This window comes from Ranitomeya imitator, chromosome 2 (assembly GCF_032444005.1).
Source record: "Ranitomeya imitator isolate aRanImi1 chromosome 2, aRanImi1.pri, whole genome shotgun sequence".
NCBI classification, from domain to species: Eukaryota; Metazoa; Chordata; class Amphibia; order Anura; family Dendrobatidae; genus Ranitomeya; species Ranitomeya imitator.
This window is the reverse complement of record NC_091283.1, coordinates 628,827,162-628,971,340: the sequence shown is the minus strand read 5'-3', so window position 1 is coordinate 628,971,340 and position 144,179 is coordinate 628,827,162. Positions and strand designations below refer to the sequence as shown.

Genomic DNA, 144,179 nt, shown 5'->3' with positions numbered 1-144,179 from the left:
GAGAGGCGTCTGTAATTTACATCATAGGTAGACCTCAACTATGGGAGACAAACTGAGAAAAAAAAATCCAGAAAATCACATTGTCTGTATTTTTAACATTTTATTTGCATATTATGGTGGAAAATAAGTATTTGGTCAGAAACAAACAATCAAGATTTCTGGCTCTCACAGACCTGTAACTTCTTCTTTAAGAGTCTCCTCTTTCCTCCACTCATTACCTGTAGTAATGGCACCTGTTTAAACTTGTTATCAGTATAAAAAGACACCTGTGCACACCCTCAAACAGTCTGATTCCAAACTCCACTATGGTGAAGACCAAAGAGCTGTCAAAGGACACCAGAAACAAAATTGTAGCCCTGCACCAGGCTGGGAAGACTGAATCTGCAATAGCCAACCAGCTTGGAGTGAAGAAATCAACAGTGGGAGCAATAATTAGAAAATGGAAGACATACAAGACCACTGATAATCTCCCTCGATCTGGGGCTCCATGCAAAATCCCACCCCGTGGGGTCAGAATGATCACAAGAACGGTGAGCAAAAATCCCAGAACCACGCGGGGGGACCTAGTGAATGAACTGCAGAGAGCTGGGACCAATGTAACAAGGCCTACCATAAGTAACACACTACGCCACCATGGACTCAGATCCTGCAGTGCCAGACATGTCCCACTGCTTAAGCCAGTACATGTCCGGGCCCGTCTGAAGTTTGCTAGAGAGCATTTGGATGATCCAGAGGAGTTTTGGGAGAATGTCCTATGGTCTGATGAAACCAAACTGGAACTGTTTGGTAGAAACACAACTTGTCGCGTTTGGAGGAAAAAGAATACTGAGTTGCATCCATACCTACTGTAAAGCATGGTGGTGGAAACATCATGCTTTGGGGCTGTTTCTCTGCAAAGGGGCCAGGACGACTGATCCGGGTACATGAAAGAATGAATGGGGCCATGTATCGTGAGATTTTGAGTGCAAACCTCCTTCCATCAGCAAGGGCATTGAAGATGAAACATGGCTGGGTCTTCAACATGACAATGATCCAAAGCACACCGCCAGGGCAACGAAGGAGTGGCTTCGTAAGAAGCATTTCAAGGTCCTGGAGTGGCCTAGCCAGTCTCCAGATCTCAACCCTATAGAAAACCTTTGGAAGGAGTTGACAGTCCGTGTTGCCAAGCGAAAAGCCAAAAACATCACTGCTCTAGAGGAGATCTGCATGGAGGAATGGGCCAACATACCAACAACAGTGTGTGGCAACCTTGTGAAGACTTACAGAAAACGTTTGACCTCTGTCATTGCCAACAAAGGATATATTACAAAGTATTGAGATGAATTTTTGTTTCTGACCAAATACTTATTTTCCACCATAATATGCAAATAAAATGTTTAAAAAACAGACAATGTGATTTTCTGGATTTTTTTTTCTCAGTTTGTCTCCCATAGTTGAGGTCTACCTATGATGTAAATTACAGACGCCTCTCATCTTTTTAAGTGGTGGAACTTGCACTATTGCTGACTGACTAAATACTTTTTTGCCCCACTGTACCTTAGTATCATCAGCGGTGCAGCCAGGGATTGACGGTTGCTGTGATATGTGTATGGTCAGCTGAAAAGTCAGCGGGCAGCACGGTGGTGCAGTGGTTAGCACAGCAGCCTTGCAGCGCTGGAGTCCTGGGTTCAAACACCACCAAGGACAACATCTGCAAAGAGTTTGTATGTTCTCTCCGTGTTTGCGTGGGTTTCCTCCGGGTACTCCGGTTTCCTCCCACATTCCAAAGACATACCGATAGGGAATTTAGATTGTGAGCCCCATCAGGGACAGCGATGATAATGTGTGTAAAGCGCTGCAGAATATGTTAGCGCTATATAAAAATAAAGATTATTATTATTAAAAGTCCTGCAAAACTGTTTCCAACTATGAGCAGGACTATTATATCAGCAGTCTGCTAGCGGCAGGGAGTTTTCAGGTAAATACTAGATATTTTATGAGTTTGACAAATTCTCTGCTTTAAGTTCAGTTTTAAGAAAGTCTTAACTACTTCTTTAAAAGCAATAGGTTTAACACATACTCTTGCCAGTATCCAGTACAAGTCTAGATGAGTCCATTTAGTGAAGTTTACATTAATATGATTTTCCCAAATTATGAGCAAATGGATTAACCCTTTTTGACTAAGATGGCAAAACACAATTCTCTTGTTGATGGAAAGGACAGCTAAAGGGGTTATAGAGGAGGCTGTTATTTTTTAGATGTTTTTTCTTAGTGTACCTAATCTATTTGCTCACAGTTTAGGAAATGTAGCTAAAACTATATTTAATGCATGTCTTTTTATACAGCAGTGTAATGGGTTAAATTAAAATAAGAATGGTAGTAAAATGTGTTATTCAAGGTATTTTCAGTAAAAAAATTTAAGCTTGTAAGTCCGAGATAGGTCTACATGTTCTAATCATTAATTACTAAAGCTGATATGTTAACCATGTTTTTTACTCATATATTAGTATTGTGTTATTGAATGTGATATGCCTGACCAATGTTCTGTACATAAGTTACAGGTATATTTTTTAAGTAATTTTCTGGGATTTGTGAAAAAATTTACAACGAGTAGTGAATAATGAAAAATTATTATTTATCTTATAAATAACCCATGATTCTAATGCTGCCACACCGGTAATACCATCAGCCTTTGATCAGTGGCCTGCAGCAATAATGTTCTGTGAAGAAATTATAGACACATTTTAAGTGGTTTAAGATTTTTAAGAAATGGACATGGAGAAGGGAATACTCAAAATGATTACTTATCCTGTAGATCCCAATGAAAATTCCAGTGCTGCCAGCTCAGTTGCCCTGCTAGTCCTTGTTAGAGTGGCCTGCAGATATTAGGTCCCTACAATATCCTCGGGACAAATATAACTAGTTAATAGGTCTGACCTGAAATGATGCAAAGAAAACAAGTTCTTATTCATGTAGAAACAACAATACTCATGTTTTAACTCAGGAAGAATTCAGAAAACAATATTTGGTGGATTAGCCATGATTTTTAATCACAGCTTTCATGCATCTTGGCATGCTTTCCACCAGTCTTTCACACTGCTTTGAGGTGACATTATGCCACTACTGGCACAAAATTTAAGCAGTTCTTTTTTGATGGCTTGTGACTACCCATCTTCCTCTTGATTACTTTCCAGATGCTTTCGGCCTATATGACATATTAAACTGCATTTTAACTCACTCCAGAAGTTCAGTTTCTGATTTTTCTCTTTATAGGTTTATTTTTTGAGTAAAATGTACATTGCTGTTTTATTCTATAAACTACTGACATGTCTCCGAAATTTAAAGCTAAAATTTTTGTATTTATTTGCTGCAAATGAGTAATCGACAAAATAATAAAAAAGAAACAATGCTTTCAGCCAACTGAACTTCTGGAGTGAGTTTGCTGCACTGAAAGTAAAGGGGCCAAATAATATTGCACGCCCCACTTTTCAGTTTTTGAATCTCCACAACAATTTAAAATAACCAATAAATATCGTTCAACTTCACAAATGTGTTCCACTTGTGTTAGGTGTCGAGTTCCCGCCTCTGCACAGGGGGAATCTCGAACCTTCTCTGCTGCGGTTTCCCATTCTTCTCCAGCCACAGTGGAGTCTGCTCAGCGGAGACGTCGGTCCCAGCGTCTTGCTCAGTCTCACTCTGTGCATAGGGTTACTGCTGCTTTTCCTGCTTCTGCCATTGAGGCCAGTGCTGGGCAGCGGCGAGCAGACGCTTTTGGGACTAAGTCCTGCTCTTTCCCTTCTGAGCATGCCAGGGGTGAGATCTCCCGTTGGAGATCGAGGGTCACATGCTCAGATGCTGCAGCGGTTCCCATTGGTCCTCCTGGAAGGTCTTGAAGGTGCTAAACTTCTGTGGCAGCTTCCCATTGGTCCTTTATTGGAAGGTCCTGAATGTGCTGCAGTTATATAAGCTGCGCATGACCACACGGCCATGCGCTAATGTACATTTGTAAACGTGTGTGTGTTGTGAGTGAAAATCGCTCTTTAAAAAACCCTCCCTATTGGATGACTGTTCGCGGAAGGTGGATGATTGCTGTCTAGCGCCCGACTTACCCAACAGCACGTTACACACCAATACAGCGTTTAGTTGCTGTGTCCGCCAGTGCGGCGCCATGCGCTTTCACAGCGCTTTCCTGACCCAAGCCTGGGTGGTTAGTGACGTCCACCAGTGCCGCACCGCACGCACTCTCGTGCATTCTTTAGTTATTATTTTGGTTACGCTGACACCTCAGTTTCGGTGTCGACCACAAGTTGTCTACACAGACTCAGATCCCAAGTCTTAGGACTGAGCTCGGAGACTCCTTGCTTGTGCTCTTGCGTGCGGTACCGCAGCCCTGTGACTTAACAGGGTTCGCTTCCTTCACACAGGGTGAAGTTAACCCGTGTTTGTATTCACATTGTACCGCCATATAGTCCGTCATTACTTGGCAGCAGGTTCCATCTCTGCACGGTGGACCCCGGGCTGCGAACGCACCTTATTCTACCTATCTTATTATTTGGTGCGTTCCGCTAGCCCTAACATTACACTAGCGCCGGGGTCTGGCTAGTAATGACGGACAAACAGCAATCCTTGCGGTACATCCAACAGCTGGAGGGTAGGTTGGCGGCTCTCGAGCGCACAACCTCAGCTGTGGATGTAACCGCAGTTGCTGTTCAAGCTGCTAGCGTGGCTGCAGCAACCTTGTCCACTGCCACCCCTGTACCGACTATCTCGCCTCCCGCTGCCAGAAAAATTTTCTGGTGATAGTAAGTCTTGTAGGGGTTTCGTGAGTCAGTGCTCTATACATCTCGAGCTTCTGGCCTCTCGTTTCCCTACAGAGCAGGCAAAGGTGGGGTTTATTGTGTCCCTCCTGTCGGACAGGGCGTTAGAGTGGGCTACGCCGCTGTGGGAGCGTGGCGATCATGTGCAGAGCGCTTCGTTTTTCCTGAGCACTCTGAAACAGGTCTTTATAGGACCTCGTGTCACCCATGATACGGCGCTTCAACTGTTGGCATTGACTCAGGGCTTGTCCTTGGTCAGCCATTTTGCCGTCCACTTCCGCACCCTAGCATCTGAGCTGGAGTGGTCGGATAAAGCCCTAATTCCGATATTTTGGAGGGGGCTGGCTGACCACGTGAAGGACGCCCTGGCCACTAGGGAGATTCCCGCCACACTGGAGGAGTTAATAGCAGTGTCCACTCGTATTGACCTCCGTTTTCACGAGCGGAGGTTAGAGCGAGCCCAGTGTAGGCAGAGGTTTCGGCTGGCTCCCACCTTCGCCAAACCTTTGGAATCTGCAGTCCAGGTCCCTGAGTCACATGAGGCCATGGAAATGTCATGAGCGGGATCTAAGTCCCGGACCGCTCATGCACTCCAGGTTTGTCATGTTTGCCAGCAGTCAAGACATCTTGCCACCAGATGTCCCCAGCGGTCGAGGAAACGTCAGCGTCTAGTGGTAGTAGGTGGAGGTACACTAGACACGGCGATGTTTGCCTCCAAATTATCATTTAAGGGGACAATAACAATAGGCTCATTCACTCACTCGGTAGAGCTCTGCGTGGATTCTGGGGCGGAGGGCAATTTTATGTCTTCTGCCTTTGCCCAACATCACGCACTACCCCTAGTTATGCTAGCTCAACCAGTAACCGTACGAGTGGTGAATGGGTTGACACTACCCTCACAGATAACACACCAGACCATCCCTTTTACTTTGCCAATTCCCCATACCATCAGGAGATTATATCTCTGCTCGTCATTCCTGAGGGAATTGATGAGGTCCTGTTGGGGATACTTTGGCTACGGTACCACTCTCCTCATATCGAGTGGTCCTCAGGCAGAATTCTGGGATGGGGTGAATCTTGTGGGGTTGGTGTCAGAGGGAGTGCGTTCAGGTTGCTACTACAGAGGTACCCGCAGATCTATCCTCTCTCCCCAAGCAATAATGGTCTTATGCGGACGTGTTCTCCAAAAAGGCGGTGGAGACCCTTCCGCCCCATCGCCCCTATGACTGTCCTATTGATCTCTTGCCTGGTGCTGAGCCTCCCCGGGGTCGAGTCTATTCGTTATCTCTCCCAGAGACGGAGGCAATGTCTCAGTACATTCAAGAGAATCTGGCAAGAGGGTTCATCAGGAAGTCAGTGTCACCTGCTGGGGCAGGCTTCTTTTTCGTGCAGAAGAAGAATGGGGAACTACGCCCATACATAGATTATACGGGTCTTAACGCCATCACCGTTAAGAATAAGTATCCTTTGCCCCTGATATCTGAGCTTTTTGATAGGCTACGGGGAGCAAATGTATTTACTAAATTAGATCTGCGGGGTGCTTACAACCTGATTCGCATCCGTGAGGGGGACGAATGGAAGACGGCTTTTAACACCAGGGATGGGCACTATTAATATCAGGTGATGCCATTCGTGCTCTGTAATGCCCCAGCCGTTTTCCAAGACTTTGTGAATGACATCTTCCGGGATATGCTTTCCACCTCGGTCGTAGTTTATCTGGATGACATTCTCATCTACTCTCCAGATGTAGACTCCCACCGGAGAGATGTTTGTAAGGTCTTCGACCTCCTACGGGCTAACTCCCTCTATGCCAAGTTGGAGAAGTGTGTGTTTGAGCAGGAGTCCTTGCCTTTCCTTGGCTATATCATCTCTGCTCAGGGATTGGCTATGGATCCTGCTAAGCTACAGGCTGTGATGGACTGGCAGGAACCCCATTCTCTCAAAGCGGTGCAGCGCTTTATGGGGTTCATTAATTACTATCGCCAGTTCATTCCCCACTTCTCAACTTTGGAAGCTCCCTTGGTTGCCCTCACCAAGAAGGGGGCAAATCCCAAGTTGTGGTCGGAGGAGGTCTCCAAGGCCTTTCTCTTGATTAAGTCACACTTCGCTAGTGCTCCCATTCTGCATCGCCCGATGTAGATAGGCCATTCATTATGGAGGTGGATGCCTCATCCGTTGGTGCTGGAGCAGTCCTCTTCCAAAAGGATGCTCAAGGTCGGAAGCATCCTTGCTTCTTCTCTAAGACCTTTTCACCAGCGGAGAGGAATTATTCCATCGGGGACAGGGAGTTGCTAGCTATGAAGTTGGCTTCCTCAGAGTGGAGACATCTTCTGGAGGGAACTCGCTTTCCCTTCCAGGTGTTCACAGACCACAAGAACTTGGTGTATTTGCAGACAGCCCAGCGGCTAAATTCTCGTCAGGCTAGATGGTCCCTGTTCTCCTGGTTCCATTTCACCCTCCATTTTCTTTCCGGGGAGAAGAACTTTCGTGCCGACGCTCTTTCTAGCTCTGTAGTATCATCAGAGGAGGAGCCTCGGCTTATTGTCCCTTCAGAGAGCCTGAGAACGGTGGCTCCGGTTTCGCTGGAGTCTGTGCCCCCAGGCAAGACTTTCGTTCCATCTAATTTGTGACCGGAGGTTCTCTCTTGGGCTCACTCTTCCATGGTTGGTGGACACTTCGGGATCAGGAGGACATCTGAGCTCTTGGCGAGGATGTACTGGTGGCCGCATATGGCTTGTGACGTCGCAGACTATGTTCGGGCATGTGTCTCCTGCGCCAAGAACAAGTCTCCTCGGCAACGGCCAGCTGGGTTGCTTTATCAATTGCTTGCTAAAACATCATTTTTGAGGAAAGAAAAATGATTTTTTTTATTTTCACGGCTCTGCGTTGTAAACTTCTGTGAAGCACTTGGGGGTTCAAAGTGCTCACCACATATCTAGATAAGTTCCTTGGGGGGTCTAGTTTCCAAAATGGGGTCACTTGCGTGGGGTTTCTACTGTTTAGGCACATCAGGGGCTCTGCAAACGTAACATGATGCCCGCAGACCATTCCATCAAAGTCTGCATTCCAAAACGTCACTGCTTCCCTTCTGAGCCCCGACGTGTGCCCAAACAGTGGTTCCCCCCCACATATGGGGTATCAGCGTACTCAGGACAAACTGGACAACAACTTTTGGGGTCCAATTTCTCCTGTTACTCTTGTGAAAATAAAAAAATTGCGGGCTAAAAAATAATTTTTGAGAAAAGAAAAATGATTTTTTATTTTCATGGCTCTGCGTTATAAACTTCTGTGAAGCACTTGGGGTTTAAAGTGGTCACCGCACATCTAGGTTAGTTCCACGGGAGGTCTAGTTTCCAAAATGGGGTCACATGTGGGGGAGCTCAAATGTTTAGGCACACAGGGGCTCTCCAAACGCGACATGGTGTCCGCTAACAATTGGAGCTAATTTTTCATTCAAAAAGTGAAATGGCGCTCCTTCCCTTCCAAGCCCTGCCGTGTGCCCAAACAGTGGTTTACCCCCACATGTGAGGTATCACTGTACTCAGGAGAAATTGGCCAATAAATTTAGATCCAATTTATCCTGTTGCCCATGTGGAAATGAACAAATTGAGGTGAAAATAATTTTTTTGTGAAAAAAAAGTACTTTTTCATTGTTACTGATCAATTTGTGAAGTACCTGGGGGTTTAATGTGCTCACTATGCATCTAGATAAGTTCCTTGGGGGGTCTAGTTTTCAAAATGGGGTCACATGTGGTGGAGCTCCAATGTTTAGGCACACAGGGGCGCTCCAAACGCGACATGGTGTCCGCTAATGATTGGAGCTAATTTTTCATTCAAAAGTCAAATGGCGCTCCTTCCCTTCCGAGCCTTGCCGTGTGCACAAACAGTGGTTTGTGACCAGATTTGAGGTATCGGTGTACTCAGGAGAAATTGCCCAACACATTTTAGGATCCAATTTATCCTGTTGCCCATGTGGAAATGAACAAATTGAGGCCAAAATAATTTTTTTGTGAAAAAAAGTACTTTTTCATTGTTACTGATCAATTTGTGAAGCACCTGGGGGTTTAATGTGCTCACTATGCATCTAGATAAGTTCCTTGGGGGGTCTAGTTTTCAAAATGGGGTCACATGTAGTGGAGCTCCAATGTTTAGGCACACAGGGGCTCTCCAAACGCGACATGGTGTCCGCTAAAGATTGGAGCCAATTTTTCATTGAAAAAGTCAAATGGCGCTCCTTCCCTTCCGAGCCCTGTCGTGCGCCCAAACAGTAGTTCCCCCCACATATGGGGTATCGGCGTACTCAGGACAAATTGTACAATAACTTTTGGGATCCAGTTTATCTTTTTACCAAAATCATATAACTTTCCCCTAAAAATATCCTTTATTGTTAAAAACAGGCAAACCAAGACCACAAATAGTGACCAACACAAGACAAAAAAAGTGCTCACAAATAAACCCCAAAAACCTAAAGGGGATATCTAGTCCACCCTATTCACGGCACCTATACCGCCCCTACCTGGCTGCGGAGGTAGACGCCCTAGGGGGAAGCGTATTGGCGCCCCCGCTCACCGATGACTGACCCTAGAGGCCCTGATGCGCCCTGCAGCCACTAATGAAGACCTCTACCCATTGACTAAAGGATCCTCTGTAACTAGACAATGAGTAGCCTGTGCTAGGGAAGACCTAGATCCCCACATAATTTTAAAAGCATATAATGAACACCTGGCGGCATATAATCTTTAGATAGTAGGTGAAAGAACCACTATGGCGGTAAAGAAAATCTCATATAATATAAATACCGCAAATCGCCACAATATTTGCCTACTACTGTCTTTCATACACATCTGGAGAGTGGAGAGCATTGAGTTCACTTGGTACAACACAGATGCCTACAGTTCAAACCAAAGATTTCTGTATAACGGCATATACTGTAGAAAGTGTCAATACTCATCTTCAGATGTATTCATAGTGGTACACCATCCGCCTTAAGCTGACGCCTCAACGCGTTTCGCCAATTAAGGCTCCTCAGGAGGCATGATATCTTGATACCCCGTGTCATCACACAGAATGGATGGCTATTTGCCAGATAGACTCCACATACTTATATAGTTACCGCCAAACCTCCAACATGTCAAAAGCCGCCCCTCCACTTCCTGTGGTGTGCTCCACTCTCCAGTGCGCATGTACTAAACCGGAGCGCAGACACGTTCGCTATTGTGTTCCCACTTCAGCGCATATCCACCCCGTGTCACTCACTGCTGTGGTTCAGACTCCTCCCCGCCACTGACTTACTGACCTGTGCTCCGAGCACTATAACGCATGCCCCTCCTGGACCGCACACGGGCCCGATTGCTCTGAAAAATCTATTTAATGAGGTCTATGGAGGTTATAAGGAATATTTAAAATCTTGGTGGGAGATCAGGACACTGGAGAATTATTTGAAGAATCATATTGTTCCAAAGGGATTAAGGGTCAATATTGCCCCCTCACAGAGGATTGCATCAGCAGAGTTTATGAATACCTGGCTTAAAGAATGTATGGAGTCATCGAATAGGTTTATGCAGATCCTTCTGGTGGAGGAAAAAATAGTTTTTGAGAAAGCAACTAACCAGCTGAATAAACTGATTGAACGTGCCCTGAAGTTTAAATCAGATCCCGATTTTAACAGAAGGGAAGGGTTGCTTCAGACCTCAGTAGAGAGATACCAGGCATTATTAAAGGAGAGAAAATACTTACAATTTCAGAGGGACTTAAAAGATTTTAAGGAGAATCAGGCCTTTGTCCCTCAAGTTGAATAGCAGTCAGAGGCCTCTTCCTCCGATATTGATACATCTGACACGGAAAGGACAGACCCAATAGTCAATGGGTTACAGTTCTTGAGAGGCCATCAACCTAGACAAAGATGGCAATGAGGAAGGGGAAAGTCTGTAAAGAGAGGGAGAGGTATATACAGAAAGGGTAAAGGTACCCTGACTCCATTTTTGGCACCCAATCCAGCACAGGGTCAACTATCTGGGGCCACATCCTCATCGTCTGTCTCTTTTTTGGAGCGCGGTGCGAGGACGGGGTACGAGCTCAGAACTCGATTCAACTGGGCAGGGGCCAAATTGTTAACCTATCCTCACATACGCTCTCTAGAGAGGAATATGGGGTGCTACAGAGAGGTCTCAATTTCGTCCCCACGAATAACTTCAACTGTTTTGAGTGGGTTAAAGACCTGAATTTATTTTGCAGAAAATTGAAATGGCAAAAGTTCTTCAAACATAACACTCGGGAGGAGTGCCATCGGTTAGGATTAAGTAATGAAGATATGGAGTTGTATGAGGCTCTACGGGGATTACTACAGGAGAATGATCAGGCCCCTGAGGATGGTAAAGGTCCATTCACCTCCCTAAAAAATAAAAGTGTGAGAATGCCACCACAGGGAGACACGGGCAATATCGATCTGTTCGCTTTATTAGTTGAGAGAGATCTTAAAAAACTTAAGAAGACAGATCGGTATGCTGAGCATAATCTTACAGAGAATGAACAAAGAGCACTAGATGACCTAAGAAAGAATGATCAGTTCGTTATAAAACCCTCTGACAAAGGGGGTAACTTGGTGATCATGAACCATCCCGAATACCGTAGATTGTGCTCCTCAATTTTAAAAGACAACATAACCTATGAGATTCTTATGTCCAACCCCATGGAAGCATTCAGGGATGACTTGAGACTGATTCTGGAGCAAGCTTTGTCTTTGGGAGTAGTTTCGCAACATGAATTTGACTTCATGCTGCCAAAATTTCCTTTGGTGGCGACCTTTTACACACTCCCCAAGCTACACAAGGGATGCCACCCACTGAAGGGACGTCCTATCGTCTCGGGAGTAGACTCCCTAACACAAAACTGTGGGCTATACATCGACCAGGTCCTTCGCCCGTTTGTCACCTCAATCCCGTCATATCTGCGAGATACTTCAGATTTGTTACTCAAACTCGAGGGAGTACAGTTGGGTCCGTACGCTTTATTAGCATCCATCGATATCGAAGCATTATACAACAGCATCCCACATGAAGCAGGTATTGAGGGGGTGAGCTATTTTTTGCAACAAAGATCAAATGCGTGCAGGGAACATAATGATTTTGTGCTTACACTGCTTCGATATGTTCTGACCCATAATGCGTTTACTTTCGATGGTAAATACTTCCACCAGCTCAGGGGCACTGCGATGGGGTGTCCCTGCGCCCCGTCGTATGCAAATTTGTTCCTGGGCTGGTGGGAGGAGACTGTCGTGTTCGGGGATGACGATGGATGGTGGCAACAATATATATCTATTTGGTATAGGTATATTGATGATGTTTTTGTATTGTGGACAGGGCCCAAGGGAGACTTTGTAAGATTCATGAGACAGTTAAATGTGAATAAGGTGGGTCTAAGATTCACATCAGAGGTTAGTGAAACAGAATTGGCATTCCTTGATTTAAGAATTGTGAAGGAGAATGATGGGGAAGTAACGACCAGCATTTATAGAAAGCCCACAAGTACCAACAGTCTGTTACACTGGCACAGCCACCATCCGGTCCCCCTTAAGAGGGATTCCGAAGGGTCAATTCCTGAGGTTGCGGAGGAATTGCTCCAGATACGAGATGTTTCAGAGCCAGGCAGGGGACATGTTTAATAGATTTGGTGAGAAGGGGTATCCTAAACATGTCCTTAAGGGAGCCTACGAGTTTGCAAAAAAAGCAGATAGGCAAAACTTACTGCAGAAACATACCAGGGAGGATTCCAATGAGACGCTGAGGATAATAGGAACCTATGATACGCAACATGATTCTATTAGACAGATTCTCACAAGACACTGGGATGTGCTCAGATTTGACCCAGACATTACGGAGCTAGTGGGTGAACGCCCCAACATAACATTTAGGAAAGGGAGCTCTATCAGAGACATGCTGGTGCATAGCCAATATCAGAGATCTAAACCTGAGGGCACCTGGCTCGATAGGAGAACATGCGGCTTCTTTAAATGCGGAGACTGTAGTCTCTGCAAATGGATGAGACCTTGTAAGCAATTCCAAAGCTCCGCCACTGGGAAAATTTTCTATCAGCGGGATTTTTCAAATTGCAAGACAACAGGTGTGGTGTATGTGGCATCCTGCCCCTGCCCTAAGGATTATGTAGGGAAGACCAAGAGAGAGCTGAGGAGGAGAGTGGGGGAACATATTGGTGATATCCGTAACAACAGAGATACCCCTTTGGCTAATCATATGCGCACTTCTCATGCTAGTAACCCTATGGAAGTGATGTTCTCTGTCATAGAAGTTGTAAAATTGAACCCAAGAGGGGGTAATCTGGACAAAATGATCCTCAGGCGGGAATGTGAATGGATTTTCAGGCTAGAATCACGTGAACCAAAAGGGATGAATGAGCAGGTCTCTTATGCCTACTTTTTGTAGCTTCTTCTTCCAGGTAATTTGAACGGGTCGGTGCCTGAGAATCTAACCAGGCTTTACTTTTGAGGTATGCCCCGAAATTTGGGGATAACATGGATTTCCATGATTTATCTGATAAATATCTTGGTTGAGTTATCGTATGGATCCATGTACTTTTTGAGAGTTAACCGCCTCCCACGTATGTACCTATCTAATTGAGATGGATACATCCCCGATTGTTGTTAGAAGGGCCATTGTATCCAGGGATGTTATATATTAGTCCAGCCCTTTACCCAGGGAATGTCCCGGTTGGGATGCATCATGTCTTTTTGGGAGAGCACACTCTGTTGTGGAGATGTCCTTCCTTTGCCCTCTTATTTCTCTATTCTCCTCTCCCCCCCTTTCCCCCTCTTTTCTGGTTTTTCCACCCCCCTTTGGTATCATTGCACCAATAGGTAAATACGCCTTTTGTGGTTGGTGTTATCATCTTTACTACTTTAATTATTCACTGGTGGATATCAATATCTGATACCATAGGGGATAGAGCTGCACCTTGATTTGGGTACTCTCCCCGCGCCTGTCTTCAGGATTTATCCTGACCAGGTCCGTGGTTCTACAATAACGATATGTAATGTACAGTTAGGGCCAGAAATATTTGGACAGTGACACAAGTTTTGTTATTTTAGCTGTTTACAAAAACATGTTCAGAAATACAATTATATATATAATATGGGCTGAAAGTGCACACTCCCAGCTGCAATATGATAGTTTCCACATCCTAATCGGAGAAAGGGTTTAGGAATCATAGCTCTGTAATGCATAGCGTCCTCTTTTTCAAGGGACCAAAAGTAATTGGACAATGGACTCTAAGGGCTGCAATTAACTCTGAAGGCGTCTCCCTCGTTAACCTGTAATCAATGAAGTAGTTAAAAGGTCAGGGGTGGATTCCAGGTGTGTGGTTTTGCATTTGGAAGCTGTTGCTGTGAGCAGACAACATGCGGTCAAAGGAACTCTCAATTGAGGTGAAGCAGAACATCCTGAGGCTGAAAAAAAAGAAAAAATCCATCAGAGAGATAGCAGACATGCTTGGAGTAGCAAAATCAACAGTTGGGTACATTCTGAGAAAAAAGGAATTGACTGGTGAGCTTGGGAACTCAAAAAGGCCTGGGCGTCCACGGATGACAACAGTGATGGATGATCGCCGCATACTTAATTTGGTGAAGAAGAACCCGTTCACAACATCAACTGAAGTCCAGAACACTCTCAGTGAAGTAGGTGTATCTGTCTCTAAGTCAACAGTAAAGAGAAGACTCCATGACAGTAAATACAAAGGGTTCACATCTAGATGCAAACCATTCATCAATACCAAAAATAGACAGGCCAGAGTTAAATTTGCAGAAAAACACCTCAAGAAGCCAGCTCAGTTCTGGAAAAGTATTCTATGGACAGATGAGACAAAGATCAACCTGTACCAGAATGATGGGAAGAAAAAAGTTTGGAGAAGAAAGGGAATGGCACATGATCCAAGGCACACCACATCCTCTGTAAAACATGGTGGAGGCAACGTGATGGCATGGGCATGCATGGCTTTAAATGGCACTGGGTCACTTGTGTTTATTGATGACATAAGCGCAGACAAGAGTAGCCGGATGAATTTTGAAGTGTACCGGGATATACTTTCAGCCCAGATTCAGCCAAATGCTGCAAAGTTGATTGGACGGCGCTTCATAGTACAGATGGACAATGACCCCAAGCATACAGCCAAAGCTACCCAGGAGTTCATGAGTGCCAAAAAGTGGCACATTCTGCAATGGCCAAGTCAATCTCCAGATCTAAACCCAATTGAGCATGCATTTCACTTGCTCAAATCCAGACTTAAGACGGAAAGACCCACAAACAAGCAAGACCTGAAGGCTGCGGCTGTAAAGGCCTGGCAAAGCATTAAGAAGGAGGAAACCCAGCGTTTGGTGATGTCCATGGGTTCCAGAATTAAGGCAGTGATTGCCTCCAAAGGATTTGCAACAAAATATTGAAAATAAAAATATTTTGTTTGGGTTATGTTTATTTGTCCAATTACTTTTGACCTCCTAAAATGTGGAGTGTTTGTAAAGAAATGTGTACAATTCCTACATTTTCTATCAGATATTTTTGTTCAACCCTTCAAATTAAACGTTACAATCTGCACTTGAATTCTGTTGTAGAGGTTTCATTTCAAATCCAATGTGGTGGCATGCAGAGCCCAACTCGCGAAAATTGTGTCACTGTCCAAATATTTCTGGCCCTAACTGTATATATAGTAACATCCTTGTGCAATAATGTGGAGATGCGGCTGATGCTAGCTATCTATAGAAGGGCAGGGATATCCATTATGTTCTCTGTTTAGAAGTGCGGCGGATATGTGTTTACTATGTGGAATTAATAGGGGCGTACATGCTGTCACTGCTGGTGGCATATTTACTCTCTCACAGGCTGGATTGAGTACAGCACGTGATCTGCACAAACCAGTGAGGATCTGGATATGGGGCTATGCACCAAAATGTGGTGATGTGTTGTTAACGTGCGGTCCAGAAGGTGACATGCGCAGTAGGGCCCTGAGTACACTGCGTCATCAGGTGGGAGGGATTTTTTCCTCGTCAGCTGGTGACGCGAAGCGGACATGCGCAGATGGCGTGTCTGGGCCAGTCTGCGGTCCAGGAGGGGCATGCGTTATAGTGCTCGGAGCACAGGTCAGTACACTGTGTCATCAGGTGGGAGGTATTTTTTCCTCGTCGGATGGTGACGTGTAGCGGATATGCGCAGATGGCGTGTCTGGACCAGTGTGTGGTCCAGGAGGGGCATGCGTTATAGTGCTCGGAGCACAGGTCAGTATGTCAGTGGCGGGGAGGAGTCTGAACCGCAACAGTGAGTGACACGGGGTGGATATGCGCTGAAGTGGGAACACAATAGCGAACGTGTCTGCGCTCCGGTTTAGTACATGCGCACTGGAGAGTGGAGCACGCCACAGGAAGTGGAGGGGCGGCTTTTGACATGTTGGAGGTTTGGCGGTAACTATATAAGTATGTGGAGTCTATCTGGCAAATAGCCATCCATTCTGTGTGATGACACGGGGTATCAAGATATCATGCCTCCTGAGGAGCCTTAATTGGCGAAACGCGTTGAGGCGTCAGCTTAAGGCGGATGGTGTACCACTATGAATACATCTGAAGATGAGTATTGACACTTTCTACAGTATATGCCGTTATACAGAAATCTTTGGTTTGAACTGTAGGCATATGTGTTGTACCAAGTGAACTCAATGCTCTCCAGATGTGTATGAAAGACAGTAGTAGGCAAATATTGTGGTGATTTGCGGTATTTATATTATATGAGATTTTCTTTACCGCCATAGTGGTCCTTTCACCTACTATCTAAAGATTATATGCCGCCAGGTGTTCATTATATGCTTTTAAATTTATGTGGGGATCTAGGTCTTCCCTAGCACAGGCTACTCATTGTCTAGTTACAGAGGATCCTTTAGTCAATGGGTAGAGGTCTTCATTAGTGGCTGCAGGGCGCATCAGGGCCTCTAGGGTCAGTCATCGGTGAGCGGGGGCGCCAATACGCTTCCCCCTAGGGCGTCTACCTCCACAGCCAGGTAGGGGCGGTATAGGTGGACTAGATATCCCCTTTAGGTTTTTGGGGTTTATTTGTGAACACTTTTTTTTGTCTTGTGTTGGTCACTATTTGTGGTCTTGGTTTGCCTGTTTTTAACAATAAAGGATATTTTTAGGGGAAAGTTATATGATTTTGGTTTTCAGATCCTCTTGTTGATATTTCTGTACATGTGATTATTCCAGTTTATCTTTTTACCCTTGGGACAATAAAAAAATTGTTGCTAAAAGATCATTTTTGTGACTAAATGTTCATTTTTTCCTTCCATGTTGCTTCTACTGCTGTGAAGCACCTGAAGGGTTAATAAACTTCTTGAATGTGGTTTTGAATACCTTGAGGGGTGCAGTTTTTAGAATGGTGTCACTTTTGGGTATTTTCAGCCATATAGACCCCTCAAACTGACTTCAAATGTGAGGTGGTCCCTAAAAAAATGGTTTTGTAAATTTTGCTGTAAAATTGAGAAATCGCTGGTCAACTTTTAACCCTTATAACTTCCTAGCAAAAAAATTGTTTCCAAAATTGTGCTTATTTAAAGTAGACATGTGGGTAATGTTATTTATTAACTATTTCGTGTCACATAACTCTCTAGTTTAACAGAATAAAAATTCAAAAGTTGAAAATTGCAACATTTTCAAAATTTTAGCCAAATTTCCATTTTTTTCACAAATAAACGCAAAAATTATCGACCTAAATTTACCACTAACATGAAGCCCAATATGTCACGAAAAAACAATCTCAGAACCGCTAGGATTCGTTGAAGCGTTCCTGAGTTATTACCTCATAAAGGGACACTGGTCAGAATTGCAAAAAACGGCCAGGTCATTAAGGTCAAAATAGGCTGGGTCATAAAAGGGTTAAAAACATTTAACTTTTTTTTCACAAAAAATTAACTTCAGATCCAATTTGTTTTATTTTCCCAAGGGTAACAGGACAAATTGTACAACTTTTGGGGTCCAATTTTTCCCGAGTACGCTGATAGCACATATATGCAGGTAAACCACTGTTTGGGTACATGTCCGAGCTCGGAAGGGAAGGAGCGCCGTTTTGACTTTTCAATGGAAAATTGGCTGGAATTGAGATCGGATGCCATGTCGCGTTTGGAGAGCCCTTGATGTGCCTAAACAGTGGAAACCCCTCACAAGTGAGACCATTTTGGAAAGTAGACCTCCTAAAGGAACTTATCTAGATGTGTGGTGAGCACCTTGAATCCCCAAGTGCTTCACATAGGTTTATTATGTAGAGCTGTAAATATAAAAAAATATTTTTTTCACAAAAAATGATCTTTTCGCCCCCAATTTTTTATTTTCCCAAGGGTAACAGGATAAATTGGACCCCAAAGTTTTTGTGCAATTTGTCCTGAGTATGCTGATACCCCATATGTGGGCATAAACCACTGTTTAGGTGCATGGCAGAGCTCAGAAGAGAAGGAGCGCCGTTTGACTTTTCAATGCAAAATTGGATGTAATTGAGATCAGACGCCATGTCGCGTTTGGAGAGCCCCTGATGTGCCTAAACAGTGAAAAAAAAAACAAGTCTAATTACAACCCTAAACCCAACACACCCCTATCCCTAATCCCAACCCTAACCATAAAACTAACCACAAACCTAACCCTAACACACCCCTAACCCTAATCCCAACCCTAACCCCAATTGTAACCCTAACCCTAACTTTAGCCCCTATCCTAAGCCTAACTTTAGCCCCAGTCCTAACCCTAACTTTAGCCCCAACCCTAACCCTAACTACAGCCCCAACCCTAATGGGAAAATGGAAATAAAAAAAATATTTTATTCTTTTTCCCTAACTAAGGGGGTGATAAAGGGGGGTTTGATTTACTATTTATAGCGGGTTTTATAGCGAGTTTTTATATTTGGCAGCTGTCACACACTAAAAGACTGTTTATTGCAAAAAATAGTTTTTGCATCACCACATTTTGAGAGGTAAAATTTTTCCATATTTTAACCCACAGTCATGTGAGGTCTTTTTTTTTCTTGCAGGACGAGTTGACATTTTCAGTGGTACCATTTTTGGGCACATGACATTTTTTGATCGCTTTTTATTCTGATTTTTGGGAGGCAGAATGAACAAAAAAACAGCAATTCATGAATTTCTTATGGGGAGGGCGTTTACACCGTTCTGTGTGTGGTAAAATTGATAAAGCGGTTTTATTCTTCGGGTCAGTATGATTACAGCGATACCTCATTTATTTTTTTTATGTTTTGGCACTTTTATACAATAAAAACTATTTTATATAAAAAATAATTATTTTTGCAAGGCTTTATTCCGAGAGCTATAACTTTTTCATTTTTCCAGTGATGGAGCTATATGGCGGCTTGTTTTTTGCAGGACAAGATGACATTTTCAGCGGTACTACGCTTATTTATATCTGTTTTTTCTATTTTGTGTTATTCCACTTTTTGTTCGGCGGTATAAAGATAAAGCATTTTTTTTGCTTGTTTTTTTTTAATGGTGTTCACTAAAGGGGTTAACTAGTGGGACAGTTTTATAGGTTGGGTTGTTACAGACGCAGCAATATCAAACGTATACTTTTATTGTTTAGATTTTTTTTATTCAAATATTTATTTATTGATGGAATATTGATTTTTCTATTATTTTTTAAAATATTTTTACAATTATTTAAAAAAAAAATTTTTTATTTCATTCTTACTTTTAGGCCGGGATCACACACAGCTAGATACGGCCGAATCTCGCAGGTTAAAACCAAGCTCTGGCACCGGCACTCCAAAGCGGAGCGCGCGGCCGCAAAGCAATACATGGAGCTGCACCAGTAGCGTAGCTACCGGGGGGGCAGAGGGGGCCATCGTCCCGGGCCCAGCGCTCTGAGGGGGCCCACCCGGAGCTATACTACTGTAACTGCATCGGCGCGCTGTGCGCCGCCGATGCAGTTACATTCTGCGACAGGGCAGGGAGAATCGATCTCCCTGCTCTGGCGCTATGGGGCCCCTGAGCAGGCGGGTGGGTGGAGGGGTGCCAGCAGTGGGCCCCTCGCCGGTTATCACAATGTGAGCTGTATCGGCATGTAGCCGATACAGCTCACCGCATTGATGAGGGAAGGAGCGCTGCGCTCCTTCTCCCATCATCCCCCACACTGACAGCGGGCGCGATGACGTCACCGCCCTGCGCCCGCTGTCAGTGGATGAGCGGGAGCAGGGAGCGCCGCTGGAACAAGGAGGAAGAGAGGTGAGTATTTGTTTATAGGATCTGCCTATGGGGGGAGTGCTGCCTTATATAAATGATCTGCCTATTTGGGGGGGAGTGCTGCCTTATTTATAGGATCTGCCTATGGGGGGAGTGCTGCCTTATATAAATGATCTGCCTATTTGGGGGGGGGGGGAGTGCTGCCTTATTTATAGGATCTGCCTATGGGGGGAGTGCTGCCTTATATAAATGATCTGCCTATTTGGGGGGGGAGTGCTGCCTTATTTATAGGATCTGCCTATGGGGGGAGTGCTGCCTTATATAAATGATCTGCCCATTTGGGGGGGGTGCTGCCTTATTTACAGGATCTGCCTATGGGGGGGTGCTGCCTTATATACATGATCTGCCTATTTGGGGGGGGGAGTGCTGCCTTATTTACAGGATCTGCCTATTTGGGGGGGAGTGCTGCCTTATTTACAGGATCTGCCTATTGGGGGGGCGCTGCCTTATATACATGATCTGCCTATTGGGGGGATGCTGCCTTATTTGCAGGATCTGCCTATTGGGGGGGTGCAGCCTTACATACAGGATCTGCCTATTGGGGAGGGTGCTGCCTTATATACAGTATCTGCCTCTGGGGGATGCTGCCTTATATACAGGATCTGCCTATGGGGGTGCTGCTTAATACTACAGGGTCTGAATATGGGGGTACTGTCTTATACTACAGGGTCTGCCTATGGGGGTACTGTCTTATACTACAAGGTCTGCCTATGGGGTGCTGCCTTATACTACAGGGTCTGCCTATCGGGTACTGTCTTATACTACAGGGTCTGCCGATAGGGGTGCTGTCTTATACTACAGGGTCTGCCTATGGGGTGCTGCCTTGTACTATATTGAGGACTATCTGGCACATTATACTATATGGAGGGTATCTATGGGGCCATCACACAGTGAAGGGGCATCATACAGTGTGGGGATTACAGTGAGGGAGCCATCAAATAGTTTGGAGGCTAATAAGGGGTCAGTATACTGTGTGGGTGGTACTATACAGTTAGGGGGCATTATACTTTGTATAGGGGAGCTGTACAGGGGGGAGACTGAGGACATTATTATTAAATGTAAAGTGGGCACTTATTGTTATAGGGGAACTCAGGTTACTGTGACTATCAAAGGGGCACACAGGGCAATATTACTTTCTAGGGGGCAAAATGTGGGCACTAATTTCTAGGGCACTTGCACCCGGCATTACTTTAGAGGGTACAGAGAACCACACAGCAGGTGCAGTAATAGGGACACATACGGCAGCAGTGGCTCAATATTGGGGTATCAGGTCCAGTAATAGGGACACATACGGCAGCAGTGGCTCAGTACTGGGGTATCAGGTGCAGTAATAGGGACACATACGGCAGTTGCGGCTCAGTATTGGGGTATCAGGGGCAGTAATAGGGACACATACGGCAGCAGCGACTCAGTATTGGGGTATCAGGGGCAGTAATAGGGACACATACGGCAGCAGCGGCTCAGTATTGGGGTATCAGGTGCAGTAATAGGGACACATACGGCAGCGGCTCAGTATTGGGGTATCAGGGGCAGTGATAGGGACACATACGGCAGCAGCTCAGTATTGGGGTATCAGGTGCAGTAATAGGGACACATGCGGCAGCAGCGGCTCAGTATTGGGGTATCAGGGGCAGTAATAGGGACACATACGGCAGCAGCGGCTCAGTATTGAGATATCAGCAGGATGACGAGTTTGTGCAGGTTGGGAATAGATGGTGATGGGACTGGAATATTAGAAGTGAAATGTGTCTTTGTTGTAATCTCTGCAGATGAGTCCTGGCTGGGAGAAGTTGTGTCTGTCTGGGCCAGATGGAAAAGACATGAAAAGTGAACGATTCCATCATAAAGGACATCAGCGGTAAGACATTATCTGTAACTGTACTGTCATCTCTTATATGTTCTGTAGGACTGGTATCTACTACTGACCATATGGCGGTAATATCCATGTTGGTCTTTATATAGAGATCATCTATATATATAATTGTCTAAGGGTTTTTCCGTCTGTCTGGCTTTCTGTCTGTCTTTCTGTCTGTCTGTCTGTCTGTCCTGGAAATCCCGCCTCTCTGATTGGTTGAGGCCGCCAGGCCTCGACCAATCAGCGATGGGCACAGTATCGACGTAGAAATCCCGCATCTCTGATTGCTCGAGGCCGCCAGGCCTCGACCAATCAGCGACCGGCACAGCGACGATGATGTCATAAAGGACGTAGACATCCCGCGTCTCTGATTGGTCGAGGCCGCCAGGCCTTGACCAATCAGCAACGGGCACAGCGACGATGATGTCATAATGGTTGCCATGGCGACGATGATGTCATAAAGGTTGCCTCGACCAATCAGCGACGGGCACAGCGACGATGATGTCATAATGGTTGCCATGGCGACGATAATGTCATAAAGGTTGCCTCGACCAATCAGCAACGGGCACAGCGACGATGATGTCATAATGGTTGCCATGGCGACGATGATGTCATAAAGGTTGCCTCGACCAATCAGCGACGGGCACAGTCTGCCGCGAATTCTGGAATCATCATTGTCCATATACTACGGGGACATGCATATTCTAGAATACCCGATGTGTTAGAATCGGGCCACAATCTAGTCTTCAATAATAGCACATCTGCTGAAGTTCTCCTCCACTATTAGGGCGCGTCACCCAGTTATAATCAAGGTTACCTGGTTAGGGGCCCACTCAGAAGCTTCGCCCCCCTGAACCAAAACCCCAGCTACACCTCTGAGCTGCACGCTCCGCTCCGGAGTGCCGGTGCCAGAGCTTGGTTTTAACCTGTGAGACTCGGCCGTATCTCGCTGTAGTGTGACTCCGGCCTTACACTGTGTCCCACTATGGGAGACTCACTTTGTGCAGGCTGATCGCTTCTATAGCATGCAGATCTGCATGCTATAGAAGCTGTCAGCGCTGCAGCTTCTATACACTGACACATGCACTGCGCATGACAGGAAGTCTCTCAGCTCTGGAGACCTGGATGTCATCATGACGACATTGGGTCTCCATGGCAGCAAACAGGACCCCACTGTCAGCCCCTGTGCCGGCTCTGGAACGCTGCGATCATGTTTGATTTTATTATTTTGGGGGTTAAAGTGCCGGGAGCAGTCTGTGACCTCTCCTGGCACTTAGTGCCTGGTGTCAGCTGTGAGAATCACATTTTCTCAAAATGCAGCATGTCACTACTTTTAGAGTTTTTGCTGCATTTTTCACAAATAGAAAGCAATGAGTAAGTGCCAAAAAGCAGCAAAAAAGCAGGTATCAGGTTTTGCTGCATTTTTGGTGCCAAAACCCGATAAGGTGAGTTAGAGTATTTTTTTAATGCACTAAACTTTATCAGCAGGCACAAGATACAAGGTACACTGACAAAAACTCAGAAATAAAAATGCGCCAAAAATTAAGTAAAACCTGTTATAAGCAGTATAAAAGCAGCTTAAACTTTGCATTAAAAAAAGAAGCAAAAACGCAATGTGTGAACATTGCCTTATGCACCTTCAGAGTTGAGGATGTTACACCTTTCTAAGGACCAGTTACTGTAAAGATTCTGGCCCTGGGTGGGCAAAAACTGTGTGATTATGGCACCACTAAATTTAAAACACCACTCCAGCACTGAGATTAAAAAAAAAACGCTGGAGTGGGGCCACTAATGTAAGTTCCCTGTCCCTAGTAATATACACTCCAGTTGCCGTCTTCAACTCTTCTTGGTGCCACCCCAGTTCCACATTGTAACTTCCGACTGACCTCGTTGTGGCTTTCATAGACATACATAGGATTTTGACTTCTGGGTCATCCAGCAAACACTGGGACGATCTGGCACCTCACAAACTGCTGGAGACAGACCAGAGCGGCTCAGGAAACAGTTGAAGATGGTGGCTGGAAAGTATATTCAGGGTCATACTGGCCCATCGGAGAACTGGAGGATTCTCCGGTGGGCCCAGGCACTGACACCTGCTACCATACTGGCAGCAGCTGCCTAAGGCCTTGACTGCTCTAGGGGCCCTCAGCCAGTGGCTATGGGGCCCCTGAGTCAAGGGAGCCCCCCTGTGCCAGTGGCGCAGCAGCGGGTGACAAAAAGCCATGTCTGTCCCACTGCTAAAGAGAAATGAGTATCCACACTTCTCCACACCTATATGGGCGTGGAAAGGAGAGAATACCATTTCACTCTAATAGTGGGCAGCGTTAGCTGCAGGCTGCAGCTAACACTGCCCACATGTAAAGCCCCACCACCACCGCACCACTCTTTCACACTCACACACAAAGCACTGAACCACATACACACACGCATGCAGACAGACACACAGCACCACTCAACTCTCGCAGCACATCCTGGTGTCCTGCTTCCAGCTCAGAGCTTGCTGTCTGAGACAGCGCAGCTGGATGACATCATCATTCAATGCGCGGCTGTTTCAAACAGAAAGCTGCCGCAAGGAAGAGGCTGCTGGGATGTGCTGTGAGAGATGAGTGGTGATGTGTCTGTCTGCGTGTGTCTGGTGCAATGCGGTGCTTTGTGTGTGAGTGAGATAGATTGGTGCGGTGCTGTGTGTATTGGAGATTGGCAATAATGGGGTGGTGGGGAAGGAGGCAATGATGGAGGTGGTAAAATGGGCAATGATGGGGTGCTGGGGAAGGAGGCAATGATGGAGGTGGTGAAATGGGCAATGATGATGGTGGGGGAGGCAATGATGAAGGTGTTGAAATGGGCAATGATGAAGGTGGTGGGGTAGAAAGCAATGATGGTTGTGTGTAAAGGACAATGATAGCAGTGGTGGAAAAGACAATGGTAGTGTTAGGGCTAGCAGAATGCACCGAGTATAGATAGATAGCTACAAGGTGCGTTCGCAGCCTGGGGTCCACCGTGCAGAGATATCTGTTGCAAAGTAACGGTGGATAAACTCTGAGCTCACCCATGGGTTAAGCTTCACCCCGTGTGAACTGGAAGCGATCTCTGTTGCCTCACAGAGTCGCACTGTACACAAAACTATTACCCTAACTAGGGTTGTGCTTGCTCTGGAACTCTTCTGTGCTAACCGCACACATGAAGGAACCAGATGCTAAGCCAAGGCTAATTACCCCCACTGGCGCTAGCTGCCAGCCTGAGTGTACAGTCTTAACACTACAGCCTCACACCACATAAGTATAGAATGGTATAGTATCCACTGGCATAAGCCAAACACATTTAATACTAGCGCATGACCATGCAAACCTTTTATAGTTGCAGCTTCCTGGTGGACCAATAGGAGCTGCTACAGGGCCTGAGCGTGTGACCCCCGACCTCCAATGAGAGGTCCTCCCGTGGGCATGCTCAGTGCGTGAAAAGCAGGACTTAGTACCAGAAAAGCCTGCTCGCTGCTTACCAGTGCTGGCTGCAAAGGCAGAGCCTGGAAAGGCAGCAGTAACTATTCACACAGTATCAGGCTGAGCCAGATGCTGCGACCGACGTCTCCGCTGAGCAGGTTTCACTGCGGCTGGAGAATGGGAGACCGCAGCAGACATGGTTTGATATTCCCCCTGTGCAGCGGCAGGGTCCCAGGTTCTATCCTCTGGGCCGTGACCCTTCCAGTCCACCAGATAGTATTTATTGCCACGTACCACCTTGCACCCCAATATAGAGTTCACCCCGTACTCATCCGTGGATGAACCCAATGTCCCGACAGATGACTCGGAAAACCGGGACATATAGATGGGCTTTAAGAGGGAAACATGGAAGGTGTCGGTGATACCAAGACATGGAGGAATAGCCAAACGGTAGACCACAGGGTTAACCTGTTCCAGAACCTTGAAAGGACCAATGTAGTGAGGCGAAAACTTAGTGGACTCAACTTGCAGCCTGATGTTACGGGCGGAGAGCAACACTAAGTCCCCAGGAGCGAAGGTCGGAGCGGGGCGCCGGTGTGCATCGGCAGAAACCCTCATTCTCTCCTTGGAGGCCCGAATGGCATCCTGTGTGCAGTCCCAAATGTCACGTGCCTCCACTGCCCAGTCAGGCCACCCTGGAATCAGTGGATGACACGGGCATGGGCACAGGGACACGCAGATGCTGGCCGTAATTGAGAAGAAATGGAGTCTGCCCTGTGTAGTCGGCTACGGCATTGTTCAAAGCAAATTCCACCCAAGGTAGCAAAAATGCCTAATCATCCTGCCTAGCAGAGACAAAATGTCGCAGGTATGTCACCAGAGTCTGGTTGGCCCTCTCTAGCAACCCATTTGTCTCGGGATGGTATGCAGAAGAGAGATTCAGCTCAATGCAGAGTAAACGACAGAGCTCTCTCCAAAACCGAGACGCGAACTGGGGACCCCGGTCACTGACAATTTTGTCAGGCATGCCACATAGATGGAAGATATGTTTTATGAACAACGCTGCCAAGGCCCATGCAAAAGGTAACCATGGAAGCGGCACCAAATGCACCATTTTAGAAAAATGATTGGTAACTACCCAGATAACGGTGCAGCGACAAGACTTAGGTAAGCCCACCACGAAGTCCATCCCGACCATCTCCCAGGGCCTGTCTTCCACCGGCAGGGGGTAAAGTAGCCCAACTGTCCTTTGCCGAGGAGACTGATTCTTGGCGCAGGAGACACATGCCCGAATATAATCCCCGATGTCACGAGCCATATGCGTCCACCAGTAGGTCCTCGCCAGAAGCAGCTCAAATGTCCTGACCCCAAAATGTCCACCCACCCTGGACGAGTGAGCCCAAGAGAACCTCCGGTCGCAAATTAGATGGTACAAAAGTCTTGCCTGGGGGCACAGACTCTAGCGAAATCGGAGTCATGGTTCTCAGGCTCTCAGAAGGGACAATAAGCGGAGACTCCTCCTCCTCTTATGACACTACGGAGTGGGAAAGAGCGTCGGCACAAAATTTTCTTCCCCCGGAGAGAAAATGGAGGGTGAAATGGAACTGGGAGAAGAACAGGGACCATCTGGCCTGGCAAAAATTTAACCACTGGGCTGTCTGTAAGTACACCAAATTTTTGTGGTCTGTAAAAACTTGGAAGGGAAAGCAAGCCCTTTCCAGGAGGTGTCTCCACTCTGAGAAAGCAAACTTCATGGCTAGCAAATCCCTGTCCCTGATGGAATAATTCCTCTCCACTAGTGAGAAGGTCTTGGAAAAGAAGAAGCAAGGATGCTTCCGACCTTGAGCATCCTTTTGGAAGAGGACTGCTCCAGCACCAACGGATGAGGCATCCACCTCCATTATAAACAGCTTATCTACATTGGGGCGATGTAAGATGGAAGCGCTAGTGAAGTGTGACTTAATAGCGAGAAAAGCCTTGGAGACCTCCTCCAACCACAATTTGGGGTTTGCTCCCTTCTTGGTGAGGGCAACCAAGGGAGCTACTAAAGTTGAGAAGTGGGGAATGAACTGGCGATAGTAATTAATGAAACCCATAAAGCGCTGCACCGCTTTAAGAGAATGGGGTTCCTGCCAGTCCATCACAGCCTGTAGCTTGGCAGGATCCATAGCCAATTCCTGGGCAGACATGATATAGCCCAGGAAAGGCAAGGACTCCTGCTCAAACACACAATTCTCCAACTTGGCATAGAGGGAGTTTGCCCGTAAGAGGTCGAAGACTTTGCAAACATCTCTCCGGTGGGAGTCAATATCTGGAGAGTAGATGAGAATATGGTCCAAATAGACTACGACCAAGGTGGTGAGCATATCCCGGAAAATGTCATTCTCAAAGTCTTGGAAAATGGCTGGGGCATTACCAGATATTCATAGTGTCCATCCCTGGTGTTAAAAGCCGTCTTCCATTCGTCCCCCTCACGGATGCGAATCAGGTTGTAAGCACCCCACAGATCAAATTTAGTAAATACCTTTGCTCCCCGTAGCCTATCAAAGAGCTCAGATATCAGGGGTAGTGGGTACTTATTCTTAACGGTGATGACGATAAGACCCCTGTAGTCTATGCATGGACGTAGTTCTCCACTCTTCTTGTGCACGAAGAACCCAGCCCCTACAGGTGACACTCACTTCCTAATAAATCCTCTTACCAGATTCTCTCGGATGTACTGGGACATTGCCTCCATCTCCGGAAGAGATAACGGATAGACTCGACCCCGGGGAGGCTCTGCACCAGGCAAGAGGTCAATAGGACAGTCATAGGGGCGGTGAGGCAGAAGGGTCTCCGCAGCCCTTTTGGAGAACACGTCCGCATAGGGCCAATAGTGCTTGGGGAGAGAGGAAAGATCTGTGGGTACCTCAGTTGTAGAAACCTGAACGCACTCTCTGACATCTACCCTCACAGGATTTACTCCATCCCAGAATTCTCCGAGGACCACTCTATATGAGGAGAGTGGTAGCGGAGCCATGGCATCCCCAACAGGACCTCATCAATTCCCTTGGGAATGACGATTAGAGAAATAATCTCCTGATGAGATGGAGACATGGATAGAGTGAATGGAATGGTTTGGTGTGTAATCTGTGAGGGTAGTGTCGACCCATTTACCACTCGAACGGTCACTGGTTTGGGGAATATCACCAGGGGTATTGCATGTCGTTAGGTGAAGGCAGATGACATAAAATTGCCCCCCCGCCCCAGAGTCCACACAAAGCTCTACCATAAGAGTGGATGGGCCTATGGTTATTGTCCCCTTGAAGGACAATTTGGAGAAAAATGTCGCCATGTCTAGTGTACCTCCTCTGACTACCACTAGACGCTGACGTTTTCCTGACCGCTGAGAACACCTGGAGGCAAAGTGTCCTGACTGCCGGCAAACATGACAGACCTTAAGCACACGAGCGGGACTTAGATCCCACTTGTGACACCTCCATGGCCTCATGTGACTTGGACACCTGGACCAGGGATTCCAAAGGTTTGGCGAAGGTGGGAGCCAGCCGAAACCTCTGCCTACACTGGGCTCGCTCAAACCTTTGCTTGTTAAAACGAAGGTCGATGCGAGTTAATACTGCTATGAGCTCCTCCAGTGTGGCGGGAATCTCCCTTGTGGCCAGAGTGTCCTTCACATGGTCAGCCAGCCCCCTCCAAAATCCGGCCACTCCAGTTCGGATGCTAAAGTCCGGAAGTGGACGGCAAAATGGCTGACCATTGACGAACCCTGAGTCAATGCCAGCAGTTGAAGCGCCGTATTATGGGTGACTCAAGGTCCTAAAAAGACCTGTTTCAGAGTGCTCAAAAACCGAGGAGCACTCTGCACATGACCGTCGTGCTCCCACAGCAGCGTAGGCCACTCCAACGCCCTGTCCGACAGAAGAGAAATAATGAATCCACCTTTGCCCGCTCTGTAGGAAAACGTGCAGCCAGGAGCTCGAGGTGTATACTGCACTGGCTCACGAAACCCCTACATGATTTACTGTCACCAAAGTAAGCACGGTGGCTTAGTGGTTAGCACTGCAGCCTTGCAGCGCTGGAGTCCTGGGTTCGTATCCCACCAAGGACAACATCTGCAAAGAGTTTGTATGTTCTCTCCGTGTTTGCGTGGGTTTCCTCCGGGCACTCCGGTTTCCTCCCACATTCCAAAGACATACTGATAGGGAATTTAGATTGTGAGCCCCATCGGGGACAGTGATGATAATGTGTGCAAAATGTAAAGCGCTGCGGAATATGTTAGCGCTATATAAAAATAAAGATTATTATTATTATTATTATTCTCTGGCGGCGGGAAGTGAGAAAAGTACGAAACAGGGGTGGCAGTAGTTAAAGTTGCTGCAGCCACGCTAGCAGCCTGAACAGCTATTGCGGTAACATCCACAGCTGAGGTTGCACGCTCGAGAGCCGTCAACCTGCCCTCCAGCTGCTGGATGTACCTTTGCAATCACTGTTCATCCTCCATTACTTAGCCAGACCCTGGCACTAGTATACTGTTAGGGCTAGCGGAACGCACTGAGTATAGATAGGTAGCTACAAGGTGCGTTCGCAGCCCGGGGTCCACCGTGCAGATATCTGCTGCAAAGTAATGGCGGATAAACTGAGCTCACACATGGGTTAAGCTTCACCCCGTGAGAACTGGAAGCGATCTCTGTTGCCTCACAGAGTCGCACTGTACACAAAACTATTACCCTAACTAGGGTTGTGCTTGCTCTGGAACTCTTCTGTGCTAACCGCACACATGAAGGAACCAGATGCTAAGCCAAGGCTAATTGCCCCCACTGACGCTAGCTGCCTGCCTGAGTGTACAGTCCCAAAGCTATAACCTCACACCACATAAGTAGAGAGTGGTATAGTATCCACTGGCATAAGCCAAACACATTTGATACTAGCGCATGGCCATGCGAACCTTTTATAGTTGCAGCTTCAGGACCTTCCTGGTGGACCAATAGGAGCTGCTACAGGGCCTGAGCGTGTGACCCCCGAACTCCAATGAGAGGTCCTCCCGTGGGCATGCTCAGTCCGTGAAAAGCAGGACTTAGTCCCAGAAAAGCCTGCTCGCCGCTGACCAGTGCTGGCTACAAAGGCAGAGCCTGGAAAGACAGCAGTAACAATTTGCACAGTATCAGGCTGAACCAGGCGCTATGACCGATGTGTCCGCTGAGCAGGTTCCACTGCGGCTGGGGGAGAATGGGAGACTGCAGCAGACATGGTTTGAGATTTCCCCTTTGCAGCGGCGGGAACTCGACACCTAACAGGTAGTGATGAGAATGGGGGATGTGGGGGAGAAGGCAATGATGGGGGTGGAGGGGAGGAACAATGGTGTAGAGGGGCTGCATTATTCTTTATGAGGGGGCTACATTATATTGTCGGCGGGCTGCATTATTCTCTCAGGGGACTACATTATATTCTGGGGGGCTACATCATACTGTATGAAGGGGGCAGCATTATGCCCTATGAGGGTGCTACATTATATTCCATGGTGGGGACTGCATTATACCTTATGAGGGGGTTGCATTATATTCTATGAGGTGGGCTGCATTATATTCTATGAGAGGGGGATACATTATTTTATGAGGGGGCTGCATTATATTCTATAAGGGAGGCTACATTATATTCTCTAGGGGTGCTATATTATATTCTATGAGGGGGCTACATTATATTCTATGAGGGGGGCTACCCCAACCCCTGCTATATAATTAAGATGTGTACTACCTTATATTGTACCCTGATATTAGTGTATTTTACTGCACAATTGGTGGTCTTGTATTTTTTTCTATGTAGCTACATAGTGGGCCCCAAGAATGATTTTCTCTGGTGGGCCCAAGGTGCTCCAGTCCGACGCTGAGTATATTATTAGGGACTGAGAACTTAGATTAGAGGCACCACTCTGGCAGTAAAAAAAAAAAATGTTGGAGTACTGACTCAATCAATAAAAATGTAAACTATTTATATAGTCTAAAATATTTAAAATTATTTTAAAAGTTTGGATATTAACTTTTACACACTAGGGGAGGAGCTACTGACAGTTGTCATGAAAACCTAGTGTACAACTTGCTCACATTACGACTGCTGTAAATGTGGGAGGGGTCTTCTCACAAGTGACTGATGTCTCCTTTCCTCTCCTTCTGTCTGTTTGCAAAGGGAGGGGGAGATAAAGTTTAGGTTCACAGTGCAGAGACATTGTACTGTTGACAACAATGTGATACTAAGATGTGAACGGTGTGACAGAGGATAAAAGGCAGCACCAATCACAGTATTATTGCTAACCAAAGCAAAAATTAAAATGGCACTTATTTCCTGCAGTGCAATAAAAACAAGCAGAGAATAAACGTAATTCCTTCTTTTTTTTGGTGGGGGTGATAAATTGTTATTTAGGTACCATTTTCTGACTGAGACCCGTTATGTTTTTTTTCCCGTTCATGGAGATGTGTGCTTTTAGTGTGGTGAGCTGATGTTTGTGTTGGGATTTTTTTTAGAGGTGGCGTGATATGATCAATAGAGATAATCAAAATTCCACTTTATTTCTGTTTCTGGTGTCTACTGTAAGATTTAATTAATTTTATATTTTTGATCCATCATTTTTATGAAGGTGACAATATCAACTATATTTTTTTATTATTTGAATTTCCTTATTTTTAATGTTGGAGATGGTGGTTTATTTGAATTTTAGTTTTACATTTATTTTTTTTTATCCTTACTTTCTTATTTTTTTTTAACTTTCTCTACTCAGTTACGGCAAAGCCATATTTTGTAATGAATGGACATCTGAATGAGGCTTTACTATTGGGTCTGCAAAGTGCCACAGAAGGGATGACTGTCACTGGTTACTGTGCTATGTACAGTGGGGAAATAAGTATTTGATACACTGCTGATGTTGTAAGTTTTCCCACCTGCAAAGAACGGAGAGGTCTGTAATTTTTATCATAGGTACACTTCACCTGTGAGACACAGAATATAATAAAAACCTGGAAATCACACTACATGATTTTTACATAATTAATTTTCATTTTATTGCATTAAATAATTATTTGATTCAATAGAAAAACAGAACGTAATATTCGGTACAGAAACCAAGGCAATTACAGGTTAGACATGTTACTAACGGTAATATTTGAGACTGTGGTCCCAGCTCTCTTCAGGTCATTGACCAGGTCCTCCCATGTAGTTCTGGGTTATTTCTGACCTTTTTCAGAATCATTCTAACTCCAGGAGGCAAGATTTTGCATGGCGCCCAAGACCAAGCAAGACTGACAGCCATCTTGTGTTTCTTCCATTTTCTAATAATTGTGCCAACAGTTGTTGCCTTTTCACCAAGCATTATTGGGAGAAGAATCAATACAAAAAGGATGTGCACACCTACTAAATGAATAAAAATACTATTTTATTGATACAAAAAGGACACATATAAGAGTAATAAACTCACTTAAAAACATATAACACCACAAAACCATTCCCCTGCCCAAATAGTATATAACCAACTAGTACAACAAACTGATATAATAATCAAGACAACCATGGAAATGAGTTGAAAATAAACAGATGCCGTCTACCCTCAATGAGCGTAAATAACCATGCACTAGAGGATAGGTCATATGAATGCAGCGCCCAGGGACACCATCTGTTTATTATATCAATTTGTTGTACTGGTTGGTTATATACTATTTGGGCAGAGGTATGGTTTTGCATTGTTGCACATTTTTAAGTAATTTTATTTCTTATATGTGTCCTTTTTGTATCAATAAAACTATACTTAATTAGGTGTGCAAATCTCTATTGCTTTCTTTCTTCTCCAATTAATGTTACTGTACCTGCAATGCAGAGTATATCACCTGGTTTAGTATTATATTTGGTTATCTATGCTAACGGCACTTTTGGTAAACCCCATTCCCTAAGCAGCAGCAGCAGACAGTTATGGAGCTTTGGGAGGGATGCAGTGGGAGCAATGAACGCACATACAGTGCCTGCAGGCTTGGCACTGATGTGGATATGCTGTGCCCTGCCTATCTAGCGCTGTAATATCGGGACCCACGAATTAGCCCTAAAAAGGACAGTTGGTTTCTCAGGAGTTGTGGATGTAAGAGTTGCAGACCTACACTACCTCTAAAAACCATGATTCTGACCCTATTTCGGCACCAGCTCACCCTACTCTCGCTGAAACAGGAACAGAATGCGGGAGCAGGGTGGTGCCAGGTCTCTTATACTCGGGATGATGCTGTATAGCCAAGTCAATCACTGCATGACCACATCAAAGATGGCTGCGGCGTTTGATGGCCTGGCAGACATCCCCTGCACCGTGATTGGGTCTCTAAAGTCTGCCAAAAATGCCAGGTGGAGAATAATCCCGGAAATGCTCAGTGCTCGCCGAGTACACCAAGCACAGTGATACTCGGGCAAGTAACGAGTAGTGGCGAGCACGTTCGCTCATCACTACTGGGGAAGGTGGTGGTGGTGGAGATGGTTCAGAGGAAGCAATATATTTTTTGGGAAGTGATTGGTGAAACACATGAATCTTGAAAGTGAGTGGTAAAGCAAGGCAAAATGCTACTGGATTAACAACAGCAACTATCTAGGGACCATTGAATCTGGGTCCCAGTTTCCAAGAAGGAATTTTCAACTTAATGTTCTTCAAGGACAACCACACCAAATCATCAACTCACAGGTTCAGACCCACCAAGCGTTTCCAATCAGTCATACTGGTATATTTGGACCCCATCCTCCTTAAATTATTTAAAAACGCCTTGACACGCTGATGTAATAGATGGAGAATACATTTCTCCTCACGTACTCCTGAAGAACGATTCCTATTTAAGGAGCAATATTGAGGATGAAAACCGTATGCACTGAAGAACGGAGACTTGCCAGCAGATTCATGACAATGGTTATTCACAGAAAACACAGCTAAAGGTAAATAAACCCAATCCTCCTGATACTCGGACACAAAGCACCCAAGATATGTCTCAAGATTCTGGATGACTCGTTCAGTTTGCCCATTAAACTGTGGATAAAAGCTGAATCCCTAAGCGAGCACAAAATGCATTCCAAAATTTGGACATAAATTGAACCCCCGGTCGGAAACAATATCAGATAAAATCCCTTGTAATTTCATAATTTCTTTAATCATCCAGATAGACTGCCACAAATCTACCTGTGACATGACAAAAAGTGTAATTTACAAAGTGCTGAAAAATGACGGAGGCATTAGTAAACCCAAATGGCATGATAAGCTTTTCATAGTGTCTCTCTGGTGTATTAAAATCAGTCTTCCATTCATCCTGTTCATCCAGGTTATATGCCCTCCATGAGGTCCAGTTTAGAAAACCACTAAGCCCGACGATCAAATTAAAGAGGTACAGAATGAGAGGGAGAGTATATGGATCCCACACCGAAGCTCTAATCAAAGCCCCATCTTTTTTCTAAACAAAAGAAAAACACTGCTACAAGAGATGAGGAAGGTTTAATATGACCCTTAGTCAAACTTTCTACGACATAGTTCTTCATGGCCTGCCTCTCCGGTTCTGAAACTTTATACAACCTGCTCTTAGACAATTTGGTCCCATAAATTAAATGGCGCAATCATATGGATGATGATGAGGAAGTTCTTTATACCCCTATTCCAAGAACACATCCTAAAAATCAGACCTGTATTCCTGCAGACACCGAGTATCAATCCTATCTTAACAGGTGCTCAAGGAGTGTCTTTGCCCTACCTGCACACGTATCTCTCGAGCAACCTGAGTAAAATACCCCTGTCTCAAGGGTGCAGAATCGATAACGTTTATAGGTATAGTTCTAGACTATTTACGAGGATTTAGACCCTGGTCCTGGATGAACTGGTGTCAATCAGATTAAACCCTTCCACACTGTCCAAAAAGGCTGAAATAACCACCTTATATTTACCCATATAGGAAATATGTACACTTGGATTGCTAATCTCCCTGGAACCTGGACTCCTTAGTTTTCTGATGGGTGTTTATGGCTACGTATGGACGGACAGATACCAACAAAATGACCCTTCTTACCAAGGAAAATACATACTCCCTCTTTACGCCGAACTGCAGGATTGGTAAAATGAGTCCCCTTCACCTATCTGCAAGGGCTCCTTGGTAGACTTAGCCCTAGGTTCCATTAACCCCTAGGTGTCTCTATACCTCTCACGTAGATGGCAGTCCACTCGGATAATTAAAGACTAGTGATGAGCGAGTGTACTCGTTGCTCGGGTTTTCCCGAGCACGCTTGGGTGGTCTCCGAGTATTTATGACTGCTCGGAGATTTAGTTTTCATCTCAGCAGCTGAATGATTTACAGCTACTAGCCAGGCGGAGTACATGTGGGGTTGCCTGGTTGCTAGGCAATCCCCACATATAATCAAGCAGGCTAGTAGCTGTAAATCATTCAGCTGCCACGATGAAAACTAAATCTCCAAGCAATCAAATACTCGGAGACCACCCAGCGTGATCGGGAAAACCCGAGCAACGAGTACACTTGCTCATCACTATTAAAGACATGACCTTCTCCAGGGAACCTGTGGTCTCACACAGAACAAATGCATCCTTTACCCGCTCAAAAAGCCTCTGACAAAACTTATTATGGAGCACGGGTTCATTCTACCTTGTATCCATAGACCACCTGCGGAACTCGGAGCAATACTCCTTCACTGGCCGGTCTCCTTGCTGAAGCTGACGTAGTTTAGATGGTCAGGGTTGTCATACATAAGACCCAGAGCCTGAAAAAATTCCTTGATCGACTGAAGAAATAGGGAATCAGATGGGACAGAAAATGTCCAGGCTTGTGGGTCACCCTGAAAAAGAGAGATTACAATCCCCACCGGTTGCTCTTCGTTATCCGAGGAGTGAGGATGCAGTCTAAAATAAAGTTTGCAGGCCTTCCTGAAAATCATGAACTTATCCAGACTCCCAGAGAACCTAACCAGCAAAGCAATCTTGGGCTCCACCATTTACTCCAAACACTGAACTTCTTCTTCAATGCCAAGCCAGGAAGTAGAACTATCACTGGCAACTCCCAAGTGGTGATCATATAAACACAGAACAGCTGAGACAATTCAGGATAGAGAGCTCCAGGAGATCAACTGAACTGATCAACCCTTGCAATGACAGAGTAAAGAGAACCTGCTCTATTTAATAGGATGGTGAAGCAGTTATAATTTGTGCAGGAATTCGTGTAACCAGACGCCACAATCTTCTGGCCCCTCTCTGTCGCGGTATCCCCTCGACATTCGCTATCTCTTCCCAAAAAAATTTTTAGGCAATAGGTAAGTGAGCTGATGTGCTGTGGAGAAAACAATTCACCCAGTTCAACTTTATTTTGCATGTCCTGAGTCCTGACACAATTATCTAATTAGTGAGCTGTGTGGTGGTAAAAAGGCCATTTAACCTTATATTTTATTTACTGAACTCTACAAAACATTTTTTATACAATAGAGATGCCAAAATCATTAAACTGGACATTGAGCTGTGGTTGTGCGAATTGTGGAAAACCAGGGCGAGAGGATTGCTGGTACTTACCCTAGCGGTATGTCTTGTTAATACACTGTGTGTACAGTTATAAGGCAATTTGTATTTTTGTAGATTAATTTTCGTTTCTGCTGGGGGGTTTTGCTGCAAATTTTAAGCTCCGTTTTACAGTACCAGCAAAGGCTATGAGATTTCAGAAATCTCAAGAACACATTGGTTTTTTTCACTGAATTGGGACACTGCTTCTTTTTTTTTGCAAACAGCAGCATATCTTGTAGATTGTGAGCCTTCGCGGGCAGGGTCCTCACTCCTCCTGTATCAGTTATGACTTGTATTGTTTAAGATTATTGTACTTGTTTTTATTATGTATACCCGTCCTCACATGTAAAGCGCCATGGAATAAATGGCGCTATAACAATAAATAATAATAATAATAATATCACTTTTCAGTGTTTTTGCAGCATTTTTGTCACCCATAGAAAGCAATGGGTAAGTGCCCACACATCTGATCCGTCAAGAGTGACGCTTATCTCATCAGTCCATAAAACCTTTCAAAAATCTGTCTTCAGATATTTCTTGGCCCAGTATTAATGTTTCAACTCCTCTCTCTTGTACAGTCGTGTTTGGGTTTCAGGCTCCCTTACTTTGGCCCATGTCTGTGACTACTGAACACCTTGTACTTCTGGGCACTCCAGGGAGGTTACAGTTGTGGAATATAACAGGACTTGAGGCCAATGGCTTCTTTGTCTCTTCAAGTTTTATTCTTATTAAATCTCTGGCAGTTAAAGTGCCTCATTTTGTTTCAACATGTTTTTTGTTAACATGTTGACTATTTGCAACAAAACTTTTGATGGTTCTGTGCCGACGCCCTAATATGTTAGCAATTTCAAGAGTGCTGCATATGCAAGACTTGTAACATTTTTTTACTTCAGGGTTTTAAGAGACTTTTCAGGGTCAGTTAAGTTTATTTTTTGGCACATTTTACCTGAGAAAAACAATCTGGCTGATAATTCTCCACACCTTCATAAAGAATATTGTATCCCGAGGCGACCTCTTCCTCATTACACATATAAAACATCAGCTGATCTGCTTTATCCAATAAGCATTCATATTTATACAGAGTGGAGTTGGAAAAATCTGCATAAAAATGGTGATGTGGTCAAAATACTCACTTGTGAACACAGTGTAGAAGGACCATATCAATTGTTAAACAAATGAATTGCTTTTCATGATTGTGTGCGTCTCTTGGGAGATTCATGATCAAGGGTTACATAAAGTTTCATTTATTCAATAGTCACCTCTGTGTCCTTTAAAAAAAAACACTTGATGGCTTTAAGTTTTAGTAAACCAATTTCATATTGTAATCATAAAGCTGCCTTTTCTTCTGTGTGTTTTCTCTGATGATAAACAAGACTTGATTTCCTGGTAAAACATTTCCCACATTGAGAACACAAATACGGTTTCTCACCAGTGTGAGTTCTCTGATGAATCCCGAGTTTAACTTTAGTAATAAAACATTTCCCACATTCAGAGCATAGAAATGGTTTCTCCTCTGTGTGAATTTTCTGATGGTAAACAAGATCTGATTTCTGGGTAAAACGTTTTCCACATTCTGAACATGGATATGGCTTTTCACCTGTGTGAAACTTCTGATGTTTAAGAAGGTTTGATTTCTGAGTAAAACATTTCCCACATTCTGAACATGAATGTGGTTTCTCTCCAGAATGAATTCTCATATGTTCAACAAGAACATATTTCTGGGTAAAACCTTTACCACATTGAGAACATGCAAAAGGCTTCTCCCCTGTGTGAATTTTCTGGTGATCCCTGAGTGTAGTTTTACTAATAAAACATTTCCAACACTCTGAACAAGAGAATGGTTTCTCCCCTGTGTGAATTCGCTGATGTTCAACAAGACCTGATTTCTTAGTGAAACATTTCCCACATTCAGAACAAGTAAGTGCAAATGGTTTCTCGCCTGTGTGGAGTATTTTGTGTCTGGAAAGAAATGAATTTCTAGTAAAACATTTGCCACATTCTGAACATGAAAACGGCTTTTCACCTGTATGAGTCCTTTCATGCTGGTAGAGACCCGATTGACAGGTAAAACATTTCCCACATTCTGAACATGAGTATGGCTTCTCTCCTGTGTGAATTCTTTGGTGCACAAAAAGATTTGACTTTTTTGCAAACCATTTTCCGCATTTATCACACTGAAACATTTTAGTCCCTCTGTGGTCTGTACTTGGGATGGCAATCGGTAACTCATCAAGAGCAGGTAGCTTATTATTCAGGGAGTTAAATGGTTGATTTGTACTGCAAAGTTCCAGGTGTCCTTTAGGAGAAATGACAGTTTCTTCCAAAGAATGCTGCATAAGATTTTTGTACTTTACTTTATGATTAAGTATTTCGAGAAAAGTTCCTTCCAAACAGCTGCTAGGATTATTTGCTAAAATAAAAAAAAACAAAAAAACATTTTTTCACTATTGGCAAAGCATAACAAACATTTTAAAAAAACCATATTGTAAAGCTTTGTTAAAAATAAATGTTAATGCAAAAAGCTAAAACACTGGTCAACATAGTACTCAGTGTTGTACAACTAAATGCAAATATAAAATACCAATTTAGCAAAATTTTTAAAGTAGAAATCAAATGAAAGTCTCATGAACAACCCTCTATTATTTTTTGTTTTTGTTTTTAAAGAGACCATAGGAATCTACAAAGGCACAGGACACTTTTTCATTAATTAGATGCAATGGTACAATCAAAACAAAGCAGGTAAACTCTTTGCGTTCTTCCACCTATTGAAGAATCTTTCTACCCAGACTTGCATCTGCAGAGATCTGGGAGTGGACATTATAATGTTTGACAAAAGTATGCAAACTGGACCAGGTTGCAGCTTTGCAAACCTGTTCTGCTGAGGCCTGGTGCCGAATCGCCCAGGAAGCCCCCACTGCTCTAGTGGAGTGAGCTTTGATTCCAGCCGGAATCATCATGCCCTTGGCGCGATAGGCCTCCTGAATGGCCGCTCGTATCCACCTGGCCAAGGTAGATTTTGAGGCTGCGCATCCCTTCCTGCGATCTTCCGGAAGGACAAACAGAGCATCTGTCTGGCGGAAAGGAGCCATCCGGGAAATGTATCTCCTCAGAGCTCTCACTAGGTCCAAAGTATGGAGAGTTTTTCTACACGGTGCGTAGGCGCTGGACAAAAAGAGGGAAGAACTATATCCTCATTAATGTGGAAAGAGGAAACAACCTTCGGAAGAAAGGAAGGTGCCTGTCTGAGCACTACCTTGTCCTGATGAAAACGTAGAAAGGGAATACGACATGAGAGGCCTGCCAGCTCTGATACCCACCTTATGGAAGTTATGGCCACTAAAAATACGACTTTCCAAGAAAGGAAAGTCAAGGAAATATCTTGAAGAGCCTCAAAGGGAGCTGTTATGATAAGGTAATTCAGTACCACAATGGACATAGTAGTCAGAGCACATACAGTGACCTGACAATAACCCAAAAACATAGAACGAGCTCTGAGACGTGGGAACTCTGCTGACCGCAATCCCTAATCCTCTCCAACCACACTAGAGGCAGCCGTGGATTGCGCCTAACGCTCCCTATGCAACTCGGCACAGCCTGAGAAACTAGCTAGCCTGAAGATAGAAAATAAGCCTACCTTGCCTCAGAGAAATACCCCAAAGGAAAAGGCAGCCCCCACATATAATGACTGTGAGTTAAGATGAAAAGACAAACGTAGAGATGAAATAGATTTAGCAAAGTGAGGCCCGACTTTCTGAACAGAGCGAGGATAGGAAAGGTAACTTTGCGGTCAACACAAAACCCTACAAAAAACCACGCAAAGGGGGCAAAAAGACCCTCCGTACCGAACTAACGGCACAGAGGTACACCCTCTGCGTCCCAGAGCTTCCAGCAAGCAAGGAAAAAACAAATAAGCAAGCTGGACAGAAAAAACAGCAAACAAAATAGCAAAAGCGGAACTTAGCTATGCAGAGCAGCAGGCCACAGGAACGATCCAGGAGGAAACAGGTCCAATACTAGAACATTGACTGGAGGCCAGGATCAAAGCACTAGGTGGAGTTAAATAGAGCAGCACCTAACGACTTCACCACATCACCTGAGGAAGGAAACTCAGAAGCCGCAGTACCACTCTCCTCCACCAACGGAAGCTCACAGAGAGAATCAGCCGAAGTACCACTTGTGACCACAGGAGGGAGCTCTGCCACAGAATTCACAACAGGGAGCCTCCTGCAAGGCCCTTAAGACCAAATTAAGGTCCCAAGCTTCCAAAGGAGTCTTATAAGGAGGGACCTTATGAGCGACTCCCTGAAAAAAAGTCCTGACCTGACGGTTAGTAGCAATCCTACGCTGAAAAAGGAGCGATAAGGCTGAAATCTGCCTTTTAAGAGTACTTGGAGCAAGCCCTGAATCCAGGCCCGATTGGAGGAAGGCTAGAATATTTGGTACGGAGAAACGCAAAGGAGGCAGCCTGCGCTCTCTACACCAAGAGAGAAAAACTTTCCAAGTGTGATGATAAATTCTGGCCGAAACGGGTTTACGTGCACTGATCATGGTATCTGCTACCTCTTGGGAGAACCCTGCTTGAGTTAAAACCCAAGATTCAACGGCCAGGCCGTCAAACGTAGGACCCCTAAGTTCTGGTGGTAGATCAGCCCATGAGATAGAAGATCCGGCTGATCGGGGAGCCGCCATGGAACCCCAGTGAGAATCTGTACTAGGTTCGCATACCAGGTCCGACGCGGCCAATCCGGGACGATCAGAATAGAAGGTACTCCTTCTGACTTGATCTTCTTGATAACCCTCGGGAGTAGTGCCAGAGGAGGGAACAGATAAGAGAGATGGAACTGGTTCCAAGTTAGTACTAGCGCATTCCCGGCGATTGCCTGTGGATCTCGGTACCGGGAGACAAATCTGGGTACCTTGGCATTCCCCCTGGACGCCATTAGATCCACGTCCGGGGTCTCCCATAGATGGCATATCTGCTGAAATACTTCAGGATGGAGAGACCATTCCCCGGACACTAGACCCTGGCGGCTCAGAAAATCTGCCGCCCAGTTTTCTGCGCCCGGAATGTGGACTGCTGAAATCACAGTGATTTCTCTCGGCCCAGAACAGTATTTTTTTTACCTCCTGCATGGCTGCCTTGCTGCGGGTGCCCCTTTGATGATTTATGTATGCCATGGCTGTGGCGTTGTCCGATTGAATTTGGACAGGGCGACCCGCCAGAAGATGGTGAAAATGCTGCAAGGCTAGTCGAACCGCTCGAATTTCTAAGAGATTGATGGGGAGATCTGATTCCAAAGGAGACCAGTGCCCCTGAGCTGTGTGGTGAAAAAACACTGCTCCCCAACCCAGGCGACTGGCGTCTGTTGTGACCACCAGCCAATTGGTTGGGAGAAAGGGCTTCCCCCCGAGTAGGGATGAGCTGTTTAGCCACCATGAGAGAGCCTGTCTGACCTGGGGAGACAACCGAAATCTGCGGTTGAGGGAGAGAGGATTCCTGTTCCATACTGCTAGGATCGCCTGTTGGAGAGGTCGAAGATGAAGTAGTGCGAATAGTACTGCTTCTAAAGTTGCCACCATCCTTCCTAACACCCTCATGCAAGACCGGATCGTATGAGGGTACGGTTGCTGAAGGTTCCTCACTTCCCGCCGAAGGGCTAGGACCTTGCCCTGGGGAAGGATTGATAGGGCTTGAGAGGTATCGAAAATCATGCCTAGAAAAGAGATCCTCCGAGATGGTTGTAAGGATGACTTTCTTAAATTTTCTAGCCAATTCAGACGAACAAGGGTGTCTAGAGCAATGCTGACATTTTCCTTGCAAGCCTGAAAGGTCGGCCCTTTGATCAGAAGATCGTCCAGATATGGCAAGACTACTATGCATCGAGAGTGCAGAATGGACACCACAGTTGACAAAACTTTTGTGAACACCCTGGAGGCGGAGGCCAGCCCGAAAGGTAAAGCCGTGAACTGGAAATGTAGGTTGTATAAAGCAAACCTGAGAAACATTTGATGAGGAGGAAAAATGGGAATATGTAGGTAGGTATCCTGAATGTCTATTGAGGCCAAGAACTCTCCCTTTTCCAATGAAGCAATCACTGACCGAAGAGATTCCATCCGAAAGTGACGAACGCGGACAAATCTGTTTAAGAGTTTCAGATCTAGGATATGTCTTACTGTTCCGTCCTTTTTGGGTACTACAAAAAGATTGGAATACAACCCTTGAAACCTTTCCTCCCTTGGAACAGAAGAAATGACTCCGCTGAGACGAAGGGACTCTATGGATTTGTACAGGTCTTGTCGATGGGACTCGGACCTGGGAAGACGGGATGGGAAGAACCTGGGAGGAGGCTGACAGACCAGCTCTATCTTGTAACCTGAAGATATGAGCTCTCCCACCCACCGGTCGTGGATTACCTGAAGCCAGACCTGACGAAACAGAAGTAGACGTCCGCCTACTGTGTTGGAGGCACTCTGAGGAGGCCTCCAGTCACTTGGCCGAAAACCTTTGAGTCCTAGCTCCTCTGGATCTAGTTGACTGGGAACGCATTCTTTTCCCCCCTGGTTGGCCGTATAAGAGATCCAAACGTCTCGGTCCTGATTGGGTCGACCCTGCGCAGAAGAGCCTGATGCTGAGGCCCACGTAGCATTGCGAAAGGTTCTGAAACGAGCCTGAAATTGGCGACGAAAAGGCTGTCTAATCCTCTGATGAGGAAGGAACTTACTCTTCCCTCCTGTGGAGTCAGAGATAAGCTGATCCAGCTTCTCTCCGAATAAGCGACCCCCCTGATACGGTAGGGTTGTAAGAGACTTTTTAGAGGTAGAGTCTGCCAGCCATGTTCTTAACCAGAGAGCCCTTCTAATACCGATAGCGTTAGCCACAGCCGAAGAGGCACAGTCTGCAGCATCTAAGGATGCATTGATCAGATAGCTACCAGCAAGAGCTATCTGAGATGACATTTCCGCCAACTCTGCTGGCAAATCACCTTCTTGAAGAGCCTTTGTTAAAGACTCTGAACAAAGACATCACAGCCTTAGCAACCCAGGTTGCCGCAAAAGGAAAAAGTGCCGAACTTGAAGCCTCAAAAAACGGAGCGAGCCAAGCTCTCTATAAGACGATCCGTAGGATCCTTAATTGATGAGCCATTAGGGAGAGATAGTAACGTGTTAGATAGAGGCTAAAAGGGGACACCGGAGGATCTACAGAAGGATTTTCTGCCCATTTACTACACAGCTCAGCAGCAAAGGGGTACTTAACCTTCAAGGCTTTTTGCCCTGAAAAACGCTTGTCCGGGTGCTCCCGATTACGCCGAATCAAGTCCTCAAACACATGGTGAGAGGAAAAAACCCTATGAGCCCGTTTGACCCGTTTAAATGAGATCTTATGATCTGAGGATGAGGCGAGCTCGTCCTCTATCCCCAGGGACTGATTGACAACCTCAATCAGGCTATCTACAGACTCCTGAAACCCAGGATTCTCAAAGTTAAGGGACTCCTCTCACTCCTAGTCTGTCTCAACTTCCCCGCTCTCTGCTGGGGAAGGAGAACGTGATACAGAGCTCCAGGATGCCGAAGCACCTGACGGCCCGGGCGACGCTGTGCGAATCCGCTTTCCACGCGTTTGTCTAGTGCGGGCACGGCTCCTGAGACCCCGAGGCCCTGTCCGAGACAGAAGGACTGCTGGCCCTGACCGCCGGGGTCTGAAGGGATTTGATTGCTTCAGTTAGGGACGCCATGGATTGCGACAAGGACGTGACCCATTCCGGCAGAGCTGCCCCATCATCTGCTTGAGGGGCAGGAGCCGGAGAGCTCCTGGGCACGTTCAGAGTCGCAGGCCTCACAGAGACGATTGCTCTGGGCATGCGGGAATGCAGCACGACAAGCTCCCAAACGGTATATAAGACCGTGTGAGTTTTAACCCTCCTAGACATAGTGATCCGTAAAAAGCTATACCCAGGGTCTGAGACTGGGAAAAAATAATGCTTCTGCCAGATGGAGGGCGAAGCACTTACCCCAGTCCTGTGTCCCCACGAATACCGCGATGAAACGAACGCGCGATGCGGAGCCAAAAAGAGCTCACCTTTATCCCCAGCAGACCAAGGGAGGCGGGACCGCCATCATGCGGTGCGGCCTGTAGTAGGCCAGAAGCCGGGGCTTCAATTTCTCCCTTGTGCAAAAAGGAAACCAAAACCGGAAGTAGATGCGCCGGAGGGGGCTGGGCCTCATGGCGCGGTCTGCTGGGAGGAAGCCCGGGTCAGAGCGACCCGGAAGTGTTTGCTGGAGGCCAGGCCGGAGCCTGAAGCCTTTGGAAGGCCGCGGCGCTGGCAGTACCGACCGCAGCACCGGAGAAGCGGCGCCGGAGACATCGCGGAGCCAGGCGCACCGCACAGCCACGGCGCAGGACAATTACATCAGGAGCTGCCGCACAGCGCCTCCGAGATGCCGAAACACCGTCGCATAGAAAAAAACGCCCGAGGGATGACAGGTAAATCAGCATCTTTAAAGATGCATTGTGTGCCTTGTAAGGAGCCCGCCCCTTTTTTTTTTTTTGCCACTCCCCCCATATTGCAGGCTGAGTACCCCCGGCCTAAATCCAGCGGGGGGAGGCAAACGACGGTGCAGGCACCCTAGCTCCATTATCTGCCAGGATAAGGAGAGGGACCGTCTATCACCCCATCTATCACCGCAGCAGAGCAGAGGTGTAGGAATAGGGGGGTCACACGGACATCAAACGGGCACCTGTACAGCCTAGGGTCTAAATACCTCAGGATGGTCAGGACCAAGACCGGTGAGGGATCCCACGTCGCGGGAAAGGATACGTGGAGGAACTCGCACGTGCTTGCCCGTTGTTGGTTTTGGGAGATCGGACCCTCAAAAGGGTCCGTCGCCCCCTCAATCCATAGAAAGTGATGAAGAAACAGGGTCCAAAGGATCCGGGACCCAGAGGTGTGCCTCCTTGAGACACTAAGCATGAACTGGAGTCTCCAGTAGCCAGTGTCAGGGTGTATACAACGGAGGAGGAGCTAACTTTTTTCAAGTTTACTTAGTGTCAGCCTCCTGGCGGCAGAAGCATACACCCACAGTCCTGTGTCCCCCAATGAGGCGAAGGAGAAAAATGACATACTCCCCTCTCGTCGCTGGGCGCCGAGTGCCGGTGTACTGAGCAGGCAGGGACACCGGCGCGCTATGGGGGCCAGGTGCCGGAGTCGCCGCTGGCTCAGGCCCCCGGCACTTGCAATAGTCACCTGTCCCCATTCCACTGCCGCACGCTGCTGTGTCTTCCGGCTCTCTGCAGTGACTGTTCAGGCAGAGGGCACGGACTAAACACGTCATCGCGCCCTCTGACCTGAACGTCACAGCCAGAGGACGCGGAAGACACAGCACGGTGGTGGAAGGGGGACAGGTGAATATCGCATGGCTCACCCTCCCGTCATACTCACCCTCTTGGCGCGGTCTCTGCAAGTCCCTTCTTCTCCTACGGTCTCCGGCAGCTTGTTCCTGTGTTCAGCGGTCACATGGTAACGCTCATTAAAGTAATGAATATGCGCTCCACGCCTATGAGAGTGGAGTTGCGGGTATATTCATTACTTTAATGAGCGGTACCACGTGACCTCTGAACACAGGAAGAGCTGCTGGCGCCAGAGACCATCTGAGAAGCAGGGACGTGCAGAGACGCGTCAGGTGGGGGTGAGTATGATGTGACAGCTGCCGCTCCTGCCGCTCTCCCTTCCCTGCCGACCCCCTGGGACTCGAGTATAAGCCGAGAGGGGCACTTTCAGCCTAAAAAAATGGGCTGAAAATCTCGGCTTTTACTCGAGTATATACGGTACTTAATTAAAAAAGAACCTACACATGTTTGATATCAGCAAACTCGCAATGACCTTGAGAATTAGAATGGCAGGTCAGTTTTGGCATTTAGCAAAAAAGGTAATTAAAAAATACCCCCAAAACAATTGTGGAATTGCACTTTTTTACAATTTCACTGCACTTGGAATTTTTTTCCCGTTTTCCACTACACTACATGGTAAAATCAATGATGTCGCTCAAAAGTACAACTCGTCCAGCAAAAAAACAAGCCCTCACATGGCCACATTGACCGAAAAATAAAAAAGTTATGGCTCTGGGAAGCAGAAAACAAACATGCAAAAACAGAAAATCACAAGGTCGTGAAGTAGTTAAGCATTTTGCACCTCCATAAGTGTAAAGTAAAATTGCCAAAGTGCTTTACAAACATTATGAGAACTATAAAAATAAATAATGTTATGCTAGTGTCGTGTGTGGGGGAAAAAAAGAGTAAAATGAACTGTTTAACAAATGATATCTGTGACTGTCATACGGTAGCCAGCCCCATTTAGGTTCCCGGCACAGCGAGTGGCCAAGGTGCTACTATGCAGAAAAAAACAGTGAAAGGGACAGTGCACTACACCAACACTACTGCCCATTCATACTGAGAAACCGTGTGGGACATTGAGATCTGAACCCCACTGATTGTGGGAATACCATCTTTAAGGCCTCTTTCACACTTCCGTCTTTGAGCTCCCGTCGAAATCCGTCGATTTTTGAAAAAACAGGATCCAGCAAATTTTTCTGCTGGATCCTGTTTTTTCCCATAGACTTGTATTAGCGACAGATTGTGACGGATGGCCATCCATTTAATCCGTTGTGCACTGCATCCGTCGGAAAATTGCTGTCCGTCGGGCAGAGACAACGCACAGAGGAACGTTTTATCTGTACGTTGGAAAATCGCTCAGCTACGGATCCTGCGCTGCCCGTCATTGGCTATAATGGAAGCCTATGGACGCAGGATCTGTCGCTGACTGTCAAAAGCAGGAATCCAGTGACAGGTTCCGTCTTTTGAAACTGAGCACGCGTGGAAGAATTTCCAATCAGGGAAATTCTCTCTCGCTCTCTCTTTTTACTATTGATGCTGCCTATGCAGCATCAATAGTAACAAGATATAATGCTAAAAATAAAAAAAAAATAAAAAATCACAATATTCTTACCTTCCGGCGTCCGGTGCAGCGTTACCGATGCTCGCGATGCTCCCGGCAGCTAGCGTTCCCAATAATGCTTTGCTAAATGACCCGATGACGTCGCGACCGCTACGTCATCAGAGGTCATTGCAGAAAGACACATATACAACAGGTGCACATAGCCTCGACGGTCCGTCAGAAAAACGGGCCCAGTGCACCCGTTTTTTACAATCTGCACAGGATCCGTCATTTCAACATTTTGACGGATCCTCTGCAGATTGTAAATAGGGAAGTGTGAAGGAAGCCTAATGTGGCTCTTAGGTGGAGCTTCATTTTGACAATCCTCTCAAGTTTAACCCCTTCACCCCCGGAGCTCTTTTCGGTTTTGCGTTTTCGTTTTTCGCTCCCCTCCTTCCCAGAGCCATAACTTTTTTAAATTTTCAATGTGGCCAGGTGAGGGCTTGTATTTTGCGGGATGAGTTGTACTTTTGAACGACACCATTGGTTTTACCATGTCGTGTACTACAAAATGGGAAAAAAATTCCAAGTGTGGTGTAATTGCAAAAAAAGTGCAATCCCGCACTGGTTTTTGTTTGGCATTTTTGCTAGGTTCACTAAATGCTAAAACTGACCTGATATTATGATTCACCGGGTCATTATGAGTTCATAGACACCAAACATGTCTAGTTTATTTTTTTTTTTATCTAAGTGGTGAAAAATATTCCAAACTTTGCAAAAAAAAAGGCAATTTTCCAAGACCCGTAGCATCTCCATTTTTCGGGATCTCGGGTTGGGTGAGAGCTTATTTTTTGTGCACTGAGATGACATTTTTAATTATATCATTTTGGTGCAGATACATTCTTTTGATCGCCCGTTTAAAAAAAACAACGTAATTCTGGCGTTTTTCATTTTTTTTTCGCTATGCCGTTTAGCGATCAGGTTAATCCTTTTTTTTTTATTGATAGATCAGGCGGTTCTGAAAGCGGCAATACCAAATATGTATAGGTTTGATTTTTTTTATTGTTTTATTTTGAATGGGGTAAAAGGGGGGGTGATATATATATATATATATATTTATATATTTTTTTTTACTTTTGCCATGCTTCAATAGCCTCCATGGGAGACTAGAAGCTGGCACAGTCTGATCGACTCTGCTACATAGGAGCGATGTTCAGGTCATCTCTACGTAGCTGAATTACATAATTGCTATGAGCGCCGACCACAGGGTGGCGCTCACAGCAATCCAGCATCAACAACCATAGAGGTCTCCAGAAGACCTCTGGTTCTCATGCCGATGCACCGCTAAGGCTACGTTCACATTAGCGTTCCGCTAATGTGCGTCGCTGTTGCGTCGGCGACGCAGCGGCGACGCGCCCCTATGTTTAACATAGGGGACGCGTGCGTTTTTTTGGTAGCGTTTTTTGACACGTGCGTCGTTTCCGACGCTAGCGTCGGACGCAAGAAAATGCAACAAGTTGCATTTTTCGTGCGTCCGATTTTCGTCAAAAAATGACGCACGCGTCGCAAAACGCAGCGTTTTTGCGCGCGTTTTTTGTGCGTCGTGCGTTGCGTCGCCGACGCACCAGCGCGCAACGCTAATGTGAACGTAGCCTAACCCTCAATCACATGACGGTGGTGAGCGGTGCGCTTATTTCCGGCCCAATGGCCTGAAGCGCGCCTTAAATGCCGCTGTCAGTATGACAGCAGCATTTAACTAGTTAATAGGCGCGGGCAGATTGCGATTCTCCCCGCGCCTATTGCGGGCACATGTCAGCTGTTCAAAACAGCTGATATGTCCCAGCTTTGATGTGGGCTCTTCAGGGTACTATTCCATTCGATGGCAGAAAGGGGTTAAGCCTTTAACAACCACTGATACACCTTTTAACGGCAGCAGCTATGGCTATTTAAACCACAGTGCCGCTTTTTAACGGTTTAAGGTTATAGCGCCTCCCAGCGTCGGAATTTCTCCGGGGTCTCGGCTGCCGGGGGTAGCTGAGACCCCAGAGAACATGATTCGGGTTGGTTTTTACTGACCCTGGTGTTGCGATCGCCATTATTAAAGGTATAACAGTGACCGCAAACAAAAAAAAAAAAGTGAGATTTTCCATTTAAATTCTTTCTTCTCTGATGTGATCGCACATTATAGGAGAGAGAAATAGGGTCCCCCAATCTTTTCCCCCCCTGCTGCTTCCCCGTGATGTTCCCTGGCCGCAGGAGTCTTATGCTGGGAGAAAATGACGGGCAACATGTGCAGTGCGCCCACCAAGATCTGCCGGTCGGCACTCGGCAACAATAGGAAATTTTTCACAGCGATCAAAAGAAAAAAAAATAATAGTAAATAAAGTTAGTTAGGCAAAACTAATAAAATGAAAAAAAAAATTTTTTTTCCATGTTTCCATTAGGGTTAGATTTGGGCTAAAGTAAGTTGGACTAAAGTGAGTTGGGCTAAAGTTAGGGTTAGCATTAGGGGTGTGTTAAGGTTAGGTTTGTGGTTAGGGTTCTGGTTGGGATTAGGGTGAGGGGTGTGTTAGGGTTATGGGGGTTGGGATTAGGGTTAGGGGCGTGTTGGGGTCAGGTTTGTGGTTATGGTTGGGATTAGGGTTAGGGGTGTGTTGGGGTTAGGTTTGTGGTTAGGGTTGTGGTTAGGGTTAGGATTAGGGTTGTGTTGGGGTTAGGGTTATGGTTGGAATTAGGGTTAGAGTTAGAATTGGGGGGGTTTCCACTGTTTTTAGGTGCATCAGGGGGTCTCTAAACGCGACATGGCGCCTCCATTGATTTCAGTCAATTTTGCGTTCAAAAAGTCAAACGGTGCTCCCTCTCTTCTGAGCCCTGCCATGCACCCAAACAGTGCTTTACCCCCACATATGGGGTATCAGCATATTCAGGACAAATTGCACAACGACTTCGGGAATCTAATTTCTCCTGTTTTGGGGCAAAATATAATTTTTGTGAAAAAAATATGATTTTTTATTTTCACGGCTCTATGTTCTAAACGTCTGTGAAGCACTTGGGGGTTCAAAGTGCTCACCACACATCTAGATAAGTTCCTTTGGGGGTCTAGTTTCCAAAATGGTGTCACTTGTGGGGCGTTTCCTCTGTTTAGGCACATCAGGGGCTCTCCAAACGCGACATGGAGTGCGATCTCAATACCAGCCAAATCTGCATTGAAAAAGTCAAACGGCGCTCCTTCCCTTCTGAGCTCTGTCATGCGCCCAAACTGTGTTTTTTCCCCACATATTGGGTATCGGCGTATTCAGGAGAAATTGAACAACATTTTTTTGGTTCATTTTCTCTTTTTACACATGTGGAAATAAAAAAAAAATTGGTTCTGAAGTAAAATGTTTGTGAAAAAAAGTTAAATGTCCTTTTTTCCCTTCCACATTACTTCAGTTCCTGTGAAGCACGTAAAGGGTTAATAAACTTCTTGAATGTGGTTTTGAGCACATTAAGGGGTGCAGTTTTTAGAATGGTGTCAGTTTTGGGTATTTTCTGTCATGTACACCCCTCACATACCACATACCTCACATATCTGTGTGATTTAAGGGCATAAAAATTCAAAGTTTGAAAATTGCTAAATTTTCGCCATATTTTCGTTTTTTTTTTTCATAAATAAACGCAAGTCATATCGAAGAAATTTTACCGATAACATGAAGTACAATATGTCACGAAACAAACAATCTCACAATCATTGGGATACATTAAAGCGTTCCACAGTTATTACCTCATAAAGGGACAGTGGTCAGAATTGTAAAAATTGTCCTGGTCATTAAGTATCAAATTGGCTGTCACTAAGGGGTTAATGGTGATTACTTACCAATGCCAACATCTACTAGTAGCTTCTCCTCCCTGCACTGCTGGTCATCACTCACATGTGTCTCCTCTTCTTCAGCTTCTACTTTAATGTCATCTTGTCCATGATTTAAGGTGGAGTTTAAAGTCTAAGAAATTGTCATAAAAACATCACAATAATGAGAACAAGCGACCAAAAAGATCCAGACGAGCCCAATGCAGACTTGGTATTGAGAAACTCTACTTCATCTACCTTTTTATCTTGTAAGTCAGGAACATTTTCCTGTGGACAGCCTTGGGAATTCATATGGGGAACATCAGGACCCCCCTCTTGTGGATTTCTCAGACTGGATTCATCTGTCGGACACATAGTGACGTCGAACCACAGTTACAAAGCAGTTGACACAAAACTGATGTTTATCCCCCATCCAATGGAGTAATCTATCAACTTGGGGCCCCGCCGGTAGGACTCCAAAAAATCCGCAGACCAGGGGAGTTGGATGAATTGGTGGCCCAGCATGTAAAGTGACGCTCCTCTGAAAAGTCTATGGGACAGATGGGTACAGACGAGCACATGCTCAACTGTTTCCAATAGCCCTATACACAGAATCTAACCAAAAGTAAAGCCCAGACAGCGGGTTCTACAAAGTCCTTAGCATCTAAAGGGGTTTCAGGGTTTGGAAAACCCCTGTTCCCAGCTGTGGTTTATTTGGAAGTAAAGCCAACGCTCAAAAAAACCCTACCTTTAACTACCCTCCCCAGGTCCAGTACTGAGTCTACGCTGCTGATTTGAGTTTTTTTATTGTTGACAGCACCATAGCCAATAACTTAGCGGCTTGTGCCGTCATCTCGGGAAGAGCTTAGTTATCGGCTGCAGCATTGTGGACGAGACGTCATCGCTGCAGACAAAAACAGACACTGGGATGAGCGGAGGAGACTGAATATTGGACCTGGAGAGGGTGAAAGGAATAGTTTGTTTTTTTATATACAAACTCCAGGCATGGGATAGGGGTATTCAACTAACATAAAACCCCTTTAAGAGTGGGGGTCATGTGGGTAGTCCCATGACTGCTACCCTTGCTCCATTCTTATCTGTGCAGTTGCTGAAAGCATTGTTGCCTTCACCAGAGAGCCAGTGGAGCGGTAATTTTCTTACTTGACCCCTGTTATATGGATGTGGTGACAACTGCTGCCATGGGAAGCACTGCACAGTGGCAGGCAAGGGGGTTAATTATGATTGCTTATGCTTGCAAATAACCGTTTAGGGCAATTTATAAATTTCCCACCAGGGTAACCAACCCCTTTAAGAAAAATAATCATGCATAGGTTGAATTTTCTAACTGTCGTACAAGTGAAAATGCACTAAAAGTGTGATCCTTAATGAGTTTGGAGCAAATGAAGGGACCCCTTTATAATTAGTAGAGCATAACATAAAAAACAAAAGCAAAAAATCTGAACCAGTGTCTTTAGATGGTGAAGAGATGATAAATGTATGTTGGGACCCTCAATCCTCTTCTTTGCTTACACTGCTGTCCTACCGTGGTATACATCTCCTCTTTTTCATCAACAACTTCAATTTTAATATCAAGGAGATCTTCCCCCTATACATACAACAAAGAAATAAAGAAAGGGGTTAAGTGAAAATTACTTAAAGGGGTGGTCCGAAACGAAACTTTATTTTAATCCTTAATGCCTATCTATGTAATGCCATAATCTAATCTCTTTTCTAATATACTTTAATTAAAAAGTTCCTACTGTTCCCTCACTACTCTATCTAACTGCTTTAACAGCGATGCGTCTATGCTGCTGCTTCAGGTTCTATTGTCTGACATCACCGACAGCTAATAACAGAGTTCAACCTCTCCCTCTGGCGGAGTAACTGAGTTAATCGATTGGCTGCAGCGTTGTGAGCACTGTAAACAATAACAAACCCCAGGACCAACAGTGAAGACTCAATGCTGGACCCGAGGAGAGGGAGAGAAGCTCATGTTTTTTTTAGAAATAAAAACTGCAGCTGGGTGAAACAGGAAACCCCTTTAGTCTTGCACAATAATTCCCAGGGGGGTAGCGGAAATCTTTTAGCAACTATTCATTCTACAAGCATGAAAATGACCTTTTACATGGCACTGGGGGACTGTTGGAGAATGGCTCCAAGTTGTGCTATGCACTAATATTTCTGGAGAAAGCAATTGGATCCTAAAACATCCTAAAATCTATTATATTAAATAATCTTACACGTCACTCCTTCAAAATTAGGTGCTCAGAGAAAGGATACCAACCCCTATATTATAATAAATACAAAATCTAGCACTCAAAAAATGCAATAATTAATTTATTTGTGATTCAACAATCCCAAAGAAAAATGTATATACCCATTATACCAAAGGAATGACATATTACTATATTACCACACTGTAATAGATGTAGCTTTATACTTGATGATTCTGCATTATGATTGATGAAGTGGCATATGGATATGAGAATTTTTTTCATATATACAGTCATGGCCAAAAGTATTGACACCCCTGCAATTCTGTCGGATAATACTCATTTTCTTCCTGAAAATGATTGCAAACACAAATTATTTGGTATTATCTTCATTTAATTTGTCTTAAGTGAAAAAACACAAAAGAGAATGAAGCAAAAAGCAAAACATTGATCATTTTAGACAAAACTCCAAAAATGGTCCAGACAAAAGTATCGGCACCCTCAGCCTAATACTTGGTTGCACAACCTTTAGCCAAAATAACTGCAACCAACCGCTTCCGGTAACCATCAATGAGTTTCTTACAATGCTCTGCTGGAATTTTAGACCATTCTTCTTTGGCAAACTGCTCCAGGTCCCTGATATTTGAAGGGTGCCTTCTCCAAACTGCCATTTTTAGATCTCTCCACAGGTGTTCTATGGGATTCAGGTCTGGACTCATTGCTGGCCACCTTAGAAGTCTCCAGTGCTTTCTCTCAAACCATTTTCTAGTGCTTTTTGAAGTGTGTTTTGGGTCATTGTCCTGCTGGAAGACCCATGACCTCTGAGGGAGACCCAGCTTCTTCACACTGGGCCCTACATTATGCTGCAAAATTTGTTGGTAGTCTTCAGACTTCATAATGCCATGCACACGGTCAAGCAGTCCAGTGCCAGAGGCAGCAAAGCAACCCCAAAACATCAGGGAACCTCCGCCATGTTTGACTGTAGGGATCGTGTTCTTTTCTTTGAATGCCTCTTATTTTCTCCTCTAAACTCTATGTTGATGCCTTTGCCCAAAAGCTCTACTTTTGTCTCATCTGACCAGAGAACATTCTTCCAAAACGTTTTAGGCTTTTTCAGGTAAGTTTTGGCAAATTCCAGCCTAGCTTTTTTATGTCTCGAGGTAAGAAGTGAGGTCTTCCTGGGTCTCCTACCATACAGTCCCTTTTCATTCAGATGCCGACGGATAGTACGGGTTGACACTGTTGTACCCTCGGACTGCAGGGCAGCTTGAACTTGTTTGGATGTTAGTCGAGGTTCTTTATCCAACATTCGCACAATCTTGCGTGGAAATCTCTTGTCAATTTTTCTTTTCCGTCCACATCTAGGGAGGTTAGCCACAGTGCCATGGGCTTTAAACTTCTTGGTGACACTGCGCACGGTAGACACAGGAACATTCAGGTCTTTGGAAATGGACTTGTAGCCTTGAGATTGCTCAGGCTTCCTCACAATTTGGTTTCTCAAGTCCTCAGACAGTTCTTTGGTCTTTTCTTTTCTCCATGCTCAATGTGGTACACACAAGGACACAGGACAGAGGTTGAGTCAACTTTAATCCATGTCAACTGGCTGCAAGTGTGATTTAGTTATTGCCAACACCTGTTAGGTGCCACAGGTAAGTTACAGGTGCTGTTAATTACACTAATTAGAGAAGCATCACATGATTTTTCGAACAGTGCCAATACTTTTGTCCACCCCCTTTTTTATGTTTGGTGTGGAATTATATCCAATTTGGCTTTAGGACAATTCTTTTTGTATTTTTTCATTTAAGACAAATTAAATGAAGATAATAATACCAAATAATTTGTGTTTGCAATCATTTTCAAGAAGAAACTGAGTATTATCTGACAGAATTGCAGGGGTGTCAATACTTTTGGCCATGACTGTATTACCGTATATACTCGAGTATAAGCCGAGATTTTCAGCCCAAATTTTAGGGCTGAAAGTGCCCCCCTCGGCTTATACTCGAGTCACGGTAGTGGCAGGGTCGGCGGGTGAGGGGCTGAGGGCGCTGGGGTATACTTACCTAGTCCCAGCGATCCTCGCGCTGTCCCTGCCGTCCCACGGGCTTCGGCGCTGCAGCTTCTTCCTCTCTTCAGCGGTCACGTGGGACCGCTCATTAGAGATATGAATAAGCGGCTCCACCTCCCATAGGGGCGGAGCCGCGTATTCATTTCTCTGTCAGCGGTGCCGGTGACCGCTGACAGAGAAAGAAGCTGCAGCGCGGAAGACAGGAGGGGACAGCGCGAGGATCGCCAGGACTAGGTGAGTATGTTATATTCACCTGTCCTCGTTCCAGCCGCCGATCCATCTTCCCGGCGTCTATCTGCGCTCTGACTGTTCAGGTCAGAGGGCGCGATGACGCACTAGTGTGCGCGGCGCCCTCTGCCTGATCAGTCAGTGCAGACAGACGCCGGGACCAGACGCTGGGAGCTGCAAGTAGCGAGGTGAGTATGGCTTTTTTTTTTTTTTATTGCAGCAGCAGCGGCCATCGCACAGATTAATGTGGGGCATCTATGGGGCCACTATGAACACTGCAGAGCACTGTATTGGGGCATCTATGGGGCCACTATGAACACTGCAGAGCACTGTATTGGGGCATCTATGGGGCCACTATGAACACTGCAGAGCACTGTATTGGGGCATCTATGGGGCCACTATGAACACTGCAGAGCACTGTATTGGGGCATCTATGGGGTCACTATGAACACTGCAGAGCACTGTATTGGGGCATCTATGGGGCCAATATAAACACTGCAGAGCACTGTATTGGGGCATCTATGGGGCCAGTATAAACACTGCAGAGCACTGTATTGGGGCATCTATGGGGCCAGTATAAACACTGCAGAGCACTGTATTGGGGCATCTATGGGGCCAATATAAACAGTGCAGAGCACTGTATTGGGGCATCTATGGGGCCACTATAAACACTGCAGAGCACTGTATTGGGGCATCTATGGGGCCAGTATAAACACTGCAGAGCACTGTATTGGGGCATCTATGGGGCCAGTATAAACACTGCAGAGCACTGTATTGGGGCATCTATGGGGCCAGTATAAACACTGCAGAGCACTGTATTGGGGCATCTATGGGGCCAGTATAAACACTGCATTTCCACCCTAGGCTTATACTCGAGTCAATAAGTTTTCCCAGTTTTTTGTGGCAAAATTAGGGGGGTCGGCTTATACTCGGGTCGGCTTATACTCGAGTATATACGGTATATATTGTAATGGATGTAATATTCTGTAACTATCTACTATTTTTCACTGTATATATTTTTTTTTCATGATGTATTATGTTCTATGTACAATTTTGTCTTATATGGATAATACTGATTGTATTATTTTTTTCTGTTTATTTATTCTAATCTGAGGAAGGTCTAAAAAGACCGAAACGTTACATTTTTCTTTGGGATTGTTGAATCACGAATAAATTCATTATTGCATTTTTTGAGTGCCAGATTTTGTATTTATTAAAATCTATTATATGTCCCTTCCAAAATATTGGTATATTATGGACATTTTTCATAGTTTATGTGGAACACATTATGTAGGAACGTCTGCTAACAGGAAAATCGCTTTAATGATCTAATATTTGACAAGATGGATTTTAGTCCTGAATATACAAATCTACCTGAATACATTGATGGATACTGCGATCTTCTTCTGGACAGTCCTGGGAATACAGGGGTCTGCAACATCTCTCTTGTGGACTTTGCTTCCTGCATCCATCTGTAGAAAACCCAACTGATCTGAATACATTGTGTATAGTAAATAGATCATAACATTATAGACTAACAATGTGAAATGCTGCCTGCAGAAGCAAAAAAGGAACTGAATACAATGGAATCTTCTTAAAGCACTAAATGGGTTGTCTGCTACTAGTTTTTTTTTTTTTAATTAAAATTAAGCCCAAGATCATGTAAAAGTAAGAACAGATACTCACCGTTTGAACCCTTACGGTTACTCCACAGCACTGCCTGTGTCCCCCGCTGGCCTCTTCTGACTTACAGCCGCAACACATCTTTTTTAGGCAGTCCCTGCATGTGTTGTGGCTGTCGGACAGCTGAGAGACATGCAGCCGCGCGGACTCAAACATAGTATTTGAGCACGCCAGAGATACTCTATTAGTACACAAGCATGCTCAGATGACACTTTTTCCGAACAGGCTTGCTCATCACTATTTCTAATTACTGATAGATTTCAGCTGAGGTCATGACTTTCCATGGCTTCTTGCACCTCTTTGTTAAAGTGTTCAATACTTTTTCCCTGTGTCATTTGTCATTATTACACATAACTTAAAGGGGTTGTCCAGTCCAAATCAATAAGTCTGCAGTCGCTCTGTGTGACTGCAGACTTATGAATCCTCCCAGCGCGCGCACTGTGCACTGCAGAGATTCACCACTTTCTGAGCCGAGACCGGAGGGTATGTATGCGTTATACATACTCCCGGCCAGAGCTTGTCTAGGGGGCACAACCTTGCTCCATTCACTTGTATGGAGAGAGGCCGTGCCCTCGTTGGCCACACCCATTGGAGGCCGCATCATACACACCCTCCGATCCCGACTCAAACTGGCGAATCTTCGCAGCGCACTGGGCATGCGCTGGGAGGATTCATAAGTCTGCAGTCACACAGAGTGACAGCAGACTTATCGATTTGGACTGGACAAACCCTTTAATTTATGAACCACTATGGTTTGATTTCTATGGTTTGGATGGTCCCAAATTAACTGACTAGGAGTGGCCACATAACTTGATCCGGGTTCTACTAATTCATACAGAAGAAGGAGTTCTTTAGAGAGAGGAATCCATAGATGTTACTCCAAACATGTAGGTACACTGCCAAAATGGTGTGATGGTTTCACCTAGGCTACCAGAAACCACAAGTGACCACAGTCTTATCATGATGCCAACTACCAGTAGGATCACAAAAAGGCCCCTAAAAAGGTTTTTTCTTCAAAGTCTCCTCTTACCTGGAGATATTTGAGTCTTGTCCTTCATCATGACGTCCTTGTACAGATCCTTGTGTCCTTCTATATACTCCCACTCCTCCATGGAGAAATGGACAGTGACATCCTGACTCCTTATAGGAACCTGACACACAGTGATACAGTCATCATCCAGACACATCATCCCTTGTGTTACTGTATAATGCCCCAGTATTCCCAGCAGCGCTCACCTCTCCAGTCAGCAGCTCAATCATCTTGTTGGTGAGGTCCAGGATCTTCTGATCATTATTTTGCACTTTCCTCAATAAGTGAGGTGTGGGCAAAGTGATAGGGATTCTGCTCCACCGTTCTGATACGTAAGGATAGCTGGTATGGCTTACACACTCATCAGATGTCTTCCTTACTACCGTGTAATCCTGTGAATGTAGAGGAACTCTAAAAAGTATCATTATGTAAGTATCACTATATACACTCCCAGTATTGCTCACCTTCCAGATATACTATGCAAGAAGCAGAGAGAAAAGATGAAAGCTGCACGATGTGATATAATGTCCTATATTGCTCACCTCTCCAGTCAACAGATAGATGATCTCCAGGGTGAAGCTTAATAACCTGCTGGCGATCTTATTTGTGACCTGGTCCATCCTCAGTGGTTAAGTCACAAAATTTAGGATTTAGGATGGGAATATGAGACATCAGTTGAGGGTTCTTATCCTATAGACATTTTAAGGAAAAAAAAACAGATTGTAAATTTATATATAAGAAAGCTTAAAGGGTCGCTGTCACTTCAATAAAAGTAGCCATTTGATAGCCGGTGTGCTAAATAGCAAAGTTGTAAATCACTTTATTTACAGGAAAAAAATGTTTCTTATACCTGTAAAAATTTCTAAAGCACGAACCACTAGTAGGTGTCTTTCTCCTCTGTAACGTGCTGCCGACTGCCTGTTGTGAGGTCAAATCCACCTCTAGTAACATGGTAGCCTAGACGAATCACAGGCTTATCTTCTTCTAGCTGTGAAGGACACAGGGCAAGCAGTGCCTGGGGATCTGTCCTTCATTCTCAGCTTAGCCACAGTCCCTCTCTTGTCTCCCTCCTCAATATCTGCACTGTCCACAACTTTTACTCCCCACATTGTAATCAGTAAAATACCTAACTGCAGCCAATGCCAGGCTAGCTCTGGTCAACCATCACAACCAACTTTTTTATTCCTTCCCCCCCCATACAATTGTCATCTACTTTTAGAAGTAGTTCACAGATTTCACTCGCAACCCATCCACTCAGCGTGCACTTGTGTCCCCCCAAGCCCAATATCAAAGCAGTCAGGCGACTATACTTGTAAAACCCTTTGAAACCCGCAGACCATAAAATAAGAGGGGCTTCAGTAGAATTGACTTCATATATTCATTTGGTTGGAGGGGTCCACCAGCGAGATTCTCCTCCATCTGACTACACAGATGCTGTGTTTGCTTTTGGCTTTGTTCGTATAGGGGTTTGGAGTTATATCCGATCCTTGTTATTGTTCAGGGTTATTGGCTGTTGCACGGGTAACTAGCGCATCATGGAATTGGAAATTTCTATTCACAGTGACATCACTCACAAACTTGTATTAAGAGGGCATTCGTGAGTGGACTTCCACAGCCCCACTGGGACAGATCAAGGCTGGAGGCCAGACGGAAAAAACCAAACTGATGGAACATCACAGGAAGCTAGCGGATGTGACCAAGTGACTGCTACATGCACTGCAGGAATGGGGCTCTGCACAATATCAAGGAAACGTTAATACTAAATCTTAATTCTATATTCATAGTAACATAGTAACATAGTTAGTAAGGCCGAAAAAACACATTTGTCCATCCAGTTCAGCCTATATTCCATCAGAATAAATCCCCAGATCTACGTCCTTCTACAGAACCTAATAATTGTATGATATGATTTGTTCAATTAAATGTCTTATGTTCTCAGTAGCCCCATTATTTACGTGATTGGGAGAATAATACTGATATTACAACAGTAAATTTGTTATATAACAAGCATTTATGAAAGAGTCGGAATCTGAAAAGGTAGAGGAGTCTTTTGAAGTCCACGCCATCGGACTCTTCCACCTATTCTATCTGCAAGTGGAGATTGTGAACTGCCCTCAGTGCAAACCCAGCCTGCTCTGGATCTCTTTACAACATGGCTTCATCACCTTCCATCCTTTGATATGCTGATTCTCATTATTGCACATTTTACCATGTCTACTGACTCAATCTTTAAACTCCTATCTTGGCCTTTCACCACTTTCTTCTTAAATCTCCTACATATGAAGATGCAAATAAACTTGATTTGCTCTCCTTTGTGTTTAGTTTCTTGCTTGATTAACTTTCCTCTCCTGCTCTCTGACCATAACTATTTTTCTCTTAAGGTTCTGTGCACACGTTGCGGATTTGGCTGCGGATTCGCAGCAGTTCTCCATGCGGTGTACAGTACCATGTAAACCTATGGAAAACCAAATCCGCAGTGCACATGCTGCGGAAAATACAGTGCGGAAACGCTGTGGTTTATTTTCCGCAGCATGTCAATTCTTTGTGCGGATTGCACAGCGTTTTACACCTGTTCCATAATTGGAATCCGCAGGTGTGAAAACGCAGGTGGAATCCGCACAAAAACCACGGTACATCAGCAGGTAAGCCGCAGGGCGTTTTACCTGCGGATTTTGCAGAATCTGCGTGGAGAAATCCGCACACGAATCCGCAATGTGTGCACATACCCTAAAGGAACCTATCATGTGAAAATAGCATCTGATCAGCAGGCCAGATGTTATAGAGCAGGAGGAGCTGATCAGAATAATATACAATGTTATTGGAAAAGTTTCAGTAAACCTTGTGTTTAACTTATTGAAATCCCTGATGTTTGTATGAATAGAAGTCCAGTGGGCGGTCTTAGAAGTGATTGACATCCTGTGTGACTGTGGATGCAGAGATAGCTGTCAATCACGGCCAGTAATCATCCTTTTGAAACAAAATGAATAAGCAAAAACAGATTTGTTTGAAACAGAATGAAAACGGTTGGCTATTTAATCGATCAGTAGACTGTAAAAAAAAAATGGATCCAGCAGCAATCGTTTTTTTTAGCCGGACAGAAAAGTTGTATCGGCATAACTTTCTCATCTTAAAAAAACGATTACTATTGGATTCGTTTGTTGTATATGTCATGTCCCTGACTTTGATGCAGGCTCACACGCTGAGCCGCATCTTTCCCGACACATGACCACTGATTTAATCAGCCATCATGAGCCTTTAAAAGTTATGGGTGGAGAGGTGCAGCTGTTAACCTGTTAGGGTATGTGCACACGTTGCGGATTCTCTGCGGATCCGTAACGTTTTTTGCAGTGCAGAAACGCTGCAGATCCGCAATTGATTTACAGTACAATGTAAATCAATGAGAAAGAAAAAATGCTGTGCACACATTGCAGAAAATCCGCTGCGGAAACGCTGCGGTTTAAAAGAAGTAGCATGTCCCTTCTTTTTTGTGAATCTGCAGCGTTTTTGTACCCATTCCATTATAGAAAACCGCAGGGGTAAAAAACGCAGCAAATCCGCAAGAAAACGGCAGCAAAAACGCACAAAAAACGCGACAAATCCGCAGGTGCGTTTTCTGCCAGGAGAGGCAGAATCCGCACCAGAAATTCCTAAGCCTAATCCGCAACGTGTGCACATAGCCTTAAATCTCGCTGTCAATCTTTGATAGCGGGATTTAACATGTGCTGACAGGGGCGGGTGTCATACCACATTCCATATTGATGGAAATATAAACAAGGCTTTGGAAAGAAGGGGAGAAAAAAGTGAAAAAAAAAAAAGAAAAGCAAAATGGCCCATGGGTGAAATGGGCTATGTCTCATGTCGTGATCTAACTGCCAAACATTACAATAAGTCCTCTTTCACACATACGTATCTCTGATACGTGTGGTGACTGTTTTACTAAGCCGTGGGCTTGGCGTCACCTGACAATACAAAGGTGACATAAGCCCACAAACATTACCCAACTTGCCATCGCTACAGGGCAAGTGGGAAGAGCTGGGCAAAAAATAGATGTGCCTTTTCTGGGCAGCTGCGGGCTGCTATTTATAGGCTGAGGGGGGCCTATATCAATGGCCCCTTACCAGCCTGAGAATACCAGCACCCAGCTGTCAGCTTTAGCAAAGATGGTTGTCAAAGATGGGTGGGAACCCACGCCGTATTTTTTAAATTATTTATTTAAATAATTTTTAAAAAACCAGCGTGGGTGACCCCTCTATTCTTGATAATCAGCCTTGCTAACGCTGACAGCTGAAGGTTGCAGCCCCCAGCTGTCAGTTTAGCCTGGCTGGTTATAGAAATTTATTGATTTATTTATAGCACAGGTGGCGGCTTATGAATACTCCCAACACTGCAGAAGAAATGCTAGCACAGGCTTCCAGTATCTGTTGTTTCAGATGCTGAACATCTCGTATCTTCACAGCATAGAAGATGTGAAGAATGTGAAGATACGAGATGTGCAGCATCTGAAACAACAGATACTGGAAGCCTGTGCTAGCATTTCTTCTGCGGTGTTGCTATCAGTGTGTCAAGAGTGGGAGAAGAGGGCAGCACTTTGAACACATTTTATAAGTGGTCATAAACTTGTAAATAACTCATGAAAGAATAAAGTTATGTTAAAACCAAGCACACCATAGCTTTTCTTGTGAAATTCTCAATAAGTCTGATGCATCACATGACCCTCTTCCCAATGGAAAAAATAAAGTTGGATCCAAAATGGCCGACTTCAAAATGGCCAACATGGTCACCACCCATCTTGAAAAGTTTCCCCCCTCCCATATACTAATGTGCCACAAACAGGAAGTTAATATCACCAACATTTCCATTTTATTTAGGTGTATCCATATAAATGTCCGACCCTGTAGTCTTTCTAGCAATGGGATGTGGTTCTCAAGAAACAAATTCAGAGAGAAGAGTTAAGGACCAGGCAGCCTTGGCTAAAATCTATAATATAAATCTATAATATAATTCCCTACCTTCATGTACGCACTATCCAAATAATATGTAACACTTGTCACTCAGTACTATAGATCAGGCCCCAGCCACTGTTCTCATCACTGAAAATCTGGCCATTTACTTCAATGAGGAAACTGTCAAGATTCCTCACCAAATATTATCAATCCCCTACTCCTTCCCCCACATTATCTAGTTCACTTTTAGCCTTTGGGGATACTGGTCAGTGTGTGTTATATGGTCCTTCTCTTTATGGAGTGTGACGGGTAGTATATGTAATGTCTTTTTTTAACTTACGGTCTACGCAATAGGTCATTTGCTTAAAGGGAACTTGTCATGTAAAAAAAATGCTATTACCCTGCAGATATAGGGGGCAGTCTGCAGGTTTATAGTGTTGTAAAACTGCCAGCCGCCACACTGAAAGTGCCGCTACCAGGAGGAAATTAAGTTTATTCCATCCAGCAGCCTCAGGTTTTCAGTCATAGGCCAAGGTCACACTTGCGAGTGTGAGGCGAGAAACTTGTATCAATACCCGGCACTGCTGCCGGCACTCAGGACTGGAGTGTGCGGTTGCATGTATTTCTATACAGCTGAACGCTCCGGTCCTGAGTGCCAGCGGCAGTGCTGGGTATTGAGGCGCGAGTTTCTTGCATCACACTCGCAAGTGTGACTCCGGACATAGAGGTGCGCCAGGAGGAATTTAAGTCACCGCTCAGCACATAGTGTGCGGAGGCTGTAGCCCCGGCAATGACTGACTGACAGCCAGCTCTGTACTGATGCAAGGTAGAGCCAGCTGTCAGTCAGTGCTGGGGCGAGGTTACTGAGTGGTGACTGAAACCGAGCATCTATGGCTGAAAACCCGAGGCTACTGGAAGAAATAAAGTTTACTTCCTCCCAGTAGCCAGGCGAATACCCTGCAGATTAACCCCATATCTGCTGGCGAATAGTGTTTTTTGACATGACAAGTTCCCTTTAAGTGCTCTGCCCTAATATGTCTGTCGTGATTAATTTTGTATAATTACTATTTTATTTTAGAAATATGTGATTTTTTTTTTTTTTTGCATTTTTGTCAATACAGATTTGCAGATTTGGTTGGCATCATTTTTTGTGGCTTCATTTCTTGTTTGTATTGTGTAAGTATAATCATGTATTTTTAATTACGAAGAACATGATGAGTGATCGTATGTATAGTTCTTGGAATTTTGTATCCATCGACATCTTTATGTACTCATCGTGACTGACACATCGCCCAATGGTTGGGCCAATAATTGTAACCACAATACCCCAATGTTTTTTATGTTGTATTTAATTGAAATCTTTTTTGCCAATTGTTCTTGACCCCAAATATCCCAGAATCTTCCCTTTCCTTACCATGGACACTATGTCTTGGATATTGGTTGCTGACCGGCTCATGCAGAACTATATCATAAAAGACCGTAAGCTACAACAAGCCCTTTCTCACCCGTCAGCCCTATTTCCTCATTGACTGTAAGCAGGGTTGTCCTCCTGGATGAATTATGTGTTCCTTGGGAATGCCTGATATTCAGGTTTCATTCTCTATGGGACTGCGGAGCTCAGCACTCCGGCAGTCCCATAGTGAATGAATGGAGCGGCGGTTGGGAGTCGGAACTGCAGCGACATTTTACAATGGGAATATAAATACGGGTCCCAGTGGTGGGATACCCACCGAACAGCACCTTACATGGGGGAGGACACATTAATAGGGATCTAGAAAGCCGGCGAGTGAAGCCAAATGATCCAGATCACAAAACCAGTCAGACTGCCCATAATTAGAATAGACACCTATACAATATACACAGCACAAAACACAGCAGTGACATACGACCTGAACTTCTATGTAGCTGCTAAATGGTAACAGAAGGACCTGACGTGACGTCACCATCACGTGACCAGCGTTGTAGGATGGTCATGGGTACCTAGTGACTGCAGGACCTGGTGTGACGTCATCATAACATGATCAGCCCTATAGAATGGTCACGGCAGGACACAGTGACTGCAGGACCTGGTGTGACGTCATCATAACATGATCAGCCCTATAGAATGGTCACGGCAGGACACAGTGACTGCAGGACCTGGCGTGACGTCAGCGCTCTAGGATGGGCACGGGCAGGATGCTCTGTGACTGCAGGACCTGTGGTGTGGTCATGTGACATCAGAAGGAGGAGCTCAGCAATGATAGAGGCTGTGCTGAGAGTTGTTCTTATTTTTCCCTCACTTAATGCCCACTGATAATCCCGTGGACGTGTTGGCAGTTGTAGTGCTTTCTTCTAATACCTTCTCCTTTTCATGCCCTCTCCTAAAACCTACAACCTGAAAATGCTGGGTCAGATAGTTCTGCATACCAATGTTATATAACAACATACAAACGTACTGGGACTTGTGGTTCTGCTCTCTAATCTACTATATAATTGTCTAAGGGTCACTTTCGTCTTTCTGTCTGTCATGGATATTCATTGGTCGCGGCCCCTGTCATGGAAATTCAAGTCGCTGATTGGTCGCGGCACAACAGCCACGACCAATCAGCGACGGGTACAGTCCGGCGGCAACATGGCTGCTCCTTCCTCCCCGCAGTCAGAGCCCGCTCCATACTCCCCTCCAGTCAGTGCTCACACAGGGTTAATGGCAGCATTAACCGACCGCACTATGCCGCAGTGTAACGCACTCGGTTAACGCTGCTATGAACCCTGTGTGACCAACGTTTTACTATTGATGCTGCCTATGCGGGCTGAGTGGGCTGTGCTATATACTACGTGGGCTGTGCAATATACTACGTGGCTCTGTGCAATATACTACGTGGCTGGGCAATATACTACATACTAGTTGGGTGGGCAATATACTACGTAGCTGGGCAATATACTATGTCACTGGGCAATATACTACGTGGCTGGGCAATATACTACGTGACTGGGCAATATACTACGTAGCTGGGCAATATACTACGTAGCTGGGCAATATACTACGTAGCTGGGCAATATACTACGTAGCTGGGCAATATACTACGTAGCTGGGCAATATACTATGTCACTGGGCAATATACTACGTGGCTGGGCAATATACTACGTGACTGGGCAATATACTACGTGGCTGGGCAATATACTACGTGGCTGGGCAATATACTACGTGGCTGGGCAATATACTACGTCGCTGGGCAATATACTACGTCGCTGGGCAATATACTACGTGGCTGGGCAATATACTACGTCACTGGGCAATATACTACGTCGCTGGGCAATATACTACGTGGCTGGGCAATATACTACGTAGCTGGGCAATATACTACGTGGCTGGGCAATATACTACGTCGCTGGGCAATATACTACGTGGCTGGGCAATATACTACGTCACTGGGCAATATACTACGTCGCTGGGCAATATACTATGTGGCTGGGCAATATACTATGTGGCTGGGCAATATACTACGTGGCTGGGCAATATACTACGTGGCTGGGCAGTATACTATGTGGTTGGGCAATATACTACATGGCTGTGCTATATACTACGTGGACATGCATATTCTAGAATACCTGATGCGTTAGAATCGGGCCACCATCTAGTATAACAGCATACGTATGCTGGAATTTGTAGTTTTGTCTCCCATTTTTCTACTATATCCCCATCCAGTAAAGTTCTCTTATATCACATAACCCAGATGTACTGGAGCTTGTAACCCCCTATACCTTGTCATATACTTGTAAGTATTCTCAGAACAGTCTACATGTTGCTGAGCCTTCTAGTGCTATCCTAGTTTGCCCCTCACCATTTAATGTCTTCCACTTTTACATAACTGTAATATGCTGAGACTTGTAGTACTGGCCTCTTTTCCTTATATGATGATGAAGCCGGTTCTTTACATCAATATGATTGATTTTCTTGGCTTTTTGAAGGAATATAAGCAGATCTGGAAATATACAAAAAAATGGAACAGCACAATAATCAGTGATGGGTGCCTCTTGTGCTAAAGTGTCACATATATTCATCAACTATATTATTGTCATGTGATCAGTGCAATCTAATAAAAATGTGGCGGCTATTCTAGCTGTGTATCTAATGTTTTTAGTGTCTTACCCCCTGGAAATCACGCATGTTCACATGGAGGACGCCATTATCGCTGCTCTCAGCATTCTGCTATGTCTACTGCGCATGTTCCAGCGGATCATTATCGTCTCCTAAGCTGTCGGCCAATCAAAAGTATTGTGTGGCATTTTTCGGGCTGCGCATGCGCTTTCCCGTTTTACTGACATCCCAGCGCCATCTTGGAAGAGGCAATACACAGACTATGGACATCATAAAGGAAAATACACCATATATGTTTTAAAGGGTGATGTTTTCAACTAGATAGCGCTTTTTCAGCGCATATGGTGTAGCTTGACCTTATTGCTGTTGGCAATCTCACTTCCATATCAGTTTATAAGTAGATAATATATATTTTTTATCATAATAGATATCTATTATTATTTCTTCATAAAAGCGAATAATGTTGTTTAACCCCTTCATGACCGGGGGATTTTTCGTTTTTCCGTGTTCGTTTTTCGCTCCCCTCCTTCCCAGAGCCATAACTTTTTTATTTTTCCATCAATTTGGCCATGTGAGGGCTTATTTTTTGCGGGACGAGTTGTACTTTTGAACGACATCATTGGTTTTAGCATGTTGTGTACTAGAAAACGGGAAAAAAATTCCAAGTGCGGTGAAATTGCAAAAAAAGTGCAATCCCACATTGGTTTTTTGTTTGGCTTTTTTGCTAGGTTCACTAAATGCTAAAAATGACCTGCCATTATGTGCCATTATGATTCTCGAGGTCAGTACGAGTTCATAGACACCAAACATGACTAGGTTATTTTTTATCTAAGGGGTGAAAAAAAATTCCAAACTTTGCTAAAAAAAAAAAAAAAAAAATTGCGCCATTTTCCGATACTCGTAGCGTCTCCATTTTTCATCATCTGGGGTCGGTTGAGGGCTTATTTTTTGCGTGCCGAGATGACGTTTTTAATGATAGCATTTCGGTGCAGATATGTTCTTTTGATCGCCCGTTATTGCATTTTAATGCAATGTCGCGGCGACCAAAAAAACGTAATTCTGGCGTTTCGAATTTTTTTCCCGCTACGCTGTTTAGCGATCAGGTTAATACTTTTTTTTAATTTATAGATCGGGCGATTCTGAGCGCGGCGATACCAAATATGCGTAGATTTGATATTTTTTTTATTGATTTATTTTGATTGGGGCGAAAGGGGGGTGATTTAAACTTTTATGTTTTTTTTATTTTTTTCACATTTTTTTAAACTTTTTTTTTTAACTTTTGCCATGCTTCAATAGCCTCCATGAGAGGCTAGAAGCAGGCATAGCACGATCGGCTCTGCTACATAGCAGCGATCTGCTGATCGCTGCTATGTAGCAGAAATGGAGGTGTGCTGTGAGCGCCGACCACAGGGTGGCGCTCACAGCGACGGGCAATCAGTAACCATAGAGGTCTCAAGGACCTCTATTGTTACCATTCACAAGCATCGCCGACCCCCGATCATGTGACGGGGGTCGGCAATGACGTCATTTCCGGCCGCCCGGCCGGAAGCGGTAGTTAAATGCTGCTGTCTGCGTTTGACAGCGGCATTTAACTAGTTAATAGGTGCGGGCAGATCGCGATTCTGCCCGCGCCTATTACGGGCACATGTCAGCTGTTCAAAACAGCTGACATGTCCCGGCTTTGGTGCGGGCTCACCGCGGAGCCCTGCATCAAAGCAGGGGAGCCGGCATCGGACGGTATAGTAAGTCCGATGCCGGTAAGGGGTTAAAGGGTTCTTAAAGGGACACTGTCACCTGAATTTGGAGGGAACAATCTTCAGCCATGGAGGCGGGGTTTTGGGGTTTTTGATTCACCCTTTCCTTACCCGCTGGCTGCATGCTGGCTGCAATATTGGATTGAAGTTCATTCTCTGTCCTCCATAGTACACGCCTGGGCTGTGCAAGATTGCCTTGTGCAGGCATGTACTACGGAGGACAGAGAATGAACTTCAATCCAATATTGCAGCCAGCATGCAGCCAGCGGGTAAGGAAAGGGTGAATCAAACACCCAAAAACCCCGCCTCCATGGCTGAAGATTATTCCCTCCAAATTCAGGTGACAGTGTCCCTTTAAGGGGATTTCAACCTACCCTGATGTAACGGACAGCACCCTACTCAGGTCACCTCCGATCACCAAATAGTACCATAGTGAAACACAGGATCCCTCCGGACCCTGATGTTTCAACACAGGCAACTATAAAGGTAGGTATACCCACTCCCATACCAACTTATTTCTTATTATTTAATCTGTACCCATGAAAAAAATTGGGAATTTACCCTTGTTTCTGCAAAATATTGAAATATTGGCTGACAGACTTATTTATAATGCTATAGAAAAAACTTATAAAGTGACAAAATTAAATAGAAAAAAATTAAATAGAAAAAATGATAAATCAAAAAAATAATAATAGCAATTAATCCTCCATATGGTCATGCTTCTCCCCAGGTGAGTATATCATATCAAATGATTAGTGACAATAAGTGATGTCTCTGTTAAAAATAAATACAAAAATACATATTACAATTATAATATATATAAAACTGGGGTCCAAAGCAACTGATTATTGAGTACATATACCTAAAAAGGTTATTCAACTTATAAAATGGATCTTGAAGTCCACATTTAAAGGGAACCTGTCACCAGTTTTTTTGCCTATCAACTAAAAATATCATCTATTAGAGTGTGAGCTATACATTCCCCAACTACTTATGAAACCCCACGACTCCCCATGAATCCCCCATAAGAACCTTTTATATTTCTCCTCTGCTGTATGGAAATATCCTCAGTCCGGTCCGATGGGCGTTGGTTCTGGCCCCTCTCCCCACCCCAAATCGGCCTTCTGTACACATTCTGTTCAGTGAATAGCGTTGTTCGTGTACAGGTCCCATGCGTTCGCCTTCAAATTGCCTTCTGCGGGTGTATAAACCAATACGCAGAAGGCAATTTGAAGGCGCACGAATGGCACTGTACATAACAGAGGGCACTGTATAATAAGGGATGGCAATATACATAATAAAGGAGACTATGTACGGTAATATATATATATATATATATATATATATATATATATATACACACACGTGTGTGTGTGTGTGTATATATATATATATATATATATATATATGTTTATTATATATCTTTGTCACCATAAATGAAAGAGGGGCTCAGAAACATTTCTTGCACAGGGGCCCCAGGCTGTCTGTGTCCACCCCTGATGCCTGGTACTGCTAGGATGAAGGAAATCTGAAAGGTCAAGTGGACTGCAAAGCAATTTAATTAAATAAGTAAATACTTACAATAGTACCAACCAAGCTAGGGATGTGTCGTTGCTTAGAAACCAACAGCAGTTTCACCTAAATGGCTTCTTCCACAGGGGGAATGTGTGTTACGGGCTTCATGTATTGGCTTAAATACCATCTGAATTGCTACAGCTGTGGTGAATGTCAGTGACCCAGAGGTTCTCTACACATGCGTAGCCTGCCAATCCCTGTGTAAAAAGGGACTTCTTTTTAATAATCTATAATAAAATATTGTAATTTTAATTTATCATGCTTATTTGCCTCTTTATCCCACCATTTTTAGGTGGGATTTTGTTATAATACTATTATGATGTTATAGCTATTACTTTTAGGACCTTTGTGTTATATAAACCTATAAATGATAGTGAAAATGTAAAATTACTAATTTGTTTTTCTTTTCCTGTAAAAATTGAAAGACTAATTTTAATAAAAATTACAATAAAAAGAAAATTTCATACAATGTGATTTTCTGGTTTATATTTTTAGATTCTGTCTCTCACAGGTGAAGTGTACCTATGATAAAAATTAGACCTCACCATTCTTTGTAGGTGGAAAAACTTGCAAAATCGTCAGTGTATCAAATACTTATTTTCTCCACTCTATGTCTCACTTCAACCATAACTATGAAAGAGCGCAACAACTTTAGCAATTAATGGCCAAGTCTGAAAACTTCTGATTACACAGAGCATGGACAGTAGCTGAATTAAGATTCTTGTTCTGAAACCGAAGAAATACTAGGCCAATCCTTGCATGGTTGCTCCTTTGGCTGAACCAAGGTGCAGAGACTGAAGCAAAAGGAAGCTAGATCTGGGTCCACAGATACAAGGACTCTCCAACTGGAGTTGAGGCTAGTGACACCAAATGCAAAGTCTGAGACTGATCAGAAGCAAGAGGCACAAAGCTAGAGACACAAAAGCAGAGGCACAAGAAACAATGCCAGAGGCACAAAGACTTGATAGCTGAGGACCCTCTACTGGTGGCTTTGCAGAAAAGATGGGAAGGGTGGCTGGCTCTACTCTAGCCTCCCCTTTCCATAGAATGTTGGGTGGCTTCAGATAATTTTTCTAAAAACAATGGCTAATCTTAAGTCTATGGTATTTACCCTAAATACCTTTACTGTGGTCGCATGGCATAAAGGTGCAAGTTTGCTGACTTAAGGAATATGAGTATTTAGCATGTCGGACCAACTTGAGGGCGCACAGATGGATGGCTTTAGTCTCTACTTTCCCTAGGTTATTTGGTCACTCAATATCACTTTATCCCCACAAACGCTACCTTAGATTAAGTTGTTTTTGATGCTGTGCAATTTTGCAGCACAAAAAACAGTGTCTTACAGTTCCAGCAAAGGTTTGGATTCATAAAAATCTCTTGCCCACTGTACTTTTTTTTTTTTTCCTACTCTGTGTAATCTGACCTGTGGTTCATGTTTAAAATCTTCAACATGTCAATTTGTCTTGATGATACGCTGAGTTTTATGTGTTGATTTACCCCAGAGACCTCCATTATGATGAAAATCTGCAAAAAAAATGCATGTGCGTTTTGACTGCATTTCTGTTGTGGAAACACACTAAAACCACATTTTCCACACATGACAGGCTAGTTTCACACTAGCGTTCGGCAGGGCTGCGGACTTCCTCCGTGAAGCCATGCGCACTGCCACGCCTCTTCATTCAGCTCCGTCTATGGCTGCATGCCTCCTGCATACCCTATCTTTAACATTGGGTATACAGGCTATGCGGATGTATGCGGATGCCTCCGCATGCGTCATCTTGACGCTGCGCTGACCTGCAAACGCAACGTTAGGACTTTGTTGCGGTCAGCGCAACTTTAAAACGACGCATGCGGAGGCATCCGCATGGCCTGCATACCCAATGTTAAAGACAGAGTACGCAGGAGGCATGCAGCCGTAGGCGGAGCTGAATGAAAAGGCACAGCAGTGGGCGGGGCTTCATGGAGGAAGTCCGCAGCCATGCCGAATGCTAATGTGAAACTAGCCTTAATCAATATAGTTTTGTCAAAGCTAAATACAGGAAGTATCAAAACAAAGTAGATTTGTTTAAAACAAGTGTCAAAATTGCATGAGAAAAACCGCAGTCAAACAATGTGTTTTTTTTACACTAGTAATCTAAATTCAGTTAAAGCACCACTCCAGCGCTTGTTTTTTATCTAACAATAAATAATAATCTTTATTTTTATATAGCACCAACATAGCGCTTTACACACATTATCATGGCTGTCCCCAATGGGGCTCACAATCTAAATTCCCTATCAGTATGTCTTTTTGGAATGTGGGAGGAAACTCACGCAAACACGGAGAGAACATACAAACTCTTTGCAGATGTTGTCCTTGGTGGGATTCGAACCCAGGACTCCAGCGCTGCAAGGCCGCAGTGCTAACCACTAAGCCACCGTGCTGGAGTGGCGCTTTAAAGGCGAGTCGCCTCCCCCTAGTCATATATTCACCCTCCAGCGGTTTTCTCAGTTTTTCACTGCAGCTCTGGGCTCGTGGCGCCATCTTGTGACAGTAGCTTCTAACTGGCTGGAAGTCAGAAGCTAAGTCACAAGCTCTCAATGCAAGTCTATGATAGCCAGAATCAGGTTCTCATAGGCTTGTATTGAAAAGTGACCTCTGCCCAGCTCCATGAAACACTGGAGCTGCAGGCAGGTCAGGCAGCAAAAAAACAGATGAAAACGCCGGAAGGTGAGTATCAGACAGGGGGCAGAGGATTTACATTTAAAGCACCACTCCAGAAGTACAATAAAAAAAACAAAACACTGGAGTGTGTTTTAAAGCCCTACTTCAGTGGGATTTTTGCCTATTTCAGTGCTGGAGTGATTCTTCTACTGCAAGGCCCCTGACCCTAGTCATATACTTCCCAACCGCAGTCTTCACCTTCTCTCAGCGCCACTCCGGTTGGTCCCCAACAGTTTGACCTGCCAGGTTACTCCAGTGTTTGCTGGGTGAGCTGGGGGTCCCTTTCAATGCAAGTCTGAGAGCCTCATCCCACCTCACATAGACCAACATTGAGCGCTTATGACCGTTACTGCTGACTTCTGGTCAGACAAAAGATGTGGTCAGATGGTGTCGATGCAGGACCAATGTGGCACTGATAAGGTGAAGACAGCGACAGGCAAGTATAATACTAGGGTCAGGGAGCATAGATTAGTAGCACCACTCCAGCACTGAAAAAAAACAAAAAACGCTTTAATAAGTGCAGAAATGCTACACAAAATCCGTAACATCAAGTACTCATCGTGGGAACGAAGCTTCATATAGTTTTGCCAGAACGCAGTGCTCATAAGTACAATGTTGCAAAGAGACTCCCCACTAACCACAGTGTTGTGCACTTTCATGAGACCTGCCTTTAAAGTGAATCTGTCACATTTGACCTACCTAAACTATTAACCCCTTAAGCCCCGAGGGTGGTTTGCACGTTAATGACGGGCCAATTTTTACAATTCTGACCACTGTCCCTTTATGAGGTTATAACTCTGGAACGCTTCAACGGATGTTGGTGATTCTGACAATGTTTTCTCGAGACATATTGTACTTCATGATAGTGGTAACATTTCTTTGATATTACCTGCGTTTATTTGTGAAAAAAATGGAAATTTGGCCAAAAATTTTGAAAATTTCGCAATTTCCCAACTTTGAATTTTTTATGCCCTTAAATCACAGAGATATGTCACACAAAATACTTAAGTAACATTTCCCACATGTCTACTTTACATCAGCACAATTTTGGAAACAAAATTTTTTTTGTTAGGGAGTTTTAAGGGTTAAAAATTGATTAGCAATTTCTCATTTTTACAACACCATTTTTTTTTAGGGACCATGTCACATTTGAAGTCATTTTGAGGGGTCTATATGATGGAAAATAACCAAGTGTGACACCATTCTAAAAACTGCCCCCGTCAAGGTGCTCAAAACCACATTCAAGAAGTTTATTAACCCTTCAGGTGTTTCACAAGAATTTTTGGAATGTTTAAAAAAAAAAAAAATGAACATTTAATTTTATTTCACAAAAAATTTAGTTCAGCTCCAATTTGTTTTATTTTACTAAGGGTAACAGGAGAAAATCGACCCCAAAAGTTGTTATACAATTTGTGGGGGTAAACCACTGTTTGGGCGCATGGCAGAGCTCAGAAGGGAAGGAGCGCCATTTGACTTTTCAATGCAACATTGGCTGGAATTGAGATGGGACGCCATGTTGCGTTTGGAGAGCCACTAATGTGCCTAAACATTGAAACCCCCCACAAGTGACACCATTTTAAAAAGTAGACCCCCTAAGGAACTTTTTCCTATCGCCACGACAGCACCCTTACGAGAGAGGGGATCCGCCCACCATCTGGACAGGAACCTACAGTACTTAAATGGGTGGTCCCCCTCACCACTCCAGTTTGAGTTCCTGTCCTAGATGGAAACACAGGTGCTAAAGCATGAAGTTTTTTCCTACCCAGGTCCTCAACCTCTGTGCGGTATCTGTGGGAACAGCAGAGACGGGGTCGCTGGAAGCAGCGTCGGGGGTGTCCTGCTTGCAGACCCCTCCTCGTCTGGCCATGTGGAGCGCGTCCCAGGGGTCGGGCAGTGCCGTCCTGGATCGCGTGAGTGCGGCGCTGATTCAGCGTTCTCATCAGCGCTGGTGAACCCGGAAGTAGTTGATACACTTCCGGGGTAAGCTGGGGGAGGAGGTGCGGCTGCAGATATGAAAGAGCGGCAGCTGTGGAATGAGCTGTGCGGCAAGATGTCCTCGGTAGGGGACACAGAGCACCCTCAGGTGGAGGTGCTGGAGCAGCGCAGCAAGAGCGGTAGCGGCCGCTCAAGGAGTAGCAGCGGTGTGGTACGGGGGCAGGAGCATGCGAGCGCCCCAGCGTCACGTACGGATCCATCTCCTCCGAAACCGGTATTCTTGGAATCAGCCTTTGGTGAGTGTTAAAGATACACCTGGTGCGGATATGGTCCGTTTTTCTTGTGCTTTGTTTTAGGTTAAAAAAATCATCAAAATCTAAACATAAGCAGTGTGCATTATGCACAGTTCCATTGCCTGATAGCTATAATAAAAGGCTTTGCCAGGCTTGCATTTGTCGGACCTTAGAGGAAGAGGCTCCCCTTCGTTCATCAGACCTCAGGGCGGTCATCAGGGAAGAAATAAATTATTCCCTTAGAGGCAGTCGCCATGAAAGATCGGTCAGGGACATATCTCCTGGATCTAGCCCGTCATTACAAGAGGGTGAATGTTCTCGCTCCTCATCGCCATCCTCCTCGGATGAAGAGGGAAGGCCATATTTTTCAGTGGAATACATGGATGTATTGGTCAAGGGGGTTTGTACAACCATGGGGGTTGCAGAGAACAAAGAACCAAGATCTACGCAGGATATAATGTTTGCGGGCTTGTGTCAGAAAAGTCGTAAATCATTTCCGGTAGTTGAAACAGTTAAAAACCTTATTAAACGAGAATGGGATAAGCAGGACAAGGGTTTTTTGCCGTCATCTGCAAAGAGAAGGTATCCCTTTGATGATAAGGATTTAGCTGAATGGGTGAAAGTCCCTAAGGTGGACACAGCCGTGGCTTCTACATCTAAGTCAGGTACTTTACCACTGGAGGATGTAGGCCTTCTAAAGGATCCGTCAGATAGAAAAGCGGATATGTTTTTGAAAAAGGTTTGGGAGTCATCATCAGGAGCATTCACACCTGCGATCTCTAGTACTTGCACGGCCAGATCAGTTATGGTCTGGATAACCCAGCTGGAAGAGCAGCTGAAATCTAAGGTGCCTAGAGACAAGTTAATAAACTCCCTGTCTCAGATCCGTGAGGGTGTGGCGTATTTGGCAGATGCATCGGTAGACTCTCTGAAGCTTGCAGTCAGATCTGCAGGACTCTCGAATGCTGCTCGCCGGGCCCTATGGCTTAAGACCTGGAAAGGGGATGCTCAGGCTAGAGCTAAACTGTGTACTATTCCGTGTAGGGGTGAGTACTTATTTGGCCCGCTACTGGATGACATCCTGGCTAAAGGTACCGTCACACTCAGCAACTTTGCAATGAGAACGACAACGATCCGTGACGTTGCAGCGTCCTGGATAGCGATCTCGTTGTGTTTGACACACAGCAGCGATCTGGATCCCGCTGTGCCATCGCTGGTTGGAGCTAGAAGTCCATAACTTTATTTCGTCGTCAGGTCGGCGTGTATCGTCATGTTTGACATCAAAAGCAACGATGCCAGCAATGTTTTACATGGAGCTAATGTGACGCCCAGAAGACCGGGATACCCAGCACCGGACCAATGGGGTCTGTCTCTTGAGGGGGATGTCACGGGTGGCTTGACCCGGTGCTGTGGCCTCAGGCAATGCACAGTGTAAGGGGTATCGTGAGGGAACAGGCACTTACTTGATCAGCAGCAGGTTCTCCCAGCGGTGATGATCCCGATCCTGGATATTGGCTATTGTCCAAATGAAAGACTGAGGCACTGAAACGTTTAACCAGTTTACTTCAACATAAAGGGATTTACAACCAGTCCTGTCACCGGAGTCTGTATGGGAACTCTGAGTTACTTTGACCCTGCCGGGGTCTTCGCCTCTTATTGTACGCAATTTCTGTGTGGCCCTGCTGCTGTATGTGAACTGGCTGCCGGCCCAATCTGTCCCCTCCGGGCCCTGGTTCGACGGGCAACCCGAGTCCTTTTATCAGCTTACCCCCCTCGGCAGTACCGCTAAACTCTGTGTCTGTTGCTGCGTCCGGCCCTAGTGAAGCTGATATCACCTCACGTTTTTCCGGTTGCTGTATTATATATAATGAATACAGCCACGGATCCGGTATCCGTCTTTGCGCCTGTTCTGGGTAGTGATTAATGCTACCCGGTTCTCACAATGTCCTTTTTCTCTGTCCCTTTTCTCCTCAGGCCGGTGATTTAGGCCTGGAAACAGTCACAGGGCTGTTAGAGATTCAACTGTATGACCTCTCACTTTCAGCTCCTTAGCCCAACTGCCATTTCTTCTCTCAGACCAGAATGGATCAAGGGAAGTCTCTGGAGCTCCCCCTTCTGGCCGGAGGTGGTAGTGCAGTTTTGCTATCTTAGTATTTGTATTTATTGTCAGTAACTATTTTTGTGGCAAATACCCCTAGGGGTGCCACATTAACAACCAGCGAGAACGATAAGTGAGTCGCCGTTACGTCACTGGATCGCTCCTGCATCGTTCTGGTGTTGCCGTGTTTGATGTCTCTACAGCTACCTAAACAGCGACGCTCCAGCGATTTTTTTTTTTATCGCAGCAACAGCAAATGGGGCAAGTGTCTGTATGGAGCATCTTATGGAGCCATAATCAACGTTTCTGCAGCACTATATGGCGCAAATAACTTTATGGAGCATCTTATGGGACCATAATCAACGTTTCTGCAGCATTATATGGGGCAAGTGTCTGTATGGGGCCATAATCAACGTTTGTGCTGCACTATATGGGGCAAATATCTTTATGGAGCATCTAATGGGGCCATAGTCAGCGTTTCTGCAGCATTATATGGGGCAAGTGTCTGTATGGGGCCATAATCAACGTTTGTGCTGCACTATATGGGGCAAATATCTTTATGGAGCATCTAATGGGGCCATAATCAACGTTTCTGCAGCACTATATTGGGCAAATGTGTCTATGGAGCATCTTATGGGACCATTATTAACCTTTATGCAGGATTATATGGGGCTCCTGATTCAATGTGGATATTCAAAAACACAACCTACTGATATCTCAATTAATTTTAACTTTTATTGGTATCTATTTTAACATTATGGGGATTCAGGAATGTTCCTTGGCTTAGTCATACAGTTTCAATAGAGTTCAGGTTCAAATGGAGGAGGTTTGGGGGGGGGGGGGGAGGGGGGGGGCACCAAATTGATTCTTTGCCCCGGATGCAGGAAAGGCTAGATACACCTCTGGCCCCTGATGTACCTAAACAGTAGAAACCCCCCACAAGTGACCCCATATTGGAATCTAGACCCCCCAAGGAGCTTATCTAGATGTGTTGTGAAAACTTTGAACCCCCAAGAATTTCACTACAGTTTATAACACAGAGCCGTGAAAATAAAAAATCATTTTTGTCCCACAAAAATGATTATTTTAACCCCCCAAATTTTTATTTTCCCAAGGGTAACAAGAGAAATTGGACCCCAGAAGTTGTCCAATTTGTCCTGAGTACGCTGATACCTCATATGTTGGAGTAAACCCCTGTTTGGGCGCACGGGAGAGCTCGGAAGGGAAGGAGCACTGTTTTACTTTTTCAACACAGAATTGGCTGGCATTGAGATCGGACGCCATGTCGCGTTTGGAGAGCCCTGATGTGCCTATACAGTGGAAACCCCCAATTCTAACTGAAACCCTAACCCAAACACACCCCTAATCCCAACCACACCCCTAACTCCAACCCTAACCACACCCCTAACTCCAACACACCCCTAACCCTAATCCCAACCATAACCCTAACCACACCCCTAACCCTGACACACCCCTAACCCTAATCCCAACCGTAAATGTAATCCTAACCCTAGCCCCAACCCTAGCGGGAAAATGGAAATAAATACAATTTTTTATTTTTCCCTAACTAAGAGGGTGATGAAGGGGGGTTTGATTAACTTTTATAGCGGGTTTTTTAGCGGATTTTTATGATTAGCAGCTGTCACACTAAAAGACGCTTTTTATTGCAAAAAATATTTTTTTGCGTTAACACATTTTGAGAGCTATAATTTTTCCATATTTTGGTCCACAGAGTCATGTGAGGACTTTTTTTTTTTGCGTGACGAGTTGTAGTTTTTATTGGTAACATTTTTGGGCATGTGACATTTTTTGATCGCTTTTTATTCTGATTTTTGTGAGGCAGTAAATTGGTATAATTGGAATTGGTAAAATTGATGAAGCAGTTTTATTCTTCGGGTCAGTACGATTACAGCGATACCGCATTTAGATTATTTTTTTATGTTTTGGTGCTTTTATAAGATAAAAACTATTTGATAGAAAAAAGAATTATTTTTGCATCGCTTTATTCTGAAGTCTATAACTTTTTTATTTTTTCACTGATGATGCTGTATGGCGGCCCATTTTTTGTGGGACAAGATGACGTTTTCAGCCGTACCATGGTTATTTATATCTGCCTTTTTGATCGCGTGCTATTCCACTTTTTGTTTGGCGGTATGATGATAAAGGGTTGCTTTTATTTATTTTTTATTTTTACGGTGTACACTGCAGGGGTTAACTATTGGGACAGTTTTATAGGTCGGGTCGTTACGGATGCAGCAATACTAAATGTGTACTTATTGTTTTTTTTATTTAGATAAAAGAATGTATTTATGGGAACAATATATATATATATATATATATATATATATATATATATATATATATATATATATTTTTTTTTTTTTTTTCTTTATTTAGGAATTTTTTTTTTTTTACACATGTGAATTTATTTATTTTTTACTGTATAACATTGCCCCGGGGGGCATCATGTTAGAGGGTCAGATCGCTGATTTGACACTGCAGAGCACTGTGTCAGATCAGCAATCTGACAAGCAGGGCTGCAGGCTTACCAGCGCTTGCTCTGAGCAGGTGCCTGTAAGCTACCTCCCTGCAGGACCTGGATGCAGCCCCGCAGGCATTTTGGATCCGGGGACTGCAGAGAGGAGACGCTCGGAACAAGGTTAGTACATCGCCTTGTACCGAGGGTCTCAGGGAAGCTCGCAGGGAGCCCCCTCCCTGCACGATGCTTCCCTATGCTCCCGAAACGCTGCGATCATGTTTGATCTCAGTGTGCCGGGGGTTAATGTGCCAGGGGCGGTCCGTGACTGCTCCTGGCACATAGTGCCGGATGTCAGCTGCGATAGTCAGCTGACACCCGGCCACGCTCCCCCAGTGAGCGCAGCTGATTGCACTGGACGTACTATCCCGTCACTGGGAATTAAGTCCCAGGTCACCTTGACGGGATAGTATGTCCAATGAGATTAAGGGGTTAATATGGAAACACAGGTTATAGACTGCTGATAAGAGCGATACCTGTATGTCTCATATCAGAGGTCTTATTGTTGAGAACTCATCTGTTATCACTTTATTCAAATGACCTTTTCCTGGCTCTGGGGGGGATGCTGGCTGGAAGAAAACTCTGCCTCCAGAGCTTATTATACATGAAGGGGTACTTACTATTGTGATGGCCACTCCCTGATCTCAATACAGAGCTGTGTGTGATAACTGACACATCTGTATGTTCCTGTCAACTTCAGCTTCCAGCTCAAAGGCAGACTGGGTGTAATATTGTTACAATACTGCAGAGGTAAGAGAAGCAAAAAATGTGTTTACAGGCAAATAAATTTAATTTCTCCTGTTCTGTGTTAGTTACTTGTCTCACACTGGGAACTCCCCCCTCCATGTAAAATATTCTCTGGGGGCAGAGTTATCTTGCAGGCAATGCCCTGCCCAGAGCCTGGAAGAGGTCATTAATATAAAGTGATAAAAGAGGACACCCTGCTCAGGAAGGAACATGTGCAGGCTCTTCTGAAGTTTGCCAATGAACACCTGGAGGATTCTGTGAGTGATTGAGAGAAGGTGCTGTGGTCAGATGAGACAAAAATTGAGCTCTCTGGCATTAACTCAACTCGCCATGTTTGGAGGAAGAGAAATGCTGCCTATGACCCAAAGAACACTGTCCCCACTGTCAAGCATGAAGGTGGAAACATTATGTTTTGGGGATGTTTCTCTGCTAAGAGCACAGGACTACTTCAACGCATCAATGGGAGAACGAATGGAACCATGTACCATGAAATCCTGAGTGACAACCTCCTTCCCTCCGCCAGGACATTAAAAATGGGTCATGGCTGGGTCTTCCAGCAAGACAATGACCCAAAACATACAGCCAAGGCAACAAAGGAGTTGCTCAAAATGAAGCACATTAAGGTCATGGACCTTAATCCCATAGAAAACTTATGGAGGGAGTTGAAGCTCCGAGTTGCCAAGCGACATCCTCAAAATCTTAATGATTTAGAGATGATCTGCAAAGAGGAGAGGACCAAAATTCCTCCCAACATGTGCGTAAACCTCATCAACTACAAAAAACATCTGACTGCTGTGCTTGCCAACAAGGGTTTTGCCACCAAGTATTAAGTCTTGTTTGCCAAAGGGATCAATTACTTATTTCTCACTGCAAAATGCAAATAAGTTTATATAATTTATACAATTTGATTTTCTGCTAATCTACTGCATGAAGAAGAAAATAGGTGACTGAGTAGGGAAGAGATAATATCACAATTCAAGCTAAGTAAACAGCAATTCCTTGGAAAAATGGACATAGAGCAAACATTTAGATCCTGGGCTAAACAAATAGAGGGTGAGGAAATTGGGGAAAAAATACTAGCAGGTAGTACGGAAAAATATTTTGAGTGAAGTTTGGAGAGACTCACAATTTAGGATTATGCATAGAACTACACTGGCCTTCAACATACCAGTATCAAGAACAATGAGAGATTGCCTGGTACATTGTTCAAAATGTAAACTCAGAGAGTCCGATTTATTACGCGGACTCTGGGGCTGCCCTAAAGTATAAGAATTCTGGGAAGACAAAGCATATGATGAAAAATTTGGGCATTGGGAATATATCACTGTTTCCATTCTTTTTCCATTACTGGAAAGGAGATGGAGCCACACAACAAAAAGGGAAGGAAACATTAACTCCAATGTTCCACTTACCGTACTTTGACAGCCAAAAGAAGCTTATTAAAAGATTGGTTCAGTGATTCCATTCCAAATTTGAAAGCTGTAATAGGTCAAATGAAGACCTTATGTCACTTAGAATGGCTGGAAGAAGAACGTAACAAGGAAAAGAGTATAAAATCACTCATGACAAAGTGGAAAAGCTTTTTACTTTAACATTATACAAAAAACGAACTTCAAGGAATTGTGAAACCCTTTGAACAGACCGGTTGGTACATATTGGAGGACATGGGTGAAACATTGAGGAAGTTGAAAATAGCTGATCTGAATGTTGATGGAATACGTGGTAGGGACCTATGCTATTTTTGATCAAAAACAGTATTACTAAGAACTCTGTGTTATTTAAATGCACTTTGCTTTTTACATTTTTAGTTACAGCAGAGTTTTTTGTTTATTTTGTTTCTTGTAGGTTTTGTGGCCAATGTGGACATGCATTTATGTGCTGCATGTATACCAACACAAACATACTCAACTTTTGTGTTTTTTTTCTTTGCATTTTTGCATTCTGTGCAAGCCGGGGTGTGGCCTCCCTCTTCTGAGCTGTAAATTACATTTAAAGGCTTCACTAGACTGGTGTCCACTGTTTTGGGACCCGGTCCTTTTATCTACCCTTATTCACACACTGTGTTCAACTCTGACACATGGTAAGTTTTTAATATTAGACAGGGTATGACCATCCCGATCAGCGTTTCCTTGTCATAGTAGGATGGTGTTTATGCTATTTTTGACCAAAAACAGTATTACTAAGAACTCTGTGTTATTTAAATGCACTTTTGCTTTTTACTTATTTAGTTACAGCAGGGTTTTTGCTCATTTTGTTTCTTGTAGGTTTTGTACTCTTTATGATAACTTTTGGTGTTTAGGCGATTCTGGTCAGTATAGATATTAAGATCTAGGAAATTGACATTAGATTTACTAAATGGTTGGAGTGAATTCTAAGCCAAAATCATTATTATTCAATTCCAAAATGAGAAGATTTAGATCAGCCTGAGACCCCTCCCAAATAAATAAAATGTCGTTGATGAAAGGCCCTTCCGTAACCGACCCTCATTAAAGAAATTTCTTCCCACTTGCCCACACATAAATTTGTGTAACTCAGGGCAAATCTGGTTCCCATTGCGGTGCCCCATGTTTGTAAATAAAATTGGTTGTCATACTTAAAGGGGTTGTCCACTACTTTCAATTAACCCCCCAATTTATCCCCCCGGGGCCCCTAATGAATTGCGTAAATACCTTCCGTTGCCATTTTTGCCTGTGAGCGGCGCTATGCTGGCGCTGAGTCCGGGTCACGTGACCCTCAGGCTGCAGCCGCCGTTAATTTCCAGACTCTGGAAATTGACATGACGTCATGAGCAGGCGTGACCAGCCGCCACAGACAGCGGTCACTCATCAAGAGTGACTGGGCTGTGGGCGGCGCTGGGGGCTGCAGGGCTGTGCTGGGGGCGGGCAGGGCTAGGCAGAGATGTGAACGCTGTGCTGGGATGGGTGGGCGCTGGGGAGTCTGCGGGATGTGCCGGCGCATGGATGTGCTGTGGTGCAGCGCCGGGATGTGCCATGGTGCAGCGCCGGGATGTGCCGTGGGGCTGCGCCGGGATGTGCTGTGTTATGGACCTGGTGGTTAGGAGCACCCGGAACGACCTGATGGTTAAACTCACACAGGACAAGCTCTGGGAAGTGGGAGCTCTGCTGACCGCAACCCCTAATCCTATCACACAACTAGAAATAGCCGTGGAGCGTACCTAACTCTGCCTAGACGCCTCTTCACAGCCAAAGAGCTAAGTAGCCCTAGAGATAGAAAATAAAGCCTACCTTGCCTCAGAGAAATTCCCCAAAGGAAAAGGCAGCCCCCCACATATATTGACTGTGAGTAAAGATGAAAGTCACAAACACAGAAATGAAACAGGTTTCAGCAAAGGGAGGCCAGACTTACTAAACAGACTGAGGATAGGAAAGGTATCTATGCGGTCAGCACAAAAAACTACAAAAGACCACGCAGAGTGTGCAAAAAGACCTCCGCACCGACTCACGGTGCGGAGGTGCCACTCTGCATCCCAGAGCTTCCAGCTAGCAAGACAAAATCATGATAGCCAACTGGACAAGGAAACAATGAACAAATAATTAACTAGCAGGGACTTAGCTTCTGCTGGAGTAGACAGGTCACCAGAAAGATCCAAGAGCGAACTGAACCAGTACAAGAACATTGACAGCTGGCATGGAGTAACGATCTGAGTGGAGTTAAATAGAACAGCCAGCCAAAGAATAAACTACGTCACCTGTGGAAGGAACCTCAGAAGCAGCAGCTCTGTTATGAAAGGTAAATCAGTACCACAATGGACATAGAGGTCAGCGCACATACAGTGACCTGGCAATAACCCAAAAAACAAGAACGAGCTCTGAGACGTGGGAACTCTGTTGACCGCAATCCCTAATCCTCTCCAACCACACTAAAGGCAGCCGTGGATTGCGCCTAACGCTGCCTATGCAACTCGGCACGGCTTGAGAAACTAGCTAGCCTGAAGATAGAAAATAAGCCTACCTTGCCTCAGAGAAATACCCCAAAGGAAAAGGCAGCCCCCACATATAATGACTGTGAGTTAAGATGAAAAGACAAACGTAGAGATGAAATAGATTTAGCAAAGTGAGGCCCAACTTTCTGAACAGAGCGAGGATAGGAAAGGTAACTTTGCGGTCAACACAAAACCCTACAAAAACCACGCAAAGGGCGCAAAAAGACCCTCCGTACCGAACTAACGACACGGAGGTACACCCTCTGCGTCCCAGAGCTTCCAGCAAGCAGAAAAAAACAAATTGACAAGCTGGACAGAAAAAAACAGCAAACAAATAGCAAAGAGGAACTTAGCTATGCAGAGCAGCAGGCCACAGGAACGATCCAGGAGGAAACAGGTCCAATACTAGAACATTGTCTGGAAGCCAGGATCAAAGCACTAGGTGGAGTTAAATAGAGAAGCACCTAACGACTTCACCACATCACCTGAGGAAGGAAACTCAGAAGCCGCAGTACCACTTTCCTCCACCAACGGAAGCTCAGAGAGAACCAGCCGAAGTACCACTTGTGACCACAGGAGGGAGCTCTGCCACAGAATTCACAACAGTACCCCCCCCCTTGAGGAGGGGTCACCGAACCCTCACCAGAGCTCCCAGGACGACCAGGATGAGCCATATGAAAGGCACGAACAAGATCGGGAGCATGGACATCAGAGGCAAAGACCCAGGAATTATCTTCCTGAGCATAACCCTTCCACTTAACCAGATACTGGAGTTTCCGCCTTGAAACACGAGAATCCAAAATCTTCTCCACAATATACTCCAACTCCCCCTCCACCAAAACCGGGGCAGGAGGATCAACAGATGGAACCATAGGTGCAACGTATCTCCGCAACAATGACCTATGGAATACGTTATGTATGGAAAGAGAATCTGGAAGGGTCAGACGAAAAGACACAGGATTAAGAACCTCAGAAATCCTATACGGACCAATAAAACGAGGTTTAAACTTAGGAGAGGAAACCTTCATAGGAATATGACGAGAAGATAACCAAACCAAGTCCCCAACCTAAAGTCGGGGACCCACACAGCGTCTGCGATTAGCGAAACGTTGAGCCTTCTCCTGGGACAAAGTCAAATTGTCCACTACATGAGTCCAAATCTGCTGCAACCTGTCCACCACAGTATCCACACCAGGACAGTCCGAAGACTCAACCTGCCCTGAAGAGAAACGAGGATGGAACCCAGAGTTGCAGAAAAACGGTGAAACCAAGGTAGCCGAGCTGGCCCGATTATTAAGGGCGAACTCAGCCAAAGGCAAAAAGGACACCCAGTCATCCTGATCAGCAGAAACAAAGCATCTCAGATATGTTTCCAAGGTCTGATTGGTTCGTTCGGTCTGGCCATTAGTCTGAGGATGTAAAGCCGAGGAAAAAGACAAGTCAATGCCCATCCTACCACAAAAGGCTCGCCAAAACCTCAAAACAAACTGGGAACCTCTGTCAGAAACGATATTCTCCGGAATGCCATGCAAAAGAACCACATGCTGGAAAAACAATGGCACCAAATCAGAGGAGGAAGGCAATTTAGACAAGGGTACCAAATGGACCATCTTAGAGAAGCGATCACAGACCACCCAAATGACTGACATCTTTTGAGAGACGGGAAGATCTGAAATAAAATCCATAGAGATATGTGTCCAAGGCCTTTTCGGGACCGGCAAGGGCAAAAGCAACCCACTGGCACGAGAACAGCAGGGCTTAGCCCGAGCACAAATCCCACAGGACTGCACAAAAGTACGCACATCCCGCGACAGAGATGGCCACCAAAAGGATCTAGCCACCAACTCTCTGGTACTAAAGATTCCAGGATGACCAGCCAACACCGAACAATGAACCTCAGAGATAACTTTATTTTTCCACCTATCAGGGACAAACAGTTTCTCCGCTGGGCAACGATCAGGTTTATTAGCCTGAAATTTTTGCAGCACCCGCCGCAAATCAGGGGAGATGGCAGACACAATTACTCCCTCTTTGAGGATACCCGCCGGCTCAGATACACCCGGAGAGTCGGGCACAAAACTCCTAGACAGAGCATCCGCCTTCACATTTTTAGAGCCCGGAAGGTATGAAATCACAAAGTCAAAACGGGCAAAAAACAACGACCAACGAGCTTGTCTAGGATTCAACCGCTTGGCGGACTCGAGATAAGTCAAGTTCTTATGATCAGTCAAGACCACCATGCGATGCTTAGCTCCTTCAAGCCAATGACGCCACTCCTCGAATGCCCACTTCATGGCCAGCAACTCTCGATTGCAAAGGGAATCTATAAATCACCAATTCCCTGAGACTGTCTAAATATACATATCAGTGTCAATCTCTAAAGGAATGGGGGCGCCAATCTTGCGTTTCTATCCTAGGGTGCCAACCTCCAGGTAGGTGTTGGAGGATAGGAGCCTTTTTAGGGAGATTGGGCATATACAGGTCCTTCTCAAAAAATTAGCATATAGTGTTAAATTTCATTATTTACCATAATGTAATAATTACAATTAAACTTTCATATATTATAGATTCATTATCCACCAACTGAAATTTGTCAGGTCTTTTATTGTTTAAATACTGATGATTTTGGCATACAACTCCTGATAACCCAAAAAACCTGTCTCAATAAATTAGCATATCAAGAAAAGGTTCTCTAAACGACCTATTACCCTAATCTTCTGAATCAACTAATTAACTCTAAACACATGCAAAAGATACCTGAGGCTTTTAATAAACTCCCTGCCTGGTTCATTACTCAAAACCCCCATCATGGGTAAGACTAGCGACCTGACAGATGTCAAGAAGGCCATCATTGACACCCTCAAGCAAGAGGGTAAGACCCAGAAAGAAATTTCTCAACAAATAGGCTGTTCCCAGAGTGCTGTATCAAGGCACCTCAATGGTAAGTCTGTTGGAAGGAAACAATGTGGCAGAAAACGCTGTACAACGAGAAGAGGAGACCGGACCCTGAGGAAGATTGTGGAGAAGGACCGATTCCAGACCTTGGGGAACCTGAGGAAGCAGTGGACTGAGTCTGGTGTGGAAACATCCAGAGCCACCGTGCACAGGCGTGTGCAGGAAATGGGCTACAGAGAAGCAGCACTGGACTGTTGCTAAGTGGTCCCAAGTACTTTTTTCTGATGAAAGCAAATTTTGCATGTCATTCGGAAATCAAGGTGCCAGAGTCTGGAGGAAGACTGGGGAGAAGGAAATGCCAAAATGCCTGAAGTCCAGTGTCAAGTACCCAGTCAGTGATGGTGTGGGGTGCCATGTCAGCTGCTGGTGTTGGTCCACTGTGTTTCATCAAGGGCAGGGTCAATGCAGCTAGCTATCAGGAGATTTTGGAGCACTTCATGCTTCCATCGGCTGAAATGCTTTATGGAGATGAAGATTTCATTTTTCAGCACGACCTGGCACCTGCTCACAGTGCCAAAACCACTGGTAAATGGTTTACTGACCATGGTATTACTGTGCTCAATTGGCCTGCCAACTCTCCTGACCTGAACCCCATAGAGAATCTGTGGGATATTGTGAAGAGAAAGTTGAGAGACGCAAGACCCAACACTCTGGATGAGCTTAAGGCCGCTATTGAAGCATCCTGGGCCTCCATAACATCTCAGCAGTGTCACAGGCTGATTGCCTCCATGCCACGCCGCATTGAAGCAGTCATTTCTGCCAAAGGATTCCCGACCAAGTATTGAGTGCATAACTGAACATTATTATTTGATGGTTTTTTGGTTTGTTATTAAAAAACACTTTTATTTGATTGGATGGGTGAAATATGCTAATTTATTGAGACAGGTTTTTTGGGTTATCAGGAGTTGTATGCCAAAATCATCAGTATTTAAACAATAAAAGACCTGACAAATTTCAGTTGGTGGATAATGAATCTATAATATATGAAAGTTTAATTGTAATCATTACATTATGGTAAATAATGAAATTTAACACTATATGCTAATTTTTTGAGAAGGACCTGTACATGATACTCTTCCTGCTTTTTTCTGTGCACCAGTGCAATATTTATCCCTCCGGTTACCCCTCCATCTCTCCATTAGATCCTCTCCATTTAACAAAACGGAACAAAACATACAAACAAGTTTATTCTGGTCCCGTGTAGGGACCTTTCTATCTACTTAGGACTACCTTTAGGCAATTGACTTGGTCTCTACTATTGCCATACCTCCGGTCTTGGTGTTTTTCCCCCTTATAGGATTCAGCCAGTACATGCCCGTGGTTATGATCCTCCCTTCTGAGAGAAGGTTATGGCAGGATCAATAATAATTAGCTGAGAAACGGCCCCGTTGGGATAAAGAGTGCAGCACGCTATGATTAGCATGTTTAGCAACTAGGTAGGGGTTAATATACTTCTCATTAATATGACGCGGCAGATAATTCTCTATACAGCCTAATGCGGCGTTGTCCCGGGATTCCGGAAATCCATAAACAGCAGTAGCGCCTGGACCTGAGGATACGGTCGGGCGTTACGCTGCTATGGTTACCGGACCAGTGCGCATCACCGGAAGCAAAACGCACAGCGTAGCTGGACGCCACATGGTCCGAGACGTGTGTGGGCAGTATGCTGCCATAGTCACCGGAAGTGACGCATGCGGTCCAAGACCTGCGTTCCACAGGGGGCGCACGAGACATGACGTCAGCCAGCCTAGTCCAGGTAATACACGGCGGGCTATTTAAGCAAGAGGAACGCTGTTCCACAGTGTTTACTGGCATACCCCTAGGTTTAGGGTCCCCCACTGGGGTGGAGGGACTATACATTGGTTTCCCCTGATGAGTATATAAACAACGAAACGCGTAGGGAAAATGTGTTCGGTATATTGGGGTTAAAATTACTTTCCTGACAGCGTGGAAAGTAAGGAAGGCGCAGGATGGCAGCAGCACATGACAGAACAGGGGAGCAGGATGGCAGCAGCACATGACAGAACGGGTGCAGGATGGCAGCAGCACATGACAGAACAGGCGCAGGATGGGAGCAGCACATGACATAACGGGCGCAGGATGGCAGCAGCACATGACAGAACGGGCGCAGGATGGGAGCAGCACATGACAGAACAGGGGAGCAGGATGGGAGCAGCACATGACAGAACGGGGGCGCAGGATGGGAGCAGCACATGACAGAACGGGGGGCGCAGGATGGGAGCAGCACATGACAGAACAGGGGCGCAGGATGGGAGCAGCACATGACAGGATGGGGATGCAGGATGGAGCAGCACATGACAGAATGGGGGCGCAGGATGGAGCAGCACATGACAGGATGGGGACGCAGGATGGAGCAGCACATGACAGGATGGGGACGCAGGATGGAGCAGCACATACCAGGATGGAGACCATATACCAATATAAATGCTCGCCACCCGGGCGTAGAACGGGTTCAATAGCTAGTTGCTAAAATAAACACAGTGGATGTTTTCAGTGGCACATAATAGCAAGATTTATGAAAATAAATATTATTGTAGTGGACAACTTCTTTAAAGTAATTGTAAGGAAAAATTGTATACTTTCTGTGATGAACTGAACCTGAGTCATCATATATGTCTAGCATGCATAAGAAATGGCCTGCTGCCTAACAACCTGTTGATTAATCACTGTATATAGGGACTTGATGTATTGAGTGCCCAGAATATAATCAGTATTCCATTCACCCCGGGAGCGCCAATGTGTCGATTGGTTGTTGTTTTTTAAAGAGATAAAAGATGATTTCTCAGCAAGAAGCCATCTGATATGAGATATACAGGTAGGACTTTTTTCACCATTCTATAGCCTGTATGCCCATATTAACCCCTTAATGACCTTGCCATGTTTTGCAATTCTGACCATTGTCCCTTTATGAGGTAATAGCTTAGGAACGCTTCAACGGATCCTAGCAATTAAGAGACTTTTTTTAGTGACATATTGGGCTTCATGTTAGTGGTAAATTTAGGACGATAATTTTTGCGTTTTTAAAAAATTGGAAATGTGGCGAAAATTTTGATAATTTAGCAATTTTCAAATTTTGCATTTTTATTCTGATAAACGAGTTACGTGACACAAAATAGTTAATAAATAACATTTTCCACATGTCTACTTTACATCAGCACAAAGCTGACCAGCGATTTCTCATTTTTACAAAAAAATAAAAAAATGACAAAACCATTTTTTTAGGGACCAAATTACATTTGAAGTGACTTTGGGGGGGTCAATATGAGAGAAAATACCCAAAAGTGACACGATTCTAAAAACTGCACCCGTCAAGCTAATCAAAACCACATTCAAGAAGTTTATTAACCCTTCAGGTGTTTCACAGCAGCAGAAGCAACATGGAAGGGAAAAAATGAACATTTAACTTTAGTCACAAAAATGATCTTTTAGCAACAATTTTTTTTATTTTCCCAAGGGTAAAAGGAGAAAATGGACCTCAAAATTTGTTGTCCAATTTGTCCTGAGGACGCTGTAACCCCATATGTGGGGGAAAACCACTGTTTGGGCGCACGGCAGGGCTCGCAAGGAAAGGAGCGCCGTTTGACTTTTTGAATAGAAAATTAGCTCCAATCGTTAGCGGACACCATGTGTGCGTTTGGAGACCCCCGTGTGACTAAACTTTGGAGCTCCCCCACAAGTGACCCCATTTTGGAAACTAGACCCCCCAATAAAATTATCTAGATGCATAGTGAGCACTTTGAACCCCCAGGTGCTTCACAAATTGATCCATAAAAATGAAAAAGTACTTTTTTGTTCACAAAAATTTTCTTTTAGCCTCAATTTTTTCATTTTCACATGGGTAACAGGATAAAATGGATCCTAAAATTTGTTGGGCAATTTCTCCTGAGTACACCGATACCTCATATGTGGTCATAAACCACTGTCTGGGTGCACGGCAGGGCTCGGAAGGGAAGGAGCGCCATTTGGAAAATTAGCTCCAATTGTTAGCGTACACCATGTCGCGTATGGAGAGCCCTTGTGTGGAAACTAGACCCCCCCCAGGCAACGTATCTAGATGTGTGGTAAGTACTTTGAACCCCCAAGTGGTTCACAGAAGTTTAAAACGCAGAGCCGTGAAAATAAAAAAAAATTTCCTCAAAAATGATTTTTTTCAGTCTGCAATTTTTTTTTCACAAGGGTAACAGGAGAAATTGGACCCAAAAAGTTGTTGTCCAGTTTGTCCTGAGTACGCTGATACCTCATATGTGCGGGGAACTACTGTTTGGGCGCATGGCAGGGTTCGGAAGGGAAGTAGTGACGTTTTGGAATGCAGACTTTGATGGAATGGTCTGCGGGCATTATGTTACGTTTGGAGAGCCCCTGATGTGCCTAAACATTAGAAATCCCCCACAAGTGATCCCATTTTGGAAAGTAGACCCCCCAAGGAGCTTATCTAGATGTGTGGTGAGTATTTTGAACCCCCAAGTGCTTCACAGAAGTTTATAAGGCAGAGCCGTGATAATAAAAAATCTTTTTTCTTCCACAAAAATATTTTTTTAGCCCCCAAATTTTTATTTTACCAAGGGTAACAGGAGTTGTTGTGCAATTTTTCCTGAGTACGCTGATACCCCATATGTGGGGGTAAACCACTGTTTGGGTGCACGTGGGGGCTCGGAAGAGAGGGAGCACCGTTTGACTTTTTGAAAGCAAGATTGGCTGGAATCAATAGTGGCGCCATGTCGCGTTTGGAGAGCCCCTGATGTGCCTAAGCAGTGGAAACCCCTCAATTCTAACTCCAACACTAACCCCAACACACCCCTAACCCTAATCCCAACCATAACCGTAACCACAAGCCTAACTCTAACCCCACACCCCTAACCCTAGTTCTAACACTAACCCTAATTCCAGCCCTAACCCTAGTGGAAAAATAAAAAATATTTTCTTTATTTCATTATTTTCCCTACCTTTGGGGGTGATAAAAGGGGAGTTATTTACTATATTTTTTATTTTGATCACTGTGAGGGTCTATCACAGTGATCAAAATGTACAAGGAATGAATGAATCTGCCGGCCGATTCGGTGGGCGCACTGCGCATGCGCCCGCCATTTTGGAAGATGGCGGCACTCATGGGGGAAGACGGATGGACACCGAGACTCGGGATGTACCGGTGGGGGGGGGGAAGGAAAATCCAAGATTCCAAGGTTGTGTCACTTACTGAGATGCTAGCTGTAATATTGATAAAATCGCTCTTTTGTCTACTGTAGATCTACTAGTTATCAAAATGCTGAGCTCTGTATTACCCCACCCCGGCTACTGATAGGCAGTTTTCTGCCTATGTACAGTGTACACAAAAAGATCCCTATTGGTGGTGGTAGTAGGGTTATACAAAGCTCATGAATATGGAGGACTATTTGGCAGCAGGTTTACTAGACCTCTAATAATCTCCTCCTAATAAAATAGTAATTTTATGAAAACTACACTAGGCAGCCCAGTAAGTGATACATCACTGCAATCAATGTCTTTCTCTACATTACGCTGCTTCCAGATCAGGTGGCAAAAACATGGTGGTAAATTTCCATTAACAGCAGTTTTCAGGATATGTGCACACATTGAGTAAAATGTATCCACCATTTCTGCATCTCCTGGTAAGAAAAATGCAGCTGCAAAAATGTAGAATTTTGCAATGCACTTTTGACTTATTTGACTGAAGTCAATGGTGAAAAACATAAGGCTGAAACATACAGAGAACGGACACGCTGCAAAATATTTTTTGCCCCAAATAAGCAACGAGTACATCATCCTCCAGGTTTCTCATTTACTTTGCTGGCATCAGGATTGCTTCAGGTTTTTCTAGAAAATCTGCATGGCAAAAACGTACCAAATCTGCAACGTGTGTACAAGCCCTTATTCTCTAAGGATAAAGCCATGAAGTGTAGTTTTGGTGCATTGCAAAATTGCATGCAGTTTAATATCAGTTAAACAGCGCAATTAAATTGCTCTCATAAATTTGGGTTATGCTGTAAAAAAACTACAAAAAAAAAAAAAATAACAAACACACTGCTAAAACCATGTTTGTTTATACAAAAACTGCAATGTGTGGCCTTATCCTACCGGCACATTACACCTGAATTCTAAGTAACGCATTTATCTTCTGAAGATGAAAATTGGCTATTCCTGTTGGTGATTTTTTCGATGTGCAACAAGGCCCGATTTTTGGGCAAACGTTTTACCACATACTGCACATGAAAATGGTTTCTCGCCAGTGTGAGTTCTTTTATGTGCAATAAGGCCAGCTTTCTGGGCAAAACCTTTCCCACATGTCAAACATGAATATGGTTTCTCGCCAGTGTGAGTTCTCTCATGTGCGAGAAGGCCTGCTTTCTGGGCAAATTTTTTGTCACATTCCGGACACGAATATGGTTTCTCTCCAGTGTGAATTCTCTGATGTGCAATCAGGCCTCCTTTTTGGGAAAAACATTTTTCACATTCATTACATTTAAACAACTTGTGCTCTAGGTGAATTTTCATGTGATCTAGAAGGTATTCTTTTTGGGTAAAACTTTTCTCACATACCACACATGAAAATACTTTCTCTTCAAAGTGACTTTTCTGATGATCAACAAGATCTGACTTGAGGCTGTAACATTTCCCACATTCTGAACATGAAAACTGATTTTCTCCTTCGTGACTTCTCTGGTGGGAAATAAGTTTTGCGTCCTTTGTAAAACTTTCCCCACATTCTAAACATGAAAATGGCTTACAACCGGTGTGGCTTTTCTTATGTTTAACTAGATCCAGCTTCTTGGAGAAACATATTTCACAGTCTGGACATGAAAATCGCTTCTCTCCCAAGTGAAGGTCTTGATGTTGAACTAGTTTTGATTTTGTTCTCATACATTCCTCACATTTTGACCGAGTTCTACGATGTCCAACAAGATCGTGCTTCTTGGTAAAAGTTTGTCCAATTTTAGAATATGAAAAGGTCTTCTCTTCAGTGTGAATTTTCCGATGATGAATTAGTTGTGATTGGTTGGGAAAACCTTTTCCACACTTGCTACATAAAAACAGCATCTTTTGTTTGTGACATTTCTGATGTTTAGTAAGAACTGATTTCTCGATGAAACATTTCCCACATTTGGAACAAGTCAACTGCTTCTCTTCTGTGTGAATATTTGGATGCTTAACAAGATTTGACTTTGTAGCAAAGTATTTTCGACATTGTGGACAAGAAAATGGCACCATTCCTTTGCGAAGTCTCTGATGAGGAACAAGATATGATTTCCGGTTAAAACGTTTGAGACACAGGGCACATGAAAACTTCTTTACAGGTTTATAAATCCCTAGATGATTATTACAATTAGCTTTTTGCTTTAAATATTTCATGCCTTCAGAAGACTGAAGAAGTGCAATGTCCGTCAATGTCCTCTGAATAAGAAAATGTGCTTCCTGTGTAAATTTTTTCTCCAGCTCTGATCTTAGAAATAATTCTTGTCCACCGTGTTCCGTAATTAGATCCGATGTATGAGAAAAAGGTTGCTCTTGGTTAAAATTAGGTGATGACAGATCTCTGCTACTGTGTTGTGGATTAAGAATTTGTGCAACGGTTTTTCCTCTTGGAGACTCTTGTGTGATATTTTTAACATCTCTTTCACAACCATCTGCTGGAGATAAAAGGATTTTATTTATTTCTGTTGCTTGAAATACAAAGTAGGTAAAATCAAGATATATCTGGAAAGTTTCCTTAACCGCGTACAATGCATAACTAGAACAAGAACAAACAGGACGTATACTATAACTAGAAAAAAAAGTCCATTTACATTGACTAAAAATTGGAGAACAAGTAGTCATAAAATCGCTCTTGTTCATCAACCTCTATAAATATGTGGCCAATAACTGACAAACAAGTTCACCAGATGATTAGACTATGTAAGGCCATTAGACTAATGTCGGCTGAACCTGCTGATATTGATGGGTATGGGTTGTACTGACCCTCACTGGAAATGTCCATCAAAAATAGGAAGAGAAAAAGTGAGGCACTCATCCTGTGGCTAAAATGTTATTCCTTTATTATATACCGATGGAGGATACAGACAGACAGAAAAAAGTGATGGCCGTTTCACGCTGGCAAGCGCTTCATCCAGGTTCTGTTAGCAGCTCCACCCAACCTCCTTTATATCCTGTTTTGCAAGGTGGGTGGTGGAAGCATATTATAACAAACAATTACATAATAACACACAATTTCCATAACAAAATCAGCTCCATGTTAAGGAGCATACTAACACAAATCATTTTCGGAATAAATTAGGTCTATCTTCCCCAGATGAGATGGTAGGAGTGGTCACCCGGTGCTACTCCTGCAAATTGCATTGCTTGCGAATTACATTTATGAAGGGAGGTTGGGTGGAGTGGATAACAGAACCCGAATGTAGCGCTTGGCAGAGTGAAATGGTAGTCGCTCTTTTTTCTGTCTGTATCCTCCGTTCAGTATGTAATAAAGGAATAACTTTTTAGCCACTTGTCCAGGCCATTTTCACTATATTTTTTTTACATTTTTCTGTTGAACCACAATTCAAAAGCAATGTCTGATTTTCATTAGATTATATTCAGTAAAAGTTAAATTGAAAATTACTTTTGTCAATTTCAAGCTATTTCAGTGACCACTGTGGGTTTTCCTTACTTCAACAGAAGGGCACCAACAATTTGGTTCATCTGTGTAACTGGTGGCCCATGTGTTCACAACTACCATATGTGGTGGTCTAGGGCTGACTTTTGTCTCCTGGCATTGGCTCAGCAAACGGTGTCAGGAACTTGAATGCAAACAAAATGTGGGAGGCTGATTTTTCATCTTTAAGCTGAGGTAGATCAGCACATAGTAGAAAAGGTAGTGTGGTTCAGGTATTCACTGTACAGGTGTTTAAGGCTAATCCATTATCTGTGAAAATGTGGTGTGTCAGATGAAGAGGTTTCAGAATTTTACGCATCACGCCTAACCAAAATAGTTTATGATAAGTTGTACCAAATAATAACGTCATATGGAGTTATGCTTGTTCTGTTTTACAGATTTACACCTACAATGAATACCATATTTATATTTGATGATCAGATGAAGGGCGAATATAGGTAATCCTCAAAACTGTTCTCTTCTCTACTTACCCACTAATACACACGGCGGTTTAGTCTCCATCATGACGTCCTTGTACAGATCCGTGTGTCCTTCTATATACTCCCACTCCTCCATGGAGAAATGGACAGTGGCATCCTGACACCTTATAGGAACCTGACACACAATGATACAGGAAAGAAATATATCTTGGTACCGTGTTAGCCAGTAGATAGAAAAATATTTAGATTTCACACAATGATACAGTCATCATCCAGACAAATCATCCCTCGTGTTACTGTATAATGTCCCAGCAGTAGAGATGGTGCTAAACGATCCACATGACCCGGTCCATCAGCCAGATCGATAATCTGGAGCTGTCGGATGCGAGTCCTGAAAACTCATTTTGTAGAAAATAGAAAACTATCCAGCGTGTTGAATAAAATTCAGAAGTCTTTATTGAAGAATTAAAAAGTCGCACCAGTGTACATGGGCAGAAAAAACGTGCAAATCTAGCATACAGGTTTCAGCATTTAATCCTTATTCATTGCATACTATTTTAACAGGCTATGACATAAAAAGATAATCAGTGTTAAAATAGTATGCAATGAATAAGGATTAAATTCTGAAACGTGTATGCTAGATTTGCACATTTTTTCTGCCCATGTACACTAGTGTGACTTTTTAATACTTCAATAAAGACTTCTGAATTTTATTTAACACGCTGGACAGTTTTCTATTTTCTACAAAAGATTTCCTAACTGCGGCACTGCGAGTTTCCTTGCTGTGGTATACATTGAGAAGGTGAGCTGATAATGTTCTCGTAAAAACTCCCTCCTACCTCCGAGCTTCTGCGGCTCTTTTTTTTTTTTTAAAATCAAAGAATACAAAAAGAATTGTTAACAGGGAACAAGTTAGTAAACTCTTGATATTTTCATTAAGGATAAAAACATGAACAATAAAGTGAGTCTATCAATTCATGGCACTACACAACAGCAGAAGAGAATGTTAAGTTTATAACAGAAATATAAATCATAACTGTGGAAATATAATGTAGAATCTGCAAACTGGTATGTCATATTGCGAATAGTCTAAGTACAAAGTGGCAGATTGATAAAAAAAAAAAAAGGGGGGATTTTTGTGTACTCACCGTAAAATCCCTTTCTCCAAACCACTCATTGGGGGACACAGGACCATGGGTGTATGCTGTTGCCACTAGGAGGCTGACACTAAGTAAATACAAAAAGGGATAGCTCCTCCTCTGCAGTATACACCGCCCACTGGCTCCGGATGGAACCAGTTCAGTGACCCAAGCAGCAGGAGATTAACAAAAATTAACCGTAGGTACAACATGTCAAAACTATAACGCTCATCATAGGCAACAGGCCAAAAGGTGGGTGCTGTGCCGCCGATGAGTGGCTCGGAGAAAAGGATTTTACGGTGAGTACACAAAAATCCCTATTTCTCCTTTGCCACATTGGGGGACACAAAGCAGTCCCTGGGTGGGAAGTAACAACATAACAGAGTAAACTCCCGGCACCTATCTAAGGAAGCGCTACCGCTGCCAGCAAGATACGTCTACCTAGGTTCGCGTCTGCAGATGCCTTAGTATTAACACAACGAGCAACCTCACTGAACACAGAAAAAATATCAATAGTCTATTTCAAAGAAAATAAACAAAATTGGGAGCGTTCAAAAAATTGGACAAATTTGGTAGTTCAACGTCGTAAACCATAAGAACATATACGTAGACGTATATATAGAACAAAATAGAAAGTTTTATTAAAGAAAAAAGACAATACACAAAATAGTTAAAAATAGCCACTAGTGTCTGGAAAAAGTCAAACTAGATCTAAGTGGCACCACTTTGGGTATGGGGCAAAATATATATATATATATATTGACAAGTAGCTGGCATGTAATAACAATGTTATACAGGGTAGCAACCCATATATCAAAATACAGTCTGAAACAATAAATAGTTCCTAACAAAAATCTACCATAGCTGCATCCATAAATCGGAAGGGTCACAGTATGTAGAGACCAATAATATCAAGACCGTCATATGCTGCCAACAAGAGTAGAAATAAACTACGTAGTAGAGCCAAATAAATGCCTTACCAATTCCCAGATAGTGGTGCCACTGCCCCACTTATGGATGCAGCTATGGTAGATTTTTGTTAGGGACTATTTATTGTTTCAGACAGTATTTTGATATATGGGTTGCTACCCAATATAACATTGCTATTACATGCCAGCTACTTGTCATTATAATATATATATTTTTTGCCCCATACCCAAAGTGGTGCCACTTAGATCTAGTTTGACTTTTTCCAGACACTAGTGGCTATTTTTAACTATTTTGTGTATTGTCTTTTTTCCTTAATAAAACTTTCTATTTTGTTCTATATACGTCTCCTCGTGTATATGTTCAGATGCCTTAGTATGGACATCATAATGTTTTGAGAAAGTGTGCAGGATAGACCAGGTCGCCACTTTGCAAACCTGCTCCGCAGATGCTTGATGCCGAATGGCCCACAAAGTGCCTATCGACTGAGTGGAGTGTGCCTTGATCCCCGCTGGAATCGGCTTGCCTCTGCCTCTTGAATAGTCGACCAAATCCATCTGGTTATTGTTGACTTAGAAGCGGCCAATCCCCTCCGGTATCCTGCCGGGAGCACGAACAGGGCATCCGTCTGACAAAAAGGTGCCATTCTAGATGCGTACTTCCTAAGAGCCCTCCCAAGATCTAAGGAATGAAGAGCCTTTTCCACTTGGTGAACTGGAGCAGGATAAAAGGAGAAAACAACACAAGATCCTCGTTAAGGTGAAAAGAAGACACAACCTTAGGAACAAAGGATGGAGACAGTCTGAGGACCACCTTGTCACGGTGAAAAACCAGAAAGGGAGCTTGACAGGAAAAAGCAGATAACTCAAAGACTCTTCTGATCAAAGTAATCGCTACAAGGAAGGCAACCTTCCATGAAAGGAGAGATAGGGACAGGAGGGACTCGATGACCTTAGTCAAAAAAGCCATAGATTGCGAAAGTGACAAGGCCCACTCAGGGGGACTGGTCTCCGTGGGTTCGGTCGCGGTGGAGGGCTCCTGAGCGCATTTGGGATCGTTAGCCTGACAGAGTGGAGCAGTATGCCCCCTTGGTAACGCAGCCTGACAGGAGGTGCATGAAGCGAAAAACACTGTATGTGTTTTAGTGGTCTTTTTAACCCCTTTACCCCCAAGGGTGGTTTGCACGTTAATGACCAGGCCAATTTTTACAATTCTGACCACTGTCCCTTTATGAGGTTATAACTCTGGAACGCTTCAACGGATCCCAGTGATTCTGACATTCTTTTCTCGTGACATATTGTACTTCATGATAGTGGTAACATTTATTTGATATTACCTGCATTTGTGAAAAAAACGAAAATTTGGCGAAAATTTTGAAAATTTCGCAATCTTCCAACTTTGAATTTTTATGCAATTAAATCACTGAGATATGTCACACAAAATACTAATAAGTAACATTTCCCACATGTCTACTTTACATCAGCACAATTTTGGAACCAAAATGTTTTTTTGTTAGGGAGTTATAAGGGTTAAAAGGTGACCAGCAATTTCCTTTTTTTTTTTTTTTTTTTTTAGGGACCACATCTCATTTGAAGTCATTTTGAGGAGGTCTACATGATAGAAAATACCCAAGTATGACACCATTCTAAACTGCACCCCTCAAGGTGCTCAAAACCACATTCAAGAAGTTTATTAACCCTTCAGGTGTTTCACAGGAATTTTTGGAATGTTTTAAAAAAAAAAAGGAACATTTAACTTTTTTTTCACAAAAAAATTACTTCAGCTCCAATTTGTTTTATTTTACCAAGGGTAACAGGAGATACTCGACCCCAAAAGTTGTTGTACAATTTGTCCTGAGTACACCGATACCCCATATGTGGGGGTAAACCACTGTTTGGGCGCATGACAGAGCTTGGAAGCGAAGGAGCGCCATTTGACTTTTCAATGCAAAATTGACTGGAATTGAGATGGGACGCCATGTTACGTTTGGAGAGCCACTGATGTGCCTAAACATTGAAACCCCCCACAAGTGACACCATTTTGGAAAGTAGACCCCCTAAGGAACTTATCTAGAGGTGTGGTGAGCACTTTGACCCACCAAGTGCTTCACAGAAGTTTATAATGCAGAACCGTAAAAATAAAAAATCATATTTTTTCACAAAAATTATCTTTTCGCCCCCAATTTTTTATTTTCCCAAGGGTAAGAGAAGAAATTGGATCCCAAAAGTTGTTGTACAATTTGTCCTGAGTACACTGATACCCCATATGTGGGGGTAAACCACTGTTTGGGTGCATGGGAGAGCTCGAAAGGGAAGGAGTGCCGTTTGACTTTTCAAGGCAAAATTGACAGGAATTGAGATTGGACGCTGTTAGGACTTGCGGAACGCACCCAGTTTAAGATGTAATGGTATTAGGTGTGTTCGCAGTCCGAAGTCCACCGTGCAGGTGAAAACCCTGCTGCTAGTAGAGACGGACGATATCGCGGTACAATATGAATACACACATGGGTTAACTTCACCCTGTGTGAAGGAAGCGAACCCTGTTGCGTCACAGGGCCGCGGTACCGCACCAAGAGCGCAAGCAAGGAGTCTCAGAACTCAATCCCAAGACTCAGGATTTGAGTTCATAAAGACCTCATGCGCTCGACACCGCTACTGGGGTGTCAGAGAGACAGAATAATATTATTTAAGAGGCACAAGAGTGCGTGCGGTGCCGTACTGGCGGACGCCACTAACCACCCAGGCTTGGGTCAGGAAAGCGCAGAGAAAGCGCACGGCGCCGCACTGGCGGTCACAGCAATTAGACGCTGTAATGTGTGTAACGTGCTGATGGCTAAGTCGGGCGCTAGATAGCAATCATCCACCTTCCGCGAGCAGTCATACAATAGGGAGGGGATTTTAAAGAACGACTTTCACTCACATCACACACGTTTACAAAAGACAATACTAGCGCATGGCCTTGCGGCCATGCGAGCCTTAAATAGTTGCAGCACGTTTAAGACCTTCAGAGAAGGAGCAATGGAGTTGCTGCAGTACCTGAGCATGTGACCCCAGATCTCCACTGAGAGATCTTGCCCTAGGCATGCTCAGAGTGCAAAGCAGGACTTAGTCCTAGCACCTACAAGGACCTTCCAAGAAGGACCAATGACCTAGCTGCAGTATCTGATCATGTGACCCTCGATCTCCACTGAGAGATCTTACTCTGGGCACGCTCAGAACGTGAAAAGCAGGACTTAGTCCCAGAAGCGTCTGCTCGCCGCTGCCCAGCACTGACTTCAATGGCAGAAGCAGGAAATGCAGCAGTAACTCTTAGCACAGAGTGAGACTGAGCGAGACGCTGGGATAGACGTCTCCGCTGAGCAGGTTCCACTGCGGCCGGAGAAGAATGGGAGACCGCAGCGGAGATGGCCCGAGATTCCCCCTGTGCAGAGGCAGGAACTCGACCCCTAACAGACGCCATGTTGCGTTTGGAGAGCCACTGATGTGCCTAAACATTCAAACCCCCCACAAGTGACACCATTTTGGAAAGTAGACCCCCTAAGGAACTTATCTAGATGTGTGGTGAGCACTTTGACCCACCAAGGGCTTCACAGAAGTTTATAATGCAGAGTCGTAAAAATAAAACAAAAATTTTTTCCCACAAAAATTATTTTTTAGACCCCAGTTTTGTATTTTCCCGAGGGTAACAGGAGAAATTGGACCCCAAAAGTTGTTGTCCAATTTGTCCTGAGTACGCTGATACCCCATATGTGGGGGGGACCACCATTTGGGCGCATGGGAGAGCTCGGAAGGGAAGGAGCGCCATTTGGAATGCAGACTTAGATGGAATGGTGTGCAGGCGTCACATTGCGTTTGCAGAGCCCCTAATGTACCTAAACAGTAGAAACCCCCCACAAGTGACCCCATATTGGAAACTAGACCCCCCCAAGGAACTTATCTAGATGTGTTGTGAGAACTTTGAGCCCCCAAAGTGTTTCATTACAGTGTATAACGCAGAGCCGTGAAAATAAAAAATCTTTTTTTTTCCCACAAAAATTATATTTTAGCCCCCAATTTTGTATTTTCCCAAGGGTAACAGGAGAAATTGGACCCCAAGAGTTGTTGTCCAATTTGTCCTGAGTACGCTGATACCCCATATGTTGGGGTAAACCCCTATTTGGGCACACGGGAGAGCTCGGAAGGGAAGGAGCACTGTTTTACTTTTTCAACGCAGAATTGGCTGGCATTGAGATCGGACGCCATGTTGCGTTTGGAGAGCCCCTGATGTGCCTAAACAGTGGAAACCCCCCAATTATAGCTGAAACCCTAATCCAAACACACCCCTAACCCTAATCCCAACGGTAACCCTAACCACACCTCTAACCCCAACCCTATTCCCAACCATAAATGTAATCCAAACAATAACCCTAACTTTAGCCCCAATCCCTAACTGTAGCCTTAGCCCTAACCCTAGCCCCAGCGGGAAAATGGAAATAAATACATTTTTTTAATTTTTCCCTAACTAAGGGGGTGATGAAGGGGGGTTTGATTTACTTTTATAGCGGGTTTTTTAGCGGATTTCTACGATTGGCAGCCGTCACACACTGAAAGACGCTTTTTATTGCAAAAAATATTTTTTGCGTTACCACATTTTGAGAGCTAGAATTTTTCCATATTTGAGTCCACAGAGTCATGTGGGGTCTTGATTTTTGCGGGACAAGTTGACGTTTTTATTGGTAACATTTTCGGCACGTGACATTTTTTGATCGCTTTTTATTCCGATTTTTGCGAGGCAGAATGACCAAAAACCAGCTATTCATGAATTTCTTTTGGGGGAGGCGTTTATACCATTCCGCGTTTGGTAAAATTGATAAAGCATTTTTATTCTTCGGGTCAGTATGTTTACAGCGATACCTCATTTATATTTTTTTTATGTTTTGGCGCTTTTATAAGATAAAAGCTATTTTATAGAAAAATAGGTATTAAGCTTACCGTTAATGATATTTCCAGGAGTCCATCCTGACAGCACCCTGGAGGACGTCCTTCCTCCCTTGCTGGGACAGGAAACACACAAGAGTTCAAAAGGTCCGGTCGCACCCCCAAACCTCAGTGTTGTAACAAGAACCGCCTCAAGGAAATGCAGAAAAGACACTTTAATGGTCAATAGAACATATCATATCAAATATCAGGAACATATTACATCATATGCTAGGAACGTATTACAAATATGCTAGAGTTATATTATATCATGCATATAAATATTATCAGGGAGGGAACTACCCGTGCTGTCAGGATGGACTCCTGGAAACATCATTAACGGTAAGCTTAATACCAATTTTCCAGGAAGTCCCTCCTGACAGCACCCTGGAGAGTACCAAAGCACCTCCTCAGGGTGGGATTACCACTTGGAGAACCTTTCTCCCAAATGCAGTATGTTTACCAGACAAAACATCAAGTTTATAATGTTTACAAAAGGTATTAGCACTGGCCCATGTTGCAGCCTTACAGATCTGCTCTAGAGAGGCGCCTGCCCTCTCCGCCCAAGACGTAGCTATCCCTCGAGTAGAGTGTGCATGGAGACCTCCCGGAGGAGGAATCCCTTCTGACTGGTAGGCCTCAGAGATCACCGAAGTGATCCAACGAGCGATAGAGGCCTCTAAGGCCTTTTTACCTTTATTCCTCCCACCAAACAAAATAAATAAATTTGGATCAATACGCCATGAGTTGGTGGCTGACAGGTAGTCGAGGACGGCCTGTCTGACATCGAGAGAATGCAGAGCTCTCTCTTTAGCATTAGTAGGATTACTGCAAAAGGATGGTAACACGATTTCCTCATTCCTATTTTTAAGCGTTCCTACTTTTGGAATAAACGAGGGATCAAGTTTGAGGATTAAGCTTTCATCTCTAATCTGGAGGTACGGATCCCTAGTGCACAGAGCCTGAATTTCCCACACTCTCTTAGCTGTGGTAATAGCTACTAAGAACGCTGTCTTTCGTGTTAGGACTGAATTGGGCATATTATCAGCGTAAATATCTTTACAGAGAAATCTGAGGACCAAATTAAGGTCCCAAGAAGGCGACAATTGCCTAATGGTGGGGCGCAACCTTTGGGTGGCTCTGACAAATCTAACTATCCATGGGTGAGATGCTAGGGGATAGTCAAAAAAGGAGCTAAGTGCGAAGATTTGCACTTTCAAGGTGCTTGTTTTGAGACCTTTGTCAAACCCAGCCTGCAGGAAATCTAGAATTCTAGGTAAGTCGGGAGTGCCTGCCGCAATCTCGGACCTGCCACCTTCCAGACAGAATCGTCTCCAGATCTTCAGATAAATTGCCGACGTGACAGGCTTCCTACTGGCCTTGATCGTGGCAATTACTTGGTTTGACAGCCCTCTGGCCTTCAAGATCATCCCTTCAGGATCCAGGTCGAGAGATGGAGCTTCTCTGGGTTCGGGTGATACACAGGACCCTGGTGGATTACATCTGCCCTAAGAGGAAGCTCTACTGGGTTCTCGATTGCCAGGTCTACTAGACGAGAGAACCAACTTCTTTTCGGCCAGTATGGAACAACCAGAATAACTCGAGCTTGGTCCTCCTTGATCTTCCTGAGAACAGCCGGAATTAGTGCCAGAGGAGGGAATGCATATGAGAGAGGTTCTGTCCATCCCTGGCTCAGACCATCTATCCCTTCCGGAAGATCCCGAGGGTTCAGCGAGAAGAATCTTGAGACCTTAGAATTTCTCCTGTTTGCATATAGGTCTATACTGGGAGTTCCCCAGCGAAGACATAAATCCCGGAAAATATCCTGGTTGAGTTCCCACTCTGTTGCCAACACTCTTCTCCTGCTCAAGAAGTCTACTATGACATTCTGGGAGCCTTCTAGGTGAACCGCAGAGATGGAAAGGACCGATCTTTCTGCCCAGCGAAATATTCTTCCTGCCAGTTCCTGAAGCAGATAGTGTCTTGGGCCTCCCTGATGCTTCAGAAAGGAAACCGTAGTCACATTGTCGGACAGTATTCTGACATGGCGATTCTCCAGAATGTGATGGTTCCTTCTCAAGGCTTCCCAAACAGCATACAACTCTTTGAAGTTGGAGGAGCTGTGAACGACGTCTGGAGGCCATCTCCCTTGTAGGATCCTGCCTTTTAAATGAGCACCCCAGCCCCAGGCGTCTGTTGTAATTACCACATAGGGATCGGTAGACCATAGCACCCCGATCCTTAGCTTCTCTGGGTTTGTCCACCAGAGGAGAGACCTTCGTACGGGATCCGATAGCCTTAAAAAACTGTCCAGAGAAGACTGACAACGGTCCCTCTTGGAAAGTAACCTCTGCAGAGGTCTTGAATGGAACTGTGCCCATCTTACACATGGTATGCAAGCCGTCATTAGGCCTAGCACTCTCATGGCCATCCTTATTGAGACTCTGTGTTCTAGTAAGAGTCTGACTTGGATCCGTATTGCCTCCAGCTTGGATTCGGGCAGAAGCGATATTCTGTTTACTGAGTCCAAACACACTCCCAGGAAGATTTTCTTGTGTTCCGGAGTTAGGTCGGATTTCTGCCAGTTTATGGCCCAACCTAATTGTTCCATCACAGATATAGTTCGGTTCCTGTAATCTACCAGAATCTCCGGAGTTCTTGCCACCAGGAGGAAGTCGTCGAGATAGGGAACTATTCTGATTCCCTGGTACCTTAGGAAAGCAACAATCTCCGACACCAGCTTTGTAAAAATCCGAGGTGCTGATGCAAGTCCGAACGGAAGGCTCTGAAACTGGTAGTGACAGGTCCCAGATGGCAGAACTACTGCAAACCTCAGAAGCCTCTGAGAAAGAGGGTGGATGGGAACCTGATAATAGGCACTCTTCAGGTTGAGAGTGCACATCACGTCGTTCTGATCTATGAGGAGGGTTGCCGAACGAATGGACTCCATACGAAACCTCTTGTACCTGACCCAAGCGTTCAGGGGCTTCAGGTTTACTATTGTGCGGGAGTCGCCAGATGGTTTTGTTATTGAAAATAGGGAAGAGTAGTGACCCTGGCCTACTTCTAGTGGCGGTACTGGAATTATGACTTCTGAGGAAAGGATCCCCATTAAGTCTATCATCATGGGAGAGTCCCGTGAAACCACCGTAGGTACGATGTATCTGTCTGGTGGAGGGGAGTAGAGCTCGATACTGTAGCCTTCTGACACAGTCCGAAGAACCCACTGATTTTGGGTGATTTGGGTCCAATTGTTTGAAAAATGATGAAGCCTTCCCCCTATAAGGGTGGCATCATTGAGTCTTAGATTTAGAGGAGGGGCTGAAGAAAAACCTTTTGTTCCTATTACCCTGGGTACGGGAACCCCTGTTAAATCCCCTGTTGGATCTACCACCTCTGAAATCGGACTGTCTCCTGAAGGGAAATCCTCTCCGAAAGGACTGAGACCTCTTAGGGTTGTCCTCCGGAAACCTTTTTTTCTTGTCAGAGGCTGACTCTAGGATAGTATCTAGGGACGGACCGAATACCCTTGCACTTGAAAAGGGAATTGAGCATAATTTGGTGTTAGAAGCATTATCCCCAGACCATGATCTTAACCAGACCGCCCTTCTAGCCGCGTTAGATAATGAACTATTTCTAGCCGAAAATCTGACTGATTCAGCCGTCATGTCGGACAGAAAAGCCGTGGCAGATCTCATAATAGGGAGAGAATTTAGGATCTCGGATATTATTAGAGAGATGCTCTTCCAGTTGATCCAACCAAAAGGTACATAGACCGGGCTACCGAGGTAGCTGCAATGTTGGTCTTAATTAGAGCCGCAAAGGCTTCCCAGGCCCTCTTTAACAGTATGTCGGCTTTCCGATCCAAGGGATCGCGTAAGTTTGATGAGTCCTCGAATGGTATAGTTGTCTTTTTGGCAACCTTTGCCACAGGAACATCAACTTTGGGTATCTCGTCCCATAGCTTTACATCCTCCGGCTCGAACGGCAGTCGAACCTTAAAGTCCTTGGACAATACCAGCCGACGTTCTGCCTCCTTCCACTCCTCGAGTACCATGGCTTTAATATGCTCACTAACTGGGAAGACTGTCTGCCAACGTGACATAAGTCCCCCAAACATCAGGTCCTGCCTGGATTGTGGCTTAGAAGTTTCTTCTATTTGCATTGTGCACCGCACCGCCTGCACCAGATCATTCGTATCCTCCGCCTGGAAGAGGTATTTCCTCTGGTGGTCCTGGCTCCCTGAAGGAAGCTCCCCTTCCTCTTCTGAGACAAAGTCTTCAGAGTCAGACTTGTCTTCAGAGGTAAACTCCAGTTCTTTTAAGTCCCGTTCCCTTCTGGCTCTCTTGCGGCAGGGAATGGGGCTGGATTTTTCCATCATACTAGACAGAGAGGACTGAACTTCCTCTCGTATTAGGGACCTCATTTCAGATAGTAGTGAGGGCTGCTCATCTCTCATAACCTTGGATGTGCAGTCTGCACATAAAGCTTCCGGACACGCATGGGAAAACCTTATGCTACATATGGGGCATCTACTGGATTTTCCAGAGGCCTTGCCAGACTTCTTAACTGCACCAGGCGGGACAGCGGGGGTTCCCTTATCCTTAAACGATATAAGATAGGGAATAGGTAAGGGGCGAATCTGTCTGTGTGTGCAGATGGGGAAGTTTGCGCTATGTGCACTTACCCCCTCCTCGGCTGGCATGCTTCCTTCCATGCTTCCGAAGGTAACAGGTCCCCGCAGCTCAGAGCTCCAGACAGAAGCGCTTCAGCCGCAGTATGATCCACGCTGGAACGCACACCTCCCCTGTACATCAGCGTTACCGGAAGTGACGGTAACGGATGCCGCGAAACCGGAAGTGACGCAGCCCCTGGGAACTTCCGCCCGAAGACGCCGAGCCGAGCACCATGCTGTGCCGCAGACCTCCAGGAACCGCGTCCGCAGCCGAGAGCCTCCCACCGGGAGGAGCGGCTGCCACCAGGAGCCTCGTCCACTCCTGGTCTTTGGAGCAGAGGGACCCCTCCCTGGAGGGTTTCTGCCCTGAGCCTCTTGACAGGGGGGGGGAAGGATATTGGCAAGCCGCACGATCCCCCTGAGCTCCGGTAAGCTGCGCAGCCTCTCGTGCGTCCCTTGCAGGGACAGGAAGAACACTGAGGTTTGGGGGTGGGACCGGACCTTTTGAACTCTCGTGTGTTTCCTGTCCCAGCAAGGGAGGAAGGACGTCCTCCAGGGTGCTGTCAGGAGGGACGTCCTGGAAAAAGAATTATTTTTGCATCGCTTTATTCTGAGGACTATAACTTTTTTATTTTTTTGCTGATGATGCTGTATGGCAGCTCGTTTTTTGCGGGACAAGATGACGTTTTCAGCGGTACCATTGTTATTTATATCTGTCTTTTTGATCGCGTGTTATTCCACTTTTTGTTCGGCGGTATGATAAAGCGTTGTTTTATGCCTTGTTTTTTTTTTTCTTACGGTGTTTACTGAAGGGGTTAACTAGTGGGACAGTTTTATAGGTTGGGTCGTTACGGACGCGGCGATACTAGATGTGTACTTTTGTTTGTTTTTTTATTTAGATAAAGAAATGTATTTATGGGAAAATATATATATATTTTATTATTTTTTTTTTATTATTTAGGAATTTTTTGTTATTTTTTTTTTTTTTTTACACATGTGGAAATTTTTTTTTTTTTTACTTTGTCCCAGGGGGGGACATCACAGATCGCTGATCTGACAGTTTGCACAGCATTCTGTCAGATCAGCGATCTGACTTATAGTACTGCAGGCTTACCAAGCGCCTGCTCTGAGCAGGCACCTGGTAAGCCACCTCCCTCCCTGCAGGACCTGGACGCCGCGGCCATTTTGGATCCGGCCTGCTGCAGGGATGGGAGGTAAGAGACCCTCGCAGCAACGCGATCACATCGCGTTGCTGCGGGGGTCTCAGGGAAGCACGCAGGGAGCCCCCTCCCTGCGCGATGCTTCCCTGTACCGCCGGCACACCGCGATCATGTTTGATCGCGGTGTGCCGGGGGTTAATGTGCCGGGGGCAGTCCGTGACCGCTCCTGGCACATAGTGCCGGATGTCAGCTGCGAGAGGCAGCTGACACCCGGCCGCGCTGGACGTGCTATTCCGTCCGTGGGAATTAAGGCCCACCCCACATGGACGGAATAGTACGTCCAATGGCAGAAAGGGGTTAAAGGTTTTAGGTAGAGGCATGCTGTATCCCTGTTAACCCCCAAAATACTGAAGGAAGCTAATTATATTAGAGAAAATTACAAAAGAACAACCAAAAGTAAAATAAAGGCTATATATAAATGATTATCACAATCATAAATATAGTGATATTAGCTCACCCGGGTGTCTTTTGAGTAAAAAGAAAGTGGAGACCACTTAAACCAAGAACCAAAACCAATCACCAAACCAAAGGATGTACCAGGAAGACCAGACTGGATCAAGATATATTCTTTTATTATTTAATTATCAAGCAGCGATACAATATATAAAAAACTACCGTTAAAAAATATAAGATAAAAATACAAAACAATCATACAAAAAAGTGTGCAGCATGGGACGGCATATAAAACTAAATATACGGATACCCAACCGCACAATAATAAATATTTATATATCCGTGCAAGGTAAGTATTACCAACAATCGGGGTATATTAGTTCCCTGAAAAATTGAGTGACACAATGTGGAAACAATAATAAAAAATAATAAAAACTCCAAAATTGATGTGCAATATATGCAAAAAAGTGCTGAAGTGCAAATAAATTCAAAGAACACAATTGTTTTAACCATCAGGGTTATTTCCAGACCCTGCACAGTGGTGATAGAGACAAAGTGCTAAGTGCTGAACTATAACAGATTTCAGGGAAAAATAGTGGATATTAGTGGATATTATCTTAGGGCACCGCGCCGTCCTGAGTACACACACACACACAATCTGGTCTTCCTGGTGCATCCTTTGGTTTGGTGATTGGTTTTGGTTCTTGGTTTAAGTGGTCTCCACTTTCTTTTTACTCAAAAGGAAGCTAATTATGCAGCTGAAAAACAGCTGAACACTTGAGGAAAAAATATGAGGGAAGTGTGGCAGAGCACTTACCCTGGACCTGTCCCCCGAGAGTTCTGTCCCCAAGCGTGCAGCGCCGGACCTCAAGGGTAGAGGGAGCTTGCCGTGCTGAGCCTGCTGGGTGGCAAAATATGGCTGCCGAGAACAGGAGAGGCGTTTCTTGTAGCGTGCAAGAAGCGCCAATCAGGTGGGCGGGACTGCTGGAGTGACGCGCGGAAGGGGGCGCGGGATTACTGGCTTGCGGCCCAGCAAGGGTCGAAGCCGGGGAATAAATTTGCGGTGCCTGGCCGGAAATGACCGCCGAGCCTGCAACGTGCACAGGAGCCCCCTCCCGAATGGAAAAACTCATCGCCGGATGATATGAGGGTTCTGGATCTTCTTCTGGAGGGAGGGATGGGCAGAGCTGCTACTCTTCTCGCAGGTCAGGGCTGCAATAGGGACGGTGCAGGAACCCTCAATCCACCATCCCTTTGAGAGGGAGGAGGAGAGGGACCGTCCAGCTCCCTGCAGCACCGCTGTTCCATCAGTGGTGGTGCAGTGGGAGCAGCACGGACGCCATGGGGAGTGGGCCTCTGTGTATCCTAAGGGTTCGCTCCCCTAGGATTTCATAGGGCAGGTGGCTGGCTCAGAAGGGGGTACATGGAGGTGACACTCCGTGTTCCCGTCTGTTGCTGGTGCAGGGAGATCGGCGCCCTGAAGGGAACCGTCGCCCCTAAAATATCTCAGGCCTGGCATCCCATGTCGCAGGAGAGCATACTGGGAGGTGACACTTGCCGTGCTCACCTATTGTAATTTGGGAGAGATTGGCCCCTTGAAAGGGTCCGTCGCCCCAGTCTTCCTCTTGCACAAAAAGGTTTAAAAAATAATAAAAATAAAATAAAAAAGTATGGTCTGAATAGGAGACCCCAGTGTGCCTCCTATGGACACTAAGCATAAACTGGTGCTATCCGGAGCTAGTGGGCAGTGTATACTGCAGAGGAGCTAACCCTTTTTTGTATTTACTTAGTGTCAGCCGCATACACCCACGGTCCTGAGTCCTCCAATGTGGCGAAGGAGAAAGTACATTATGAATACACAATCACAATTGACTGATTGAAGAGTAGACAAAAATAAAAACAGTAACTAAGACAAGTTGTAAACTCTGCTGTGGTGTGGTGACGTGACACTTCCCTGACGCGCGTTTCGACAACTGTGCCTTCTTCTAGGGGAGTCTGGCCTGGTGCAACAACCTCACTGTAGCATGTCGCACATGTGACGTTGCTGGCTAATTATAAGAAGATCCGCGGATACAGTCAGGTAGGAGGCGGTTCTCAGGGCTCCCGTCCAGCAGCCACAGCTTACTGAAACGGGCGTTGGACCAGGTCCTGAGAATGGATTTGCAGCAACTCATCTCACTAGCACTCACCTCTTCAGTCAGCAGCTCAATGATCTTGTTTGTTAGATCCAGAATCTTCTGCTCATTGTATCTCCCAGGGATCAATGAGTGAGGTGGAAGATCTGTCATAGGCCCCTGGGTTCTTTCTGACAAACAGGAAGAATTTCTGGAAAGCAGACATTCACCAGATTTCTTTTTCACTATTGTGTAATCCTGAGGAAACAGACAGATATCACCATGTACATTCTCAGAATGTTTCCGCTCTTAAATAATGTTGCTGTATGATTAATGGAAATATAATTCCCATAATCCCTCACCTCTCCAGTCAGCTGGTAGATAATCTCCAGGGCGAGGTTTAATATACTCTTTATCATCCCACTTTTGCCCTTGTCTAGCCTTTGTGGATCAGTCAGGTAGAGGTCCATGGTCTTGTAATATGGACTGTAAGACTTCAACAGAAAACATATTTTACTAAAGAAACATGAATGAAAAAAAATAATTAGCATAGTTTTATGCTGTGAACCTGCAGAAATAGTGGTAAAATGGAAGCACTCCCTTTCACGGGGGTGGGGCATTGACTATTATGATGTAGATGTTACTGTTTTGAGAGATTTTCACCCCACCATTAAGGATTTCACATTTTGCTCCAATCCTGATTCTTCCTTCTTTCGCACAGACCATAGCCCCAATTCATCAAAGCAACTTGACACTAAGTATTTTTAATGCATTTTTTTCAGCATGGCATTAATGCTTTTTAAGTATACCATGAGGTGTAGAAATAAAGTGTTTTTTGGTGTACTTCCCCTGTAAATACCTTACCAAGACATGCATAAAAAAAAACAGAATTTCCCAAGATTTAGGCTATGTGCACACGCTGCGGAAAGGTGTGCGGATTTTTCCGCACTGATTTTGGTAAATCCGCAGGAAAACCGCACTGCGGACTTACTGCGGAATTACCGTGGTTTTTGTGCGGATTCCACCTGCGGTTTTACACCTGCAGTTTTCTATTGGAGCAGGTGTAAACCGCTGCACAATCCGCACACAGAATTGACATACTGCGGAACGTAAACCGCTGCGTTTCCATGCGGTATTTTCCGCAGCATGTGCACTGTGGATTTTGTTTTCCATAGGTTTACATGGTACTGTACAACACATGGAAAACTGCTGCGAATCCGCAGCAGCCAATCCGCTGTGTATCCGCAGCGTGTGCACATACCCTTATACAACACACCAAAGAATTGCCATAAAGCTTTTTCTAAAATGCACGTTTTCTCACTCAAATCAATGGGAATCTTGTTGCACACAGATTTAGAGAAAATGCACCCACCATATTTTTCAGCTGCCTGAAAATGATCTGCAAAACCGATGCAAAACATAAACATCATGCACGTGAATGTAAAAATGACATTGTGCACATGTTCAGTTTTTTGTTACTTCTATTAATGGATTTAAGGTTTGGCGATCATGAAGTGGTTAAACGGAACCTGTCACCCCCAAAATCGAAGGTGAGCTAAGCCCACCAGCATCAGGGGCTTATCTACAGCATTCTGTTTCTTATCAGCGCTGGAGTGGCGCTTCATATGTAAGCCCCCTGCCCCTGTTATTATACTCACCTTCAACCTCGTACCGACAAGTCACTGGATGGCGCCAGCAGATCACGTTTTGACCGAGATAGACCGGAGTGACGCTGGAAAAGAATAAAGGGGGCGACAGGTGAGTATCAGACAGGAAATATGGGACTTACATTTAAAGCAACACTCCAGCGGTGCAATAAAAAAAAAATGCTGGAGTGATGCTTTGAAGACTGTGTGTTCATACTCACACAGGTTGTTTTTTTTTAAGGAGGTTTCTGCTCAGATTCTGCTCCAAAAAGACTTCATGCACACATGGCCAATGAGTGAAAACTACGATTTTTAGGCATTTTGAGATGTGGAGGAGAATTTAAGTTTCTGCTCTAAAAACTCTTTGAAAACGAAGTGTGCAGGCAGCCAATGAAGGAAAGAACAGCGAGAGCAATTACTCCAAAAGGTGGGCACCCGTAACGAAGAAGACTTGACTTGTGACAACTAGAATCACTTTTAGAAGTTGCCGAGTGTGCAATAACAATGATTGCACTTTATGTTCTATAATCCTTTAAAGGGATTGTCCAGAACCCTAAGGCTGCTGTCACACTAGCAGTATTTGGTCAGTATTTTACATCAGTATTTGTAAGCCAAAACCAGGAGTGGGTGATAAATACAGAAGTGGTGCATATGTTTCTATTATACTCTCCCTCTAAGGGTATGTGTCCACGTGCAGTAAACGCTGCGTGTTTGACGCTGCATAGGGACGCAGCGTCAGACACGCAGCGTCCAGATGTTACAGCATAGTGGAGGGGATTTAATGAAATCCCGTCTCCACTATGCGTGGTAACACGCACGCGGCGGCCCTGCAACTCCGGACATGCTGCGCGTCTTTTCAGATCGCAGCATGTCCGTTTATCTTGCGGCGACGCTGCGTCGCCGCAAGATATAGCACAGGGCCCTATGGTGGGGAGCGATGATGCCGGATGTGTGCTGTGAACACATCCGGCATCATCGCGTCCCAGAAAGGGGGCGGGGCTTACCGCAGAGCGGCTAAGCCGCTCCGGCGATACCACCGGCCATCCTGATCGTGGACACATACCCTAATTGTTCCACTCCTGGTTTTGGCTACAAATACTGATGTAAAATACTGACCAAATACTGATAGTGTGACCGCAGCCTGACACTGATGGCCTCTTCTTAGGACAGATCATCAATTTCTGATCAGTGGAGGTACAAGACCAGACACCACTGCCGATCAGCTGCTCCCGGTGTCAGCAGCAGCTGGATGGCAGAATAGTGGCTGTGACCGGGTACTGCACATCCACCCCCCTATTTATCAGAATCAATGTTCAGGTTCTAGAAAACCCCTTTAAAACCCCCGACTGCAATAGCTGAAAGTCACAGAGGGAGTATTTACTGCAGAACAAATGTATAAAACGAAAAAAAATCCCAAGAACATTTTGTTATCATCAGTGGTCACATGGAAAGGATCTCTATATGGCGCTGCGAGACATATAGGCAGTAACCATACAGTGTGCCCTGCAGCCGCAGGAGTATACGGCAGAGTTACAGGCTATAAGTCCGCTCTGAAATCACCTGTATATAAGGGTTCTGTTTATGGGGTCCGTCACACACCCTATATAAGGGGGGGACAGCAAGTGTACCTCACATGGAGAGGAAACAAGAAAGGCACTTACTGAGCGTCAACAGATGCTGGATCCTCACTTAATTGTAAAGTGCTGCGGAATATGTTGGCGCTATATAAATAAAAATTATTATTATTAATAAAGAATCTGAGCTCCTGGGCTGGGGCTGCTGGTTGGCTTCTGTGCTGGTGGGCTCCTGGGCTGGGGCTGCTGTGGGCTCCTGTGCTAGGGCTGCTGGTGGGCTCCTGTGCTGGGGCTCCTGTGCTAGGGCTGCTGGTGGGCTCCTGTGCTGGGGCTGCTGGTGGGCTCCTGGGCTGGGGCTGCTGGTGGGCTCCTGGGCTGGGGCTCCTGTGCTGGGGCTGCTGGTGGGCTCCTGTGCTGGGGCTGCTGGTGGGCTCCTGGGCTGGGGCTCCTGTGCTAGGGCTGCTGGTGGGCTCCTGTGCTGGGGCTGCTGGTGGGCTCCTGTGCTGGGGCTGCTGGTGGGCTCCTGTGCTGGGGCTGCTGGTGGGCTCCTGTGCTGGGGCTGCTGGTGGGCTCCTGGGCTGGGGCTCCTGTGCTAGGGCTGCTGGTGGGCTCCTGTGCTGGGGCTGCTGGTGGGCTCCTGGGCTGGGGCTGCTGGTGGGCTCCTGGGCTGGGGCTCCTGTGCTAGGGCTGCTGGTGGGCTCCTGTGCTGGGGCTGCTGGTGGGCTCCTGTGCTGGGGCTGCTGGTGGGCTCCTGTGCTGGGGCTGCTGGTGGGCTCCTGTGCTGGGGCTGCTGGTGGGCTCCTGGGCTGGGGCTCCTGTGCTAGGGCTGCTGGTGGGCTCCTGTGCTGGGGATGCTGGTGGGCTCCTGTGCTGGGGCTCCTGTGCTAGGGCTGCTGGTGGGCTCCTGTGCTGGGGCTGCTGGTGGGCTCCTGTGCTGGGGCTGCTGGTGGGCTCCTGTGCTGGGGCTGCTGGTGGGCTCCTGGGCTGGGGCTCCTGTGCTAGGGCTGCTGGTGGGCTCGGGCTCCTCTGCTAGGGCTGCTGGTGGGCTCCTGTGCTAGGGCTGCTGGTGGGCTCCTGTGCTGGGGCTGCTGGTGGGCTCCTGGGCTGGGGCTCCTCTGCTAGGGCTGCTGGTGGGCTCCTGGGCTGGGGCTCCTGTGCTGGGGCTGCTGGTGGGCTCCTGGGCTGGGGCTCCTCTGCTAGGGCTGCTGGTGGGCTCCTGGGCTGGGGCTCCTGTGCTAGGGCTGCTGGTGGGCTCCTGTGCTGGGGCTGCTGGTGGGCTCCTGGGCTGGGGCTCCTCTGCTAGGGCTGCTGGTGGGCTCCTGTGCTGGGGCTGCTGGTGGGCTCCTGGGCTGGGGCTCCTCTGCTAGGGCTGCTGGTGGGCTCCTGGGCTGGGGCTCCTGTGCTAGGGCTGCTGGTGGGCTCCTGTGCTGGCGCTGCTGGTGGGCTCCTGGGCTGGGGCTGCTGGTGGGCTCGTGGGCTCCTGTGCTGGGGCTGTTGGTGAGCTGCAGGACCTTTGCTGATGTCAGGACCATGTGACCAGTCACAGGAGGAGGAGTCAGGCTCTAGGCAAGGTGGGTGGAGGTCGGAGTCCACTTTCTGTTGCTCTTGTGTAAGGGCATGTTCAGACGTAATGTAATGGCCGTTTTGCAGTAAACAAAGCAAAACACATCTATTATAGCCTTAAGGTTCACTAACATGTTGTAGTTATTTCGTAAGTTTTGCCATGATGTCAAAATTGCAGCAGAAATACATAATATGTGAATAGGACCTACATGTCTGTATAAGCAGGTAATAAGTGTGCTCTTCATAAACCTTAAAGTTAAGTTCACATGATGAGTATCTGGTGCATTTTTCATTGCAAAAAAATAAACGCAGCATCTTCCGGTACGTACACACAATAAGTAATGAGTAAACGCTGCGGGTCGGACGCTGCATACATCCCAGTGTCCAGATGTTACAGCATAGTGGATGGGAATTCAAGAAATCCCATGTCCACTGTGCGTCCAGAGATGTCCGCCGATCACCTGCGGAGAGTACAGCTGTAGCTGGGAATAATATTTAAACCGTGATATTATATGAAGCCGTTAATCATCACTGATGTTAGTAGCTAATAATCCCAGGCCCTTTATGGAATAGGAGTGGAGTGGCCATGATCCATAATGATGTGTGGTTTTCTATCTCTTCTTTTGTGCAAATAACCTGGATTTTCTATGGGTGGGTGACACCATCCAACGTGTACTCATGTTTTGTATATGTGGTGATATAGTGTTATTGTAATATGTTCGTCTAATTTTTTTATAATATAATAAAAAGTTGTTTTATTGGAAAAAAATTGTTCCTTCATTTCTTCTATCAGTAAAGGATTAAAGGGAACCTGTCACCAGGAATAACGCTTTTAACCTGCAGATATGCGGTTAATCTGCAGGTTAACAGCGTTATGATGCTGCCTGGAGCCTGCATGTAGCCAAATGCAGAAAATTATAAGTATTCTCCTCGCCAACATTCGGTATTCAGTCATATGCTGTGTCCCTGACTGAAAATTGCTCCCTGCACAAAAATTGACCCCACACTGTCCATCTTATTGTATATCACCTTCACACTATTCTCTCCTATAAAATATTCTCACCATATGACACCCCCTTATATGCTAAAACGCCACACTGTACTCCCTTATAATTTATACCCACTACACATTTTTCAATTATGAACTATGATCTCCACAGTCCCCACCACATGCTGCTCACTCTTCACACCGTCCCCTCATGCGTCCCTTTTCATAATGAGCCCCCTAAGCTGCTTCTCTCCATATTGAGCTCACAACACTACCCGTTTCCATACTAGGCCCCTCAGTAATGCAACTTCTCCATACTAAGCCCCTCATGCTGTCCCTTCTTGATACAGAACCCTCAATGCTACGTCTACTTCATATTGAGCCCCCATACTTCCTCTTTATACGAGGACTCCTGTAAAACCTCCAAATTAAGCCCCCTTGTCTATACTGAGCCTTTTAAGCTTCTTCACTCACCATAATGAGCTCTCCATATGCTGCCCCTTCTCCATAGAGTCCGCTGCACTGCCACTTCCTTCCATACTAAACCCCATGCTGCTCCTTCTCTTCATACTAAGCGCCCATACTGCACCTTCTCTTCATGCTGATCCTCTCTATACTGAGCCCGCCTTGCTGCCAATTCTACATACTGACCCTGCTATGCTGCTCCTTCTCAGGCCGGGGTCACACTAGACCGTAATACGGACGAGTGCAATGCGATAAAAAATCGCATAGCACTCGTCCCGATGTTAATCTATGGGGCAGCTCCCATCATCCGATATTTTCTCGGCCGTATTCAGGATCCGAGTGAAATCGCAGCATGCTGCGATTGTCAGCGTTTCTCGGCCGAGAATCGCCAATGAAAGTCTATGGGGGTGAGAAAAAATAGCACAGCACACGGACCATCAGTGTGACTTGCGAGAAATTCTCAGGCATTGGGCAGGTGACAGGAATGGCTCAGCCATTATTTGCTCCATTTTGCAAGTGTGTGAGAAAATCTCACCATACGGATGCCATACGGATGTCACACGGATGTCACACGGATCATTTGATGCGAGAAAATCGCATCCTCGCACTGCACACGGATCACTGTTTTGGGAACATTTGTGCGATTCTCGTCCGTCAAAAACAGACCATTTTTTTATACGTTGTGTGTGTCCCCGGCCTCATACTGAGTCTGCCATGCTTGCCCTTCTCTCTATACTGAGCCCCCAACACTGCCCTCTTTTCATACCAATCCTCCACGCTGTCCCTTCTCTTCATACTGAGCCCCCATATTGCCCCTTCTCTTCATACTTAGCCCCTATGATGCCCCTTCTATCCAGACTGAGCTCCCCCATGCTACATACTGACTCCACCATGATGCTCCTTCTCATACTGGGCCCGCCATGCTTCCCCTTCTCTCTATACTGAGCCCCCAACACTGCATTCTTTTCATACTGAGCCCTCCATGCTGCTTTGGCCATGCGCTAGTGATGTGCCCGAAATAGAGTTTAATGGCAGCATTAACGGACTGCGTTACACCGCGTTATGCCACGGTGTAACGGAGTCCGTCTAACGGACTTTTAAAACGTAATGTGAACCCAGACAATTCTTTTCCACATTATCCCCCACCATACTGAGACCCCCACACTTCTCCCCCATACCTGCTCCCAACACTGTTGTGTCTTTTCCCCCTGTGTGGTGGCACATGCTGCTACTTCTCCACTACTGAGCCCCTCCATGGTGTCCTCTCTCCATTCTGAGCCCCCTACACTATCCACTTACCATACTGAGAAACCCGCAGTCTCCCTCCTACACTTTGACCCTTGCACTGTTCCTCAATCTGTAAGCCCCTATCCCAAAACCTATTGGTAACAGTCCCAAAGCCTCAGTGTACAGTAATAGCCCCTCTAACCACCAGTCTATTGTAATAGCCCCCTAAATTTTGGTCTCTATGAGTGCTTACCTGCTGCCGGCACTGGGTGTTTCTCCTCTTCTGCAGTGGCACTCTGCTGTGATGTCTGTAGCATGGTGACATCACCTCAGCACGCTACAGCTACATCAGTAGCGTTAGGATGCCACTGCACATAGCAGCGGGGAGCTTCGGCACGTCCGGGGTCAGCTACCTCCCAGTCTTAGTGGTTCATTTGTATATAAATTGAGTAGCAACCCCTCCACTTTGCGCATACAATGTTTTTATTACATAGTCTAACAGAGAGGAGGTTACCTTTTGTTTTTCCCTCCATCTTGACACTGCTCCCCACAACCCAACATCCTAGAAAAGTGGCCGAGCCACCCCAATGCAGGATTTGTGTGGTCACTTCCTTAGGAGGTCTGAAGAAGTGACCACATGAAACGTGCATTGGGGCGGCAGCAGCACCTGCATCACAACTGGGTTACCAATGTGTTTATTTTGTTTTCTCCTAACACACTTTCTAAGCACGCTTCAGAGCAGCACCTTACATTTGATAGTGGCATGGTTCCACTTAGTACCTATTTTGCACATTATATTTATCTTTGGTAACACCATGTTGTATACTATGTAGTATTCCCCATTCATCATAATTGGTATTGCCAGCTTTGTGATTATTTACCGTGTTTTTCGGACTATAAGACGCACCGGACCATAACACGCACCCTAAATTTGGGGTGAAAATGGCAGAAAAAAAAGATTTTTTATAAGATGGGGTCTGTCTTATTATATAGAAAAAATCAACCACCAGCACTCAGATAAAGGATGCACGCTCAGAAGTCCAAGGATCCAATCGGACCCATAATCACAGAGAGAGAAGGAGCAGCATCCATACCAGGTGAATAGTGTCCAAAAAGGTCTTTATTCTGCCATCAGAAGAATACGTTTCGGCCGGGTTGGCCTTTATCAAGTATACAAAATATCAAAAGTGGCCATCTTAAATAGTGTGGAGCCTGTGTAGGAACCAATCACCATCAAGGGGCGATACTCGAGGACCAACATGTGTACAGATCCATCTTCTGGCGTCACGTCCGGGCTTGGTGGTGCTACATCGATGACATTTTTTTCGTATGGGAGGGGACCCAGGAGGACCTTTTTGATTTTTTGGTGGAACTTAATAATATACACCCCGAATTAAAATTTACCATGACGCATTCGGTGGATAGGGTGCAATTTTTAGACACCATGGTTTACAAGCAAGGCGACAGTCTTTGGACTGATTTATTTACAAAGGCGACTGACAGGAATAGCCTTTTGTGCTATGACAGTTACCACCCTAGAAGAATGATGGATTCATTACCTTGGAGCCAGTTAGTTCGGGTACGTAGGATAGTTACTGACACTGAGGTTTGTGACAAAAGATTGGACGAAATGTGTGAGAAATTCATGCGTAGAGGGTATCCGAAGGTGAAGGTGTTGGGTCATAAGGATAAAATAACTAAATTGTCCGATGGTGATCTACAAACCCATAGAACAAAGGCCAAACATAAACGTGTACCATTTGTTTCCACCTATTGTCCAGCCAGCAATGGCATTGCAAATATTCTGAATAGACTTTGGGGGTTACTGCATAAGGGTTTGCCTCACATTCAGGATTTTTGTTCACGTCCCATGGTAACACAAGCCCCATAACAGAAATCCCCAATAAAAACACTTGACACAGAGTTCTGGTTGGGATAAAATGGCCGTGGCGTTTATTTTTGGGTTACCAATAAATTTCACTTAAACCAATAAATAAATATAACCGTTGAGAATGAGTAACTTGTATAAAGCTCCACACATATAATCCAATCCACCCGAAAATTAACGGGCGACTTTCCCACAAATAAACGACACGACAAATAAAAAATGAACAAAAGCCATAACTTCAGGGAGGGAGGGCGGGATCTTTGATCTTCTCAGCTGACTGGCGACGAGCCGTTATAAGAGCTGATTTTTATACATAAAAACCCCCCCCGCACTTTTGCTTTAAACCAATCAAAAACCGCAAAAAGTGCGGGAAAACATACCAGAATAAACCAGATTGAACCTGCTCGTGCCTAGCACAGCTTACTGAACCTCATTAACCCTTTGAAAACCTTCCCATCTTTCTCCAATGTATACACACCATTACATAAACAAAAAACAGGAGGGGGGGGGAGGAGAGGCTGTGTTATCATGCGACCCCCTTTATATGACAAAAAGGGGGGCGTCCATGGTAACACAAGCCCCATAACAGAAATCCCCAATAAAAACACTTGACACAGAGTTCTGGTTGGGATAAAATGGCCGTGGCGTTTATTTTTGGGTTACCAATAAATTTCACTTAAACCAATAAATAAATATAACCGTTGAGAATGAGTAACTTGTATAAAGCTCCACACATATAATCCAATCCACCCGAAAATTAACGGGCGACTTTCCCAAACGCCTAGCCTTAAGAAGGCGAGGCCCCCCAAAAACGCCAAAGCCATTTTTCAATGATGGTCTGGAAGTCCAAATTTAACACATCCAGACCAACATCGGACAAATGCACCCAATCCCTCCTGTACATGCCTGGAATAATTTCCTCCAGATCGACATGCCTGTAGGAAAAACCGTCAATTAAACACATAAATTTCTCCAGACTCCTATTGACTCGCTTACGGATCCTCTCCAAAAATAACATATTGTTACTGAACCATAAAAACCTTGGAATAATCTCTGAAAATACAAGGGTTGCATTACTAAACTCAGTTTTCAACATAGCCATGTCCCTTTTCATGAAGGCAATCAAATTCAGGGTGCTGATTCTACCCAAATCATTCCCTCCCAGATGAAAAATTATTAAAGGGAACCTGTCACCTGAATTTGGCGGGACTGGTTTTGGGTCATATGGGCGGAGTTTTTGGGTGTTTGATTCACCCTTTCTTTACCCGCTGGCTGCATGCTGGCTGCAATATTGGATTGAAGTTCATTCTCTGTCCTCCATAGTACACGCCTGCACAAGGCAAGATTGCCTTGCACAGGCGTGTACTATGGAGGACAGAGAATGAACTTCAATCCAATATTGCAGCCAGCATGCAGCCAGCGGGTAAAGAAAGGGTGAATCAAACACCCAAAAACTCCGCCCATATGACCCAAAACCAGTCCCGCCAAATTCAGGTGACAGAGTCCCTTTAAGTTCGGTACAGGCCATATATCCTTCAATCTTCTAACTTCTTCAATTAAATTCTTCCACTGCATACCACGCCTGCTAAACCAAAAAACTTGGAGAAAAGAAGAATTAAAAGAAAGATTCCCCGTATAAGTTCTCATATTCGCCCTCTTTTCTGCCCAGAAAACAAAAGAATGTCCGATGATCCACACCGACCAAATTCCTAAAAAATGAACGAAATATTAAGAGGAATACAAATTAGGGCGAATGTACAACTTAAATCTATCTGAATCCCAGCGGCCGATTTTTTTAATTGTGTTATCACGAAAGCCCAATCTAGCGGCCTCTGTTGCAGCTCCAATACGAAAAGAATGAGATGAAAGTTTCAAATCTGATAAATTCAGCTCTTTCAAACATTTTTTGAGAATAAAATTAAATTGAAAACAAGTCACCGGCTCGCCATTAAGGTGAATAAAAAATGACCCATTGATCTTAGGTCTTAATAACACCCATCTTTCCGTATTGGAAACTGGACAGATGGTATTGTCAGAGATCGAGTTCAGCCGCAAGGAGGAGCCTCTACCCATTTGATCCATTTTAGATTTCCGCACAAATAACATAACATGGGAATCAAAAATTGTAACATTCTCAACGAAAAGACCAGACGGAACAGACTTCTTCTGGGATACCAGTTCGCCAACCCGTAATGCTGCAAAAAACGCCAAAGAAAAGGCTGTGGAAAAAAGACATGACTCAAACTCATTAATACAAACTAATGAAACACATGAACAAAGGTTCCTTAACAAATTAAAAGAGATCGGACGACGTTCATCCGGCTTGAAGTGAGCCCTCCTAAAACCTTTCAAAAATTGACGCACATGAAAAATGTCAGACATAGGACTAGCGCCTAAAACCTTTAGAAAAAATGAAACTCCTGCTACATGTTTAGACAAAGCAGAGTAAGATAAACCTTTTTGTACTAGAGACTCTAAGAACATCAGTGACATTTCTACACTACAAATTGTATGTGGATGATTTTTTACTAAACAAAAATTAAACCATAAATTCCATGCCGCCGAATACTCGGCCCATGTTCGGTCAGCCAAAGATTTAGAAATGAAGTGTGAAGCTAATCCTGTATCACATCCCAAATCCATTGTGGGCAAATTGCTCTGTGTCCTTCCTCTTCTTGAATTCCTCTCTTGGGTAGAGAAAGCTGGCGGCGATAAACAAATGCAGCATTATTATTGTTCACAGAAGAAAAAGAAGCCTTTAGCCAGATGTTATAATCCAAACAGAGAAAAACCAAATGCCTAATGATCTTAGCAGCCCATCTATTTTTTGAAGACAGAGTATTCAATGCAAAAACTAAACCTTGATTATTGGACCAAAACAAAATTCTCTTGTTCCGAAGAAGCGAACCCCAAAGATGTAGACATAAAAATACCGAGAACAAATCCAACACCGTCTGATTATCAATAACCTTAAGCTGCTGCCATGACAGAGGCCACACCTCAGACAACCAAAAGGACAAAAATGATAATCTAATACCGAAATCTCTATCAGCCAAATAAAACAAAGACAATTCCTCAGCAGAAGCAAATGGCGCCTGCCACACAGTTCTTCCATTAAAATTGGACAAAAACTTCAACCAAACTTTCAAATCCTCTTTTAACGCTGAACCGAGCCGAATGTGAGAATGAGGTGATGAATGGCCAGCAGTTGCTTCATATAACCTCTTAGAGAACACCCTGCCTATGGGGATAATTCGAAGCGCAAAATTCAAAGATCCTAACAACGACTGCAAATCCTTCAGAGTGACCTTCTCTAACGCTAAGCAACGAGAAACGGAAACACACAATTTAGATACTTTCTCAAGAGGCAAAGAACAAGTCATGCTTTCAGAATCCAGTAATATACCCAAAAATTCTAAGGATGTACAAGGAGATACCGTCTTTTCCATTGCAATGGGAACACCAAAATGATTACAAATACTTAAAAACTTGCTCAACATAGAATGACAGATAACTGAACCAGCCGGACCAATAAATAAAAAATCATCCAAATAATGTAACATACCGCCACCATCAAAATCTAACTCAACTACCCATTGGAGAAACGTAGAAAAAGACTCAAAATAAAAACATGACAGGGAAAAACCCATGGGCAAACATTTGTCAAAAAAGAATTTACCTTGAAAAGAAAAACCAAGAGAGCAGAAGCCCTCTGGGTTAACCGGTAAAATCCGAAATGCCGACTTGATATCTGACTTCGCCATAAGCGCATTACCACCAAATTCACGCAACAAATCCAAAGCAACATCAAACGAGGTATATTGAACAGAGCAATTCTCACTCGAAACTTCATCATTTAAAGACGCACCCCTGGGGTACGATAAATGATGAATGAGTCTGTATGAGCCAACTTCTTTTTTAGGGACGACTCCTAAAGGAGAGATCCTAAAATTCGCAAATGGAGGAGAATCAAAAGGACCAGAAACCCTACCGACCTCTAACTCCTTTATAATTTTCTCCTCCACCACATGTGAAAACTCAATTGCAGATGGCAAATTATCAACGAATTTGCAACCATTGCCTTTAAATGGAGGCACAAAAAACCCCTTTAAAAAACCGTTAAAAAGGAGAGAACTACTCTCCCGATCTGGATAAATTTCTAGCCAATGCGCCATTTTTTCCAGCATCACTGGCGTCCGGGCCCTTTGAAAAAGACTCTCTGTTGTTACCTGGCTGATTAGATTGCATCTGTTTTTTGAAACACTTGGACATTGGGTGTATGCCTCCACAGAATGAGCATTCATGTCGAAAACGACAATTCTGAGCCCATTTACAACTAGATTCATTATATGCAAAGCACACACCCCTCCTTACTGATGGATTAGGGGTTAACCTTTGCGACTGAAACCTCTGAGGCATCATAAGGTTAACCCATAACCCCACATCTTTAGTACCCCATGTTAGATTAGGGAACATAGACAATTTCTGCCCGAAGGCTTCATCGTACAATAACCAGGCCATACCCCCAAAATTTCTATAAGCCTCCAGGATAGCATCCAAGTGCTGGAAAAGCCCAGAACAAAGATTGGGAAACTTCTCACCGAGAACAGCAGAATAAATTGAGAAAGCCTGGACCCAATTGTTAAAAGATTTAACCGGATTCGATTTTTTCTTATCATCAGAATCCTCTTTTTTCTCATACTTATTCTGCTGCTCGCGACCAGAAGGCAAAAGCGAAAATAAATCAATAAATGATCTATTCCAAATTTGTTCTTTCACCGCAGGGCTCAAATGGAAGCCCAGCGGAGAAACCTCACAAGTAAGTGATTCTTTCAATAACACTTCTGGCAGACCAGGTTTCAAAACTGCATTAAAATTAACATAATTACTATCGGTAGAGGAAGATCTGGGCCTGACAGGAAAAACCCCGCTGCCCAAATAATCCTCCAACGCTTCCCTAACTAAATCCTTCACCTCCAAAGGATTAGCATATAGAGGGGCATCAGTGTTCTCACCAGATCCATGCAGTCCAACAGCATTAGACGTGTCCCCCGCACTCAAGCCCACTCCTGTAGGCGAATGCGAACTGTGGGAGAGACGACCATCATCTTGACTCGAAGTCGACACAGCGGGGATCCACGACCTGCCGGCGGCAGCAGCGGCAGATGACACGCTTGTGCTATAATGCTCACCGCCTTGAAGGGACATCGGTGCCCGGGATCGTTGGACCGCTGCAGCGCTTGTACGGCTACAGCGGTCAGCTGTCTCGGCGATCCTCCTTGCCGCCGCCGGGATCACTTCCGGGTCTCCCATCAGCGACTCACCGGACGTGACGACATTCACCGGCGCCTGAGGTAAAGAAGGCAGCTGACCGCGGAGAAGATCTCGCGGCGGACTCCGGGACTTCCGCCTCGCCGCTCTCCGCCCACTGCAGCGCCGAGCCCGGGAGACGTCAGGAGCAGACACCGATGGCGGCTCTGGCGAATAGACGACTTTCGCCCTCCGATTTCTTCGCAGACTCCGACTTGACCTCGCCGGGGAAACTTCTAGAGGCTGAGGGGAAGGCGACAACCGTGGAGCAGGAGAAGCCGGCACCTCATTTTCAGAGGTAGGTTTCATAGCAGGTCTTATAGCCAGGCAACTCCGCAGCCAGTCGGTGCCACCCTCCGCCTCCGCCCTCTGAATCAGCTGCTGTAGAAGGGCTTCCATCATCCGTCTTCAATCTTTGATCTTCTCAGCTGACTGGCGACGAGCCGTTATAACAGCTGATTTTTATACATAAAACCCCCCCCCCGCACTTTTGCTTTAAACCAATCAAAAACCGCAAAAAGTGCGGGAAAACATACCAGAATAAACCAGATTGAACCTGCTCGTGCCTAGCACAGCTTACTGAACCTCATTAACCCTTTGAAAACCTTCCCATCTTTCTCCAATGTATACACACCATTACATAAACAAAAAACAGGAGGGGGGGGAGGACAGGCTGTGTTATCATGCGACCCCCTTTATATGACAAAAAGGGGGGCGTCCATTCTTTCATATAGACGGGGGCGTAATCTCAAGGACCGATTGGTGAAGTCAGATGTTGGGACTGACAGGGTTGCCGTCCAGAGGACATTGTGTCCTCCTCGGATGGACAATTTCCCCTGTCTGAACTGTGCCTGTTGTGGCAACATGCTTAAGGGTGACAGTTTTCACCATCCTCGAACTGGTAAAAAATTCATGATAAGAGATCGCTATACATGCTCTTCGAAATTTGTCATCTATTTAGTAGTATGTCAATGTGGACTCATCTATGTAGGTGAAACAACGATGGAAGTAAAAGCGCGAATAAGTAAACATAAGAGCACAATAAGAACAAATTTACATGAATTACCAATTCCCAAACACTTCAGCGAATGTAGACACTCTATCAACCAATTACGTTTTAGGGTCATAGATGGGGTCCCTGCCTTGAGGAGAGGGGGTGATAGGACACTTAAACTCAAACAAAAAGAGTTGAGGTGGATTTCGGTATTAGAGACGTTACAACCTAGAGGGCTGAATGTAGATTATAATTTACAAATATGTATGTCTTGATCTGTACATTATGTACGTTATGACCTGATTGGCCATATATAATCTACAAATATGTAAATATGTCTTTGATCCCTTTATGTACCTCATGGATGCGTCCACTTCTGTGTATTTTTAATTTTGTGCTGCTGCATTTTTTAATTTTTTCTTTTTTTTTCTTTGTTTTTATAGTGCACTTGGGATTTGACATCCTAGGGACATATGGAGGATACTGAGAATTTTCTCCTTTCCCTTCTTCATATTCTCTGGCATATACGTTTTTCCTCCCTTTGATCCTTGTCTGCCAAATCACCTTGTGATCAATATAACCTATGTGTATAGAGGGCGGTTGCCATGGATTTGGCTAGGTCCGCGTCATCTCTGTGAGTGCAGGCGTGTTGCGGCATGTGGGCGTGCTGGCGATTACGCGTCATAACACCCCCGTGCCGGTCATGTGACTGCGCTCTTTGTCCTGGGTCTCCAGCGATGATGTTTGGCCTGTGACGCTGGGCGCAGGCGCTGAGTGTTACACCAGGGGGTGGTCACATGATCACCACTCTGGTGTGCGCTATGCGCAGGCGCCAGCGTTCTAAGGCGGATGGACACCTCCACATGGGTAGGTGGCGATTGGCTATAGGTAGCTTATGCGCCTGTATTGTTCAGCGGACAGCGATTGGATAACTGATATGTGGACATGAACAATATCTGGGGATTGGTGGAATCATCACCATGGCAACGGAATAGCTTGAGCTATGATTGGGACAGCGATCAGATGTTATATCTCCTGTGTGTTTTTCTTTTTTTTATTGCTGCTAGTATTTATGTAATATAGTGGTGATTGGTTGCCAATTGATGGATTTCTTATGTTATGTATAATGTGAGCACGTATTATGTGATTTTAAGAGGATTTAATAAAGGCCGCCCCTTGATGGTGATTGGTTCCTACACAGGCTCCACACTATTTAAGATGGCCACTTTTGATATTTTGTATACTTGATAAAGGCCAACCCGGCCGAAACGTTGTATTCTTCTGATGGCAGAATAAAGACCTTTTTGGACACTATTCACCTGGTATGGATGCTGCTCCTTCTTCTCTCTCTGGGGTCTGTCTTACTGTCTGAATTTACAGTATCTTACCTGAGGGCTGGCGGTGGCAGAGCAGGGTCACTGGAGGCATGGTGTCGGCAGAGGTGCTGTGATGCAGTGGGCGATATGGCGTGCGCCTGAGCAAGGTCCCTTCCTGTTTAGGTGGGCGACGTCACGGCCTGGTGTCCATGGGGGGGTTGCAGCAGTGCTGTGGCGGCGGCAGAGGTGTAGGGATGATGAGGCGCAGTGAGCGGTATGGCGTGAGCAGGGTCCCTTCCAAAGGTGAGCTGACGCAGCGGCCCGGTATCCAAGGTAAGCAGCAGAGCCGGGTGAATCATGGCTTTATCGGTGGCGGTGGCCATCTTCCTGAGGCCGCGCGTGCGCAGATGAAGTGCTCTGCTTCCCGGGGCTTCAGGAAAATGGCCGCGGGAGGCCGCGCGTGCGCAGATGGAGATCGTGGCGGCCATTTTCCTGAAGGCCTTTTTCCTGAAGCCTCGGGAAGCAGAGCACTCCATTCACCCGGCTCTGCTGCTTACCTTGGATACCGGCCCGCTGCGTCACCTCACTTGTGGAAGGGACACTGCTCACGCCATACCGCTCACTGAGCCTCATCAACCCCACACCTCTGCCGCTGCCACACCACTGCCGGTAAGCCTGCATTCCAACTATAAGACGCACCCCCCATTTTCCTCACATTTTTTTTGGGGGGGGAAAGTGCGTCTTATAGTCCGAAAAATACGGTAAGTGAAATTTTTCTTTTAATCTATCATATTTCAGAAAATGTACTTTTTATGGCACATATATTCTATTCTTTTTGTTGTTTTCTAATGTAGCATTTTGAGTTTTGCACATTTACTCTTCTTTATACTTGGGTGTTTGTTTGTTACCTATATAACATTCAGTATGTAAAATAAGGGCAGGTCACTGAGAGATCAGCAGCATGTGCTGCTTATCCTGACCCTTTTGTTTCTTCCTGTAACCCTGTGCACACTGCAATCTGTCAGACTGATGAAGGTCATTGTAGGACCGAATCGTCTTCTTTATTTTTGGACTGCTTGCACACAATAAAATTATCTGCTTATAACATTTACCTGAGTGCTAAGTTTTCTACAAGATTAACTGAGGGATCAGTGACCAGTCATAAGACATCAGTATGAATATGTAAGCAGAGCACCGCATAAAGACCCCCACCCACAGGCCCGCCCTGAAGCACGAGCATCTCTGTAACTGAAAATAAAGATTAAACAACCACAATGCTTTCCAAAGGTCATTGCTCAGAAAATATATAGCGCCTGTGGAGTCGTCACCTTTGCCGCCGATTATTGTTGATGGTAATTTGGAGTTTCAGGTGCCAAGAACTGTGGATTCTCATATGGTTTGCCCCTCTTTACAATACTTGTTGTACTGCAAGGGGGGTATGGTCCTGAGGAGGGGATGTGGGTATCAGCATCTGAGGTTAATGCCAGTAAACTAATTTGGCCCTCACATCTGTATAAACCCGGTCCCGAGGGTCTAGTGCAGTGGTCCCCAACTCCAGGCCTCGAGGGCCACCAACAGTGCAGGTTTTCAGGATTTCCTTAGTATTGCACAGGGGTTGGAATCATCACCTGTGCAGATGATCACATTACCACCGATGCAATACTAAAGAAATCCTGAAAACCTGCACTGATGGCAGCCCTCGAGGCCCGGAGTTGGGGACCCCTGGTCTAGTGGCTCCTTGTAGAAAGGGGGGTATTGTCATGTTCCCTGGAAGATCTGGAGTTAGACGGTCACATCAGGTAAAACGCGTATTTCACATTGAAATCCTTCGTCCAGGGGTGCAGTGGGTTCCTGGACTTTAGATTTCTGAAGGTAATTCCATGTATTTGGGCATTTATGTTATGTAGACACTACATGTGCTTAATTAATATTTTCATTTCATATGACACGATGAACAAAAGGGCTGCATTGACATGATACAATACTCTTATACTTAGGTGTGAGGGGCATAGTTTTGCCTTAAGTGTCACTTACCTTCTTATTAACTTATACTTTATTATCTTATGCATACCCTTATGTGCTTCACTATTTTATGGTATCTATTTGTTCAATCAACAGTGGACACAGGGGCGGATTATAATAGGGTCAATCTGGGCGGTAGCCCAGGGCCCAATGGTGTGGGGGGCCCTGGGCTACCGCTCAGATTACCCGCCGCCATCAGGGCATTACTGCCCTGACTGGCGTATGGGCCCGGTGGGCAGAGGGGGCCCGCATTGGGCCCCGTCTCATCTGCTCACCGGGCCCCTACTGGCGCTGCGGCAGTTAAACGCTATTGATGTGCGGGCCCCGCGCCCGCACATCAATAGTTAACAGCTGCCAGCCAATCGCAGGCTGGCAGCTGACATCATCCACAGCGCGCACGACGCCAGCGTCTGATGTCATTGTCAGTCGTCGGTGAGTGCGCGCTTCAGCTGCGAGGAGAGAGCTTCGCCGAAGGGGCGTGGACAGGTGAGGAGAACTTTTTTTTATTGCAAACGGGCTGCAATCCGGGGGACCCGAGCCAGTATGCTGGACACTGGGGGCAGAGATACTGGACACACTGGGGGCAATATGCTGGAGACAGTGGGGCAGATTGCTGGACACACTGGGGTCAATATGCTGGAGACACTGGGGGCAGAATGCTGAACACACAGGGGGCAGGATGCTGGACACTGGGGGCAGAGATGCTGGACACACTCGGGGCAATATGCTGGAGACAGTGGGGCAGATTGCTGGACACACTGGGGTCAATATGCTGGAGACACTGGGGGCAGAATGCTGGACACACAGGGGGCAGGATGCTGGACACTGGGGGCAGAGATGCTGGACACACTTGGGGCAATATGCTGGAGACAGTGGGGCAGATTGCTGGACACACTGGGGTCAATATGCTGGAGACACTGGGGGCAGAATGCTGGACACACAGGGGGCAGGATGCTGGACACTGGGGGCAGAGATGCTGGACACACTTGGGGCAATATGCTGGAGACAGTGGGGCAGATTGCTGGACACACTGGGGTCAATATGCTGGAGACACTGGGGGCAGGATTCTGGACACCTAGGGGGCAGGATGCTGGACACACCGGGGTCAATATGCTAGAGAAACTGGGGGCAGGATGCTGGACACACTGGGGGCAGATTGCTGGACACACTGGGGGCAGAATGCTGGAGTCACTGGGGGCAATATGCTGGAAACACTGGGGGCAATATGCTGGAGACACTGGGGCAGAATGCTGGACACACTGGGGGCAGGATGCTGGACACACTGGGGGCAATATGCTGGAGACACTGGGGCAGAATGCTGGACACACTGGGGGCAATATGCTGTAGACACTGGGGCAGATTGCTGGACACACTGGTGGCAGAATGCTGGAGACACTGGGGGCAATATGCTGGATAAGCTGGGGGCAATATGCTGGATACACTGGGGGCAATATGCTGGACACACTGGGGGCAGAATGCTGGCCACACTGGGGGCAATATGCTGGAGACACTGGGGGCAGATTGCCGGAGACACTGGGGGCAATATGCTGGATACACTGGGGGCAATATGCTGGAGATACTGGGGCAGATTGCTGGACACACTGGTGGCAAAATGCTGGAGACAGTGGGGGCAATATGCTGGACAAGCTGGGGGCAACATGCTGGACACACTGGGGGCAGAATGCTGGACACACTGGGGGCAATACGTTGGAGACACTGGGGTCAGATTGCTGGAGACACTGGGGGCAATATGCTGGACACACTGGGGGCAATATGCTGGAGACACTGGGGCAGATTGCTGGACACACTGGGGGCAGGATGCTGGACACACTGGGGGCAATATGCTGGAGACACTGGGGCAGAATGCTGGACACACTGGGGGCAATATGCTGGACACCCGGGGGCAATATGCTGGACACACTGGGGCAATATGCTGTACACACTTGGGGCAATATGCTGGACACACTGGGGGCAGTATGCTGGACACACTGGGGGCAATATGCTGGACACACTGGGACAATATGCTGGAGACACTGGGGGCAGATTGCTGGACAAACTGGGGGCAATATGCTGGACACACTGGGGCAGAATGCTGGACACACTGGGGGCAATATGCTGGATACACTGGGGGCAATATGCTGGAGACACTGGGGGCAATATGCTGGAGACACTGGGGGCAATATGCTGGACAAACTGCGGGCAATATGCTGGACACACTGGGGGCAGAATGCTGGACACACTGGGGGGCAATATGCTGGATACACTGGGGCAGATTGCTGGAGACACTGGGGGCAATATGCTGGAGACACTGGGAAATATCCTGGACACACTGGGGGCAATATGCTGGACACACTGGGGGCAATATGCTGGACACACTGGGGCAGAATGCTGGACACACTGGGGGCAGGATGCTTCAGACATGGGGGCAGGATGCTGGAGACACTGGGGGCAGGATGCTGGACACACTGGGGGCAATATGCTGGAGACACTGGGGCAGAATGCTGGACAAACTGGGGGCAATATGCTGGACACACTGGGGGCAATATACTGGACACACTGGGGGCAATATGCTGGAGACAATGGGGCAATATGCTGGAGACACTGGGGGCAATATGCTGGACAAACTGGGGGCAATATGCTGGACACACTGGGGGCAGAATGCTGGACACACTGGGGGGCAATATGCTGGATACACTGGGGCAGATTGCTGGAGACACTGGGGGCAATATGCTGGAGACACTGGGAAATATCCTGGACACACTGGGGGCAATATGCTGGACACACTGGGGGCAATATGCTGGACACACTGGGGCAGAATGCTGGACACACTGGGAGCAGGATGCTTCAGACAAGGGGGCAGGATGCTGGAGACGCTGGGGGCAGGATGCTGGAGACACTGGGGCAGAATGCTGGACAAACTGGGGGCAATATGCTGGACACACTGGGGGCAATATGCTGGAGACACAGGGGCAATATGCTGGAGACACTGGGGGCAATATGCTGGACAAACTGGGCGCAATAAGCTGGACACACTGGGGGCAGAATGCTGGACACACTGGGGGGCAATATGCTGGATACACTGGGGTAGATTGCTGGAGACACTGGGGGCAATATGCTGGACACACTGGGGGCAATATGCTGGACACACTGGGGGCAATATGCTGGACACACTGGGGCAGGATGCTGGACACACTGGGGGCAGGATGCTGGACACACTGGGGGCAATATGCTGGAGACACTGGGGGCAATATGCTGGACAAACTGGGGGCAATATGCTAGACACACTGGGGACAATAAGCTGGACACACTGGGGGCAGAATGCTGGACACACTGGGAGCAATATGCTGGATACACTGGGGCAGATTGCTGGACACACTGGGGGCAATATGCTGGAGACACTGGGAAATATGCTGGACACACTGGGGCAGAATGCTGGACACACAGGGGGCAGGATGCTGGACACACTGGGGCAGGATGCTGGACACACTGGGGGTAGGATGCTTCAGACATGGGAGCAGGATGCTGGAGACACTGGGGGCAATATGCTGGACACCCTGGGGCAATATGCTGGAGACACTGGGGGCAATATGCTGGAGACACTGGGGGAAGAATGCTGGACAAACTGGGGACAATATGCTGGAGACACTGGGGGCAGGATGCTGGACACACTGGGGGCAGGATGCTGGACACACTGGGGCAGAGATGCTGGACACACTGGGGCAGAGATGCTGGACACTGGGGGCAGAGATGCTGGACACTGGGGGCAGAGATGCTGGACACAGATGGAGCAGGATTGGAGACATGGGCAGAATGTAGATACAGGGCATGATTAGAGACATGGGGCAGAATGAAAGACATGGAGGCATGATTAGGGACACTGGGGGCAGGATTGGAGACAGATCGTGCAGGAACATGGGGCAGGATGAATACGATGTAGACTGATGGGGCAGGATGGGGCGATCATATGGGGCAGGATGGGAAGATCATATGGGGCAGAATGGATACTCATGAGGACAGGATGGGAGAACATACGGCTGGAGCCAGGAATGAGATACACGGGGCCAGGATGAGGGATATTATTATTACCATAGGGGCTAATTAAAGGATATTATTTCTGCAGTGATGTATTTATTTTATTTTTTGAGGATACTGTTTTAAATGGGGGGGGGGTGGTCCTGTTACTGTGTAGAGTGACACTATGTTGCCTCTTTTTCTTTATGTGGTGTAATGTAGAAGATGGGAAAAATTAAGTAATGTGTTCTACAAGCTGAGCTCGAGATAACTGTTATTTCCTGCAGAGACGAGTCCTGGCTGAATGAAGTGATGGCGGTCTGTGCTGGATAAAAGATGAAGGACTTCACCTAGAGACGTCACTGGTGAGTCAGTGTTACCTATACACTGACACTATACACTGTATACTATATACTAAACTGAAGGGTAAATTGACTAGATCAATGGATGTTTGACAGGTTATAGTTTCACACATCAACTATTTTACTGGAATAATCTGGTTCAGGTATATGATGACCCCGTCGCATGACCCCATCACATCACATGACCCGGTCACATGACCGGGGGGCCCATAGTGTCTGAACAGCCTGGGGCCCTGGCTACCCTTAATCCACCCCTGGGTGGACATATCTGTTTATACATACTATTATACTTTAATCTGTACTATCTGCCAGGCTGTACATGCAGGTTAAAGATTTTTTTTATGTTTGAGTTTTGTCTACACTGACATATGTGGGATACAGTGGCATGTAAAAGTTTGGGCACCCCTTGTCAAAATAACTTTTATTGTGAACAATTTAACAAGTTGAAGATAAAATGATCTCTAAAAGGGCTGAAGTTAAAGATGACACATTTCCTTTGTAGTTTAGGAAAATATATATATTGTAATTTTTTTACATTTTAAAAATTACAAAAAGGAAAATGGGCCGATGCAGAGGTTTGGGCACCCTGCATGGTTAGTACCTAGTAGCTCCCGCTTTTGAAAGTATCACAGCTTGTAAATTCTTCTTGTAGCCAGCCAAGTGTCTTTCAATTCTGGTTTGAGGGATTTTCATCCATTCTTCCTTGGAAAATTCTTCCAGTTCTGTGATATTCTTGGGTCATCTTACATGCACTGCTATTTTGAGGTCTAGCCACAAATTTTCAATGATGTTCAGGTCAGGGGACTGTGAGGGTTATTGTAAAACCTTCACCTTGCACCATTCGAGGTACTCTATTGTGAATTTTGACATTTATAGAAGCCATCCTCTTTTCAACTTCAGCTTTTTTACAGATTGTGTTATGTTTGCATCAAAAATTTGTTGAAATTTCATTGAATTCATTCTTCCCTCTACCCGTGAAATGTTCTCCGTGCCATTGGCTACAGAACAACCCCAAAGCATGAATGAGCAACCCTCAAGCTTAATGGTTAGAGATATATTTTCCTGAAATTCAGTGCTTTTTTTACACACAAACCTTTGATCATTGTGGCCAAAGAGTACTATTTTAACCTCATCGGTCCACAGGATTTGTTTTCAAAATGCATCAGGTTTGTTTAGATGTTCTTTTCCATACATCTGATGCTGAATTTTATAGTGAGGATGCAGGAGAGGTTTTCTTCTGAATGCCATATTTGTACAGGTGTCTCTGAAAAGTAGAACAATGTAACACAACTCCAGAGTCTGGTAAATCTTTCTGAGGGTCTTTTGTAGTCAAGAAGGGGTTCTGATTTGCCTCTCTAGCAATCCTACGAGCAACTCTCACTGAAATTTTGCTTGCTTTTCCAGACCTTATCTGGACCTCCACTGTTCCTGATAACTGACATTTCTTAATTTCATTTCAAACTGCCCTTTCCTAACGATGAAAGTAAACAAGCCATAACTAACAGGCTAATTAAGGTCTGAAACCTTGGTCAAAATTATTTTAGCACAGAAATATCCAAGGGTGCCCAAACCTTTGCATGGGCCCATTTTCCTTTTTGTAATTTTTAAAATGTAAAAAATGACAATATATTTAATTTTTTTGCCTAAAATACAAAGGAAATGTGTCATCTTTACCTTTAGGGCTTTTAGAGATCATTTAATCTTCAACTTGCTTAACTGTTCACAATAACAGTAATTTTGACCATGGGTGCCGAAACTTTTACATGCCACTGTATGTATATTTTATACTGCACTTCTAATATATTTCCAATGACACTTGCTGTCACGATTCCCCTGACCGCTGTCACCAATTGGTCAGGATTCCCACCGTGACCGTCACCCCTACGTCACGGATTGAGGTGACTTTAGGCCAACAGACGGCTATCACATGTGCAGGGGGGCTTATCTTAGTTATCCCTCCACTCCACGATGTGATGAAAAACCACACACAAGGCTATTGACCTCTTAGTTTACAGCAGGGGCTTATTCTAGGTATCCCACTGCTTTTCTATATACCACGAACTGCAGGGATTTATGTATATCCCGCTTACAGTTCCACTTAACACTTGCAGCTCTCTGGCGCCCCCCTTACTCTCAGGTCAGATTAGGTACTGCACCCTGGGTAATTAGTCGCCAGACAGACTGCCTGCTATGTACTGGCTATTGGGCACACTGCAGCGACGCGATAACTACTCCCACTCAGGCAGGAACAATAATTATTAACGCCGCAGTCACTACAGCATCCCTCAACAGTCGGCACACATATCGCTGCCACCAGCTTCGATTAAACGGGTCCGAAGCTAACCCAACACAACAGTAACAGTAGCGTATTTTCCCTTCAAGAAACTTAGGGTACAGTTTAGAACAGGAGAACGGACTAATATATAATATTATATCCCATAAAAAATTAGGCAGTGCTTTATCAAAAATATTTTATAAAGATGTTACAAATGAGACAATTGCAAATATGTACATGGGTAATTATAACATAAAGGGAATAAAAGAGAAAAGATAACACTCACATGTTAAAAGCATTGCAGGCAATCAGGCTAGGGCAGTTTCCATATATCCCAGTCCATGGGATGCTGCTGGCTTCAGGAGAAGACAAGAAGTCAGGGAGAAATCTAGCAGAGACACAGCTGGGGATGTGTGCAGCCAGTTATACTTTCAAGGCTGTGACATCACAGAAAGGCTGGCTTATCCAGACCCTCCTCTCTCTACATTCTGAGTACTTCAATCTTAAATTTATCTACTTGCTATAACTTTGCTACAAAACATGACAGAGTCAGACTCAACCTATCATTCATCTCGGATTAACGTGAGCATTCTAATGAGATCAAATATGTCCTAACTGGGATACATATTTACAGAGAAAACCTTACTTCTTTACCAGACGGAGTTAGAAGCCCGAGTTTCAAGGGATGGGTAGATACACCGAGTGAGGATAAGAATATATATTTTCGTATTTCTAGCTTAAATCGTTTGCCTAATATCTAACAAAAACTAAACAAAGAATCTTTCATGAATTTTTGGAGCAACTTTTCCATTTCTAACTGGTGAAGGTGGGAGGGGTGAGGGACTTTCCTCTGAGCCTGGAATTTACGACCCCAGGGCAATAAAACCCCCTTCTAGCATACAGTCTGTAGCCCAGAGAGAAACAAGTAGAGTCAGCTAGTGAAGGGGGGGTTTAGCCCACCTCATGAGCTGAAGAGCAACTAAACTTATATATTTCATACCATATTGTGACACCTCCCCCTTTTGGTGTGCGCTAGGGAGGTAGAACCCGACGGTATGCCTCCATGGGCACCTCAGTAGGTTCACCCTGGCGGGAGAGTCCATCTGCATTCCCATGCTCCCTGCCCGTTTTGTGTTCAATGGTGAAGTCAAACTGCTGAAGGGCAAGGCTCCAGCGTAGCAACCTGCCGTTGGTTCCACATATGGCGTTTAGCCAGCGCAGAGGGTTGTGGTCGGTCACCACAGTGAAAGTGTGACCATACAAGTAGGGCTGCAAGCGCTGCAGGGCCCAGACTATGGCCAGGCACTCCTTCTCGATTGTGGAGTAGGCCACTTCCCTCGGCAAAAGTTTCCGGCTCAGGTATAACACGGGGTGCTCTTGGTCCTCCGAGTCAACCTGGCTGAGCACAGCACCAAGGCCAAACTCACTGGCGTCGGTCTGCACCAAGAACGGTCGACTGCTGTCGACTGCTTTCAACACAGGGGCGTTGCACAGTGCGGTTTTCAATGCCTGGAAGGCCCCCTCACAACCATCTGTCCAGTTGACGATGTGGGGTAGCTTCTTCCTGGTGAGGTCCGTCAAAGGTTTTGCCAGGCTACTATAGTGCTGTACGAAGCGCCTATAGTACCCTGCAGTGCCCAAGAAGGACATCACCTGTTTCTTGGTCACGGGAGTGGGCCAGTTCACGATCACTCCCACTTTGTCAGGCTCTGGCTTCAGGGTGTTCCCGCCTACCCGGTGCCCCAGGTAGTGAACCTCCCTCATGCCCATCTGGCACTTTCCCGGCTTGATAGTCAGTCCTGCTTGGTGAATTCGCCTGAGCACCTACTCGAGATGCTGCAGGTGTTCCTTCCAGGAGGGACTGAAGATGGCAATGTCATCCAAGTACGCCACGGCGTACTTCTCCAGTCCCCGAAGCAGGAGGTTGACCATCCGCTGGAAAGTGGCAGGGGCATTCTTCATGCCGAAGGGCATGACCGTGGACTCGTACAGTCCGAAGGGCGTGATAAAGGCGGACTTCTCCTGCGCCTCGGGGCTCAGGGGAATCTGCCAGTATCCTCTACTCAAATCCATTATTGTCAGGTATTTTGCGCCAGCTAACATCTCAAGCAGCTCCTCGATGCGCGGCATGGGGTGCGCGTCAGAGGCTGTAATGGCGTTGAGCCCCCTGTAGTCCACGCAGAACCGGGTGGTCCGGTCCTTCTTTGGCACGAGAACTACAGGTGAGGCCCACGCACTCTTTGGCCGTCGAATCACCCCCAGCTGTAACATCTCATCAATCTCTTGGCGCATAATCTGCTGCACCTGGTCAGAGATTCGATAGGGTGTTCGCCGTAGTGGGGCGTGATTCCCGGTGTCCACCTCGTGGACTGCTAACTCAGTCCTCCCAGGTCGGTTGGAGAACACGACCCGGAAAGGTTCCAGTGTGGTTTGCAACTGCACCCGCTGGGGTTCAGTTAACGAGGCGCTTACCTCCACATCCTCGATGGACCCATTGGCCTTGGCTTGGGCCAGCAAGTCCAGGAGGGTGTCTTCCTCACCGTCTTCGGGCAAGCTGCAGACCGGTAGGACGAAAGGTTCACGTTCGTGATGAGCCTTCATCATGTTGACGTGAAAGGCCTTTCGCCTACCCCGAGCGTGGTCAAGCGTGACCACGTAAGTGACCGGGTTGAGCTGTTGGTGGACGACGTACGGGCCCTCCCAGGCGGCCTGAAGCTTATCCGTTGGTACGGGGACCAGCACCCACACCTTTTGACCCACGTGGTAGGTCCGCTCCCGGGCGTTCTGGTCATACCAGTGCTTCTGATCAGCCTGAGCCTGCGTCAGGTTGTCATGCACCAACTGCGTCAAGGTCTGCATCTTGTCACGGAAGCGCATGACATACTCCACTATGGACACTTCAGAAGGGTTTGGCTCCTCTTCCCAGGATTCTCTTACCAACCCAAGGGGTCCCCGAACTCGCCTGCCGTACAGGAGCTCGAAGGGGGAGAACCCCGTCGAGGCCTGCGGAACCTCTCAGTAAGCGAACAGCAGGTGTGGGAGGTACCGCTCCCAGTCGCGCCCTTGGGTCTCAACCAGCATGCGTAGCATCTGTTTGAGGGTACCATTGAAGCGTTCACACAAGCCATTGGTCTGTGGGTGATACGCACTCGATACCAGGTGCTTCACCTGCATTCTCTTACAGAGAGCCTCCATTAGGCGAGACATAAATTGGGTCCCTTGATCAGTAAGCATTTCCCTGGGAAATCCTACACGTGAAAAGATGGCCAACAGGGCATCTGCCACCTTATCTGCCCTAGTTGAGGACAGAGCTACTGCCTCTGGGTACCGGGTAGCGTAGTCTACCACAGTAAGGATGTATTACTTTCCAGAGCTGCTAGGGACGGCCAGCGGGCCCACAATGTCCACCGCGATCCTCTGGAAAGGCTCCTCTATCACTGGCAAAGGGATCAGGGGGGCCTTAATAGCAGGCCCCGCCTTCCCCACTCTTTGACAAGTGATACAGGAGCGGCAGTAGTTTGACACATCTGTCCCCATCTTAGGCCAATAGAAGTGTTGAGACAGCCGGGCCTTAGTTTTGCTGATCCCCAAGTGTCCAGCTAGTGGGATCTCATGGGCAATCCGCAACAACTCACCCCGGAATTGCTGCGGGACGACCAGCTGTCTTTCCCTCAACCACTCCTTTTGTGATTCTCCGGGTACTGTCTCCCAGTACAACCTTCCTTGTTCCCAGAACACCTTCTCCTTATCAGCCTCGGAGAAGTGCGTCCCGGCAAGTTGTCTCAAACTCTCTAGGCTCGCATCTGTGTGCAGAGCGGCCTGAAACTCCTGGCTAGGGGAAGCCAGAAGCGATGTCAGGGTCCCTTCCCCACGGGAACCCTCACGGACCTGCTCTGGGTCCACCTCTGGTTCAGTCACAGTGGTGACTGAGGAGGGTCCGGAAGGCTGACAGTTATCTGCGTTCCGGGCACTCTGACTGCGGGTGACAGCAGCTACGTAGGCTGTCTCCCCGGGGATTTCTACAGTCCCATCAGCCGGCGCTGCTATGGGCTCTACCTCCTCATCCACCCCCCACCCTCCAGGGGCAGTGCTACTTATGGGCCAGTTACCTTCCTCGGTGGCACTGGTCACTTTCATGGCATTACCTTCCTCACGGTTCCCATGCATCTCCCCATTTCCTGTAGCACCGACACTTGCCCCTGTTAGGGGTTCCTCAGCCGTCTCACTCCGCAGAGCGACGTGGCTGGGCACGCCTGTACCTATGGACACATTAACCTTCACAGAAAAATCATTATCAGGTTCAGCTGGCACAGGTACAACATTTTCACCATCAATCCTAGGAAAAAAATGGTTAATAGATGCATCATTACAAGATAAAGCATGGTCAGGTAACACATGCGATCTCCCATCATCAGGGTTAACTTTACCCTCATTAGTAGATTGGGGAGGGGTGTCAGGGACGTAGTATGCAAACATCCTCCCCAAATCAGTCCCCAACAAAACATCAGTGGGCAAATTATCCGACAGCCCCACTTCCTTCACCCCGCTCCCAGCACCCCAATCAATAAAAACCCGGGCCATCGGTAAGGGACAGCGGATGCCCCCAATCCCAGTGACAGTTAGGGTTTTCCCCGGAATGATTTCTTCAGGGGCCGCCAGTTCGGGTCGGATGAGGGTTCGTTCAGCCCCGGTGTCCTTGAGGCCTGTAGCAACGTGGCCTCCCACAGTGACGTGCTGTACATTGTCACACACCCTCCCAACCACACCACCCACCAAAAGAACTGCTGCATTAGGCCCTGGGGCCTTGTCTGGGGTGCTCTTCTGCTTGGCTGGGCAGTAGGTACTGATATGACCAGTCTGATTGCAGGTGAAACACTTGCGAGGTTCGGTGGTAGGTCTGGTGGTGTTGGCCACAGGGCCAGGACCTCTGGTGTGTTGGCTGGCAGGGGTACTGGCGTTGGTTGCAGGCTTACCCCCTCTCCAGCTGGTGGTGACTGGCTTCCGCACTTCCGATCTACGGTTGGCCTCATAGGCATCGGCAATCTGCGCTGCTTTCGTCACGTCTTTGGGTTCTCTGTCCATCACGAACTGTCGCACCTCAGCTGGGCAAAGATGAAAGAACTGGTCTTTGATCATCAGGTCTCGCAGCTGTGCAAAGGTGGTCACTGACAGTCCTTGGGTCCACTGGTCAAAGTGGGTCCCCAGTCCATGCACCACATCACTGTAACTGTCGTGTGGGCCACGTTGGAGGGTCCGGAACTTTCTACGGTACACCTCGGGTGTAAGCTGGTACTTGGCTATCAGAGCCTGCTTGATGGCCTCATAGTCACCATCTTGTTCTTGAGGGAGGGCAGCAAACGCCTCCAGAGCTTTACCTCTCAGCCCTGGTATCAGGTATCGGGCCCATTCATCTGTAGGCAGCCGGTACTGTCTGCAGGCTTTCTCAAAGGCCCGCAGAAAAGTGTCCAAGTCTCCGTCCTTCTCCATAACAGGGAAGTGATCGGGCCGGGGCTTCGGTATCTGAGCGCTGCTGGGCTCACGTCTCTGGGCGGTGGAGG

The 144,179-nt window shown here is 45.5% G+C and overlaps 1 protein-coding gene across 1 annotated transcript; it reads right to left on the bottom strand.

The window, feature by feature from the left end:
- Positions 1-35,819: 35,819 nt before the first annotated feature.
- LOC138666759 (zinc finger protein 585A-like) lies at positions 35,820-116,557 on the bottom strand. The gene is made up of 16 exons (XM_069754934.1): positions 116,288-116,557; positions 114,639-114,712; positions 113,343-113,496; positions 113,056-113,238; positions 97,609-97,732; positions 94,625-96,116; positions 76,947-76,999; positions 67,682-67,799; positions 61,104-61,167; positions 59,101-59,370; positions 58,895-59,015; positions 57,556-57,653; positions 53,206-53,281; positions 51,934-52,037; positions 51,706-51,829; positions 35,820-39,331 (listed from the first exon to the last, which is right to left on the bottom strand). Exons 3-16 carry the CDS (start codon positions 113,448-113,450, stop codon positions 38,247-38,249), a joined length of 4,020 nt encoding a protein of 1,339 aa, XP_069611035.1. The 5' UTR covers positions 113,451-113,496; positions 114,639-114,712; positions 116,288-116,557; the 3' UTR covers positions 35,820-38,246.
- Between the last annotated feature and the right edge of the window lie 27,622 nt (positions 116,558-144,179).

What these genes read in the sequence shown, in the direction of transcription:
- LOC138666759 (XM_069754934.1), bottom strand. Translation starts at nt 113,450, where the DNA reads ATGGACCTCTACCTGACTGATCCACAAAGGCTAGACAAGGGCAAAAGT. An exon ending in ACCGCCGTGTGTATTAGTGG is followed by an intron (nt 96,117 to 97,608) that starts GTAAGTAGAGAA and finishes TTTTATCTCCAG; the next exon opens with CAGATGGTTGTGAAAGAGAT. An exon ending in ACTAGTAGATGTTGGCATTG is followed by an intron (nt 39,332 to 51,705) that starts GTAAGTAATCAC and finishes TTTTTATTTTAG; the next exon opens with CAAATAATCCTAGCAGCTGT.